The sequence below is a fragment of the Pagrus pagrus genome, assembly GCF_965226575.1.
Source record: "Pagrus pagrus genome assembly, chromosome: 3".
NCBI classification, from domain to species: Eukaryota; Metazoa; Chordata; class Actinopteri; order Spariformes; family Sparidae; genus Pagrus; species Pagrus pagrus.
The window spans coordinates 31,985,262-32,129,440 of NC_140187.1; the positions used below are offsets into that span (position 1 = coordinate 31,985,262).

Consider the following 144,179-nt stretch of genomic DNA (forward strand, 5'->3'; position numbering starts at 1 on the left):
AGAATCTGGAGGCTTTTCAGACACAGATGATTCAGTGCTGATGATTCAGCAGAATGATGATGAAATGTTGCTCTTAAAGGTCAGACTTTGTAGGGAGACCATTTACTGTGAAAGATTCCAAGTTACGAGTTTTGAACCTCAGTGTTGTTCATTTAATCCCCAGCTACTGTTATTAATAATTAAACTATGTAATTTTAAAATTACATTTTTTCATCTTTCATTCTCAAGCCAACCTGTCTGACAGAATATAATGAATCCTATCATTGTGTGTGGCAAGTTGGGTAATGGTGCCACAACTGTAACCCTACACTTCATGGTCTCAGCCTGTACACCATACAGTAATGTGTAACAATGCATGTGACAGACTCTGTATGTCAGTGCCAAGACTGTTAGGTAGAACTATGTGTGCACTATTTCTATTGGGTATGTGGTGTTCTTTGTCAGTCAGCTCATAATTATATAGACATCACATACACTATATTCTTCATGGTATTTGTACAAGATCTAATCTATGGTTTATTTATATGTCATTATACAAGACAGGGTTGAGAAACACATGGTCTAGGCCTCTGCACGCAGGAAATAATTCTGCAGTGTTTCCCATTAATTAACAAGACTGCAGCGGCCCGCCCTAGTCTAATTTGCTGTGGCATAGTGTCATATTGATCCAAAAATGTTTTTTGCTTCTCATAATAGCATTGAAGATGCTGCATGCGCACACGCTCTCTCTCTCTCTTTCTCACACACACAGACACACATACTCCAGTCCAAAGCCTAACCAATAACGTAGCCTCCCCCTAGTATCAAAGCGGTGCCAATGTTTAAAGGTCCCATATTATGAAAAACACGTTTTCTCTGGTGTTCCCTGAGCCTACCAACTCCCAGAATAAGGAAAGCAAACGAGTCCTGCATGGTCTCTGCAGCCCACCCACTGGTAAAACGGGGCTCCTACAGGCTGTTCAGATTCAGCTCCTGTCGTTACGTAACGAAAGGAGTGATTTGCATAGGCCGGGCTCCTCTGCGCGAAAACACTCCCCCCTCTCCCCGGAGATATCCGAGAGGGGGGCGTTCATCCCTGAGGTGAAGTCCGGTGTGTCCAGCGGTAAGATAGCAGTGTTTTGCAATGTTGTCACTTAGAGCTAGACACGCAAATTGCTCTGTTGTTGGTTGTAAAAATCAACTTAAGTGCCTGTATTCTATATTTTTAACGACAGCGTGCCGGCTGCAGTTCCTGTAAGTCTGTTTGTGTGTGCTAACCACTTCACATCGGACTGCTTCAGTAACGAGGGTCAGTACAAATCTGGCTTTGCCTCGACACTGACCCTCGTTAAAGGATCAGTCCCAAATATACGGGACCCAGCAACTGCACCCGAGCCACAGGTAAGTGTTGCCACGTTTTGATAGTATTTACAGTTGCCTACGAGTATAGTGAAGTCAGCTTGAAATTGGCTAACTAGTTAGCTCCGCTTCGGTCCGCTATGCAACAGCGTTTGAAGCGAGTTTAATGTTAATAATATTACGAGGGAGCTTGGTTGTCACAGTAAAAAGTCTGGAAACATGTGCAGACTGGAGACAGAGACTATGCGAACAGTGTCCAAGAGTTTGGAGACTGTGTTGGAGACAAACACAGCTTTCGCTAGCTGTTTTAAGATGTTACCTGTTGCAGGTCAGTGGGGGATGGGAGCCGGGTGGTTGTGTCGGGGAGTCCTGCTGCAGCCGCAGAGTCTGTATTTTTCTGAGCCTCTCCTTCTGGGTCCGATTCTGGGTCAAACTGGTGTGGTTGAACGACAGCATCTCGGCGAGCCATAGCGATACATCCACCGTAAACATTAGCACATGCTACCGCTAGCGTAAGCGGCATCCTCTCCCTGAGAGGGGCGTGTAGCAGGCAAGGCAGGTGTTGACAGACGGAGCTCATTAGCATTAAAGGTGCAGGCACAGAAACAGCCTGCTCTCAGTAGAGCTCACTTGAGTGACTTTTAGACAGCTGAATTTCAGGACCACGGATGGGTTTGGGGCAATACATTTCGAATACAGTGTTGTTGGACCTCTGACAGCTGTGTTAAATTGATGAAAAACAGTATAATATGGGAGCTTTAAAACTCCAGTGAGGCGGAACTAGCTACATCTTCTGGTTATGAAAAGAAAAAAAACATAATGAGACAGACTTACAGGAACGGCTGTCAGGTAAACTTGTGGTCTCTAACAGGCTGGACACACTGGATGCCAGTGTGCTGCATGGCAGCTGTGTTGCTGAGCTGCTGCTGCTCATTTGCGTGTTTGTGTTCACATAGGATGCGTGAAAGCTACGTTGCTGCTGTGGCACAGCTCCTGCCTGCCTTATTTGTGTACATGGAGTTTTCCTTTGATAATCATCAATAAATATGATGACATGATATTCTTTTATCCCTTTTGAATGAGCAAGAAAGCATGAGGGGGAAAGAGAAGGATGGAGGGAGAGAAAATGAAAGAAAGAAACTGCCTTCACCTGTGGTGTGTATTCTCTTCATGTCTACAGATACAGACATTAAATGTGTAGTAAAATGCTGGTATTATATTGATATGCCTTTCAGGTATATTTTTTTTGCGGAAAACCATGTTGTGGTAGAACGGCGAATCTCTGGATCACGCAACACAGCAGCCACACTTTACACGTGCGTGAGAAGCAATATGTCACCTCCAGGTTGGTGTAGCGCTGTGTTTTGAATTTTCTGTGTCTCCCATCCTTGACTATTGACTATACTTTTGGACAACTGTTTTTGGATATCTGACATCGGACAACATATATTGAGGCATCTGGCATTGACCACTGCTTGGACAACAACATTGAGCAAGAAAAACGGATTGGGAAGACAAATGCCGAAGCTGAAGGGATCCAATTTCTATGTTAACGAACACCTCATAAAGAAAAACGCGGACATTGCCAGAGGAAACACAATAAAAGGAAACAAAATAAAATTCAACATGGACTGCAAAATCTAAGGTGTTAAACTGAATGGGTCACCACAGGAGGCTAAAGTACTGGTCATCAGAGACACTGAAGATCTGGAAAGATACCAGTGACACCACCATATCACACAAAGGTAATCATAACTAACTGAATGTGGATAATGGACTGTTGCGCAATCTATCAACATTCACTGAACACTGACTGAAAATAATATGCATGAACTGCAACAAGTGTTGATCCTGACAATAATTTCTTTGACAATGTAAATAATACATGCTGCTATTACACCGATGAACAGTATAACAGCAATGTTAAGTCAGTGCATGGTATGTCAATTATTGACTTCAATAGTAGAAGTTTATATGCCAATTACCAAAACAAAACAACAAAGAATATTTAAATTAATTAAAAAAAACATTCAAGGTCATAGCTATATCCAAACCTGGCTCAACTCTGAGAAGGGAGCAGATTTTGAGTTGAAGGGATATGAATTTATTTACATGAACAGGAAAAACAAAAAAGGAGGAGGTATTACCTTATACATAAGTAATAATCTACAAGTAGTGGTACCAACTACAAGGTAGTGGAGAACATGACAACCACAATTGTTGATGTATTGGAATTAGGGTTGTCAAAGTTAACATGATAATAACGCTAATGATAATAACGATAATAACGGTTGAGTCTCAAATACCACTTGCCGGCCGAACATACAGCTGATGCAGAGAGCCCTCCTCCCCCTTGCCAAAGGCAAACCACGGTGAATGGGAGACGCCTGGACAACTCTACATGAGACAAACTTTTAACATCAATAGCTAAATGGGTAGCTACAGCTTGCAGGTCAATTAACATTGTTAGTTAACCTTTACAGGTGTAAAGTTGGACACTACAATGTGCCAGTATTTCTAAAGAATGTTACATTCAGCTCAGTATGCCCACCTGTTATTGCTTGTTAGGCTTGAGTTTGCCTTGTGATGCTTTCAGTATATTTTTGAGCATGCAGTACCTTTGAGGTTATTCTGGAGAATATTCTGGACAGTATTTGTCATTGTTTTAGATTGTTGCAATATATGATGAGGATAGGGAAGGGGGTCTAGGTAGGTGGATGAAGGAAAAGTAGAGTTGAGTGTGGTGGACGGAGGAAAAGGGGATCGAGGTAGGTGGATGAAGGAAAAGGAGGGGTTGAGGCAGCAATGTCGAACGCTGAGCTGCTTAGTGATCCTGTGGGAGAGGAGAGAGAAGTAGAGGGTCCAGGGGGAGGGTTGTGAGAACTTGAGACGAACAGGAGAAAAATGGTTAGGCTGGTCTATATAGGTCTGCACAGGTGATTGGATTGGAAAGGCACAGGTGTTGCGTTTAAGAGACCCAGGTGGTTTGATAAGATTGGCTCGGGTGGCAAATTAGCAAGGGAGAGAGGCGTGGTCTAGTTCCTGAACTTTAGTTATAATAACTTTATATCACTTACAAAGACCATGACATCATTTAGCATAAAGGTACTTTCATTCGAATTGATAGAAGGCTTGATTAGGATAGGGAAGGGGGTCAAGGTAGGTGGATGTCCAAAAAAAGGGGTAAAGTGTGTTGGACGATGGAAGGGGGCATTGAGTGCAGTGGACGGAGGCAAAGGGGGTCGAGGGTACGTCTCAATGAGCGCGTGACTCGATGGAACCTACGAGGAATTAGAGGGATGTGCTGGATCCTACAGTTAATTTGGCAGAAAGGGGAACACCTGAGACGAATGAGGTGTTGGGGATAACGATGACGCCTGGGTGGAAACCGAAAGCTGAAACGTGGATGAGAAAGTGAAGGAACTGACTGGTCGCGAGTGGACCTGGCTTTGGCTCTGCAGCAGAACAAGCAAGTGTGGAGAAAGCAGCAGCTAGATGCGTTGCAACCCAGGTCGAAGTTACTGCACACCATCCCGCCAGGACTGGCCTCCCCTTTTGTAGATGCCGCAGGAAGCAGGCCATGGGCGGATGGTGGCATGTTGGCAGGTGGTGGGGGAGCAGGAATGTTGGTGATGGGGGTAGGAGGTGTAGCGGGTGCAAGACTATTAAATGCGAGAGGAGTATGCGGGTGGGGCAAGAGGATGGGGCAGGGGGTCAGAGACGACACATTCAGTGGCTGGGTGCTCCGCAAAGTTTGCAAGTCAAGGAGGGTATCCTGCGACGGCAATAGATTTCTGAGTCCAGGGCCCCTCAGTAGGAGCCTTGGTTGAATTGTTGGAGGCTGCTTGCAGCCTCAGAGGAAAAAAGGACATGGTAGGTGTATAAACCTGTGCCACCAAACCGCAGAGCCAGGAAATTAGTAGTGGTTGGTAGAGGTTGCTGGAAAGGAGTAACTGGGGATAGCCACAGAAGCTACGTTAGTGGGGGGAAAGGAAGAAGGAAGAGAAGAGGAAAGCTGAGATGCTGGGATGGAGGGATGCATGTGTTAGGGGTGATTGTGCAGCCTGCAGACACAGGGAAGAGAGGACACACCGTGTCTGGGAGACCAGCTATCACCTGGAGTACGGCGTGGAAGACTGCGACCTCTGCGTGGGTGAAGTGGGGTTGGTGGTGTCGAGTGATGGAGAGTATTAGACTCTGCCGGGGGACATGGATGGCGGAGTGCAGGCGTGGTGGCTGCCAAGCTGGCCGTATCAGAGTGGAGATGATCACGGATGGAAGAGATTCGGACATGACGGATCGATCATCAAAAAAGATCGACGTCTGAACGGTTGAGAATTAGCTGCTCCTTGTTTTGACAGAGCATTCATGCTCCAAGTAGATGCCAGCCAGGTGGGAGTCTGCTCCAGGTGCTGTCTTGCTTTAATTTAAAAAATAAGGCGCTCTAAACAGATTTCCCTGCTAATTTGACTCCCCAGCGTCGCTACTTAATGGCTCCTCGCAATGGTGCAGTTAATTGGCCAGAGAAGAGGAAGTTTACAGTGGGATAATGGAGGACAGCAATGTGAAGAAAGTTACATTAAGAGATGCCCCAGCCACGTTAAAAAGGACAAACAAAGTCGATAAAGACTACGCGATATGCAAGAACTGTAAAAGTAAAGTACATGGGCAACACCAGGAACATGCAAAGCCACTTGCAATGCCACCATCCTGATCTCCTCATTGAGAACGCGGCTAATGCTAACATTATAAGACAAAGTGCAGCGATGAATGTATTGTTCAAAGCATAGCTTCCTTTCTTGTCCCCATAGGCTGCCAGTATTACAAAGTCCATTGCTGGGTTTAGTTGCAAGGACCTGCTTCCCGTACAGCATGGCCGAAATGAAGGTTTTTTTGCCAAATGCTACAAACACTGGTACCAAGGTATTAAAATACCAAGCAGAAAATATTTCACCGAAAAAGCTATTCCAGCTCTTTATGATGAGACGGGAGAAAAGGTGGAGGATGCACTCCAGTCTGCAGAGAGAATGTGCTCACCTGCAATGGATGAACTTTACGGGCCACAGAGTCCTATATGACAATCACTGCCCATTTTATTGATAATGAGTGGAGTACAGCTTTTGCACATCTTAAGATCGACAGGTGTGTGAGAGAAGACCGAAGGCCGACAAAATCAGGCAAAAGACTCCTGCACACTGTCCACTTCACTCGCAATTAAGTTTAATGACAACAACGTTTCAGTACTGTTTTCTAACAGTTTGGCCTTTGCCAGTTTATGTGATGGCACATGTGGACAATGACAAGTTATAGTCAGTGTTTGTTAAAAGAGGCACTTCACAAGACTTTATGCACTTTTTGTTCTCAATTTATGTCAAATTCTTGGAAACTGACACCAAATTGCAGTAAATAAAGAATAAATAAAGTAAAGAAATCCTGCACTTTACCTTTTTATGGGCATTTTGTAGTCTTTAGTTAGATATCGTGATGTATCGTTATAGGATTGTTTTGCAATATATCGATTATCGCAGAATCGCTGTATCGTGATATTATCGGTATCATGGGCTATGGATCGTGTATCGTGATTTAATGGGTATCATGTCCCATGTATCGTGTATTGTGAGGTACGCTGTATTCCCTACCCTAGTGAAGGCCCCTGCCTAACTGTGTGATATTTGGGTGTTGTTACTCTGTGGTACTGTTTCTCTGTGAAGGTGCTGGAGGAGAGAGTAGCAGTAGCCAGCTGGATTTGGAGCACCTGGGCTGAGAGCTCTCACATGATAAAAGCCCAGCCCTGCTCTAAGTACGTTCTCTCTCACTTGGACCAGGTACTGCCAGCGTCCCCACGCCTTTACTTTATTTGGTTTTGGTTTTGCACAGAACCGCACACCTCATAATGCTCAACATTCACATTTACACTACTGATGATACTGACTTACACAATACACACATTTGTAGTTATCTATTCTCAGTTATTTGCTTCATTATAATAAATAATTTAATTCTCAGTCATCTATTGTGTCCATCCTGTATTTGTCACGGCCTATGAGCCAGGTTATGACATAGCTTGCAGTCAATCTCTCTCCACTCTGTTTTTCTGTCTTGGGGCAGTACATAGCCTAGATCTCTCTGTCTGTGTTTTATTTACCAGCCACTTCCAGCACTGTTCTGTGACTCTGTGCCTGAAAAATGTGAGACTGAAATACATTTCACGTTGTCAGGTTTGATAAATGCCAACAGGCAGCAGTGTTAATGAACCATGGCTCTTGAAGATAATCTTGTACACCTCGTTTATCTTGACAATTGCGTGTTCCAGCAGCAACCTCAACCATAAAGACCAGACAATAGTCTATTTTTTCCCCTTTTTCATTGGGGAAATGTTGGGTCTCTGTAAATAAACTTAATTAAAGAGTATTGTCTAGATCTGCTCAAATTGTAAAGTGCCATGAGGTAACTTTTGTTGTGAATTGCCGCTTTACAAATAAAGACTGACTGATTGATGGCATAAGATGGCACTCATGGGCGGTCAGAATTTTGAAAAAAGACAATGATCATCTGGTCTCTCAGTGAAGGTTTTGTTGTAGTTAGACTAAAGATTAAAAAGCAATACATTTCTGATAATCGACTATAGCTTAAAAGCTTGTTTTAACTACAGTAGTATAACCAGAGCTGTGTAGTGCACTGAATTATGAGGACCGGACTTATCACCAGGCAGCAGAGCCAAAGTTATTTTAGATAATTTTTCATTTTTTCTCTCAAAATGCACCATTTAATGTACTGAGACCTGACTTTAGCCAGGAGCAGCCTTAAATCCACACTGGACTAACATGACTCTTATCACGACCCTTTATCTTCATGGGGCAGTTTGGCCGGTCAGGTTGGATGGTTGAAAGATCGATATGACATCATCATGGGTTATTTTCAGACTTAACAAAGCTCCTCCAGAGCCACAGAAGACATTTTAGAACTGTTTCCACAGTGTGAGTATTTGCCACTATGATGAATAAACTGATCTTGATGTGTAAAATCACCAGAATAGTGGCGGACTGGCACAAATAGCTGCCACATATCTTCACACTATAAAAAGGCTAAAGGAGTTCAGAAGAAGAAGGAAAGAATTTTATAGACTTGGCACAGCTGCCAAAGTATGTCCAATCCTCAGACACCTCATTCTCGCCTCCTCTGCTGTACAGCTGCTCTGACGGAATCCACCACCAACACTCCTGCACCATCATAGCACAGCCTGCAACTGCTAGTACTTTGAATATTTGCCTTACACACGGTAAAGACATAGTTTAAACGCAATAATTATCCCCAGATAAAATGTCCAGGCATGTACAGACCTTATTTTAAACCCTGTAAACAGATGTGTTTAGAGGTTTGTTATAAGATGAGAGGACATTCCATTCCTGAATCCCAATCAAAGAAAGTTCAGGTAGCTTGGGGTTCATGACTCGAACTTGGCAGAAGCTGGCATAATCCTGTCTTGTTTTTATACTGCTGCCTGAAACTTGAGGTATTGTTCCTTTGGCTATACATATCTGATAATCATGCCAAGTAGAAAATCTTAATGTGCAAAAAGAAAAAAAAAACAAACAAAAAAAACACCTTTATATGGTGTACACTTTGGGTGTCTAATATATTTTGGGAAATATTCCAAAGTTGGAAAATGAATGGATGAGCAACTCATAAATTATGAATATGATAATAACACACTGCTCTGAGTGTGTTTACTTATAATTACTCTTGTTTAGCATCTCTGTTTACGTCTCTCTTTATTTAAGATTCATATTCCACCTACTATTTATTTTTTATTTCTCTATTTATTGTTCAAAGGTTTACATACAGTACACTAGTGAAGAACATGTATTGTTTATCATGGCAGTTTTCAGTTCCAGTTATTGGTCTTCTGAAAATATGGCCAAATCTGCTAGGTCAAAAATGTTTCTAATTCTAATATTTGGTTAAATATCCCTTGGCCATTTTCACCTCAGTTAGGTGCTTTTGATAGCCACCCACAAGCTTCTGGCAGGCCTCTGGCTGAAATTTTAACCACTCCTCTTGACCGAATTTGTGAAGTTCAACTAAATGTGTTGGCTTCCTGGCACAGACTTGTTTCTTTAGCACAGTCCACATGTTCTCGAAGGGGTTCAAGTCAGGACTTGGGAAGACCATTCCAAAACCTCAATTCTAGCCTGATTTAGCCATTGCTTGGCCACTTCTGATGTGTGTCTGATAATATTGTCCAGTTTCAACACCCAACTGCACCTGATGATTTTAGGTTTTCCTGAAGAACTTGGAGTTAATCCTCCTTCTTCATTATTCCGTTTACTCTCTTTTGAGCCCCATATCTGGTGGCAGCAAAACAGTCCCACAGGATAATAATACTACCACCACCATGCTTGACAGTAGGTATGGTGTTCTTAGGCCACACCTTCTCATCTCCAAACATGTTGCTGGTCATTGTGGACACAACACAATTTTTGTTTCATGTGATCAGCAGCAAAATTCAGTTGAGCTTTAAGGTGCAGTGTCTGGAGCAAGGGCTCTTGCGCGGCAGCCTCTCAGCCCATGTTGATGCAGAACACACTTGACTGTGGACACTGTCACCTGTCTTCTAGCAGCTTCTAATTCATTGCAGACTTGCTTTTTGGTGGTTTTTGGTTGACCATCCTGACCAATTTTCTCTCAGCAGCAGGTGATAGTTTGTGTTTTCTGATCATGGCAGTGACACAACTGTGCCATACGTTTTATACCAACAAACAGTTGTTTGCACAGTTGATCTTGGGAACTGTAACTGCTTGAAAAGGCTTCAAGTGACTTTCCTGACTTGTTTAAATCAATAATGTGCTCTTTCAGATCAATGCTGAGCTCCTTAGACTTTCCCATTGTAATATTTGTGGCTGAGTCTAGCCCTAAATAAAATGGGCCCAGAAAAGTCACCAGCTGTTATCAATCAGAATCACTCAGAAGAAGTTAAGAGGCCATGCTACGAAGCAAATTTGATTCGTATAACTTTCTATCATCACCAAAGTTGATCATTCAAGTTTACTGTATGTATGTTTTTGAGCTGGCATATTTTGTCACATTTTGAGAGGACCTATATAAATTCAGATTTGAAGCAAACTCCTTGAATGTTTTTTTTTTTGTGACAAAATAGTATGTGTTCCTTTCATTCCATCACAGAAAAATGAGAGCTGTAGAAATCATTGGAACTGAAGACTGCCATGATATACAGTACATTTTTACATACATATTTTAATATAAACTTTTGACCACAACTGTATATCTTTCTCCTTGTGCCGCTGCACCAACCAAATTTGAAGACATTTTGTAACTTCAGTTAACAGGTATAATCACAGTGAGTAGCATTTTATGGCAGTACATCACACACAGCACAAACTATCACTGATTTTGGTGAAACTAGATCATATTTTATTGGGAAAATATCTGGTTTTCCCTCTGATGTCCTCTTGCTGCTCAGCCTCAACTCTGTGATTTATGGATTGTTCTGAAAGCACCCTGTAACTGCTGCATACTGTAGCTACAAGTTAGCTCTGCTAGCCCAGCAAACTCCACTCAAAGCAGCGGCAAGGTGTGTTCGTGTTTACACTGCTATCACAGCAGGTTTGGACTGCCGGAAGAGGGAGGTTTTCTTGTCCAGGGCCAGAATGGGCACCAGAACCAGAGCCAGGCAAGTCGGCAATGGAACTGGGCTCAACAGCTATGGTCCTGTACAGACATCATACAGAGGAAGACAGAGGAAGTTAAGATCAAAAGAGACAGCTAACGAGTGAGAGGCAAGGGACAAGTGTAAATCTTAGACTGGCTTTTAGTTGTTGGTGACAGCTTCACTAAATAAAAGGCTGCAGACAAATGACTTGTTACTGTTGAATAGTAAGTAATATTAGCTGGCTTGCTAAGTTACATTGCACTTGCTAGATGTTTGGCTGTGTTAGCAAAGTTGTCAACTCGTTAGTTTTTGATCATATGCCAAGTCAGCCCCTTTCAACAGGGGTTAAGTTTGTAGCATTTTATAGCCAGGTGTTATTGTCTCTAGTTCAGTTTACGTTAGCTTTGAGTGTTGTTACTGTTCTGAGTTGTGTGAAATGCACGTGCAAACTGCCACATGGCAAAAATGCCTGAGCATGCATGTTAAAGCAACACTAGGTAGTTTGGACTCATTACTACCCCCAGCTGGTTGAGAAGCGCAATTATCTGTTACTAGAGTCATAAATACTGTTGCTGTATGAGCATCCCTGGGGAAAATGAATACACGTGAATTTGTTGACGGAGCCGGTGAAGAACGAAATCGTCTGAAAAAACCTCAACCGAGTGCCAACAACAAGCTAGGTTCAGAGATAGCAGTTGGTAGTTTGTTAGCATATAGGCTGCACAGCACATTAGCATGCTAGAATTATTCTCATACCGAGTTGGTTATAGTGATTGCATCGACTAAGTTACTTCCAAAACACGACGCTTGGGCGTGAATGTGTTTAGTAACGTCTGAAAATATAACTATGTTTTCGGGAGTTACTGAATACAATCTATATACAAACAACTATTACGTTGATTATCTGCATGAACTAAGGAATCTGCAACTTTTCAAGACAAGACGTTCATAGTGTTTTAGTAAGTTAGTCATCGTCTACAGTCACTACATGAAAACGTGCAAGCTGACGTTGTGTTTGGTGCAATAACTACAACCAACTCGGGAAGACAACAGTAGCTAAGTAGCATGCTAACGTTACCGATAACAACAATAGCCTAACGTTGCCTCCTGACCACACTGTTCAACAATTATGTTGATAATCTGCATGAACTAAGGAATCTGCAACTTTACAAGACAAGACGTTCATAGTGTTTTAGTAAATTGGTCATCGTTTACAGTCACTACATGAAAACAAGCAAGCTATCAAAACGGACAGCATTAGCTTATCTCCCGGCTTTATTACGGTTATAAACTGTGGACAAATAGAGCCCCAATGAACACCACATAACGACAAATAAACTCAAAGTAAAAGTCGGTTCGCACTAGACTTATTTACGTAAGGTATGTGCCGACCCACTCAGAGAAGTTACGCAGTGCGGTTTCTGCCGGCGCAACCCCTCTCAGGCTGCAGAGGCATCACCGTTCATCCTATTAACCGTTATTCTACCACTTAACTGAGTTTAGAAATATTATTTTAAGGTCGAAAAACTACCTAGTGTTGCTTTAACTTCAAGATGCAAGTATTTGTGACATAACATTGTTAGGTTGTTTCAAGTTTTGTTTGTAGTTAGCATGTAACATTACATGACATTGAACAGATTGTCACAGAAACCTGGGATTTGTAATCTAGGACAACTGTCCAGATTACAAATGTCCAATATGTGTAATACCATATTTAGACAGGGATTGTGTCCTAACATTCTATTTGAAAAACTGCTATGATGAAAGATCTGCAATTGTAAAACAGTAGAAGACAAATGCAAAAATTGAGCAAATAATTCAGCAATATATCCTTCAAAGTAAAAAGATGTAAATGTCATTTGGAGCAGGGAAATGATGACAACCAGCTACATGATCCTTTCCTAGATATGAGCTGCAGCAGAGGAACAAATCTTCCCTTTTATTCTATTAGCAGCTCCATGTAAAAACATATTAGGGCTATGTGTCGTGGAAGTATCACTGCCTCGGGGCATGAACCTGGAATTCACTATTTGTTTAGTGGATAAGTGAGCGCTGCCGGTGCTGCCGGCTAAAACGGGCTGGTGCAGAGTTCAGCTGCAGGTAAAACTTACCTGACAGACTGACCTGGAGCTATCTGACTGCTGGGAAACCCAAATGGGAGGAAGGGTGAAGGGGGGAGCTGACAAATGATCACAGAAGGGGACACATAAAGGGAATATTGTTAAAAATAGGCCACCTCTGACTCTGTTGCTCATATTGTATATCTGTGTTTACAAATTAATTGCTGACTGAAATCCAGTTAATCTGATAAACAAATGAAAAAAACAAGATTGTCTGAAAAGCAGTGGTATTAGTTCACTTTGAATCATGCAGAAAATGTAAAATCCCAAATTTGAATGATCTATCAGATATTGTTCAAACACATGCCAAAGGCTTCAAATTCCTCAACTAATGACCCCTCAAAACCCTCAAGGACGCACAGAAACCTGGTACTTGTGATGTATTTGTTGCACTTCCACTGCGGCACCGCAGTACTCAGGCTTGCTACCATGTGTACATTTCCAAACTGAAGCAATAGTGAGTTTAACAAATGAACAAACCTTTCTCTTTATGACCCCTGAGGCTGTTGACATGAATGTATCAGCTTGATCCGCAGGACTGCTGCTTATCCATCTTCCAGAAGATTGGGATCTCACTTCAAAGAGAGGCTCAGTGCTTCCTATCATTACTGGTGAGTTATAAACCTGTAATTAAGTCCAAATTATGTCTATTAATAACCTGCAAGGGAGAGGTTGAGAACTTAATGACTTAATATGGAGGTAGGATCAGTGAGGGGGGATGTCTATGAAGACATGATAATTTAAGGAGACAGCCTGCATGTGCTCACTGTGACAATGAACAGCATATACCAGATGTTGAACTTCCTGAATACAGATATTCAGCATGCTTGTGAAAGGGCTGTCACTCTCTCATTACCAACAAATACCTGCTCCAGGATTCCCTGTCCAGCCAAAAACTGGATCTATGACTGCAACTGTGAACGCCTACTTTGAAGCTGCAGTTAACATTCTAATGTAAACATTAGACAAAGTCCTAAAAGCACCATATTAATGTCTGCTGCTGCCTCTAAATCAAAGCAAAACAAAAGATGCAAGCAATGTAGGATCATGGCCATTGTTTGCATTGTTAAGCAAACTATCTACATGACTAAAGCAAAAATGTTAATGGATGAGGTGATCAATAAAAATTTAATTCATGGTCACGTTAATCTCGTTGGTCAACCTTCTTCCTCTCTCTCTGACTCTCCTGGAAGTTATAGCAACAGGCAAAAAAAATAGTTTTGGCTTTGTTGTAAGATAAGTTAATGCAACAATTTTAAATATTATGTCTTTAAATTGACAAAAAATTATTTGCTAGTGCCTTCCAAAAGCCCCATTTATACTTTTAGTGTCCCATATCTAGATGAAACCTAGATGAAACTTGAAACACTTTCATTTTTGCCTTGGCACATGGCCAAAATAAATAAACAAATAAATAAATGTCTCTCACACTTCTGTGACTACCACTAACGTCAGCAATGCTTTATAGGCTTACATTAGCAACCCGTGCTCCTACCCCACCAGTCTTAACTGATATTGGAGGAGCACTACAAAGTGCAGCAACAGTGCACTAAAATTTTTGGCATCATATGCAATGCCAGGACAGTCATGTACACATAAGCACTTCGTTGTAACGTTAGCTAGGCAGTTGGTTAGCTACTGAGACATCAGCAAACTGACTGTGATTGTTTTGTGCTTGTTATAAAGGAAAAGACCAAAATACATTGGAATGCAGATCACTCTCATAACCCTTGGTTTGAAGTGTGCATCTGAAAAACCTCAGTTTGGAGGGCCGTGTAGCCTTCACACTTCACCTGACCCTCTATCCCAACAAAAATAGGGATACCCTACCAAGGGGAGGAATTGGGACTGGGCATAAAGGTCTGATGTTTGAGATCAGCCCTCGGCCTTCATCACCTCTGCTGCCTGTGTGAAGAGAAGAAGAGATATTATGTAGAACTGGGTACAATCTGGTTCTCTTGTGCTGTCTTTGTTATCACTTATCTCTCAGCCACTGTGCTACCAAAGGCTTTGGGACAGTGTCAGTTCTTTCGTCAGCCCCCTGGGAGGAAACAGGAGGAGGTCTTCTGTCTCACATGTATCACAGTTTGCCATGATGTAGCATTCCTTCTCAGACAGGCCCTTTGACTGATGGGGACAGCTCAGTAATTTACCTGCTGTCTGAGTCATCAGAGAACGTGAAGACATAATTAGCTTTCAGTCCAAGGACAAGCTCTGGTTACTGTGACTGTTACACTCACCACAAACATTTCACTATTTTAACTTGAGGGTTCCCTTTGAAAACAGGTGTGGAGACATGTTATCGTTTTAGATTAGATGATTGGAAGTACCTCATTTAATGAAACACTCCGTTGTAAGTGTGTTCACCTGCAACGTTCCTTCTCTCAGCATGTTCAATATAAAGACAGTCATTTAGCTCCAAAGTGCAGCTATATGCAGGTGATGGCAGATGAGATAAAATATTTGCTCTGTAATTTTGATCATTTATGTCATTAAAGCCACCAGGTGGAGATGTGAACTGTGACCTTGATCTTTCATAACAGTCTTCTATCTACTTCACTAGCATCTCCATCACCAAACAACTGTAACATCTGCAGCAAGATACGCACTTGCAGTAGATTAATATTTGCTTATGGATTTCTGTCATAAAAAGCACAATTCTGTGTCCCAAACAACAGCTCCACTCTATTTTCAAAATAGTTTGTTGTAAACAGCTTGTAATTGTGATGACTGTCAATATGCAAATTCCAAACGATTTGACGTAAAACAGGCAAAAACATATGGAATTCCAATCCAATTAGTTGATATTCTGTTATACAATTTCTACAGTACAGAAGAGAAGGTACTCGTTCAAGGAACATAGAAGTCTTCAAAATTTGAAGTTCAAAGTCCAGAGGGCCAGAGGCTGACTATTGCTGGTAAAGGCACACATCTTGCTCTTTTCCCCCGTTCTCTCCACTTTTGTGGGTAGTCCAAGCTATTTTGAATGATTTACATAAGAAATGTACATTTGATTTTATAGCACACCAATAAGCAATTACAAGTGCACAACTTTGGATTGGTTGGTGTTGTTTTAAAGCTTTTCTCCTCTCTTTATTCCCTTGCTCCTCTAACCATACAAATGTTAAAAAATATGCTCTCCACATTTATCTAATTTGTGAAGCTATATTGTATGTGGCCCAAATATATATTTTTTCATGTTTTTCAATTTATTGAAGCTTATCATCTGTGTTAATGAATCAATTAAGTAGGTCCTACTTTCTTTTTTTCTGACAGATGATGCCGAGACACATTTTCTGCCCCCACTGCCTGTATACAGTAAGATATTTGGGCTCAATCCCATTTCCAATTTGTACCCCTCCCTCTTGTTTTGAAGTGCACCTTTTCCCCTCAGAACAAGGGGTACAGTTGTTGAAAATCTCCCCCTGTGAAACGGGACAACCCTTCAAGACCCTCATACAGTAGGTCATAAGTAGTTGTCATTGGTGTTTATGTAAACAGACACGACATTTCCACTATGCCTTCTTCAGCTATGGTAATTCCTCATCTGTTACTGTAGCAATCCTGGTATTATCACAATGTTGTTTGCGATGTATCTGATGGAGATGTAAAGCAATTCATTCACAACTTCAAACTATCAATCAAGTCATAAATAAAAAAGAACACTGCTTCATTACCTGGCTACTAGCAGTGCCTTATACAGTAGGCTAACATTAGCAAACCCATGCTCCTACTCTGCCTTAGAGGGGTGGTACCAAGTGCAGCAACTTCACTGCTGGGCTTTAGTTAGGAATGCAAAATGAATATAAATCACAATGTGGGACTGTCTTGCACAAATCAGCATCAGCAATGTACACATTGGCTAGCTACCAAGATATTAGCAAACTAAATGCAATTGTTTAAGGCTTGTTATAGAGAAAAGTGCCATAATACATTAAAAGGACCTTGACACTTCACCTTACCCCTCTATCCGAACAAGAATCAGGACATTACCCCTAGATTTGGAAGTGCAAAATGGAGGGGTAGGGCTATGTGGTAGGGGCGAGGTCTACCGGAATTGGGTCTTGATCTTACCTGCATCCAATGGCAAGGGAAACTGTAGTATCAGTAGTGTGTGGATGAGTAATTATATATTATATATTTATCACATGTTTTCTATGTGTATTAACAGAGAATAATCTGTTTGATTACCGCTGGTTTCACCAGGGTCTCTGTCTCCACACAGACACGGAGTGGAGCAGAGACAAGGAGCTAATCAAGTTGACCACAACACAGTTAGATATGTTGCACTGGTTTTCTTTCAAGAAAGTAAGTAGTAGTTGAGGGTGAAGGAAGCAAATTCATCAAGATGGAGGCTCTGTCTTCAGCATTTTTTTTTTCCCTGTTAAAAGGGCTTTTTTTTGGGGGCAAGTTTTTCCTTACTCGAATCGAGGGTCGAAGGACAGAGGGTGTCGTCTCTGTAGAGATTGTAAAGCCCTCTGAGGCAAACTGTGATTTGTGAATTTGGGCTATAGAAATAAAATTTGATTTGATTTGATTTGATTTGTTGTCAGAAGGGTGGCTCCCTCCGTTTTACCCTTTGACAATAAGAGTCCCAGATGCCAGTATACACTACACAAATGCTAAAATAACTTACAACATGTGTTACAAAGTGGGATATACTGCAATTCATTTTCAGTTGGATGCTATTTCTTTTTTGCTCAAGTTCCCGCTCAGCTCATAGACTTTACATTGTAATGGTGTCACAGATTTTTAAATTGCTTTTCTCAGCTTATAGGAATTTTTACAAATATAAAACCTCCATGGATCAAAAGGGGCCAGGGCTTGCTGGTTACCATGCTAAAATGCAACAAAATAGACAGTCATCTTTGACATAACGTCAAAATGGTTGTTCTTAAAATTCTGTTAATAATATAAGTTAATTTTTTCTTTATGTTTCTATTACAATTCTGGACACATCATACACATTTCTCTCTGCTAGCTTGAAACATCTCCTCTTGTTTTTTTTTTAGTTTAGTCTCACCCAAACTGTTTTTGCTTCAAAGAAACGTCTTTTAGACTTGTGCCAGGACAGGTCCTGCAATTCGACAACTTTTAATTTGATCAGTCGTGGATTTCCACGCAGAAAGGTGTGATACATTTAAATATCAGAAGTCTGTGTAATCAGTCTAAATTAGAAATTCTCATATCACAGACTGATCCCAATATCTTGGTTCTGACAGAAACCTGGCTCAAGCAGAGCATTCATGATTCAGTAGTTTCTCTGCATAACTATAACCTGTACAGAACAGACAGAGTTGGGGGAGGGGGCAGTGTGGCTGTTTATGTGTAATCAGGTTTATCTGTCACTGTTTTAAATGCTGTCACTATACCTCATTCCTTTGAATGTATTGCTCTACAAAATTAACTTATCTTGTAATATCGCGATCATTGTTGTGGGTGTATATAGACGACCCTCAGCTATCTCCAGTGCAACTAATAATTAAGCAGACTCACTTGCTCAGTACTGTAACTCAGAAATACTGGTTCTAGGTGATTTTAACCTAAACTGGTTAACAAATGATTCAAACTATCTAAAAGAGATATGTGACAATCTCAATCTGGCACAGCTGATTGATGAGCTGACCAGACCTAACTTGTAGGATCCCTCAAAGTCAACATTGATAGATCTGATTCTGTGTAATAGGATGGAGAAAATGACTCTGGAGTTCTTGATCTTGGTCTAAGTGACCACTGCGCTGTAGCCTGCATTAGAAGTGCTGGATTGGCAAAATCGCTAATAGTAATATACAGTATACTACTGAAATACTGGATGTAGAACAGGCTCTTGAACATTAGTATAACTTTAGTTACCATTATTGATAAACATGCACCCTTCAAAAATTTCAGGGTTAAAGATAGATCAAACCCCTGGATCAGCACAGAACTATCAATGATGCTCAATGCAAGGGACAAAGCCTAGGCTTTAGCAAGGCGTACAGGTGAGGAAGCCCACTGGTTAACTTTTAGACAACTTAGAAATAAATGTATGTCTTCAATGAGAAAAGCAAAGGCCATCTATCACATAGAATTCAAATCCAGCTCCTACAAACCCATCTAAATTTTGGAAAGTAGTGAATGTAAATAATAACAAATCCTCTCTGCATATACCTTCTAGTATCACATTTAGTAACCCTAACCCTAACCCATTTTAACCCTAACCCTAACTGCCAAATACGCCGATCAGGCATAACATTATGACCACCTGCCTAACATTGTGAAGGTTCCCCTTGTGCAGCCAAAACAGCTCTGACCTGTCAAGACATGGACTTAAGACCTCTGAGGGTGCCTGTGGTGTCTGGCACCAGGGCGTTTTATAGTGGATTCTCTGGGTCCTGTATGTTGGGGGGTGGGGCCTCCATGGATCAGACCTGCTCCAGCACGTCTTACAGATGCTCAATCAGAATGGGATCTGGGGAATTTGGAGGCCTGGTCAATGCCTTGGGCCCTTTATTGTGTTCTTGAGCTGTTCCTGAGCAGTGTGTCAGGGCACATTGTCCTGCTGGGGGGCCACTGCCATCGGGTAGTGTTGTTGTGAAGAGGGGCTGTACTTGGTCCACAACAGTGTTTGGATGAGTGGTGCATGTCAAGTGGCAGTCACATGAATGCCAGCACCCAAGGTTTCCCAGCAGAACATTGCATTGTGATGAGATGATCAATGTTATTCATGTCACCTGTCAGTGGTTTGAATGTTGTGGCTGATCGGTGTAAATAAACCATGAGATATTTGTGATGCTTTTAACAAATATTTTGCTGCTGCTGGAAATCAATTTGACATTGTGTACTCAGGTTCTGCTTTTAACAGTCAGCTGCTGCCTCATGAGCCCTCCTCAAACCATACCTCTGTGTTTACACTGCTGAACTTCACTTCCTCTGTTGTTAAGGAGGCACTTCAAGGCATAGATATCAGGAAAGTAACTGGGGTGGATAAACTAGACCCATATTTTTTAAAGCTCCGTGCTCCATTTATTTCTGATGAAATTACTTATCTTTTTAATCTATCTATTTCTTCTTCTTCTTCCCTAAAATCTGGAAAACTGCACATGTTGCATAAAGGTGGTGATAAAGTTGATCTTAACAACTATCAACCAATTTCTAAACTGCCTTGTCTTGCTAAAAAGCTGGAATCATTAGTCAATAATCAGTTCAAATCATTCCTCATACAGAGGTTAAGTGATGTTGGTTTTGATTGTAATTCCTGTAATTGGTTCAAGGACTACCTGTCTCATAGACAAAAATGTGTGACTGTAGTAAATTATCGTTTCATGTTTTTACCATTGTCTAAAGGGGTTCCACAAAGTTCAATACTGGGTCCTGTCTTATTCACAATTTACATCATTTACAACAATATAACATCCTCTATACCAAATTGTAATGCCTATCTTTATGCTGATGATACAGAATAGAAGAATAGAATAGAATATACTTTATTGTCCCCTAGGGGAAATTTGTCATGGACTCAAAGTGCATAGTGCTTAGTAGTGGCTGCCCTTACAGACAATAAATACACATAAAAATGAAGAAACACATGATGGCTAAAGACGTACACGTAGGCTACATACACACTCATGACATCCAATGAAAGATTCTGTCTTCAGTCCTGTACTGCTATGCTAAAACTGCAAATAAAGCCATTACAATTCTCCAGCAAGCTTTTGACAACCTGCAAGACTCTTTTTAAACTGAAATTAGTCCTCAATGAAGTCCTCAAACCAAATTCATGATATTCTCAAGAGCCAGAGATATTGCAGTCATTGGTCTGCATGTTACCATTCTAACAGGACACAGTATTGAAAGGGTTTCTGAATACAAATTTTTGGGTATCTGGTTGGATCAGAAACTCACATTTAAATTTCATATTAACAGATTTGTTAGCAAGCTGAGACAAAAAAATTGGTTATTTATACAGAAACAGAACTACTTTCCCCATGTTCTGTAGAAAACGGTTCACTGACGCTGTCTTTTTATCTGTCCTGGATTATGGGGATGTTATCTGTAGACATACTTCTGTCTACATTCTTACTCCACTAGACTCGGTTAACACTCCGCCCTCAGATTCATTACTGGTGACTGTAATTCCACTCATCATTGTATTCTATATGAAAAAGTTGGAAGGGCACCTTTAACAGTAAGACATGACAGCCATTGGCAGCCACCTTTTCCCCCCCCGTTTTATTTGTATTCTGTCATATTGCTTCTTATCTGTTATCATTTTTATGTGCCCATTCTGTTCACTTGCTCTGTGATTGTGTTTCTGTTTGTTATCACATTTTTGCACCTATTCCGTTTTTTTATTAGTGCTCTCGACATCATTGAAAATGAGGGCTTGCCCTCACTGATTTTTCTGTTTAGATTTAAATAAAGGTTGAAGGAATGAATTTCCACCTTGCTACGGCTTCAAATCCATTATGCATTTTAGAAGATAGGTGCCTGTTGTCCATTGGGACTGATTTTCGGCAATATAACGAGTTAAACAATACGTTACCAGCAAACAAAGCTGATAGTCTCAACATGCCATTGTTTCCCTTTCTCTGCTTTAAGCACCTCTTTAATACATTGATTTTGAGCAATGACTTGACTTGTCTCGCCTCACTTGCAGAGACTTATCTTGACTTGCTCGATTCTTACCACAGTTACTTGGGACTTGCTTATCACTTGAAGGTCGAGACTTTAGACTTGCTTACAACCTGCACATTTGATAGAGCAGTTGATAAAGCACAATATGGAATTCCTCCGCTAGGGGTCTCTACAGTATGTCAAAACAAAAACACATTTGCGTAGTGTTGTGTGGGGAGAACCAGGCAGGCTCACTGACCTTCTGGAGGAATAATCAGATTGTATGTGGGTTGTATGTGCAATACAGTATGTATGATTAACATTAAGTTCAATAGTTTTGTTTTAGAACAAAGTTTTTGTTTTCAGCTAGGTAGCTCGCTTTTACTCTAATTGTTAAGCTACTAGTGTTTTTAGATTTGTATTTTTTATATATGACACTGCTAGGTTTAAAGCCTAACTGATGCTGTTTTTGGGGTATTCTGATACCAATATTAGGGATTAAAAAAAATCCAATATTGATATATTGGCCGATATTCTCATATACACATAATATATAATACATTGTGTGTATACATACACATACACCCATTGTTTTGGAATGATTGTTTAAAATGACATCATTGCACTGAAAGTCTGAACATATAGGATGACATATAGGCTGATATTGATATCTGTGATAGGCCAATATCAGCCAATAAAATCGGCCAACCGACCTGCTTAAGCTGACCTTTCAGAAGACATCCTGAATGTCTGAAGGCTATTCTTTATATTAGGTAGCATTTGAAGTTTATTTTATTTTGTGAGAGTGACTGAGTTGTTTGCTTTGTATTCCAGCTGATTAGAGACATATACTGTAGATATGCATTTCACTATATAATTTTTAACTGTAACTGTATTACTAAAAGTAACAACTAAGCTTAATTTCACCTTTGTCTTTTAAATGATCTATGAGAAAAAGAGTTGAATAGATTAATTTTGTCATGTGTATGCCTGTGTCTGTGTATGCACACTTGTGTATGTGTGTGTGTGTGTTTGCATGTGCATGTCTAAAGTGTAGACAGGTAATGTGTGGGTGATGACACATGATACACACAGCTGCCTAGGTGGTGGTTTGACACTTCAGCTTTGAGGTGATATCCATTCTTAGATGTGTTGTGTGAAGCTCTTCAAAGAGTGCCAATAATAAACACACTTCCAACCACCTCAATGTGATCATACCTTCAGGTTTGATACCACCTGCTCTTCCAGTACTGATCATTCATAGCATGTCTGAACAGTTGATCACCTTTGCACAACCCTAATATGTTACATGAAAGGGCACAACAAACTGTAAATCAAATTTAATTAACCATTTGAACCAACCTTTTAAAAAAAGTTCCACAATAATAAATTCCCATATTTGGTTGAACATGAATGAGGGAATTTACAATACTCACTAACACTGACAACATGTGAAGTTGAAAGAATTGCAATTTTGTCTTATCATATTTCAAAATAGCAATCCTTTAAAAGTCCCAAACTATAGACTACGTAATGTAATGGAAATGTCCAATTAATTTGTTCATCTATTATATTTCAAAATAGCAATCCTTTAAAAGTGCCAAACTATAGACTACGTAATGTAATGGAAATGTCCAATTAATTTGTTCATCTAGGTTAAGTAAAACAACATTCAAACTGTATAAAAAATCAAATTATGCTTGTAGTTTCTACTCATCAGTCACTGATAAAAGAACTTGTGTTATAGAAAAATAGTTTAGTACATCACTGCATTTGACTAAGTGAATGAATATAATCCCTTTAATAATGGAATTCAGTCCTCTGAAAGGGTGAACCTGCAGATGGCGCCCCAGCTCCTGAGCCTTCTGATAATCAACTCAAGTACTGAGAAGACTGTGTGCTCAAACAGTATAGAGCCATGATTAATCCATATTTAATCAATAATCAAATGAGAGACAAGTTGATTATATTTTGGCCCACCATTAAATGCACCCTGAAATTATTCTTATTCTTATTAAAATCACATCACATCTTATTAGAATCAGTGTCTTTCAGCACTCAGAATAAAACATTTTAAAATCATTAAAAAATCATTACTGGCCTTTAGTAAAAATATTTTACCGCATGGTACATAGTAATGCAAGAAAAAAAAGACAAATCATGAACATGTGTTGATGTGAACTTCTGTCCCAAAGCATGTTAATGGAACTGTGTTTGCTTGTTTTCAAATAGAAGCATCCTGTGTCTTGCAGTGGATTAAGCCAATGTCAACAGAGAGCTGAGCTTTAAACAAACTGTGCTTTGGGGACAGTCAACTGGTTGTAATCTGGGGCCAACAACCAAAGAGTAGGGGCCTATTAGAAAAGAAACACATCACTGCAGCATGGCATACAGTTAGAAGAGAAACATGTCTCACTCATAAACAACCATAACCTAAGAATAGGTTTTCTAAAAATAAAAAAACACCAAACAAGAGTAGGTTGTACAAACCTTTAGTTTTTTTGATAATAGCTTTTTAATCTGGATCTGCATTAAAGTATGTTTTATTTTAAAACAATCATTCAGATTTTTAGTACTGATGATTTGTATGAAATTTGAGTAATTGATATATCATCTAAGATTAGTTGCAGCTGTACAATGTGTTCAAGAACTACAGTATAACGACTGCACATATAAAGTGCTTTTGTATCTGAATGGACAAATGACTTTTATAATGTACTTTTTATTCACACAAAGAGCTGCCACGCAAGCCTGTCCATTAGAACATCTTGATTTATTTACCTTTTTTGGGGAGAAAAATGTAAATATGTTAAGTGAATTTCACAGAGGAACTGTTTCTTCTGCAAACCAGTGATACATTCACAATTGTACAAACTATACATACCAGATTTACATGTGTAAAATGCAATATTACGGTCAGATTACATATTTATGTATTTATTTACTTTCACATCTGAAGGTGGAAGGGGGTGGTGGTCAAGAAACAGCTAGGTGAAAAGGCTGCATCACTGAGTTTTGGTTATGGTACGTGATAGGTTGACCCAAAAGTGGACACTAAGACTGGAGAAGTTTAAGGTAATTTCTTCTCTTAACACAGGCAGGTGGTAATGGAAGGAAACTCAGGCTCAGGTGGTACTGCAGGAGGGGTATTGGAGACTCCCTGTGGCGTAGGCCAAGGCTCTGGTGGTGGAGATCAAGAGATCCACAGAGGAATGAAGGTTGGTGGCAGAGGTGCTCAAGGCTGGGTGGCAGGGTGGCAAGCAGAGCTGGACTCAAAGGTGGTGATCACTGGAGAAGCTGAAGAGAAACAAAGTTACTAGAATTGCACACAAGAAAACAAACCAAGAAAATTGGTGTTTAAAACAGCGTTTAGCTCTGAGGCCATGTACCACAACACAAGGATGAGTATTTGAGCTGGCCCCAATTGACAAATACGCTGCAGGTGTGTGAGGGTGAGCAGCTCTGGCCATCAGAGGAGACCACAGCCAGCCTCCGCAACGCACCTCTGAAAGTACATAAGCACAACACACAACACCAAAATGACTAAAACCCCACACCAAAAGTCCAGATCATGACAGACACCACAGAATATTTTTAAGGAGACCTCAAGACAATTTGTGTCAACAAAAACCAGATATATACCAAAAGTAGGTATTGTAAGCCAAAAAACAATCTTTTCTTAACACTAATCAGTGTTTTTTGTGCCCAAACCTAACCAGAAGTACAGCATTGTCACGACATATCATTAAAACCTAAACAACCTAAAGAAAAGTTCATTTGTAACATAAAGAACAGTAGAAATATATGTCTTCAACGAAGGGGTCCAGGTTAAATAATTTAGGTTTCACACCTCACAGTTCAGGAATAAAGACCTTAAACATGAAGCAGTTTATTCATTACATCCATGTGGCAGCACTGCAAGAAATACTAATCAGTTTTTCTTTAATTCATGGCTTGACTTTCCGTGAAATTTAACTGAAATTTTGACAAACATAACATCCTTGGTGATGGTCTTTTTTAATGCTCTTTAAACAACTGACCAGAGCTGTACAGTTCTACTTAAGTGATATTTTTACTATCACCTTATAATGTCAGTGAAGACTAAACCCATGGTATGCAGTTAGTAAAATATAATATATAATATTATATATAATATAATAAAATATTGCACCTGAATTACAAGTGGCTTCATTCTAACAATTCTTCATGCACATTGTTGTCTCACTTTAAAATTTGTTTTACATTTAACATGGTAATTAGTTTTACTTTGGGAAACTTAAAAACACAATTCCATTTACTGTAATAAAAAAAGCAGGTTGATTTTCTATTTCATATTTTTAATGAACAATTGGAACCTATGTCTTCTTACAGATCAGCTAATCTATTTTGACTGTGGCAAATACATCTGTAGCTTTAGACTTTTGATAGATATATGCCAAAAAACCCTACTATTAGACTAGTGATATTTGAGCCTAAAATCAAGTCCTTGCACTTTTGCAGTCCAACCTCAGACTTGGCATGGGGAGGAGATAATGCTGAATGACTAACCTTGTCTGTGAGTGGGTCACCATGGCTGGCTAACTGCCATTGGGAACACTGAAAGTGTGAAAGGGATAGCAAAGCCCTTCAATTGGCTTCCAAAACTGAGCTTAGTAGGGCCTCTTTTCTTGCTCAGTGTGACTAGCCACTGAGGCAGGATCCCCAAGAAGCCTGTCACGTTGACCTAATCCGTTTTCTGCCCAGCTGTGGGGGAAAGTCATCTCTTAGTTTTATCACATTTGAATGCAAACAAGGCCGGGGGGATGCTTGTTTGTCACATCGGAGGGCCTAAGAGCTTCTCTGAAAGGGAGCCCCTGTAGTCAGGGAGAAAAATGTGACAGGCAACTCGATCATTGCTCACCAGCCAGACAATTTGAAAAATATTGCCTCTTTTAAAGCGCACTCTTCTCTTTGGGGGCCTAACCCAACACACCAGGCTGTTTAGCATCTCCACAGCCACAAGATTGCTCCTGATAGCCACATTATGGGGCCTCATTGTCAGTCTTTAACATTGCATTGGAACTAAGAGGATTGAATTTAACAATCCAGCAGTCAACAGGTGCATGCATTAATTCATCAGAACCTTTTAACCATAAATCAACAGACCATCTGGTCCAAGAAAAAGAAAAATCAGACTAATAAACTCTTCAATATAAACTTATTTTACTTTGTGACTGTTATATAAAAATATATCTGCTGCACATTTTGACATGTCTTTTTCTACATCTTTGCCTCATTGGGTGCAGCTTTTAACACAATGTATGTGGTTGTTCCAACAACATTAATGTATAAGCCTCACAACAGCTTAATTATAAAGGAAAGCACAAGTTTGTTATTGGGACAACGAGCATGTGCCCATAGATCTGCCAAAGACATTATTGTACTGACACAATGATGAGGTCATTAGTTAACAGGGAGTTACTTAATGTCCAGATGTGGGGGCTCAGCAGTAAATTGTGATGCGATGGACAAATATAACTATGTATATATAAACCATTGATGTTCCCTGTGATTTCTGTGATTTCCTTAAGAGGCTTGATCCTGAAAGATCTTAAGATCTTGAAAGTGCTTTATTTTTATTGTACATATTTCAACACATTTAAATAAACATTCAAGCATGGGTAAAGCCCTACGTGCCTCTAACAGGGAGAACACTGCCATTTTGGATGGCTATGCTGTTTAGCAATTTATGGAGAGTTAGCATAATGACTAAAAAGTTAACTGAAATCAAGACAAAATAAAGGGAAATATCAACACATCTGATTGTTCCAAACCACATTCTGTGTTAGTTCTATCCACCAGCCACTATACTCCTGTGACAGTCTGCTCTGGGTGAAATGATGAATGGGTTTAATAAGTCTGTAGCTCGTGGTTACACCACAGACAGATGAGACAAATCAAACCTGTGTGTTTTAAAGAACATGTAGAAAACACACATGTACATACAAACTTTATGGCTCTCTGACACCCTGTCACGTGGATTTCTGATGGAAGTGAAGACTGTGCGCTCAGATAAGTTTTCACACAAGCAGATGAGGTTAAAAGATTGTTTTCACAACAATGTGACGCATGTTGTCAAAATAGGAAAACACAACAGTAAATAATAAAATATAACAACAAATGATGAAACATAATGGCAAATAGGAAAACACAACAATAAATTGGAAATCACAACGGCAAAACAGAAACCACAACTACAAAGCAGAATACCGGACAACATTAGCTTCTACTACAAAAGGTTTTGTACCTTTCAAAAACAAGGATTGTTGCTGATTGGTCGGACTCACTGTCCTACTTTTTGACTGGGAGGGAAGGCACAATTCATGTTGTGATTTCCAATGTGTTGTCGTGTTTTGTGATTTGCTGTCGTGTTTTGTCATTATGCTTTTCTATTTTCTGTTGTGCCATTTTGATTTGCACTTAAAGGCTCCTGTAGAAATCCTTTGGCACACCTCTCAGCAACAGCAGCAACTTTTCTCTTTAGCATATACAGCCTGACAGGCTGCATGAGCAGCGGGTGTGTGTAGCATAACGTCTTAGCAACGCAGCCGCCACACACTGCACAAGCAGCCAATGGGGCCAACCCATTAGACACCATGGCTGAGTAGACAAAAAAAGAGCAGTAAGACAGCACAAAATCTCAAACAATATCGTAGAAACAACCAAAATAGGTTTGAGCCCACAATGTTTGATTTTGACATTGATTTCTTCGAAGCACTTATCATCAAACATTTGAAATATAATTAAAAGTCTTACTGATAGCAATTGAATGCAGACACACACCGACCTCTTTGGCCTCTCTCCCAGTCTTCTGCTGTTCCTGTCGGGGTCACTCATACTCCAGAGACGCTCTTCACTGTGAGAGTGTCTCCAGGCTCATTCGGTGGAAGAAACAGACTGTCCACCTGGCTCCCCTGCTGCCCTGCTGCTGCTCCACCAAGCCTGTCTGATACATCTAACGAGCCCAGAGACACTGCAGCTATGACAGCCAAAGTAATGGTGTGTTTACCTGCAGGGAAACTACCGCTCACAATCCATTGTATCAGCTCCGCCACTGGCTGTTTGTTTTTATAAACCAACCACGAGAAAAACGCGACGTCAACCCATTGACACCAGACAACAACTGAACAAACAGTAAATAATAATGTGTAAGTTACGCTGACAGAGATCTGTCTGACAACAAAAGGGAGGGAGAGATTTAACAAAGAACTTATAGGCTCTGCTATATTAAACACACGCATAGCCTATATTAATATGGTCATGGGCGATGTGGATGGATTCTTAAAAAAACAACAAGAAATGCCTCACTTCGGTCACTTCAGTAACACAGATTGTAACACGTTATATTACTCTGTTACCACTAAAACAAATATATAAATGTACCATTACTCCCAACACTGGTTGTGACTGGAATTGAACCTTAAATTTCTCTTTTACACTTAATTTGGTCAAACTCCATATAGAATGGCAATCTATATGGTTTTTGAGCCAATAGTTTAACAATGTTTGTATCACATGGTATCTATGTTTCATTGACTTAGGTGTACATTTTACATTCTTATGGACTTCATAAATTGATTGGTGGTAGAAATACAAGAGAAGTTCATGGTTGTAGTCACCCATATTTTTCTGTATAATATTTCCTGTGAGACACATAAAGGATTTTGACTGGGAACAAGCCTTTGCTGTACCTGCCGTTGTAACCAGAGAATCATTGGAGCTCAGGAACTGCAATTTATGGTGGTTGTGATCGCACAAGTATCGTCTGACACTGCCTTTGCCACATTTTATTTCAAAGAAGTACTGTAGCTGTGTCAGTGGCTCCTGGTAATAATAGTATAGCTTTCCCCTCTGGCAGAAAAGTGAATGCAATCTTACCACACCATCTCTCTGCTTTTAAGCCTCGCGCACACTGCTGACATATCACACAAATGCTTCTTTTATTACCTGGCAGTGATTGTTTGCTGAATAGGGGATGGCCTCCAGGAACCTGCTAAGCATTCCAGAGGAGCGCTACATTATTCCATGGGGAGCAACAGCCATTGTGTCTCTGCTGCAACCGCCTATCATGTGGACGTGAAATTAAGGACGAGTTTGTGAATAGCTGGATTTGATCTTATTTTTTCTTTTAAGAGGTGCACAATGGAAGGTGTTCAATTTTGTTTTGTATACTGGATCTGCACACTGCACTTTCATTCTTCAATGGCCTTCTTTGTTTGGATGTGTATTTTTAGGGCAACTTTGATTATTTGGCATGCTGCAGCAGTATTATTATGTCAAATGCCATTTAATTTTCATTTTCAAATTATCACATTTATGTGAACACTGTACACGGAGGTACAACTTTGACATTTGACATTTTAATATTTTTTATTTAAGAATGTGAAAATGAAAATGCAAATTGGATTTATGTATTTTATTTTTATCATTTCAGTTTTTACTCAAATAACTCAAATGAAGATTATAACGTTATTGTGGAATCAACACTTCCATCACACATCAGATCTTGATGAATGAATTATTTAAGTTGAAAAATCTTTATTGATGTAAATCTAAGTGCTGTCTCGTAGGCAACTGGACGTGTTTCAGTTTCTTGAAGACGTTTCACCTCTCATCCAAGAGGCTTCTTCAGTTCTAACCAACTGGAGGGGAGTTGCAGGCTTTTAAACTCTGTGTGGGAGTGTCCTTACAGAGTCGTTAAGGACACGTGTGAGCTCTGAGTTTCAGAGTCGTTAGGTCCACTTGTGGGTCATCTGTCTTCTCTGACCAACATTTTTACATTGTTGTCCTCAAAGTAATGATTTCTCCTTGACATCTCCTTCAGATGTAAGTGGACAGCAGAGTCTTGACCTGAGGAGTTGGCCCTCCTGCGTTGTGCCATTCGTTTATGGAGAGGTTGTGTTGTCTCCCCTATGTACAAATCTGTGCAGTCCTGGCTGCATTGAACAACATAAACTACATTACTCTGTTTATGTCTGGGTGTTTTGTCCTCAGGATGGACAAGTTTCTGCCTCAGTGTGTTGGTAGGTTTGAAGTGAACTGGGATATGATGTTTATTGAAGATCCTCCTGAGTTACTCAGATGTTCCAGCGACATAGGGAATGACGATGTTGTTGCATTTTTCCGTCTCCTCCTCTCTGTCTGCTCTGGATCTTTTAGAGATTTTGACAAAGGTCCAGTTTGGGTAGCCACAGGTTTTAAGTGCTCCCCTGATGTGCCTCTTTTTCTTTTCCTTCCCCTCTGTCTTTGTGGGCATGGTCTCAGCCCAATGGTTTAGGGTTCTGATAACCCCAACTTGTGGTCCAGGGTGATGAGAGCGAACAGCAAGTATTGATCTGTGTGTGTAGGATTTCTGCACACCTCAATGTTGAGGCTTCTGTCTTATCCAATGTGTACTGCACAGTCCAAGAAGGGCAGACTGTCTCCTCTGACATCTTCCTGCATGTCTTTTCAGCTCCTCCTATACTTTTTGACATTGTCATCTAATCTCCCTGTTATTGATGCATGTCTGTAGATTTTTAACGCAACAGGGGGCAAGCAAAGCCATTGGTCAAACAAATTTCCCAGCATGCCTTCCTTCGTAACTTTTGGGAAGAAAACAACCAAATTAAATAAATGGTGGATAGCCTCAGCCTATACATCATTATTTGAAATAGATTTGTCCCACTGTGCCAGATTGCCAGTCCACCTCTGCTGGTGCCTAACAGCAGTCAGGGTACTATTGGCTATGACATGGAGGTCTGTGTGGGTCCAGGGCGGCATTCCGAAGGGCCGCCATCCCGAACATTCACTTTCATGTTTCGGAATGCCAGCCCTTAATTATTTTTGAAAAAAGGTCGCCATTCCGAACCTGAAACCCTAACCTTAACCATAACCCGGTCGGATTGGCGGACCGTCGGAATGGCGGTCCTTCGGAACGGGTGTCGCCCCCCGGTCTGTGTAACCCTCCGGTGATATGCGTCACCAGACCATCACTGACCAACTGCCAAACCGGTCATGCTAGGTGATGTTACAGGCAGCATAACGTCCACCATGGCGTCTTCAGACTCTTACATGCCTGTCACATGACTCAGTGTGAACCTGCTCTCATCTGTGAAGAGAACAGGGAGCCAATCGCGAACCTGCCAATTCTAGTGTTCTCTTGCGAATGCCAATCGAGCTGCACAGTGGTGGGCTGTGAGCACAGGTCCAACTAGAGGGCCCTCATGCCACCCTCATGGAGTCTGTTTCTGACAGTTTGGTCAGAAACATGCACACCAGTAGCCCGCTGGACATTTTGTAGGGCTCTGGCCTGTTCCTCTTCGTAGAAAAGGAGCATATACCGGTCTTGCTGCTGGGTTGATGCCCTTCTATGGCCCTGTCCAGATCTCCTCGCATAACGGCCAATCCCAACAAGGATACTAGCAGAACACAAAACTAGAGGAGAATCAGTCAGGAAAGATAAGGAGAGAGCAATTGTGTGTGGCCACCACATGCAAACCATCCCCCTTTTGGCGGTTGTCTTGCTTTTGCCTCTCCATTAGACCTGTTGTCACTTTCATTTGCACCAAAGCAGGTGAAATTGATTCACAATCACTAGTGCTTCCTAAATAGACTGATTGATAACCCTGAAGTTTAAGTGACTTGGTGTTATATTGTTACGATTAAGTGTTCCCTTCATATTTTTGAGCAGTGTAGTTCCCAATAGGCTTCCGTATGATCAAAGGTCAACAGTAACAGTATCAACATTGCCGGTGCTCTCATTTTTGATTTTACCTTTCATAGTGGTTTATATAATTTTGCAAATTGTTGGCTCATTCACAACCTGTCAGATGTGTTCCCAGATTTAAGCAATAACGTTGATGAGTACAATTTAATGACAGATAGAAATGATTATGAAAAAAAGTTGCAATCAAACATGACTTGTCTTTTAAGAGACTGAAGCTAGAGAGACTAAATTACAATGACTTAACTGATAATCTACTAGGTTCATTTGTGATTGCAACCAATGCACTGTGTTACTGTACATTTCATTATGCTCATCCTCAGTGTCCTTGCACCATATTAGCTCTATGTCAATCAGCCTGGCCGGCATCAGTTATTTAATTATCAACCTCCGTCTGACATCACTGGTCTGGCCAGCTGTGTTTTTCTGTGCGGAGGATGACACTGACAGACACCTCTGACCTCATGCTGAACTACACTCTCTGCCAATCAGGCAGCAGCAGGGATCCGCTCCTGCAGTTAGCTATCGGTGTAACACACACAAGGGCTAAATGGAGATGGAACATCTTTCAGATCAATCGGAAAAAGAGGAGCATAGGAGGAGTTCTGTGGAAAGTGTGTGTTAGTGGAGCATTTAGTGATGCAGCCTGCCTGCGCTTGTGAAATACAAAAGAAAAGGCCTCACCCGTTAAATCTAAGAGCCACTGTCTTAACCTGTCCATTTTCTTTCCCAAAGTGCTATGCATAAAAGTTTGTATCAGTGGCAGGCTGCCTGGGTCCGGGAAAATGCTCCTCCTGCTTATGGTCAGTCCAAAAGGCTCAACATAAATATCAACTTTCCCTTCTTGAGGAGGCCTCAAGCTGTCTAAACAATGACAGAGGGGGGACAGCAACAAGCAACATGAGGCAGCCATGGGAAAGCAGAATGCACATCTCAGGGAGCAGAAGGAAGAAATAGCCTTTATTTTTCTTATTCTGAAAAATATGTGCTTAGATCCCACATGTGCTTGTTTTACTTTTTATATTCACCAGGTGCAGAGCTGCACTGATTCATTACATTGACACTATCATATCCAATTGAATATCAACATCATGTGATATTGACTGAGACCAGATGGAGGCAACTTGTGTATCTGAAGGTTTAAAAAGCACCTAAATTGTCCTCAGTCAACACTTGAGTTAATCTGCTAATAGCAGGGTTCTTATTAACCATTAGTCATCAACTAAATATAGTGCTGACTATTGGTTGCGAGACAAACTGCCAGCCTCAACTATTATTTGCTGCCCATCTTCATTAGAAAAACCAGATAGGTCAGTTTTGGAAGCAGCTTCTTATGTCCCATATTTAATTTTTTTGTTGGGCAGTGACTTCTAGTGGTTGTTGTTATTATTATGGCAGTAAAGAAGGAAGTCAGGAGAAGGAGTATAAAGAGTTACAAAGTCAGCATAAGTAGTAGAACAGGGTGGACCATTAGGTTAAACAAACACAGGAATGTCACCCAAGAGATCACTGTTCGTGTCTAGTGTGAGAAGTCAAAAGTAACCCTAAGTAAACCTGCCTAAACCGAAACAAGTCGTTCTTCTGCCTTAACCGGACAGAACTATGACTGTACGACAATATGAGAATGTGTTGATTATTTGAATATATGTATAAAAAATTCCCCACTCACTCCTGCGGGTGGTCTTGTGTTCTTCCTCCCTCATCCAAGCTCGGGTCCTCTACCAGAGTCCTAGGAACTTGAGGGTTCTGAGCAGTATCTTAGCTGTTCTTAGGACTGCGCTCTTCTCGACAGAGATATCAGATGTTGTTCCTGCTCGCATTGGTCTGATGCAGTCAGTAAAGTTACAGTCATGTTCTCTGGGTTGTTCGCCATTGTGCTGCGATTGCGCTTCTTGTAAACTAAAGGACGCTTTGTTATGACGTAAAATCTTACATGACATGCGTGTCATATTTTGACATGATGAAGTATGAGTATGAAGTAAGAGGTAACCGTGCTCAGGCCTGGTTGGGGCTGGAGCAGTGTGAGTGCAGGCCAGCAGGGGGACTGGAAAAGAGCGACAAATGTGCTTCGGCATGGTACGGAGCAACTGGGGTAAGTGTGAGTGCGCCCTAAGGCGACAGCCAGCAGCCAGTTATCTTCGCATAAAGACTGGAAACGGGGGAAACATATAGCCTGGCTCTGCTGATTCAGACATATGAATTGTAAATACAACAATTAATTTATTCATAGGTCATTTGCTTTTTTGTTAAGCTAAACTAACGGACTGCTGCTTGTAGTCTTAAATTAATAGTAGAGACAGAAGAGTGGTATTGATCTTGTCATTTGTTTCCTAAAATGTCAAATTTTAGCTTGCTTAAAAATCAGACACACTATACATTCATCTACCACCCGACCTCCACACCCCAACTTTTCCACATTGCTGCATGATTGACACACTACTTTTCAGAAAGAAAAACTGGATGTAAATCGTGACCAAACTGATTCTTTATGGGTTTCATTCCTAAAGATACTGGGCTGAAAAATCCAGTTAGGGGGTTAAATACTGAGAGTACCATAGCTTCCTGCTCTCCTTAAAAGATTTATATAATTGCTCTTTAAACAATAACAAGCAGTGGAGCCATCCCACCAGTACTAGCTGCAGGTTTCAAGGACAGAGGCCTATACAAACTACAAGGGAATCTCTTTCAGCCTGAAAAAAAGAGTAAAATTGTATTATAGATCTTCAGAGGGTTTTGATCTCTGTCTCCCTTTTTACCTCTGCCAGACTTTGTCTGAACATCAGAGGCTGCAGTGAGATGAAAGGTCACCACACCCAGAGGTACAGTAATGTTGTTGTCACTATTGTTTTCCCTGCAGTATCATTACCCTGAGAGCTGACATGCAATCTGGCTTTAATATGTCACACAGACCTACAAAGGATCTGCATAATGTTCACAGACAACCGGTAGTCAGGGCTGCCTCGGCTTCCAAAGCATGACATTTGGCACAGACGAGAGAAGTCTTTTTTCCCTTTAGAAATTATGTCTTGTCACTTGTTAAAACTTGTTGTTTTAAAGCAACACAGCAGATAACTAACCAGTCCAATCATAGGCTAATGTTGCCAGCGTGAATGACTAAGCCCTAGAGTCATCATTGTCATACTAAGTTTCCATACTAGTTTCCACAGTTTATAAGGCTCTGCCATTCTAGTGACCTTACTGTGAACTTCTAAATTGACTATTTTTTCATGCTGGTAATACAAAAAAGCATGCAGTTTTGGTTCAAACTCCAGAGTCATGCATGTCATACAATATGAGCGTGTCTTATCTCAGTAATTCCTCATGAAACCTCATAAAGATATGTGCTTGATGAATGTGAGCAGAATAGTTTCCTAACTGAAGCAAAGCATACATAAAAACAAAGGTGATTGCACGTTTAAGATAACGTGCAGTGAGGTCCTGTACAGGTAAGCACACCCAGACCTCAGAGGAAAACAAAGCTCAGGTTTCCTGTCTGGGCCTGATTCTCAGGAGGAGACGTTAGAGAGGTGACAAGTCCACTGAGGCCTTGCAGGTTTTAAGACCAGTTACACATGATCTGTCATATTTAACTGGACTGGTGTCTGGTCAGGGGGATGAAACACTTGATTCTAATGGTGAACAAGTAGTTCTTCCACAATAACTGGAATTGATCATCACCAAGCAGCAGCTAGCAGCTAAAGAGCCAGATTTCCATCAGGAGTTGGGAGAGACCAAAAACAGAGCTAAAATAGAGTATGTATAGACTTAAATTGGCTAGGTGGACCCAAACACCACTCCAAATGAATAATAGTCTTGTCCCATATCAGCTCGATGTGTAAATCAGCAACTGGTTACTAACAAGTTAATTAAAATGTCCAAAAATAAAAAAAAACAAAACAAAAAAACTAGACATTTATGATATATTTTGTTGAGATGAGAAATTAGCAACATGAATACAACCTTAAAGCTGCTCTATGTAACAATTTGTAGCAACTAACATAAATTAACGACCACATTCCACAGAGCCCCTTAAAAACATTACCTTGTCGGTTAACAATTCTCCCCGAGTCACGTGGATACATTTTCAGTAGTAACGATTAGCAATGATCCCATGGTCTTACACTGCTTACGTCAAAATCTAAATTTTGTCTCAAAAGGGTTTTACAATCTGTACAACATATGAAATCTTTGACCCTAAATTTAGGAACAAAAATAAAATCAGATTAACAAAAAAGGCACAACTTATATTTATTATATATTTATTAAATCAAGCTGAGATGTTGAACATGTTAGCAAACAGTTGCCTGTCTACGTGTCCAACAGACACAGCACACAGCGAGTTTTAAAGGATACTTATTATGCTAATTTTCAGGTTGATACTTTTATTTTGGGTCACTAGGTTTACATGCTTTATTGCTCAAAAAACACATACATTTTCTCATACTGTCCAGTGCTGCAGCTCTGTGTTCATCTTCTGTCTGAAACACATTGTTTTCGTTACTGTCTCTTAAAGGCCCCCATACCAAATACCCAGTCTGCTCTGATTGTTCAACTCATGCCTGCCTAAGCCAGCCCCACTAACCGGCTGGAGATGTGCTAAATAATGTAATTATTCTGCATAAGGCATACAAATATATGCCATGGTCATATATTGAAGTCACAGAATTAAATGCAGGACTACTGACTGTTTCAGGCATTTTAGGAGCAGTGTTTTCTGTGTGAGAGAGGAGCTCCTGTTGGTGCAGATTTTGGACTTTTTAACTTTCAAGACCTTTCACATTCACAAGAACCTATATAACACACTGAAAGAAAGGAAAAGCATTATATGTTTCCTTTAATGAACTGAAAGGTAAAATAAGTAGTCTGTTCTACCTATAAGCAATTGAAAACAGCAACATGGGTATGGATTGACAGAAAACATCACTTGTTATTGCTTTAATGCAAGCTCTGTGATTGTGCAATACTAGTTCCTATAAAGGCTTCTCATTCATTTGACAGGAAGAGAGAAGACAATTGTTTTGGGATATATTGATCGTCAGGCTGTTCATTACTCAAACTTATTTTAGCATGACTGTCACAACTGTGTTCAGGTACATCAGGTTCAGCTGCCCTCGCTGCTAACAGATTATCCATCACATTCCTCAGCCTAAATCAACAGCGAATGGTGTGAGGTGATGAAACCATCAAGAATGAGCAAATTCTACACAGGAATGTATGCGTCACTTAAAGTGTACCTGCTCTCTCTATAAAGAATGATCTTTGCTATGATTCACCAGAGCAGCAAACTAAAAACAGGATACAGGATTAGTTGTTGATTCAACCTCTCCACCCACACCCCTGTGCTTCAGGCCTCAGACACAGTTTTTGGATCATTTAATTGCCCTATATGCTTCAAGCTTTTAACATCCTTTTATTTAGAGAAAAATTATAGCTTGCTGGGCGTAAAGTAGGAAGTCGTTTGTGTAGCTGATGCTTGCTTGTTTGGTTTTCATGTCAACATGGCCACAGGGACATACCGCTCATGTGCTGTCAGTACAGCGGTTCATACGGTGCATACCATGTGTCATTATTGCATTCTTCACACATTTTTACAGCCAAAGGAGCAGAGGGTGTAGTGTCTGATGTAAACCTTTGTAGGGCCAACTCATTATTTAGTTCTCCTGTGCTGTAAGCTTTAAAAACATTGTGATAATTTTCTATATACTCCACAAATTTGTATGAACTGCAAGCTAACACAAGCATAAGAATAATTTCTAATCCTTTTCATACGTGGAGTGTAATTTCAGATACACGCTACACATGTGGTAGAAAGGCCTGCAGGAGAAACAAAGTGTAATTATGTATGTGCATCTTCATGTTATTTCCTTTGGCTTCTCTGTCATTAAGCTGCCTTGTCAATCACTGCAGGAAACAAAGGGGGCTTGGGACGTCCTGCTGCACGGCTTAATGTCTCAGTGCATAACCACAGCACAACTTGCTCCACAAACTGATCTCTGTTTGGACTGAGGTGGAAAAAGCAGGTTGTTGACATGACTGCAACATTGAAAAACTGGGATAATCCTTTAAATATACAGTTCCTTGTAATACTGGATAAATGTGTTTTTGTGACAAACATCATGAGAGCATTGTGCCTACACTGAGATACCTCACTCAGGTAAGTAGATGTGGAAAGTAGATGTTCTGGACATTTCTCAAGTCTATCTTAAAGCTGGGAAAGGTAAGATTGTAGGAAGAGTAAGCTAATTTTTAGTATCCAACTGAAAAAAATCTCACATCCCTCCCTTCAGGCCTCACATCTAAAGTCACTCCTCCAAAACACATGAAGGGGCATGCGTTGCTAAACTAAGCTTTTGTTGGCCTGCAGGAATATGTATTAGCAGCTAGTTTGGTACTTTTAACAAGCGCCTTTAGCTTTTTTATTGTAATAAATAGATAAATAAATAGCTCTGTTAAATGCCACAATCATATATACACAAGCAAACTGGCTATCACAAACCTCAGTCCAAAAAGGCTACCCGACACAACTGTTACTGCAGTATGTGTGTTTGTGCTTAGTGGATTAGCCACTGAAGGAGGCTACTGAAGGAGGCTGCTGCTGTCGCCACTACTCTCTTCTTTGGCTCAGAGGCCACTGGGTTAGCTGCTGAACAACAGGCTCAGTGGCTGTGTACTATGAACACAGAGCATTGTTGTTATCGCTAACCCTGTCCAACTATCTCATGTTGATGAGGTAAAATGTCCATGTAAAGTAAATGTCATTATATTATAATATAATCCAGCATGCAAAATATTTTTATTCAATCATGTTTTTTATTTTCACACCAATTTACTGTAAACTAAGCCTTCATATTATGCAATTGAGGTAACAACTCCTTTTCCCTCATTAACGTTATCATGTTCTCTATTATCACTTAGTTTAAATCAAGCTAATTTGAGCTTGAGACCCCTGAGGTAGCCTGTATTTCATACATGCTTAATGAGATGATTGGGTGGGTGTTATGATTTGGACTTTGTGGTGGTCTGTTTGTGGGTTTTTTTCCGAGGTGCTTGGTGAGGCTGGGTGTGGCTTTGTTGCTGGTCGGAGCTGTGCTGGTCCACACACCTGCAGCGCAAGAGTATAATCAGCACCTGCACTTATACCCAGACCTTCCCTCTGCATGGTGCCAGATTATTGTCGCCAGCTCCAGTGGTACTTGATCGCTCTTAGTATCTCTGAGTTTATGTATTTAGAAAGCCTTCTTGTGTCCCTGCCTCCCTCCTCTTCCAGTGTGACCGGATCATACCTGAGAACCAGCTCATCAACCTCTCACCTTCCAGCCTCCCACACCTCTGCCACCCCTCACAACCCCTACTGCCTGAGCCAGCCTCCTGTGTAAACCGTGAGTCTCCACCTGCACTACCCAGGGAGCCCTCGGCCTGTGCTCAAGCTCACCATCTCATCCTACCAGCACAATCATTCTTGTGATCAATAAATTCACCTTTCAAGTCACTACCTGTTTGGCGTCACTTTTGGGTCCACCCGTTCCTTACTACAACCGTTACAGAATAATCTGGGCAACATGGATCCAACCAACCCAAACTCCATCCATCCCGCTCTCAACACGCTCAAGACATCATGACCTCCTTACTAGGACTCTGCTCCAGTGTTTCTCAACTCAGTGTCCAACTTGGCCAACTCACTACTCAGATGGCGTCCTCCACCCCCTCCCTTCCTGCACAAGTGAGTAACCCACCTGCCTCTAATTCTGCCCAATTTCCCCTCTCCTCTGCTAAAGAGCCTTTTGTCCCCTCTCTGGAGCTCAGTGGGGAGCTGCATTATGGGAGGGAAACTCACCTGTTATCTCAACCTATTCTACCTTCATAAATGAGATGCATAAGGTTTTCAATCACCCGTTTCAAGGCTCAGAAGCAGCTAACAGATTATTGGGGTTATGACAGGGCACACAGTCCACAGCAGGCTTCTCTATTGATTTCCACATTCTCTTGGTAGAAAGTCGGTGGAACGAGCAAGCGCTCGTCGACTTATTTCGGGAGGGGTTACCCAACAGTTAGCCACACAAGAGCCAATTACAATTACAATTACCCTGGCTATTCACATTGATGACCGCCTCAGAGAGAGACAGAGAGAGTGAAAAATTGCTAGCCATAGGTCAGCCCATGCAACTTGGACGAGCTCCCCTGATGCCAGTTCCTAAAGAAACTCTGCATTTACTGTGCTCTGCCTGGACATTTCCTAGCCAACTGCCCGTCCATGCCAAAAGACCGGGCTCGCCAATGAAAGGGAGCACTTCCCTCTCTAGCTCCCTCAATCAAGTCGACCTCTCTGCCTCCCTCCAGTGGTCACGTGAGTCCCTGCCCATCAACATGTTGGTAGATTCTGGTGCCGATGACAGCTTCATTGATTCTACCCTGGTCCAGTAAGCATCTATTCCTGTTGTGCCTCTCGACGATACTAAGACTGTCAATGCCCTAGACGGTAACCTACTGGCTAAATTCACCCATCGCACTGTCCCAGTTACTCTCCTAGCCAACGAGAGCAAGTCCAACTGTTTGTCATCTCCTCGCCTACTTCCCCTGTGGTTCTTGGTCTTCCCTGGCTCCAACTTCACAACCCCCACATAGACTGGCCATCTGCCTCTATTGCCAGCTAGAGCATATTATGCCACTTACACTGTCTCCGCTCCGCCATACCCACCTCCAGAACTCCAGCTTCACCTCCTCTTGACCCTTCTGACCTGTCTCTAGTGCCCACTAAATATCACGACCTCTCCTGGGTGTTTTGCAAGGGGCTAGCCCTCTCCCTTCCCCCACACAGACCCTAAGATTGTTCCATCTAGCTCCTTCCAGGTGCCCCGCTGCCTTCTAGCCATCTCTACCATCTGTCATGCCTGGAGAGGGAGTCCATGGAAAAGTACATCACCGACTCTCTAGCTGCAGGACTCATCAGACCATCCTCCTCTCCTCTGGTTGCCAGATTTTTCTTCGCAGAGAAGAAGGATAAATCTTTATGCCCCTGTATTGATTACCATAGCCTCAACAACATAAAGGTAAAGAACAAGTACCCCCTTCCCCTCATCGACCCGACACGCCCAAATCTTCACCAAGCTTGGTCCGGATTCGGGAGGGAGACAAGTGGAAGATGGGATTTGACACTCCTTTGGGCCACTTCGAATATCAGGTGATGCTCTTCGGCTTGACAAATGCCCCAGCTGTCTTTCAGGCCCTTATCAACGACATCCTCAGAGATATGTTAAATCTCTTTGCATTTGTCTATCTAGATGACATTTTGATTTTCTCATGCTCCACTGAAGAACATGTACAGCAGGTGTGTTTGGTCCTCCAGAGACAAGGATAATAAACTCTTTGTCAAACCAGAGAAATGTGAGTTTCACTCCCCAGCCGTAAACTTCCTGGGTGACATGGTGGTGCAGGGACAGCTCCAACCAGATTCCACCAAGATAAGAGCTGTGGAGGAGTGGCCCACACCAACTCCCCAACGACAGATGCAACGTTTCTTGGGCTTTGCCAATTTCTACTGGAGATTCATCCAGAACTACAACTGAGTGGCCGCCCCCCTCACCCATCTCACCTCTACCTGCACCCCCTTCACCTGGTCCCCCGAGATTGAGTCAGCCTTTTTGAGGCTCAAGAGACAGTTCACTAACGCTCCTGTTCTCAAGCACCTGGATCGCAAGTTGCAGTTCATGGTCAAGGTAGACGCCTCTGACTCCGGGGTAGGAGCGGTTCTGTGACAACACGACATCACCCCCCAAAGACTCCATCCCTGTGCTTTCTTCTCATGACGCCTCTTGCCGGCAAAGAGAAATTATGATGTGGGTAACAGAGAGCTGTTGGCAGGTGTTGGCCCTTCAAGAATGGCATCATTGGCTGGAGGGTTCCCAACAGCCCTTTATTATATGGACAGACCACAAGAACCTCTCCTATCTATGCACCGCCAGACAACTCAACTCCAGGCAGGCCCGCTGGTCCCTTTACTTAAGTTGCTTCAACTATACCCTCTCTTACTGCCCTGGCTCTCGTAATGGCAAGCCTGATGCTCTGTCTCAGCTCTACTCCCCGGATTCGTCACCCTCGAACCCTGAACCCATCTTGCCCTCATCCTGGATTGTTGGTGCAGCCACCTGGGAGATTGAGACGCTGGTGAAGGAGGCCCAGCATGCCTCTCCAGATCTGTTCGTTCCTGAGATGGCATGTTCACAAGTGTTGCATAGGGGGCATTCCTCCAAATTAACCTGCTATCCGGGAGTTCAATGCACTCAGCTATTCCTTGATAGCTGAGTGCAGTCCTTGATTCCCTGATCGTGGTCCCCAGTTCACCTCTTAGGTGTGGCAGGCCTTTTGTAGGGTGCTGGGGGCCTCCTCAAGTCTCTTGTCCGGTTACCATCCCCAGTCTAATGGTCAGACCAAACGTGCCAACCAGGACATGGAGTCCTCCCTCTGCTGTATGATCGCTCACACATGTTCCACCTGTTCCTTACTACGACCGTTACAGTGGGCTTATTAGAGACCTGCAACATGCACAGTTATTCGATTTTTTTTCTCTTTAATTGGTCAAAGCATATGATTTGTCATCTGAATTATTATCTGATGTATTATCTGTCTGATGTTCAGAGAGTTTCTACAAATGTAACAAAAATTGTTTGTGTATTGGTTACAGTTATTGGCTACTGTGATCACTCCTTCTCCTCACTCTAGCTATAAAGTAATTGTTCCATAACTCAACTTCACTGAAATAGATTGACAAAATCCACCATGCAAAATGCATTCCAAAGTTGAGCCAAAGCTAATACGAGGATTCAGCAGTCTCAGTTAACAAAATCAAGAGTATCTTCCAAAGTTCTTGGCTTTTCGGTACCTCTGTGTTACTCCACAGAGTGTTTTATTGTTGGGCTGCATGAGAGGAATCCTCCCAAGTTGTCAGTTGGTTGCAGGAAAGACTTTGTACTCCAGGTGAGCTCACACTGAAACAGGAGGTGAATTTGCAGCTTGGTTTACTTGTGTTATTTTAGTCTATTGGACCCAAATGGCCATTGAAGGTAACAATACAGACATTTTTTATAAAACTTAATAACATGCTCTCCCTCTGTGTGTGTGAAGAGTGCGTTTGGGTTTCATAACTCAGACTTAGACTTAGTTAAAAACTTGCCAGAAACTCCAGATGTGTATCTTACTTTTCTCCAGATACTCTCGTCACCAAGTTTTCATCCCCTGGAGTTTATTCAGGGTCCTTCCCAGGGCCTTTACATACTTGAAAGTTTATGATTTTTAGGGAGAAAATCAAGACGTTGTAAGTTTTTGAAAATAGAGATAATTAGACATGGCATTCAAAGTGCTTGAATTTATATTTTATTCATGTATTTTGCTCAAGCATAGAAATTTTAGCTCTTTTAATATTTATCTACTTCACATTAGTTACACAAGCTGAAATTTAACATGTCTAGTTGTATTAACTTAGAACCATATTTGCATGTAGTAGACATAAGAAGTTGACATTACTAGGCGTTACCTAAAATCCTCAGTTCAGATAAATTATTTATTTTCTGGTGTCTAAGTTGTATGACAGCAAGTTTCCATCATATATGTTTTCTTCAAACTATAAAAAGGGTCTCAGGAGAGATTTAACTTTCAAACAATGCATGCTGGGAAATCTTCTAATATGCTACGAATCATGCCTCTCCCTTACAGAAACTTAACATACAAAGGAATATGTGCTTGACATTGATCATTGTACTGGATATCTTATCTGATTGGTGTAAACAACTAATTTGATTTCGTACTGGAAGAAGTTTTTTTTTTACAAAACATAAAAGAATAATGACTGACCACTCAAAAGTAATTTTGAGCACTAAATCTGGGTTTACAGTGTAGGTGGACCTCAGTAACTCACTAGGCTCATTCTACCCAAGCTCCACCTTTTGCCCATTTTTGGATTGGTGATGGCCTGTACTACCAACATTGAGCTTCATTTTGGCTCTTCAGAAAATTTGGGGTGGCCAGTGGCTCTATCCACTAATTTCTCTGTCAATGATGTACACTGCCTGATTTGCCTGCCCTGTAGCTCTCAATTGTCAGCTGTGAGATATGTGAATGACTAGTCTTCAGTGTTCCAGAAGCTCTCTTTGATTTTGTTGTCAAATATGTATAAATAAACAACTCTGTTACATGCCAGAATCATATAAACAACAGCAAAATAGCCACCATGGACGAAAAGGCTACCCGGCCTGGCAGTTACTGTTCACTGCTGTGAGTGTGTGCTCTGTCCAGGGTTAGCTGCTGAACAACAGTCTGTTGCTGCTGCAGCCACCTGTTTTTCAGCTCAGGGTCTGTGAACTGTGAGCACTTTGCATCATTGTCACTGCTCACTTTATCCAACCACCTCATGTCTCATTCACATTTAAAAAACGTTAAACCTAATGTTATCATAATGAACATAAACAAAGAACATGGTTGTAAGTTATGGTGCGTTCCATCACAGGAAAGTTGGAATTTCCAAGTCAGTATTCCTGACCTCCAATCTAAAAGCATCCCAGTGCATTTGCTTGGAAAAACATTGCTGCAAACCGGTTTTTGAATGGCAAGTTTGTGAACTTCGCAAGCAACTACAGCAGCTGATTTAACAGTTAACAGAACTTTAAAAAATACAGGATAACACATACTATCAAAGACTTCTTATTGATCACAGATCAGTGAAAATGACAACTACAAAGTTGTATTTACTGCACGTTTCACAAACTACTATATGAGGTAAAAAGTATTTGTTCACTATGTGTGCCACCATACTGCTGTGATGTCATCTGCATCAGGGAATTCAGGCTACGTGAATCTTGTCCAAGTTTCATACTGGGAATTCTGACTTGGATGACCATTCCATGCACTTTTCCGTGTTGGAGGTTGTTTTTTCCGAGTTCAACGTATAATGGAATGCGTCACTAGTATTCAGCCCTGTCAAGAAAGCAATTACGTATTGGGGAATTTGCCTTTCTCTGTCATTCTTGTGCAAAGAGCTTCCTAATAGCTTTAGCAGTATATCTACCACTAGGTAGGTGAAAAAGTGTTTTGTGTTTATTGAACCTACCCTTTCAATTAAAATAATCAAGAGGCCATAACTTCTCAAATATTCATGCAAAGGATCTTTACAAACAATTTTATCCATTTGCTTAAAATGTAAGGCACTGAAAACATTTAACAACCAGACAGCAGAAGTTTAGCTTTGGGCTATAGCTTTATCATTGTCTGGCATGCCCCAACCATGGCCTATTTTAACCAACAAATAGCAAATCATTCATTATTCAGTCACTTCTGAGCCAAATTATGATTTATTATAGATGCAGTCTTTAAAGTAGGTGATATGAAATGTTTGATTTATGCATACTTCAATTAAAATGTTCATAACAACCTTTGGTTTGCCAAAGTATGTGCACCATGTTTCTTGCTCATTCCTCAGCAACGACTTTGTTGGCAGAGGAGATTTCTGTTTGGACTGTGATTGGCCCTCGCACTCAAGGTACTGCTATAATGATAGTTATTAAGCAGCCCCTGTCTTAAATAATCAACGTCCTGACAAAGAATCTCTCCTGAACAAGCCAAGCATGACAGCTTCCAGCAACATTTGCAGTGGAGCACCAACCTGTCAGCTTTTCATGCTAAAAGAACTTGATCTGAAAACATCAAAGTTCTGTGTTAAAAGAATTAAGCTCTACACAAATGAGTATCTACTCTTGTTCTCACACGAGCAACCTCAGGAATAGACAGTGATGAGGCAGTCGCAGCAATAGCGGTCAGCTCATGATGAAGACTGGCAGTCATAAATTTTGACTACCACCTTAATGCAGGTGTTCACAGGTTCACTGCAAGAAAGAAGGACAGAGCAAGGCTAGCACCAGCAGTTCCAGACCCCTTGAACAAGCAGAGGCATTAAACACCCGGGACCTTGGCAGTGACACAGTGGCGTTTAAGGGAAAAAGACCATGAAGCAGTTCATTGGTGCTTCCATGATCCTCTTTTGGTGTGTGGTTTTTGACAGAGTAAGGCCTGTGGAGGATGAGTCAGTGCTGTGGTCTGGCTTATAACTGCACTGTATGTTTGTAGTTAGTTTCTACCTATCTTAAGATGTACATGGTTTAATTTGATGTACAATTAAAGAGCATGTATGGCAAAATGTATTGAAAACAAAAATTTCAGACATGTAGCACATTATGACAGAAAATTTGATTGCATTGACTCCTGTAATTATACACTGATTTACAGATGTAGCTAACTAATGGCATCTAGTGTTGACTGTGTTCCTCATTAGAACAAAGAAATGAAAGGTATGTAAATGAGCAATGGCAGTTATTCATATCATCACACTTGCAAAAAAGTAACAACTTGATTTTCAGAGAAAAGAGAAAAAATGCTTGTTCTAGCTTGTCAGATGTGATTTCTTGCTTTTTTTGTTTAATAAAGCTGAAAAGTTCATATGTATAGGCTTTGTGCTGTTGGTTAGACAAAATAAACAATTCCAACATGTTTCCTTAGGCTTAGGGAAATTCTAATTGGCACTATACTGTGACATGTTATTGACATTTTACAATCAATTCATAAAGTCAAATACTCATGGGTTTCTCACTTTCTAATAAGCCACCAGTAAAACTCATCAGCAATTATAAATAATGTTAAGTTATTGATACAAATTTCTAACAATCCATCGAGTCTGCAACTGTAAAAAATGTTATTTGATTAGATTACATTTTGGTACTCTTTTCCAGAAGGCAAGTGCTCTGTTGTCCAGTGGACTCGATTCAATCCAATGTTACATTGAAGAGTACTTCCTGAGGATCTCCAGCTAACAAGACAGAGCAAGTGCAGCTGCAGAGCAGTTAACACCATCCAGGCATTGTTGACCAAACAGTCACCACAAGGTCCATTTCAATTACCATTGAGCTTTCAAATTATATCACATGATCTTCCTCAGACATGTTTGCCCAGTGATCCTTGAAATTTAGATGTTTAAATTTCCATCAAAAACTTAAAGTTGAGATTGTAAGTACATTTTTGACCTAGGAAATAGTAGTTGACTGTTGAAATATTACCATGGTTGCAATGGCACACTGTAAACTGTGCTGCATATTATACTTTGGTAGTACCATGGTACTTCTGACATTGCCATTTACCTCGGCACCTCAGACAGTATAGTGCAAGATCCCCATACCACTTCAATAGTATGACATGACAAAGGTAATATTACCCAGAGTACTTCTGAACCTTGAAGTCAACCAGGAGAGCCAAATTCAGTTTATTTTCATTATAGTATTTATTGGTAAACAATTTTGTAATTGGTGTTTTATTATATATAATAATAATAATAATAAAATACATGAATTTCCAAAGCACTATTGAATAGATGTTGAGGTGAGACTGTTTTCTCAAGTATTATTTCCAAGGGCAAGAATGACCTTTCAATTTCAACCAGCCAGATGTTTTTATACAACAACAAACACTCTTCTACAATATTGCCTTTAACTTAACTGCAAAGCATTAGTCAATGAAATTAACATAAATAAGGCTTTAATGAAGGATGCATTGTTAAGGTGTGGAACCAATATTACAGTTACAGTTTAATGGGGGCAGGTTTGTTAGTGAATGGGAGAGATGGTCATAAGATAACTATATTATAGCTAGAAGATCATGTTTAGGTATCAGTTCTCCATCTGTGGTTGTGTCTGTTAAGTGTCAGATTATTTCATGTTGACAGAATTAGTTGGAAGCCAAATCATTCGAAATGTGAATAGAAAAGTAAAGCATGTTACAAGCCAGACACTTAGATAATGTTGAGTTTTCAGTGACAGAGGCTTGGTGTTACTCAAACCAAGGCTGTTTGGCCAGCTGCCTTTTGAAAGCGTCACTCCATTGAGGCAAAGTTTAGCTGAGGAATGTTTTGTGCCGACTATTCCAGGAGTTAAGACCTTTTCTGTTGCTCAGATTGAAATTCTTCTCAACATCATCCCCTTGCAATTGTAAAGACCCCTCCCTGCTTTCTTCCCATTTGCCATTTCTACAAAATAAATAGCATCCAAATTTTATCTGGGTTTTGCATGGTTACCATTTTGTTAATGGGCAGTCTGGCCTCTCGATGAGACGAAGAGCATTTTTGGGGGGCACAGTGAGGTTGTTGTAGCAACGTTGTTGAGGAGTGAATGAAGCAGATGTCAGAGTAATCCATCAGCCGGCAGCTCCACACTCCCACTGCTCACTGAGGCACAAACTGCTGTGACACCCTCTGCATCGCAACCCTCAATCAGACCTACTTCACCCTGATCGGTCCTTAAACTTGAAAAATGTGTATTAAATACTGCTTTACCATCGATCTCTGATTTAAGAGCACTACAGCAGTTGGGTGATATCATTTCATCAGTTTATCACACAAAGAGAAAAACCTCGATGAAAACTTTGTCAGTATTGACTGACTCTTCATTAGAAACTTTCTTTATAATAACCAAACAAGAGATCTGCAACCAAAACCATGGAGCACGCTTTGATACTTTGATAAAGGCATGTTACAGTTTTGATACTGTACTGTCCCAACTGGTTACTATTGTCCCTGTTGAGACACATCTGATTGTTTTATATTTCAGTATTAGGGTTGGGTATCAAACCTTTATAGTAATTATGTACCATCTGAAATGTATCAGTACAACCACATATCAAAAACTGTAGTATCAGAAGCTGGGATTGAATGCTTGGAATGCTTTGTTGTGTTTTTTATTTATTGTATAATCAAATATTTCATTAAACCCAAATCAAAACTTTAATCTCATATTATAATTTTTTTCTTCTGTCTTTGTATTCATACCAGAACTCAGATATATTTTCAGTAATATCAAAAAATGTCAAATGATACACAGCTGATGCATTCAGGTGGCTTAAGGGTAAAGCCACCAACCATGAACCTGAACCCATGAACCATCCGGTTTTGTTGCTTGCCATTTCCCATCACCACAAGGCAAAAAAAAAAAAAAAAAAATGGTTGACATGAAACGATACCAAGCCCTAGTTGCTGTCAGTTAGAGACTTCCCAAAAAGCATAAACTTCATATTTGTGAATCAATGGTTAACCTTATTGAGAGCTGAAGTAAAACCGAATCTCATAGCTTCTGTCCCTGAAGTAAAATAATCACATAACATTTGCATTAACACAAATGACTAAAAATTATTTTTTTAATTATTGTATTTTAATGAGTGAGTAAGGGTCTGAATAAATCAATACATTTAATGTGTCAACAATACATAATCATTATTTCTTGAAAAGATCTCAGATTTCATTAACTGACCCTGTTTGACAAATAACTAAATAACTAAATTTCAGCCTTGGAACATAACCTTGGTCAACAGTATGTCACGCCAATCCATATATCTAGATTGATGTGAACTAGATGGACATTCTTTAATATAATAATTATTCATGTGTATTTATGATTTGTGCTTTTAGCAACCTTTAAAGGTGTAACATGCAAGATATGGCCACCTGCCAAAAATAACCCCAAAAAATATACGGGGTAGCATAACTGCTTACTGCTGTTCACTATACTCTTTGCTGAAGCTATCTTTGGCTGAAGTGATTATCTGCTGTTAGCAAGTTAGCTCAGTTAACTGTGTAGCTAAGTGGCCCTATTAGCTGATCATAGGTCACAGGTCAGGACCCTGGCCTGGGATCATTGGGGAGTCATTAGGGCAACGAAACTCAGCCTCATAGGGCTCAGCAGCCTCCTAGTAAACATTGCTGGTCACTAGACTGGGGCTTGACAAAGCCAGAAGATTTATTTTAACCAAACCAAACATGTTTTGGAAAGACAAACCAAGATTGTTTTGGTTAGTTTAGTTTGTGTTGAGTTTGAATGAAATGTGTTTTATGATGAGTTTGTAATTTTCAGTTTGGTAAGGAAAATAATTGTTATAATGTAAATTGTATTTCCTTTCTTGATATTTTGTTAGTTCATTTTGTTAACTTATTACACTTAGGAGAAAACTCACCACTACTCAAAAAATTAGCTAGGGATATTGGGATATGGGTGCATATGTGCATGTGCATGGATATGCAATAAAAGTCAAATGAAATGTGTCGCAGTATTTTTGGGGACCAAAAATATTGCAAAACACAAAATAAAAATTCAGATATGTCACAGAATAAACAATCAAATGAAACACTAAAATATACCAATATCCCTAACTAATTTTGTGTAGTTCACATCTCCCAACTGAAACTACAGGGGCAGACTATTGCATCTTGACTACTGCATCATCTACGTAGTACTATGAAACAGAATGGGCTGGATTTGCTGGTTAGCATGCTCACTTAGGCAGACCTCTCCGCAACACAATACACATATGTCTTGTTTCTTCACATTCTGCAGAAAATGTCAGTTCATTTTCTGAACATTCTAAACTAAAATTTTGGCCATATCTTACAAATTCCCCCTTAACGACCACCTCTGAAGACTTTTAGCTTTAATGCTAAATATTGCCTAATCAACAGGAGAGGACAGTTGAATGGCTGCAGCTAGGCACGGCTGAAACAATGGCTGAAACAAAGGCTGACATGAAAAGTACAATGGCGCAGATGTTTTCAGACAGCACGGAGTACAGCCAAATAGATGGAAATATGACAAAAATACCTTGCATGAATATCATAAATAAGGAAGAAACAGTTACGTTTTTTACTGTTAATATGAACCACTGGCATACTCGCCTCGACGTGACACCAGGACTTTCACCCTCAATGGGCAATGAGGCAAGGTGAGATAATGTTTTCTGAAATGGGTTAAAAATCACAATACTGCACATTTCAGTATAATGTTGTTATATTCTACTGCTGAGGAACAAGGTACATTTTCAAAACAGTGTGTCAGTGGGTCATTTCCTTTCAGCAAACTCAGTAACTGAACAGATAGAAATGCTAAGGCAAAATATTTTACATAGAAATAGAAAATAAATTAAAAAAAATAGCATATAAAAATAATCTCTTACAAAATATACTCTATCAACCAACATTAGGGGGAATTTATGTCTGGAAGCTCGTGTTTGTTTCTGGTGGTGTCAACTTAGCTTAAAGAGTCAATATGGCTGCTCAGTCACAAACTCCATATCCTTCCAGACAACTAGCAGCAAACTGAAGGGGAGAGGGGACAGAAACAAGTAGAAACCAATACTATCATACAGAGCCCAGGTTCAGTAGTTTAATGTTCTTCTGCTAGGCTTAATGCACTTAAGCTGCAGGGTCCCAAATATCTCATTCAGTCAAGTTCAGTTTTGACTGTTTCAGTTTCAGCTCCAGTGTGTAAGTTGTCTTGCTAAAAAATCTAAAGAAAATTCTTATTGCTGTTAAGTGCACTCAAATCATTTGTCACCAACACCACCTTAAAACCTTACCAGATTTAGTCAACAGTGAATTTAAAAAATTATCAGTAGTTTTCTCATTGAATAAATTATTAGTCTAGGAAAAAAAGCTGTCACTGTTTGAGGTGAGTCATGCCAATAGACCAGTATGGCCTGGAGAGAAGTGAAGCCTGTGGCATGAAATGTTCATATTATAAAATAAAAATACAATTTATGAGCCCATGGGTTGAGTCCAGTGTCATGGTAGATGTCCATTGGCATCGGAATAATCAACATGCGTTAGAGAAACTGGTTGTCGTGGTGCCCAGACAGCAAGGCAGTCACTCCGCATGTGTCTATCAGCCACAGAGAACTCTTATTCTGAAATACATACACATACGCACATACACACATACACACACACACACACACACACACACACACACACACACACTGTCTAGCTGTGTGTCTAAATACACGTCCAATAAATATTTCTATTTACAGGTATACACTTCTGTCCTCTCACTGCAGGTGTTGCATTTAACATAACAGCACCACAGGAATTTGCAGTTGCACTGCCAAACGCGGGAGTATTGGTGCGTGTTATATCCTCGACCACAACACATCAGGTCACAGCTGTTGGGCTGCAGAGCCGTTTTGTTGCAAAGGCGCCCCTGTGTTCCCATGCTGCCGGTCAACGAGTCGGCCTCGCAGTAGTTGGGTGACCTCTCGATGTAGACCAATTCTGTGTCCATGGGCTTTCGGTATGAGTGGGGTTTTTTGATCTTCAGGAAGGTGGGGCGCTTGTTGCGGCTGGCTCGTACAGGCTCCACATGCACGGCCTGGTTGTACTTGTCCTTGAGGATATATCCCAGCTGACGGAACTTGGGGAGCGTCGTCCAGCATGTCTTGGTGGTGCAGGATCCTGACACACCGTGACACTTGCACTCCAGTCGCATGCCCTTCTCCAGGACCTACAACATCGAGGAAAAGTTCAGTTGAAACAAGGTATCAACTTTTAATCTGTGAAGTATACAGAGTTACAATTGCCCAGTTGAAATTTGGTCAAATGTACTTAGTTTATTTATTTTTAGATTAAACTTGTGTGCTTTACCCAATACATTGTGTAGCTCTAGGATGTCTTCTTATGAAGTTCTATCATTTAATTCTTACAATTTGTTGTTGTTTTTCAATAATGAGCAGGTAAGAAACGTGATTTCATAGATATACTGAGTCTAACATATTGCATGAATAGTTCAACAGGTTGAGACAAAAGTTTTCTAGCATTCCAAATGAATGTAAGCATTCCAGAGATCTCAGAGCGGCTACAGTATGTTACCCTGTGGCTAGTAGCTATGTATGTGCCATTCTTTTACAAGACGGGTTGAGCTTAAAAACACTCACAGATGCATGGAAACTTAATACATATTATTTTATTTAGTGATATGAATAATAGACATCTTTAAAACCTCTGACACTTGAAGGAAAATTATGGGAGGTTTTATATTTATATTTCAGCAATTTAGTGGCATAACAAGTTAAGTATTTAGTACAAATATCAGATGCAACCAAGTATGACAGATACAGTATCCAACAGAAATGTAACAAGCATGAATGTGATAGTAAGGAAACAAGCACCCATCGGTACATACATATATGTGTATATTAACAAAGACACACGCTACACATTTCTATATTAATTTCTATATTGCTTTGTTCACTAGTCATGAGGAGAACAACTCAGTCTGTCTGAAATATTTTGTCTGTCACTCCAGAGATTTGTTTAGTCATAGAAAATAACCCTGACAATGTTGGTGTGATGTTATCAGGCCAATGTTATTAACTGGGTTGTGGAGTTTGAAAGATGTGAGCAATGCTTTAGAATGACCTTGTATACAAAGCGAAGAAAATCCCAAGAGTGGACACACGGAAGACCTTCACCCAGGACACTGGGGTTTTTGTCCTGTGTGAAACTAAACATTAAAAAATATTTTCCTTAACACCACCAAACAATCTTTTTCTATAGTTAAAGCTGCTGTAAGTGTTGTCATTGTTTTAGCTAATTTCCTGCTGCAAATTGTGTTTTTAATATTCAATGTCTGCCATGTCTGTCTACAGAGCAATCTGCTATTTGTTTCCATGGATCTGCAGTATCTTGACCAACTGCTTTACTATGGACAACAATAATGGAAAAACAGGCAGAATGACCACAAAACTCCTCTTAGTATGTGGTTACACTAAAATGAATGTGTAAAGGTGATGAATTGAGACGGAAGTTTGGTTAATTTACAAGTTCTTGTGGCGACTGAAGAGACAGTTTGGTCTGTCACCACATTGAGGCATTTACAACAAGCAAACTGGCAGTGGTGACGGGCCCTTTCAGGGATAGAGAGGAACCTTTCGGCATGTTTAGTAAAGCAGCCTGGATATTCTCTATGTGCCTCAGGCTGAATGACATCAGCTTACCCTCCTTCCACCTCACAGAGTGGGAACCCTCGCTGGCATTAGAGAAGCCTCACCCTGCTTTTAAATGACTCCACTGTGATGTGGCCTCAGACTTTCTGGAGTCTCATGGGGTAATTGTCGAAAGCCTTGGGTGCATAAAGCTTAGTATGGCCATGCCCCCGAGACCTGACAAACATTTAATTCATGGAGTTCAGTAGAGTGAAATGCCAATGAAGCTGCCATTGTTTGTCTAACAGAACTCCTGTAAGCCGAAGGTTGGCGCTCAGAACACACACTGACATCATCTCCAATTTAACATGAAAACCATACTACAATAATTACAGAGGTATCAGTTTAGTAAGTGTATATTAAGAGATTCACACACACTATCGCATTCCACCTGATGCCAGACCTCAAATATGAGGACTAGACTGAGATGAAAGTACTCCTCTTTCCTCCTGAATGGAACCAAAACCTGTCAATGTAACACTGGCATGAAATCTATCTAAACATATTCACTTCTCAGCTTCTCAATGTTCACATACATAGCCCTCTAAATGTACATTCTTCTTTAAAATAATATTTTCAGCAGAAGATATTATCAAACAGAAACCTCTGAAACATCTATGTGCATTGCAGATACTGATAGTTTCAGCATCAGCTTATACAAATCTATGGAGTACACAACATCTGTGTATATGACCGATATACTGTAAACACTGGAGTATGCAGTGCATATGTTAAATATTTAGTTTTTTTATGCATTTTTAAAAAAATGTAAATATGGTTTAAAATATGGTCTAAAACCAAGCAATACATCGACTGGTAGAAATCAGAAGCATAATTGCTATGTTAAAATGATATCTAGTGACCGGTGGGGTATCAATCTAACCACAATGGAGTCAACTGACGTGTTCATATCCATGCATGAAATAGGAATTAACAGATAATGAGACAAGATGGAGAGTAACTGGGATTTGCTTGTTGAATACATTTTGACTGCATGATCAAGCTAGCATTTCATAAAATTGCAAATCTTTCAACCAGTGTAGCACTACAACCAACAATTCTTAAAGAGTACTGTTACATTCAACCTATGAATTGTTAAAATGTACACAAACAGTTAAAGGCTCTCTGTGGAACTTCTGTGTTGTGCTGGAAGCCGATTGTTAGTTCATGTTAGCAGGCTTCATTTCAAAATTAATGTTAGCTACTTTTGCTCTCTGAGAGAGGTACTGAGACGAGGCAGTGGGGATGTTCATTGCTAAAAGACTTGCAGCCCTTTTCGGTGGTGACTGATGTGGGTTTTTGTCACCTAATGAAAACAACTGATCCATGTTGTGCCCTTTCATACATTGCTCAGCAGCCAAGTTATTCCTGACTTCTAGCTGATTGGCTAAAACACAGAGCCTTGCGCTCAGCATGGATATTTTTTATTTTTATATACATTTATTTGACATTATACAATACACAAAATAAATACTGTACAATAAAAAATAAAGACAGAATTTTGAATAGTAATATACTATTATAGATATGAGACATTTTCAGAAAGATAAGAGACTGATTTGGTCACATCTTTAATTGTATTGACCTAATGTGATTGGACAGAGCCTGATGTGGGGGCGTTACACTGGGACTTGGGAAATCTACTGTATACTGGATTTATCAATGTTTAAGGACACGGAAACATGTTGACTACCTTTATATTTACTTTTTGGCATAACGGTCATGGTCTATTATGCACATACACACAATTTGCAAATTTATTTTCGAGATCATTATATAATATAGGAGACCAGAAGCAAACAATATAATTTTAATTTAACAGAGTATAATTATCATGTAATATTTTGTGTACACTTAAGAGATACAAACTAGGAATATTGTCCTGGTGTATATGTGGCATTTTATCTTATCAGGAGATGATGATTTGTCTTTTCATCACAAATACAGACGTCTGTTCACCTCTTTACCTTTTCCCGAAGAAAACCATCTGTAGTTGAAATAATCTTTCAGCGGGATCCACATCAAATAAAAGACAGTAGTGAGCTTGGTGATTTTTCTTTTTATTTGTGAAGTAACTAATGATTCATGTTATTTTTAATACTTTCATACGCTACTTTAAGTAGTTATTTTGATCACTACCTTTACTGCTACTTGAGTAGGCCTACTTGTTTTTGCAAAGTAACAGTACATACTTGAGTTCTGTTTTTGGCTACTCCACCCACCTATTCCCCCACTGTCTCTGCATATTAATCTGACAGCTCTCAATAAAACAGCTAACCATGTGGGAGAGACTAAATGAAGAACAGACATGAGGAGAAACCTGACTGTGGATTTTTCTCACTACAGACTATAACAGAATCTTAACAAAAAAAATCTGAAGAAAATTACCTTTCATGTGTGAAACCAGGTGGCAAAAAACCTGCATGTGTAAAACTGAGTTCTTTTGGCAAGTAATGTGTTATTATTGGCGCTAATCTTCCATCAGTGTCAATGGTGGAATATTATAATATCAGCAAGTCAAATCAAGCAGAAACACTTAATGGCCTCATTTTGATATATGATCCTTTTCATGTTATACATCATAGTTTATGGTTAAGGTTAGTGTCAGTTGCAGCAGTTAGCATGCAGCACTTTTCTTATGTTTTATGTTCAAAGTCATTATAACACCAACAGTAGTAATTACAAGGGGGCTCCAGTAGGGGTTGTTGAGCTGCGTTGCAGGAAACCTGGTTTCATCCCTATAGTCATTATACACATGATCTGAGGAAAGTTTGTGTCTGTGAATCTTTCATTCAAACACTCCCCTTTACATGTGACTATGTTACATAAACTATGATGTAAAATGAAATGGCTCATATATCAGAATGAGGCTGCATGACATTTTTTCCTTGTCATTATCTGAGAGCATGGTCTTTCAATTTGACAGCATGATTAAATCATTTCCTAATATTTTTTTCCCTCAAAACCCTGCCCTCACACTTAAATATCCTCTGTTTGTGTTTAGAATTGCTCTACTTGTGCTTAAATTGCTTGCACCCAGGTCTCACACAGATTTGTGCACTCCAGTTTTAGCCCTTCTCATCTGACTCAGGCTGCTTCACTGGGGTTGTGAAACTTCTGCTCTCGGATCTCTCCTGTCACTGCAGAATTGCTTGACTCGCGCGTAAGCAGTGCTAATGCCGGCAGCTTGGCTACTCAAACCTGTTTACATGGACGCTGAAGTAAAAAGCGCGTTCTGGCACACACATGCACTGCTCAAGCAGCCAGTGTGTTCAGCCCATTAAAGCGTCCGGTACGGGTGGTCACTCTTCAACCTATATTTTTTTCCAGTCCTAAAAGTTAACCATGGGCAGCACAGCTTTCTCTGTGAAAGGATGCCATAACAACTGGAGTTAGAGATGTATGTAACTACATTTACTTGATGGATATGCCCTGTGAAGTAATGATATAGTAGATGGTAGAACTGCAGTTATTTATAGGCTTGGCAATGTTGTATAACTTTGATTAGCACACAGCAGTTAGCTTGCTAATACAGCTATTGTGATCCACTGAGCATTACTGTTGTACTAGCAACAATAATGATGCAGCAAGTGCTAAACCAGTGTAACATCTCTAGGTCATATACTGTAGTCTTTCACTGTTTCTTGCATACAGGCCAGCACATCACTACATTTACCTGCTACAAGAAGAAGTATACAACTGGTTGTCATGGTTTAGGTTTGTGGTTCAGTTAATTACTGTTTTATTTTGAAGTTCCCTTACTCATGTGTCATGTTTTCATCTTCTCTCTTTGTCTTTTCGAGTCTTTTTTCCTTTTCAAAATGTGTTTCATTTGTTAATTAGTCCTGTTTATTTAAGCCTGTGTTTCTCTTTTACTCGTTGTCAGTTTTTCTGTTTTGTCATGCTTTTCAGTCCTGTGTCCTGTTCCTGCCTGTGTTCCAAGTGCTTCTTTGGTTTGAACTATATTTAGTTTGGGTATTTTTGTATTTCTTTAGCTCTCTGATTTTTCAGAGAACTAAAGAAATACAAAAATATGCCGCTTGTGTTTTGTTGCCTTTTGTTGCAGTTTTTGTATACTTGGATTTTATTTTTGGAGTTTGGATTTATTGGATTTTGGACATCAGCTTTTTGTTAATAAAGCTTGCTTTTTGTTCAGTGACCTGCCTGCCTTCGAGTCTTGCATTTGGGCCCTGTTTTGTTTAAACCATAACACTGGTAGTCTGCATTTAACCCATCCCGAGGGAGCAGAGGGCAATGTACACCTGCAGGGACCATCTCCAGATCTTAGCGAGTGGTGGGGAAAACCCACTCACACATTTCATTTGTCATGTTTAAATGTAATAATAGCCATGTTGTATTTAAAAAAATTTAAAAAGCAAATTGCATTCAGAAGTGTTAAAAACCTGGTTCATTTAACATTCTGACTATGAAAAGTTTTGCTAGTAATCCTTTCCTACAGATAATAATAATGTAATGTTAGCTCCTCATAACAAATACTTTATAATGTGACTTCACTGGGTTCTGTAGGTCACTTCTTATGAATATACCTGTAAAGACACATGTAAAAAAAAAGAGCGTTTGTGAGAGTGATGGCATCAGTAAGCTACTAACCTAACATTATGTGACAGAGAGATATAAATAATGGTAGCATTATTTACCTGAGGAATTCGTCACAGAAAACTTTAATCTTGATTGCCAGCTGTAATGTGGATTCATGAAGAAAAGAATGCCAAGGTCTTGAACAAGTGCTGTCTGGTAAACAGGCCAACAGTACAGCAAAACATGTTTCAGCAGCACTCAGCACAAGGACGTTACGTTAAAACCTGGATACAGTGTTGGAGGCGGAGCCCCATTCATTCCTATGAAAGCCACTCAGTGGCACATGAAGCAAAAATAGCTCGACTTCCCAGCTAGAAAATTATCTGCTGTGAGCGTGTGCACTAGAGACTGCTGCCGACTGAGCCGGCTAAAAAAGAAATAACATAATTAAATCACGCAGCTCTTCTATACTTTCAGATTTTTATTGGACCGAATGGCTCAAACAAATCATTTTCTTGGTGTTGTAACATATGCATCCCCGGTTTTAAAACTGTTTCTTTCACAATGTAAGCTTCTGGAAAAAGTGTTTTTGGGCCCCAGTACATCACGTGACATTGTAATTACATGGCCACTACGCAAGTTGGCTTCAAAGCCTGGCGCTCTTCCTTGGGGCTTGAGTCAGCAGCATTCACTCTCTCACTCTCTTTCTACAGCTTCTCAAGTCGCGTCTGCATTACAACAGTGCCCCCTAGTGGTATATAGTAGCAGACATATACAGTAAATGACGGAGCACTACACCGGTATTGTTAATTTCTCTCGGATTTAAAGTAGATTCCTACTCAAACATGTGTGGTGGTAAAGGGTGGTTATCTCACTTCACTATAGGGGGGGACAACAAACAGGACATTTTTTCAAGAGCAATTCCTGAGGGGGCTACCAAAGCTGCCATCTAAAGTACTGTTTAGTAGCAAGAAATGTGCAACAAACTGGTATTAAATGTATATAGAGGAAACACTTTTAAACTATACTGAATAATTGAAAGGTAAATAACTTAAGGGTTGTACCAGCATGTAAAAACTTTAATATAACTATATCAATAGTCATAATAGTTATAAATGTGCTCCTCCGAGGAGTTTGTATGTTCAACCAGAAATACCACAAATGGCCAGAGGGTGGTAATTACGGAAGAGTATTAGGGCCAGGGGTGAGAAGGGAAAAAATGTCAGGAGGAAGTTTTTTTATTTAATTATGCACTTCAAGAAAAAAAGTAGAAATGTCGAGAATAAAGTTGAAATACAATTTTGTGAATAAAGTCAAAATGTCAAGAATAATGTTTGTTGACATTTGACATTTCAAGATTAAAGTCGACATTTTGAGACTACATCAAATATGACTGCCTCATGAACACAGTGTAGTTGTCAGTATTAGGACTTTGAAGAGATTGTGCCGAAGACTTTGTCTGTTCAGAAGGAAAAATCACACAAGCATGGAAGAGGTGGCCGCATTCGTGCAAGCTGAAATTGAAAGGATGTAGTAATGAGTAGAGACCCGATACTCGGGCAGCTCGCATAGCTGTCAGTCGCTCCCAGGTCGCTCCCCTAAATGGATTTGAGGGACTAGAAGTGCATAACGAAAAAAATTATACTTTTTTTCCCTCATCCCTGGTCCTAATACTCTTCCGAAGGTAAAGGTACACCATATATGGATATAGTTTTCCTGATCACATGAGAATGGTGTGATCTCATCCAACAGAATCTCTTTGAGAAATATCATGAAGATAGTTTCAGTATGAATTTGCTTTATAGTCATATTTTTGGATCCATTTATATAGGCATTAAATATGTGTAACTGGTCTAATCTGTGTCGACTTCAATAGCTTTGGACATATCATTCAAAATAAGTTATAAAAGCAGAGGAAATTAATAATCCAACTAAATCCAAACAAAATATTCTTCAAAAGTATTTATTATCTGAAGTGCCTCTGAAAAACAACTTTTACACATTTATGCTATAAGGTGAGTGAAATATGCACTTTAAAATGATTAATTTAAATGATTAATTGTAACTGTATGAGTAAAATAAAATTAAGTCACGTAGGTTATATTCACCTAATTATATTACAGAAATATTGCTGTTATCATCTACAAAAGACAGTATTTTGGTGTTACAATTCGCCCTCTTAATTTAACCAAGTGTCTAAAAATTCAGATCTGGCATTTCTAACAAAAAGAAAACCTGGCATTCTATTTGCTGGGGAATTTTGACAGGATTATTGCACAAAAAAGAGAGAGTGCAAGATAGACCTGAAAGCAAAAGTTTCACAAGCGCAAAGAAGCAGCCTGGTTGAGAGGAGAAGGGCGGAAGCTCAAAGCGCACAAAATCTGTGCGAGAAAACGATATGCAAGCATTCAGTTTGAGCACAAGCAGAGCAGATGATGTTTGAATGTGAGGGCAAGGTTTTGAGGCAAAACTTTTTTGACCCGTCATTTGGCTCCCTTTGTTTGTCCACTGGTAAATGACATCAGAGTCTGGCTAATGTACTCTCATAGGGTCATGGTCCTGGGTCCGTCTGACTGCATCTTGTCAGACACCCTTACCCTTGACTGTAATTGACTTTTGTTTTGTAAATGACTGTAGGATCTGACCACAGCTTGTAGCTCCTGATTTTATTATACGTCTAACCATTCATGAACTCTCTCATTGTTTTACTGACTATAGTTTACATGCCTTTATTCCCAAAAAGACAATATTCCTACCAAGTTATTTACATGACATGAATATTCCACTAATATAGCATTCAGATTTGCCTGACTCAGCGGCTTAGTGATCACCCCTGAACTAAAGACTCTGTTGGCTGTACGTGTGAATGTGTTTGCCAAACAACATGCTCTGATCTGATATGTTGGATCTGTTGTGGAAATGATGTGACCAATCCACATTAACACAGTTTCTTTGTCAGTGTCATTATAAAAAATCACTATTACTATTTTTAATGACACAATAATCCCTCTCTTAATGTTGCCTTACATAGAACTGATCCCAGAAGTCGTATACACTGAGGTATACAGATTTGAGAATTGGAAAAAGAACATTGAGGTATCAGATCGGTACTCAGTACTCAGAGTTGAAGTATGTGAGAGACAGGGTTGGGAGGGGTTACTTGACAAACATATTCCGATACAGATACAGATACGTCAGTAACGTAATCAAAGTATTACAAAATTAGAATAATGTAACTTGATTACTTTCCATTGCTTTTGAATTACTTCAATACCAAACATATGCAAGTCAAGACAAGATAAAAATACCAATCACATGACTTTTATTTAATCTAAATAACGAATGTACTGTCTGTAAGAATACACACTTGTGTATTCTGTTTCAGTTGAGACCAGAGTGATGGTGTGTGAGACTCATAAAGTATTGTCACGCATGCACATGTGCATGGTTACAGACTAGTATATCATTCTCAATTTTAAAATTGTAATCCAGTTAGTAATCCCCTTTTATACTGAATGCATCTGTAATCGAATTACATCTTTTTTCTGTAACTGTAATGGAATACAGTTACCTTTTTCTGTATCCTAGTTAAGTTATCCTGTTACATGTGTTCCATTACTGGTCCCAAGTCTGGTGACAGATTGCCACCCTTACGGAACATGCACACAGGTATACTGAAAAATATAATGTAACATTTTAAAATACTTTTTAATATATGGAAGGGTTTCACATACAGCAGGGTCCAGACTTCTATTTCGCATTTGTTTTCAATGTCATACTATCCATCGGAAATGATAATATCAGCTTCACAATTTAAGTCAGAAGTTGAATTTTTCAAACTGTACATGAGTTTCAGAATATCTTAGTGGTGATTTATCTTAGTAGTTAGTACTCAGAGTCTTGCGTTTTACATTTAGCAAATTCTGTGTAAGTAAATTTGATGTGTTGATCTTCTGATGGTGTGGTCACGCTTTGGGTACAACTGATCCAGTTTCTGTAAAAACGTTTTAGAGTTCCACACACTACCTCCTTAGAAACCTTTAGTCTAAACATGATTTGTCGCTGAGAAAGACCCTCTTTCACAATTTGGCTCCTGATTTAACTCTGATTTGTCAAACTTTCTGAGTATGTCTAGGCGCACATGAGATTTTCAATGTGGTTTCACAAAACATGCTAATATTTGTCAATTTGTTTCAAGAATATATTATAAAAAAGAATAAATATATATTTTGTAATCCATTGGTAATATATACTGATATGTATTTGAAAATGTATTACTCATTCTTTTGAATATATTACTCAATAATATACTTTTGGAAAATATATGGTAATAATTTTACAATATATTCAAAACGGCAATAATTAGTTTATTTGTCAACATATATAGAAGGTCTCATTTGATATAATTAAGAATACATCACAAGTACATTATTTAATACGTATTAAGATAACACTAATTGAAATTTAAGTGTAATATCAGTGTAATATATTATTATGAGCTGAAAATATTGTCATCAAACACAATTGACACAAAGTATATGTCAGTTGGATGTACATCATGTCCAGGATGTACACTGCCTCTCTGCCAGGGCATGCTGAGATAGCTCTTAAAACCATGGACAGCAGGTAAAGAAGGGCGTATAGAGCACAGATGCCTCAGATATTCCCTGACTTGTCTAGGTTTTCTTTTTATCTTCTTCTTTCAGATAATTGTTGGATGTGTTAAAATAAATTTTAAAAAAATAGACTTCAGAATAACAGGCCTACCTTGCGTCCCACTTCATTATTATGTAAATTCATGAGCGTCCTGGCATTCTGCTTGATCTCCCGCGCATCCACAAACACCTTAGAGAACCCCAGGCCATAATGGACATCGGCAGAGCAGCCGCCCCACTTCCAGCCCTCCTCCTGGTTGTAGAAACCCTGTTTCTCCTTGTCACAGCCACAGCCGCTCAAGCTCCCCTGGGTGCAAGCTGCAGTAACTGCATGGGCGACACCGGCAGCAATGATAGCGTAGGTGAACGCAGCCTCCTTACTGCCTGCAATAAAAAGAAAAGACATTTTTAATCACAATTACAGACAACAGGATTCACTATTTCAGGCACTGTCAAGCCTCCTTACATACCTGGCATAGTTGCCTCAAAGCAAATCATAAAATACATGAGCCACGCCAAATCTGATTCATTAATCAAGCTCTGTTAAAACAGATAAACTTCAGGATGAAGTGAATCATGCAGAAATATAAAGGAGAAGTTTGGAATGGAAGGTAGCTGATCTGAGGGAAGCAGGTCAGTGTCATTGTCCTTATGATGAGCTATGATAAAAGAACCTGCAGGACCCTGACTGCTCAAGAGTATAATTTCACACATTTACCAACAGTCAATCTGCTGAGTACATTTTTTTTTTTTTTTTTTTTTGGTAAAGATATTTTTCGAGATCATTCAGCGGGAGATAAATCATTACATGTTTAGGCATCATTTTTGGCCCTTGTCCCAGACGCCGTCACACTCGGATTCATCCTGTGGAGGTGAATCTGAGAGGCATGCGGAGCCTCCCTATATGGATGGATTTCCACTCCATAAATCTGAGTGCTTCAGGTCAACTGCGTTTTTTAATTAAAAAGGAGATAATTCCTGTTAGAGCGCACATGGAAAGCATCCAGAAATTACCATAAGTTGCAAAAACGCTCCATTTAAGTCCTCATCTTTAACAATTAAACTGCCATACAAACATACTTCACACACTGAAATGTGTGATTGTTGAGCTTTGCAGGAACAAGTGGATATGATGCTCACATTCACCTGTCATTAAAAGGACAATCTCAAAGTGCAAAGTAGATAGAAGATCAAACACAGAATCAAATCTGTAAACCTGAGCTATTAAACCACTTCTCTGATGTGCCTTTATACCCAGTGGAAGCAGCCAGTACCCACAGACAGTTACTTCAAATAACTGTCTTAGTGGGTGGGGAGGATACTTGATCCTAATGCCAAAATACTGTACATCGCTGCATCAGTGCCAACAACAATCTTAAATTGATGTATTCTGTCAGTTATCAGTGTTCCAGTCTGCTGAAACAAAACAATGGATTCAGACAGACTGTGTGCAGGGCAGCTGGACCCGAGCAGCGCTCAAGCTGACCTGCTATCTCCTGGAACTCCGCCTGAATCTCATCTACATTTAGGGAAAATTTGGATTCCGCAATACTGAAATGCTTTTATAAAAATCTGATGATATGCATCAGGGGCTCAGTTCTTGCCTGAAGCAGCGGCCTGAAATCATTCTACATAAAACGTCCCCTGCCAAGGATGCACAACCTGGAGGTAAATTTGTAAACCTAGGAGAAAGTACTTGTCTGAACATGAAGCTTTTAGGGGAAAAGTATTTTATGAACATACATGAAGGTGGTTTAGCTGAGAGTAGCGAAAGAGCATGTTGGTCTGCATGTGGAAGAAATCCATTGACTTACAGTGTATAGGCTATTCATGATAAAACACTGATATGTTACAGTCACAGATCACTTCAGGAATTGTACCAACAGGAAGCCTTATCACTGTTTATACTGTCCTGTATCATTCACACTCAAATTACACATTTTGCAGCCTCTAACTGTGGATTGGAAGACTCATTCAGACTGTTCTCATATTTGTTTCAGCTAATACTATAACCACCCCAGCCAATATAATATCAGGCCGTCGCGCACAATGCAGCAATCAGCAAAAATTAAAGGCTCAAACAAATGTGAGCAGTAATCCTTGATGACACTTGGCGTAAAAAATGACACCCAAGATCTGCATCTGCCTGTGAGATGACAGGGTGAACTTAAAGGACAAGACAGTGGAATACCAGTGTGCTAAATATGATTCTCCACTTATTTCCGCAGTCCTGTGTTTGGATCAAGTATTGCCTCGAGCCTTATTCCACATGCAGGACCAAATCTGCGGCTTATTTTCCCACCGAGAGCAGATGCAGGGAGTCTGAGCTTCAGACTTACAGACATTCGTCAAAGTGTCAGAGGTCGAGTACCTCAGGGGAATGCCTATTTTGGACAAATTATAGCAATTTCCAAAACTATTTCATGACTTCCTAAACAGTAAAGACAACATACAACTCAATACATGACGAAAACATGGTGTGTTGACTGATCTGTGTGCGAGAAACAGACAATTACCAAGCTGCTGCTGTACTATTATGCAGCGACTTAGAAAGGAAACAGCTTATTTCTTAGTGATAACTATTCTTTCAGTTAAAAACAATCTTGTGAGTGCTGTAACTATGAAGATCAAGGCATGCTGACATGTTTCAACAATGTCTTTTGTGGCACTTTGGAAGAAGAACTCAATTATGAGGTGGTGCTCTCAGATTAATAAGCATTTTTTTTTTTTTTTAGCTTACTTATCTTTTAAAACAACAATATTAATTATGTAGTAACATTTAGATTGATACTCAACTGAGCTGTTGTATATGTACACACTGCAGGTCATATGAGAAAAAAGTGCAATAAGATTATTTTAGAACTAATATAATGTGGGAAAATAAGGAAAAGTTATAGCCTATAAAAACCCAGGGTTTGCACAGAGAAACACGTAATTCAATGAGTGAATATATGTTCAGGTTTTCCTTGTTGCACGGTTTGTTAAATTGAATTCAAGTCCAACATACCCACTCTGAGCTCTTTCCCGAACACGGTCCTCTCTCCAAGGGCCGAGCAGTTCCAACGGCCGTGTCTGAACTGAAACTGACATTCATTGATCCCCATCTGAACTCCTTCTCCGATCACTATGATCGCGTCGGGTCGGCTCTGACAGATAGTCCTCTGACGGGGGGCCAGGCCAGGGATTTTATTACAGATGATGCTTGCTCCCAGCGCAGCCACCGATGACAGACCCCTGCGGTGAAGGTGGAAGGTTAAAATATGGCATTTTCCTTGGAAGCTGTGCAGGTGTTTGAATTTTTGCTTTCTGGGATCCCTCAAGTGAGAAAGTAGACACTGTTCCGACTTATCACACATGTATAATAACTGAGTTATGGTCTAATGACATCCCACAATGGATGTAATGCAAGTTCACTTGCAGGGGGAAAGCCAGAAAGAACCCCGGACATTACTTTGTGGGCCCCTCGTTTTGCTTTGGTTTTTACAGCCTTTTAAAGTCTATCATGGGTGAAACACATTATTTACATCTCCAGTTGGCTCAATTTTGTTCTGCTAAAATGTGTGAAAATGCACTGTCCACCTGTGTGACATCCCGAAAACTCACCCGATTTTCAAATACACTATTCCAAGGCACAGGAAAAAATGGAAAATCCAGCGTCGCGTCTTCCTACTCATGGTGCTCAGCCAGCTGCTGTGTTAGTGCTCTGCCGCTGCAAAAACCAGCCTTATTGCTCTACCGAGTCCCACAGGGTCTCCAGGTGTTCCGGGCTGCAGGCAGGGATAAAGCTCCTCGGAACAAACCAGTTTGTGGAAACACACTCGTTCTAATCTCATTTGGTCGCTGTCCGGTGCTGTGAGCCAGTGCTGGAGCATTGGGTCTGTTGTTTCCAGGTGCGCAGCTATGCTCCTCAGTGATCAGGCTCAGTGTGTGTGTGTGCTGTTTGTCTACCTTTTCTATCAGGGCGTGTTCTGCAGAGGATCTGCCTCTGAGCCGCTCAGCCTGCAGGTACACGCTCAGCTCATCAGTCCTTCTGTCTGACACACGCTCACAGCTGCAGACCTGTGTACAGCTGAGACACTCACATGTCTTCTCCTCTCCCGGACACTGGGTGATCCGTGTCTGACAGACCACCAGCCACTGGCACGTTTTTCTTTAGGTTCCAACAATGAGCTCCTTCCACAGATTCACTGTTATCTCTGCGAGTTGTGACCGCCCTCCATCTGGATCTGATTATATTTCATGTGATGCGAGGTGAGCTTCAGTTGTAAAGAATGAGTTGTTACATCAGTTGTGAGTAGATAAGTACATTTTAACATTCTCAAGAAAAACATTGAGGCGCATGTACTTGAGCATGACACTTGTATAGCCTACTTCTAATACTTGTTCATCTGCACATGTTCATCTTATTAAAATAGCTATTATGGCATCAGTATTGATAAAAATGCCCATTACACAAGGTCTGTAAAATGAGCTACAAACAAATGCCACTTAACATGGTAATACAGCAACACAGTTAAAGTTTAAGTTCAACCATAAATGAAAATGTAGCAATCAGCCTATCTTTCTTTATCTTTCTACTCACCATGCCCACTGACTCAACTGAAAACTTGAAGCTTCCAGAGACTTGGATTACTCCAGACGAGCTGTATGAAGCCATCCTATGTTTTTGTTGTTTTTCTCTGTTTTAAAACAGGAGAATACTGCAATACTGTTTTGCCGTGAAGCTTCAGAGATGTTTTGTGAACTATGAAACTTCACCTGTGTTGTTTCAGTGTGGAGGCGAGTGGATAATGACTAAATCTCCTTTTGGGTGAACTTCTTTCTTTTAAAAAGAAGGAACGATCTGCAAGAGTAGAACTGCTTTTACTTGTAATACTATAAGTACTTTTTCATTGTATTTTATTGTCATATAGCCTAATATTGTGTACAATTTAAAATTGCGTTTTCATTTAATTTCTGGTATTGCTACTTTTACTTAATGATCCAAGAACACTGATCCAAATCTGGATTATTATCCATGTGTGCTTTCAACAAGCTTACTAATGTTGTCTGCCAAACATCATCATCTTAAAGACTGTGAAAGGTAAAATGCATATTAGGATGGAAAGATTAGACATAGGCTATCACATTGAAAATGGGGGAAATAAATTCAAGCCATGAAACGCTTCAGCTTAACACTAACAGGAGTAACATGTAATTAAACATTAGATATCATATATGACGATCATTTGTCAGTGATTCACACAATTCATGGTGGTTTTCAGTGTAAGGAAGATGGTTTGACTTGAAGGACTACAACACCATCTACTGACAGAACTGTGGAACTACTATCAGTGTGTTCAAAAGTGAATGGCTGAATGAAGCTGCTCAGGCAGTGTGGAATCAAGAACAGTGAACACACCATAGACCCAGAAGAACCAATGTTACTCACACACCTGTCTGGTCTGATCTGACCTTGACTCTGGACAGAGTGGGCATGTACACACTGAGCTTGATTGACACCCTTTTCACTTATCAGTCAGTTCTGTTGCACCTAATGGTGCAAGACATCTCATCATACTTGACAGTACAGCAGAGAGAACAGATTGGATCAACCAGTGTAATTGTTCAGGGCCTTTAGTTACAATCTTAAGGTATGTGTACTTTAATTTTGGAATTAATTAGAAGTGTTTAACACAGTTTTTCATTAGGTCGGCCTTTCCGCAACAAGCATTTAAAGTAGCTAGTTAAAACTAATGCCCTACAATACAATAGCCCAGTCATGAATCCTGCAATGGTTCAATTTTACAATATAAATACCTTATATATATATATATATATATATATATATATATATATATATATATATATAATATTTATTTCAATCTGTATAGATTGAGAACACTTTACTTTCACATTTGCAAGACTAAGCTACTGTAAACCTTTTTAAGAAATGAGTCTGTACATAAAAAGGACATTTTAGTACAATGCAGATCAACAAGGTCCAGTGAAGTTTTTATGAAAGATTTTATTTTAAAAGCTCAATGAAATGTGACATGAGTAAGGACAAAACACAAGCAAATATAATTAATCAAATTTATATCATAGACACAGAGGATTCCATTTGACCAACAAAACATTGAGGTAACTGAAAAGTAGCATACAAAAACATCATCAGAATAACTCTGAGCAAACAAAAAAACATGCACTGCACATTTTGGCGAGGGTTGTTTAAAGAGCTGTCTTTAAGAAATAATAGATAAACACCACTTTATACAAAAAAGAAAGTGAAGAAATGCCACTCCTCAGGGAAGGCAATAGATTGTATAGTTATCTCCCAAACAGGGCAAAATCTCTACCCTACAACTATACAATCTACTACCTCACACTGTGTGAGCGACTGGAACATGAAAACATTTTTGATCCATGCAAATGTCAGAGTACTAATCTGAGATGCGTGTCTGCCACTTTGAGAAAGACAGTAAGTTGAATAGTTATCTCCAAGTGCGGGTGTGACCCTAAAACTATACAACCTACTACCTCATCCCACAGCACAAACAGAGCCAGGCAAGTTTTAATGATGAGGAGACGCCTCAAACCAAGGACATAGGATGACAGCTGACATCTTACACTGTGGAGACAAAGTCACATGGAGAGGTTAGCTTCTATGTCAATAATATTACACCTTAGGCAGGTTCTCAACAGGTGTGAACCAACAGGGTATTTCAACTGTGTTCGGTGTTAATAAGCTTACTTTCAGCCCAATTAACAAAGTGGGAATAATACAACTGACTGAGTCCCTGGATGTTGAAGTTACTGACTCCCAACTAATACGTACTTGTGTGACCAGATTATCCATTTTACAGTAGATACTCAAGACTACTGACGATGGAGATCAATCTGACAAACCGTAGTGTTCATTTGAATTTCAGGACCAAGGACAGCAGCTGCCAGTGGGGTAATTTTGTGCTGCGAAACACACCAGACATCTGGAGGACATATTCTGTTAACCTCAGCTGCCCACAAACCATTATTGGACAAGGCTGATTTTCACCATTAATCATTTAGTGTAGTGTTTCCCACACACACACACTTTACTTTGGTGGGCATTCCAGGTATATTAACAGCTGCAAAAATATTTGGTGACCATCTACTAATCACACATATTCTGCAGATTGTGATGGGACTGCTCCCATTTCTTGTAGACCAGGGCTCACCAGCATGATGCCCACAGTGAGCATCTGAGTCGACTGCAGGGCACCTGGACCGTTTCATAATACATGTAACCTATTAAATGTATAGCAGTGTTTCACACATATAGACTTTATTTGGCTGGGCCCAAGTATATTTGGTACATATATATATATATATATGGGGGTGTCACACCATCTGCAATCAATTAACTAGTTGACAATCTGCCCTTGCTCTTCCACTCTCGTCTACTGACATTCGCACATGCTCTGCAGACAGAGAGATGCTCTGTGGTATTAAATGCAAATCTTCACATCTGAAGCTAGAAACTGCAAATGCTGGACATTTTTACTTAGAAAATGAATGAAAAGATTAACTGACTACCAAAATATTTTGCAATACATTTTCTCTGCATTTACCAATTAAATTTGATTGCAGCTTTACGTTTGAACAGAATTAAAAATGTGCACTGAGTGTTTGATGGCATATAGTTAGAGACAACTTTAAACATTTGATGATTTTAGGTGTACATTTTGTCTGGACTAAAGTAGACCAGGGTTTCTTGCAGCAGTACAAGAGATGCCCAGTCTCTCCTTAACTAAAGAGCCTCCACGAATGTCAGAAGATGATAATACATTTTTATGAAATATCATATTATGCTTGTAAAGCTTCAGGGAAAACTAGTATTATCTGTGTTACATTACACACCAAAGGTCAAGTTTAATTAGTAAGACAATGTTCAAATTACATTGACAATGCAATGATATGTGTCATATGATCATATGATATGTGACAGCTTAAGGACTGAAATTGTGGATCTGGAGATGTTATTTTTTCCAGACATGATTTTGTCTTCTTCAAATTGCTGACAAAACCAGCAATGTCCTGTACCTGAAGATATTTCATTTACAATGAAATACAACAAGGAAAAGTAGCACATCTTCTAATGTGACAACCTGAAACACAAGAACATTCGGCCTTTAATGAATCATTTAACCCATTCTCTGACATCATATCTGAGGTGTTAAATGAGTGGATTTGTTATTTTAGTGGACTGATTGGCACTTTAGCAAATTCTTACTGTTTGAGAATGAGTAACTTCATAATCAAGAAATTAGATTATTATATTTAAAGAGTGATCCAATCAACCATGACCATAAACCACAGTCATACGGTTGTTGCTACTTGATTCACATGTATCAAAACCAAGTCACCTAAGACAGGGTCATTCCCAGCTGCCTACCGTCTCCATGGTTAGGTGCGTTGCATCTCTTGAAGCCTGTCCAATCTACTTCAACCTCCACGCATACACAAATGTTACTCGGTGCCCATTTGAAAGGAAGAAACCCTTCAAATCATGAACCTACTGCCTGCCCAGTGCCATCCCAGAAAAATATTTAAGACTCGTTTTCCTGCAGGGCTGTTCTGTTATGTTGTTTATTGGACTTCCTGTTAATTAGGGGATTTTGACAGATTTGCTGTAAGTCACTCTTAACGTTAGATAGAAATCAGCCTTTATGCCTAATACTGGCAGCAGGACCGACACTCCTTCAACAGGCAATGGAGGCTGGCAAGCTAGTTCTTATAATTAGCCAACGTGACTGGGCATTTAAGAACAACAGCTTAAGTGGATAATATCACCGATGGGAAAGTCCTACTACATGTAGTAATCAAAAGCACATCTAATGTGCTTTAGTCGTTGCACCGCACTCTGCCGGGTATGCCAGTAAACCACTCCTTACAACTTGCTAGCTAGCCCTGTCGAGCTAACAGCGAGCTAGCAGCACGTTCCAGCATGGTTGTCCAGAAAAGCAAACGTAGGTAAAAAGTACAACAGCTGGCTTTTTTGCTATACGATAATACCAGGTGGCATTATAAAGTGTTTTAAATAGAGAATGTCCGGGCATTGAGGTATGTGTATTTAAAAAATGTACGATTAATACAGTCTACCCACCTGTCTGCCATGTCGGAATGCTCCTCCACCCTCCGACTGCTTCTTCTTCGTGGATTATTGGCGCAGTTTACAACGACTTTAACGGGCGCATTACTCCCCCCTGCTGTTTAGAGTGAGGACTACATCAATAACTCAAATCAGAATGCGAATGAATGAATTGTCTCCAGGTAAAAAAAACAAACAAACAGAAACATTACAAACAGCACAAGTCTACTGCAGTGTGGCCTGACCATTTAAAGCCCTTGCGGGCACAAAACTCCTCCCTAAACATCTTCTTTTTTCTTTTCTTTTCTTTTTTAACAGATTGGTTGTCTGTATCTGCAACCAGAGGGGAGGAGGGTGGGGTGAAGTGAAGTGTGTCAATGAGGACTGGCAGGGTTGGGAGTGGGGATACCAATTATTTTAGAAGATATGCTAATCATTTTTTTTTTTTAAGGCACTTGTTTCTATTGCTGAGGGAGAGCATTGTAAAATACCAGGTGCTATAATACAGGAGGATGGGTTCAAATATACTTTGGAAGTAGAAGTAGGCTAGTAGGTGGCATTTGACTGAAAGAGCCTAAGTCTACCAATGTCAGACAGTCTTTGTTGGTAGCATTTGTGGGTGTCTGTGGTGTGGTTATTAAAGTTCAATTGATTGTCCAGGATGATGCCAAAGTGTACTTAAGGTTCTCCACCATCTCCACTGGCTGGCTGTTGGTGGAAGTGGGGCAATAAGGGGTGGAGTGTATTACAGGTGTCCAAGATGAGCTCTTTCTTTTTTTTTAATACGATTTTATTTAGATTTTTCAATACATACAAGACAAGAAGGGACAAATAACCACAGGCTTGACGACAGAACAAAACAAAACAATAAAGGCCAAGCCAAAAATAAAATAAAACAAAAACACACTACAATTGCTCCACGCATCCAACAAACAGGTTCAATATCAGTGTCGTCATCTAAACCTTCAATACAGGTAGGAGTACATTTGCGCCAAATATTATTCCTCTTTATAATAATAATAATAACACAACATTTCTCTTTTCCAGTGTAGTAATGTGGGAGGGTGTGTGGATTTCCAATGTTTAAGGATCAGTTTTTTTAAAACGATTGATGAAAAAGGAATAATCCAACTCAGTGGGTACCTCACTGTGTCCTGCGACATGTCCTGGAGTATACAAACTGATGGATTGAACTTAAATCTGACCTTAAATATGTCTGATAGCCAATTGTCTATATTAACCCAGATCTTCTAAGTTTTGCTGCAGTCCCAAAATGCGTGGATTAACGAATCTGAAGTTCCACATTTAAACAGTTTCCTGATATATGTGGATTGTATTTATGCACTTTATCCCTTGTGCAGTAGGTTCTATATATGATCTTATATTGAATTAAACGTAAATTTTCATTGACAGTAATATCTCTTGTTAAATTCCAACAATCTCTCCATGTTACATCAGTATCCTCTCGTTTTAAATCTTGGTTCCACAAATGTATTCTTGACTGTAGCAAATTATCTACAGAATACGATTTCTGCAAGAGTCTGTAGACTTAACCTGTTAAATGATCGCCTGTTTCTGAATCAAATATAACACCTTCTAAATTACTCTGCTGTCCAAATGACTGTAAATCCAAAGTTAGAAATAAGCTTCTGAGTTGCATATACCGAAAAAATTCTCCATTAGACAAACCAAATTTCTTTAGTAGATCAGCCCATGAACTGAGTTTGTTTCCATACATTTAATCATTCATAGTTTCTATACCGCTATCTCTCCATGTAGACCAGCTTAAAGGATAACTACCGTTTTTTACAACCTGGACCTTATTTCCAGCAAACTATATGGTCATTTACTCACCCAGATAACTTTGGTGTCATTTGAAGTCGTTCGGACGAAATTAGATCCAGTGTAGCGCCGATATATCCATATAATGCGAGTAACGGGGCACCGACACACAGCCTCTATAACGCATTACCTGCCATGAAACTAGTTCATTTCACCAATATTTTGTTACGATATGCTAATGCTATTCCCCTCTGAGTCCGGGCTCGTCCGTTATCAACATCCGGGGTCAAACTAGCAGTAGCAGCTACAGGTAAACAAGCCGCGCTGTCGCGGGTGCGCGCGCAGCTCAGAGACGACATCTTCCAGGTCAGAGGTAGTAGATCAGCCTACAGACCCCGGATGTTGACAACAGACGAGCCCGGACTCAGAGGGGAGTAGCACTAGCGTATCGTAACAAAATATTGGTGAAATGAACTAGTTTTGTGGTAGATAATGCGTTATATAGAGGCTGTGTCGATGCCCCGTTACTCGCATTATATAGATATATCGGCGCTACACTGGATCTAATTTCGTCCGAACGACGCCGAATGACACCAAAGTTATCTGGATGAGTAAATGACCATATATTTTGCTGGAAATAAGGTCCAGGTTCTAAAAAAACGGTAGTTATCCTTTAATGGTGAATTTTGAAGAGCTATCCAAGGATTGTTCCATAAAGAAGTATTTTTGGGGGCTGATATTGACTCATTCAAAATACCTTTCATTTTTCTCCATGTTGTTGCTAAAGTTCTTACTACAAAGCTAAAGAGCTAATCTGTAGTTATTTACCCTCTGTAAAAGTAAAAATGTGTGATCTTGTTTAAGTTTGGACAGTTTACCTTCCAGCTCTTGTAAAGATTTTTTACGAGACCTTTCTAAAACTGCTATTTCTCCTTCGTTTTCTTTAATTTGTAAATCTAATTCATTCTTTTTCTTTGCTGAGAATGAAATTATCATTCCTCTTATATAAGCCTTAAAAGCATCCCATATTATTTCAGGAGTTGGTGTATCCTCTTGTTCAACATTTGTAATAATAAAGTTATCTATTTTGTCATTAATGTATCTTATAAACTCTACGTCTACTAAGTGAGCTCTATTCATTCTCCATATTCGATCACTCTGTTTATTTTCGAATGGCACAATAGGACAAGACACTGGTGAATGATCTGATATCACGATTTCATGAATTTTAAAGCCCAATACATTGTAAAGCGCAGATCTGGAAATAAAAAGTAGATTCTAGAATAGCTCTTCTTGCTCTGTGAGTAAAAAGTATAATCTTTTGTCATTGGAAATAGCAATCTCCATGTATCTTCTAAGTTATTTGTTGAAATGAAATTTTTCAACTTCTTTGGAGGGTCTTTGTGTCTTCCTTTTTTTTAGACTATGCTGGTCACGTTTGTCGAAAGTATGGTTGAAGTCCCCCCTAATTCCTGTCTGATTGTTATTTAGTATATTCTGAATGTTATCTAAAAATGCTAGGTTGGCTCCTGGAGCTATATACAAAGATACTAGTGTATACCTTTCTCCATATATAGTACAAGTTATGATGAGATAACTGCCGTCTTGATCTTTGTGTAATGCTATCAAAGAGAACGGTATATTTTTACTGATCAGAATTCCTACTCCCCTACTATTGCTGCAATAAGTGGCGGCATAAGCCTCTCCCACCCAGTCTCTCTTCAAATATTCAATTTCCCCTTTTTTGAAATGTAATTCTTGTTAAAAAAAAAAAAAAATCAGAAGAAATACTTTTTAAATGTGCCAGAATCTTGTTTTTTGTACCGTTGCGTAAACCATGAACATTCCATGTGATACACTGGATTTATTAGTTAATACAAATAAGGAATCAAATTTTACCTTTCCTAAATTTACTACTATATGAATAACTTATCAAGTAAGGACCCTTTATACGCCAGAAGTCTCCTTGTATTGAGGTCTTGGTGAAGATCATACTGGCATCCAAAGGGTTTTTTTATAAAGGTGTGGAGCAAACATTTAACAATAAACATACATAGAACATAAAAGTACAATTACTGTAAGGCGCACTACCTTTGTGGGGTCTTTGAACTCCACTTCTCCACCTGCTGTGCCTAGTCCTGCAGGTTTTAATATTTCTGCTTGACGCCAATCCTGTGGCACCGTTCCAAATCCACAGAGGTTATTTCCACCCCTAATTCCACCGATATCAGATTGACGATATAGCCCGATAAATTGTCGCACTCTTCTTCCTCTGGTAAATTGAGAATTCGGATGTTGTTTCGTCTCATTCTGTTCTCTTGGGAGTCTAAGTCATCCTCCAAGTGTTCAAGCTGTTTTTCCAAATAATTGATTCTCTTTTCTTGTGAATCAATACGCACACCTTGGCCGTGAACATCATAGGCAATAGATTCCATTTTCTTATCAAGTGATTCTATTTTATTTTCAATTGATTTTACTTTAAGTTCAACTGATACCAGCATCAAAAGTATTTTCTCTGTTTTGCTGAATATCATTTAACTGTTCATTCCTGTCTTGTGCATCTCCGTGTTGTTCTTTGTTCTCTTTGTCTCTGGCCTTCGGGGGCATGGTTGATTTGTTTGTTCGCGCTTCTTATGAACAACAAACGCGTCAGATTCCTAAAGTCCTTTGTATATATAGACTTGGACGTTTTCAGGTTTATCTTCTCATTTCTGTATGGATTAGTCTTATGTACCTTGATTACAGCGCAGTTTTAGGCACAGCGTTCCTGGAGCTACTCGTACCCCATGTGTTTCATCCCACGCATGCGCTTTCCCCACAAGATGAGCTCTTTCCTCTTGGAGATGTTGAGGAGGAGGTGATTTCCTGTGCACCAAGGGGTGAAGTAGGCAACAGTTTGTTGGTAGGTTGTGACTGAATCCCTGTCAGTGAGGAGGGCGAATATTTGAATATTTGAAATATTTTGTCATTTGACCGTCATTGGTGTACAGTGTGTATTGAAAGGGACTCAGAACACAGCCTAGGGGTGCTCCAGTGTTAATGGTGATTATGGGGGATGTGGTAGCCACCCTGACTGCCAGGTGTCTGTCACTGAGGAAACAATGGATTCAGTGGATGAGGAGAGGGGGAATGTGGAGATGGTGGAGTTCAGATCAGATGCCATTGAATGGTATTGGAGGGGAAGCTATAATCTATAAAGAGGACCCTGGCATAGTTGCTTTGGGGGTCCAGGTGTTAGAGGACAGTATGAAGGAGGCATGCCACAGCATCCTCTGTCCCTCTTTTTGCCTTGTAGGAGAACTGGTAGGGGCCTATCTGTGGGCTAACAACCTGGAGGGTGGCATTCAGTACCAGTTTCTTGAAGCATTTTGCAGTTATGGAAGTGGTCTACAAAGACTTAGTTCAGAGGGGTGGGTTTTTTTAGTGACAGGAATAATGGTTTTCCAGAGGGTGGGGATGGTTGCAGTCTGAAATTACTCACTAAGGATAGAATAGAGAACAGAGGAGAGCTCCAAAGAGCAGCTCTTGAGCAGCACCCCCTTTGATCCAATCTGGGTCAGGAGCCTTGCTAGCTTTGCACCTCATAAGCTGATGGTAGGCATTTTGCATACCAAGTCACACTGAAAATGCATGAATTCAATAATTTAATTAGGTCATAGTAGTAGGGAACATGATGAAAAAAGAAACGCTTATAATGCAAAAAGCTTGTAGAAAAATGATTAAATGCAGTAGAGTGAGGCCCATGAAATGGTATGAAGCTCAGAGCAAGTTCAATCAGGAAGACTATCATTTCACTCACGTCTGCCCCTGCTCCCTCCATTCACCTGACGTGGGTGTTTCTTCATGTACTCTTTCGCCATTTAATCAACCAGATTCTGCCACGAACACTATCAGCCAATCGTGTCTCCGCTGTCAAACTTAAAACCGCTCTCCTCTCTGCTGTCAGCTGTCATTTCAGGCATTTGTTCGACCCTCCTCCACCCCATCCTCCTCCAGCTCTTCATCCAGGGGCTAGGTTCTACTCACCAGAATCAACTCCCCCGTCATCAGATCTCCAGGATCCTTCTTCCTCCATCACCACCACCAGTGTGGTGTGCCAAACTTTCTCATTCTCTTTTGTACATATGGCAATGAATCTTCATGTTCACTAAAATAAATTACGAGTCTCTCCTGATTGAAATATTATTCAGTGATATTAACTTATCAAAGATATATAGTATGTCGGCTGAAGCCACTATCCGTTGGGGGTCAGTTTCAGTAATACACTGATACATATTAGAGTGTGCATTCATGAAAATTTGTAAATATTCAGTAGAGTCACAAAGTCCTGGACCAGTAGTGAAATTATTTTATTTTGCACCTGTTTGAAATGTAACACTTTTTTCATTACAAATGATAATATTTGAAAAACTTACATACATTTTAGAATATCTTAATATTTGGTATGTTCTCCCTTTGAGTGAATGACAGCATGTGCACAAACTGACATGGACTCCACAAGTTTGTGTAGAACCTGATGACTCATGTTATCCCTGTTGTTTTATCCCTCATGTTTTATCAAAGATTTAACCTTTCACTCAAACTGTAAGACTGATATTATCATTTGTAATGAAAAAAACTATTACATTCAAAACAAATGTCAAGTACAATAATTTTGTTCTAGGACTCACACATTTCTAAGATCCAAATCATGCTGAATTCACATATACAAGTATTAACCAACTTAATTTATCACATCCCCTTTATACTAATGACTGAATGTATCAGCTATAGTAATGTGCAAACACAGTTTGGGGAATAACGGTCTGAAGACTACATTCTTAGATCCCAAAATGCATTTCTATAATAACACACATTTGAGACTTAATAGTGAATTCCTCTCTTTGGAATGAAATGAGTTTGTATGTCACCACTGTGACAACACCAGGAGGCACTCTTTCCTTTCTTTCTGATTTAGATGCTGAGCTGCTGATGAGATTAAAGCAGCTAAGTCCATAAAAGAAATTTGAGCAATACAAAACATTTTGACACAATTGGAAATATCACAAACTGGCATGGTTCACTCTTTGCCCAGGACAGGTTGGCTCTCCAGAAGCTCACTAAAACTGCTCAGAACATAATTGGTAACCATCTAGAGCATCAGTGACATCACTAAAGTGAGATGTCTGCCCAGAGCCCAAGGATACTAAAAGAGAACACCCACCCCAGCTGCAATCTGTTCACCCTGCTGCCACGTGGCAAACATACAGAAGTATCCACTGCCATACCACCAGACTACAGAGCAGCTTCTTTCCTCAAGCTGTGAGACTCCTAAAGTCATCTTTGACACAAAAGCATTAAGATTTTATGTTTGCGATAAGACTAGTATTTATTCATTAGTTAGTAGTGTGTGATTAGCTTAGGGAACTACAACTACAGTTTAGTTATACATTCTTGTATTGTATGACAAATTAATCTCGAATCTTGAGGAATGACAGTTCACACACAGCTTGCATTAAGTTGTGTTTAATTCTGTAAGAAGTAGCCCAATGTAACAATGAAAAAACAGTCCTTCGTATTATTATTATCATCAGTGTTCCACATTCAGCATGTGTCAGAACAGTGCCATTACATTGTGTCCATACAGGAGACACACACACACACAAACACAAACACACACACACACAAGTGAGGCGAGGCGATGTTACACACAGAGTCCTGACAGAGGCCATCCATCTGAGTTGAGACACACAACATTTTTCAAAATGCAACAGCGGAGGCAGATTGATGTTTTACAAATGATTGTACAACAGAACAATACACTGAGGTTTTTGGTGCACACAGTATTAAGGACATAAAATTGATTGAACAAGCAAATGCACTGTGGCCTGTCCAATTTTGCTTTGCCATAACAAGAGCCACAGTTTGCATTTGACTCTAAGAAAACACATACTCTCTACATGAACAATGTAGTTTGTCATCAGGTTAGAGTTATTAAACCAACTGCATTTCAAATAAGATCTGAATAAATAAGACACATTGTAGCATCAGCACAGTGTAAAAACTTCTTTTGGTGTAAATAAGATCCCCCTCCCAACAGCTTTGACAGCTGTTATCAGCTGACAACATTTAAAAAACATTACATTATCATCATGAGAATGTTTCTCAGTCATTTTCCTATAAACTAAGAGTTAGATATTGAAAGCAACATCTAGTGCTAATATTACAGTAGAACAGATGACAAAACAAATGCTTTCAAACTGAGCACAGTGGCACATTAACATTGAGAATGGCAGTGCTTAGAGTCTATTAAGAGCTTCTGAGAAAAAGGAAAGGCTAAACCTTCAAATGACATGTCATCAAATATCTTTAAAGACTAAATATTGGCAGCAGTATTTGATACAAAGAACTGGCTTAGAATACATTAATGCCCAGAAATGAGAGCGGAACCCCTCTTGTGAGTCTTCCTCATGTCAGTCAGACTGGCCCTGTTAAGGCTGATGTCTTCATTCTCCTCCACAGTGTTGTCACACAGCTCATGAAGAATGGGAGTCAGGATTGTTTTCAGGGTCGTGTATAAAGACTCGTTCTTCTCTGAGGCAGGGTCGATCTGGACAGAACAGAAGAAACTAAGTCATGCAAACAAAACACACATCTTCAAATCAAATTACACAACATATTTAATATGCAACTTATGTTAATGCTCACCTTAGTGAACACTTTTATTGTTTGGTTAAGAAAACTAGTCTCCACCCCTTCAGGCATTGGCAGGAGATGAGCAGCACAGTCGATGATACACAGCAAGGTGAGTCTGTGGCCCTGTCAGTGAGAAGGATGGACAATACTATCATATTACATGACAATATGTCCTCACTTACAGTACATCTATGACTGGGCAATATATTAATAAAAAACTTTTGTGACATGAGACTATATTATGGTCTTAGGTTTTGGTTATCATTATATATGTGTTGTCTTTTCCTGGTTTTAAAGGCTGCATTACAGCAGAATGATGTCATTTTCTGAACTTACCAGACTGTTCTACTTGTTCTAATACTTGCCTTAACCCACATAGTCATTATATCCACATTACTGATGATTATCTATCAAAAATCTGTTTGCATAAATATTTTGTGATGTCAATATTGTCACAATATCAATGTCAAGGTATTCGGTCAAAAATATTGTGATGTTTTATTTTGTTGTACAGTCCTAGCATTTATGAAGTCTTTTTGAGGAGATTTCAAAATATTGATGCATGCATGATCTTATATTGCTGCTTTACTGTCGTTACTGGGATATCATAATTAATGCTGCTCCAAGACCACCAATCATGTCCTTGTAATGTCACAGCTCTACGACTCACGAAAAAGACAAGAAAAATCTGCACATGGGAGAAATTATCCCTTCAAACGCGTGTTAAAAGTTGTGAAAGGGAATATTTTAACCTAAACCATATTTTCCTAAACCTAACCAAGTAGTTTTGTTGCCTAAACCTAACCAAGTATTTGTGTTGCCTAAACCAACCCAAGAAGTTTTGTTACCTAAACCTAACCAAGTAGTTTTGTTGCCTAAACCTAACCAAGTAGTTTTGTTGCCTAAACCTAACCAAGTATTTTTGTTGCTTAAACCTAACCGAGTGTTTTAGTTGCTTGAATCTAACCAAACAGCAGGAGAAACCTGAAAAGAAACAGATTATAATTGAACAGTACAATAATATGTTCCAAACGGGATACAAACCCTCGTCTCCAGAGTCAGGGTCCTGTACTCAACCCATAAAGCCACAACAGCTCCCTTAAAATGCGGACTTTAATGCTTTCTCATAATTAGACATGATAGTCTAATTGTGTGTAGAACAACACCAACACAGCGATATCAAATAGATCATTGCCATATAGCCTAGAAATATTGCTGATTATTTTATGATCGTTAATTATTTTAAGGCCCTATTGGAAAGCCCTACTCACAAGATTTCTAGATTTATTCCTTGCAAATACATTAACTAGTGACCAACAGCCCATATTAAATACTGTGGACCAGTGGTGTTAACAAATTTGAAAAGCTAAATATAGCCATGTGTAATTTCTGTATCTACCTGACTTCTATTCTCAAAGTGGCTGTTCATTGCAAGACAGTGATATTGATGACAAGCTTGAGATGATAACAGATTACTAGTGCACAAGAAAGAACAGATTTTTTTATTTTCTATTTTTTCATTTTTCTGCACTGGCCCACTGCAGGTCAAAAACAAATATTCTAAGGCCTTACTGTCCCTTTGTCCAAACTGTAAAAGGCAAAGCAATTCTGACTGTCTTGCAGATCCATACAAGACAATTATGTTATATTAAAATGGCAGCATACAGACTAAAATTGCTAATTTTTTCAGTGTAGTGTTGATGGACAGGGTTGTCCCACAATGCAAAAACCATGAACAGAGGTACACCTCTGTCAACAACTTTGAAACAAAAACATAGAACAATTGGTACAAGCTTTTCCAAAACTTGATTTTAAAGTAGTGTTCTGAACAGGCAGTCTCATTGATTCTAACTCATAATTTGAATCATTTTCTGTTTCTGCAAAGTGGTAAGAATGTGTAGACTTTTGTGACATATAAAAGACACGATAAAAGAAACTACTTGCAACAACCAGGATTGTAATCTGTGCCATAATCAAGCTTTACAGTGTCACTGGACACTCTTATGTTTTGGAGGATAGTTGATCCAGTTACCTTTTCCAGTGAGTCGAGGGCGTTTTGTGGGTTAACGTTCTTCTCACTGAGGGCTTTTATATCCTCACTGCTGATGATTGGATCCTTGAGCTGCTCCAGCCACGACCACATCAGACTGGATAGCACCAGAGGATCTCTCTCCATACAAAGCCTCTCCCACGCTCCCTCTCTGGAGTTCAGCTCTGTCTGCACATTACAATAAAATAATCACAAAGTAAGACTAAAAATGTGATGCATGATGCAGTCTCTAAGGGTTTATATTGTTGGGAAAAATCCAAAATCCAAATCCTTCTACAACACTGGAAGATTAAACAGGATCTCTGAATTTAGGTTGTATAGTGTTAATTTATGTTTGTCATACATATAGAGCAGGCGTCCCATGTACAGAGGCCTTGTCCTCACTGCAGCGGCCCAGGGTTCGAGGGAGGAAGTGCCAAGCTGCTAGTCACATGGAGGGAATAAGAGTCTCCTGTGTTCATGGGTTCAATCCTGCACAACAGGATGCTGATTTACCAGAATTACAGCTTGGTACCTGAAAGGGGGTGCTGGCTGTTACATTTTCACCATTATTATCTAGATCAGATCCTTCACTCATCAGATAAAAGAGAAATGTCCCACACTTCAGCCCGCAGATCAACGCACTTTAATTCACATGTCTTTGTCACCTTCCACTGTTGTGTTGTTGTAGTTACTGTCTCTGGCTGAGACTTCAGTGAACTTTCCCCCAGAAAACAGCATCCTTCCCCGCGAGTGAGAGAGTCAGACAGTGTCCTGCTTACTGATGGTGATTATGTATTTTTGTAATTTAGAGCGAAAAACGTATCTTTATCACTTTCCAGGATGCACGGTGGGTCAGGATCTCAATCACAACATATTATAACTGCATCCATATGATTATAAACAGTCGGTGAAAGAAAAACAGACAGATCTCAACATCATGATGTGTACCATCACGCCTCTTTTGGATCCTCAGCGCCTGCTGCTTGGTTCAGTGTGAACGAACAAAATCAAAAGTGAAATGGGGGGGGGGGAGAAATGGCGAGGGGGAGAAATGGCGAGGAGGAGAAATGGCGAGCCTTCGCTGTGGCTCTGTCTCTGTGAGTCTATGTGAAAAGGGCTGGCTCAAGAGAGGGAGATTCATGGTGAGAGAAATTACAACTTTAGTTTCTACAATTATAAGATGGAGTCTTCTGTGTTTCCATGTTTTACTGACAATGTGTGACAGCACAAACTAATATAACGCTTGTTGAAGTTATGAGGAGTCCTCCCTTTTCTGCTTATATGCTTTAACAGGTTTGTTAATTGACTGTTAATTGACTTCATATGAAGCGTCCATAGTGCTCTCCACTCCTCCTCACCTCTCATTAAAAAAATAAATAAATAAATAAAATTCTGCTGCTAGATGCATATAGGGAAAAAGCTGGATGCATGTCAACTCACCGACTATCTGCGGGACCAGTGTTCTGTAGCAGATAATCCATTAAATCTGACGTACAAATACATATACTAATACATACACATATTTGAAAGTATTTTATGGGCACCCTACCTGCCAAAGTGAAACTTTGAAGGCGAGGTCCTTGTCTGTCAGCTCCATGGCCAAAGCTTTGGCCACTAACAGGCTTCTACTCTCTGGGGAAAGCTCAGAGTGGAGAGCAATGAGGGGAACATTCCTTCTGTCAGCTCTACCCACTGACATATCCACATCTGACTGCTCCTCACTGGTCACGAGTTGGCTCTTGGTTGATAAGGCTGGTTGTGTGGTGTAATAGTGGAACTGTCCTCCTTGCTCAGACAGATCTAAAGACAAACTCTGAAAGCCTTTCTGTAGCCGCTTCTTTAGAAAGTAGGATGCTGTGTTTGGCTTTGTTTCTGTAGTGGGTTTCTGAATGCTGCTGATATTGTCCTGAGGAGAGAGATCACAACATGTGGGAGAGTTACAGTCTGTAAGGCTGCTGTGAGACAAGGAATGTTTGATCTGGCAGCTGATTGGTTTGTTGCTCCTCAGATTTCCTAAATGGTGCTGCCATGGTCCAAGTTTGTGAAGGTCAGAATCACTGTAACTGAGGCGCCTGTTCTTAAACAGAGAGGATCTCAGAGGGTCTTGTACATTTTGCTGCCTCCACAGAGGGTCGAGCTCATTATCACTGGCCAGAGGTTGATCATGAGCAGGTCCAGACTGCAGAGCGGTTGGGCTGAGAGGGTGAGATGAACATGCTGCAACAGGAATCCCCTTCCCTCGCATCTCTTTCCCGAGCTGCTGAAGAGCCTGCTGTGATATGGTCTTCTCCAACTCAGCGGTGAGGTCGGGGATCTCAAGCCACTCCTCCTCGATCACAACCTGTCTGTTGGCAGCGATGGCAACGAGGAGCCTGCAGACCAGCTGAACGATCTTTGGCACATTCTTCATCTGTCGAGCCTCGTAGCCGTGCAGCAGGTGACGCTGCCGGGTGAGGTACTGGGACAAGGTGACAGCACCTGCTTTAGGTTCTGCACAAGAGAAGATGCTTCGGAGAGGAACTAGGAACTGGGCAAACTCCCTGACGCACAGGAGTTGGCCTCTGGTCTGGATGGAGCTCGGTCTCTTAGCTCGCACAAACAGGATGGCTTGGTCAGCGCTCATCCGGGACGTGAAAACCAAGTAACAAGCCAACAACACACCTACATGATGGAAAATAAAAAGAAATACAAACTCATTTGCGGAATAAATGAGGATTTAAGCACTTCCAAATTGCTGTCATTACAAACCTGTTCTTCCAAGACCAGCATGGCAGTGGACAGCCAGTTTCCCCTCTTGGACAGCAAAGGACATGACCTTCACCATGTCAAGGATTGTAGTCAGAGATGCCACACCGTAATCCTTCCACCCAAAATTGTAGTAATAAACTGAAATACACAAAGCCAGGAGAATTTAGAGCTATTTAACATCTATCACGCAGGCCTGTGCCTGCGTACAAGCTAGTTGGCTGTCAGCTGTTCCTCACAGCTTCACACATGATTACAGAAAGATTTACAGGTTCACATTACAGCTACTAGCTTAACACAGCCAAATCTCCAATTGAGGCAGTGAGTGAGTAAGTAAAAGTACTGTTTCCGTTCTCTCACACACTGCATTATTGACTGAAGAAAAATAACCAACATTGAGAGATAGTTGGTCGGATAATTACTGCGGTTGTATGAGGGTATTGTTTTAATCTCTTATTCCTCAACTGCAGCACAAGGGGAAAATTTGTTTTAATAAATCAATATGAGAAGACCCTAAAAAATATGCTCTTTCCCAGTATTTCATGCTTTATTATATACATTATTTTTTTTGTGCAAAGAATAAAGAAAATAAATGTATTAAAGTGATGTTTTATGAGGACTAAAACTGTAAAAATATAATTCATTATAAAATTGCTGAATAAATAAAATATGAGGCCATAAAATGCAACAAAAATAATATTTAAACTAAATGCGGTATTCATTAATTTATAAAATGTAACATAAATTGATATTACGGTTTTAATTTGGTTCTGTATTTATTCATTAATTCCTCTAATTATTTACTTTCCTATTTAAGTCTGTTGCACTTTGTCCCACCCTACTGTGCTGTAATTGGCTTTGAATGAAGGCGCAAATTGAAAATAATACAGAAATGAATAGATAAACATAAAAAGTAATACAGTAACACACAAAATGGAAAATTAAATGAAAAAGCATGTGATGCAAATGTTAATAAATACAGAGGCAAATTAAGAAACATAAATTTTGTGACATTTTATAAATCATTAATGCCAAAATATTTTTTTATATTAACTTTATTGTATCTAATAGTACATTAACGCATTTTTTGAGCCAATGATTTATTACTTTATGAAATTTTAATTTTGACCGTTTGAGTCCTCAATATACTTTAAAACCTTTAATGCCTTCATGACTTTTACATAAGAGTGACTCAGGTTCCTTTTCAGATATAAGGCAGACGTGTTAAATTGCCTTCACATTTATATAAAGAGGTGCATGTCTGAATGGGGTTTCAAACAGTTGTTTGTTCATTAAATGTCTGAACTGCAGTGTGAAGGACTGTGCATGATAAAGACCTATAGTAAAATGAGAAGCCAGTGTGTTTACTCACTGTCAAATGAGAGAGAACCTTTTCACAAAGCAGCTGATGTTTTGATGAAGTGATGTGGGGAAAGATCCCAGGTGAGCTTGTTAGGAAGAGAAATCAAGACTGCCAGCCACCAAAGACATAACATATGTGGAATCCCATGGTAATTACTTGGTTACTGGGGACCCTATTATGTTCCGGATGTAGGAATAACACAAACACTGAGTTTACCTCAGCCTAATACCTTTTTTGCATTCTCATGCAGAATGCTAAAATACAAATTGAAAGTGTTCCTCAGAGATCACTTTTCTACCACTGCTATCTAGTCATGCAGTCATCTGGTACAAATGTGGAAGGGCTCTATTCTTTATCAAGGGATCGGTTGCACCACTTATTATGACTTGAAAATACATCCATGATTTGGGTACATATTAAGTCATTCCTCCATTTTGAATGGCCATTACCAGTACAGCCATTACCACGGAAAAACATCACCAGTAGCATCCAATCTGAAAGTAATCATCAATGTAAACTGAAGAACTCAAGTTTTTGTCATATTTCTCTGGGACTGATTAATCAGCGTAAGCAAAAAACAGATGATGTTGCTTCATTATGGCAGTTTACACAATTATTACACAATTATAATTACAATTATATTATGACCCAATGTATGCTTGCTGAGTCTTGGGCCCACCAGATAACAATTCAATATCAAATTAAAGCTGCAAGCATCATTGAGCGGGTCCTCACACGTCACACTTTGTGCACGTAACAGTGTGCACAGGTGTGCAAAAACTGTGCAAAAATGAATCTGCCCACTCAACCCTCAGTAGCGAAGACAGAACAGAAGAATTTAAATGTTTCCCAAAAAAATCATACATCATTCTACTAGTTTCTGGTAGTGTACTTTCAAGCATCTTCGTGAAATTTGTTTAAAAATTAAATGAAATAAACAAATGTGCAATACTTAATACTTAATTTCACTGTGGACACACTGTTGACCAATCTGAACATAAATTTAAAAACTTAAAAAACTTAACTTAAAAATCTTGGTCCCCATTTTGGTAACATTCGAAGTCAGACTATACTGTATGTATGTTCCTAATACATACGGATACTTTTTTAGCCTTTTTCTAAAGCCCGACTTACTCTATAATTTCTTTCTACAATCAAAAAAATGTGCATGAGCTTCTTGTGTTTTTAGAACACATACCCATCAGTTCATGTTTATGTCATGGGTTACATTCAGGATTTGTTTTTTTCTCCCATCACATACCTATTCTCTAAGTCAGACTACTACTAAATGTTTTATCGGGTTGCGTCCTGTGTCAGGGAATTTACAGTGTGTTTTGGTGAAGGCAGAAAAAAGAAAGAAACTCACTGCCTGCCTCCATGAAAGTTTCCGGTCGATAAGTGAAACCGCTCTCCTGCTCCAGTGGGTTTCCACAGCTAGCATGTTCTCCTGGCCTCTGAAGGTTGATGACCGTCTTCAAACCACATCTGAGCACAGCAACAGGTCCGTGTCAGTGTACAAAACAATACACGCAGTAGTCCAAAACAAATCAACACAATGCATAAAGTAGGGTTAAAAAGTCTGAGACCACTAAATAAAATACTTCTATTTTGCATTTGTTTTGAATGTAATACTATTATTCATCACAAATAATAATATCAGCCTTAAAGTTTAAGTGAAAAGTTGAATCTTTAAAAATGTCATGAGAATTTCAGAATATTTCAGTATTTGGTATGTCCATCTTTTGCTTTAGAAGACCTAAGACCTTATTTCCAGCCACCTGCTTCAAACAAAGATGGGGGCAGTATTTCCCACCTTGTCAATGTTTAGTTCAAACCCTTTTTGTCATTTATCTTATATATTTAATTTGTTTCTATACAAATTCATAATTGCAAGTTGTAAAAAAGACCAACATAATTACTATGTACAGTATGTATTTATTTACCCATATATTCACCATTGCTCAGTTGCATTCTTTTGTTACACAGTAAGTGCTAATAAAGCTTTTGCAGGTATACATTAATACTAAATTCTGAGAACAGCTCATTCTATTAGTGTAACAAACACAGGTCTGCGGAAGTAGGCATACTAAACAACCATTATAACCCACCTTTGAGTAAAATTGGCACAAAAGCCCTTCTAGTGGGTTGGAATGTTTCATTTCAGTTATTGTCAACACAAAAAGCCTCTGATGGTTTGCCATTTATTACAAAGTTTACAAAATTTACAAAAATATCAGTGCAACAGACATTAAAATGCAACCTCTTCATAGAGGAAGGAATTTGCCTTGATGTTTGGTGCATATAAAATTAAGGCTAATTACTGCAACAGCCAAGAACATAAATATAGAATACAAAAATTACAATAAAAATAAAAGGAAATACTATAACAAATACTATAGTAAGTAAGTATGTTTTATACTCGCAAAGCTGTACAGTTTGCAAAAGTTCACAGTGTAGAGAGTATGTGTCATGTGATGAGGGTCAAAGATTCAATTCAATTCAATTCAATTCAATTCAATTCAATTCAGCTTTATTTATAAAGCGCATTTCATGCACAAGGCAGACTCAATGTGCTTCACAACAGGTATACATAGTTCTATAAAAATCAATTAGAAATCGAATAGAAAACAAGAAGAGTGCTAGTGCAAGTAAACAATCATATATGTCAGACTCACACATGCGCACCCACTCACACAATCACATATGGACACATGCACACACACACATACACACACAGTTCAACAGAATGCTGTTGAGAAAAGATATGTTTTTAATCTGTTTTTAAAGATGGCTACTGATGTGGCATGTCTAACTGTGTCAGGCAAGGTGTTCCATTTCGTGGGGAATATACACTAAAAGCTGCCTCCCCTTCTTTGGATCTGGTGCATCAGAAGTCAGCTGATGTAATGTATAGAGACAGACGTCCACTGTGGCGGCTTGTTGATTAGACCAGTTGCAGATTAGAATAAAGGGCAGGGTGGTTATTCATCACTGGTGGTGGCTGGACTGGAATTCTGTGGACTAGTAAGATATTTGATTTTAATATTACAGACAGTTAGACACGCGTAATAAACCTTGTAATGTCTTCAAAAATGTATAGCGGTGTTACATAGCAGTCTCATAACATTAATGCAAAGTTGTTACAATATGAAAAATTGAACAATAATAGTCTACTATTGGGTACATACAATCACAATTTTCAGTCGTCTGTTATAAATAAAAGGAACTAATAACTTATAGCAGAGCAAGAACACAGCCAGTCAAAATAAGACTGCCATCTTATGATCTTCATGTGTGGCATTTGCATATACATTTAAATTTTAACTTACTTAGCTCAGCTTTAGCAATGCCACAGTAAGAAGAAAACAGTCACATAACGCTAACTGTTACAGTTTGTGTTGTCATTAGTTACACTAAAGATATGTTTCAGTAAACAGTCAACGTTAGATGTTACTCACCGGTCTAATGAAACGTTGCAGTTCATCTTTTTACTCGCCCACAGCTCTCTCCAGCTTTGGAAAGTCCTGGCAAAATGTACTCTTGTTTAGCTTCTTTATACGTTGCGTCTTTTCTTTGCCGTGAGCTGTTGTTTGAGATGATGATAAGGGTTGTTTTTCTGGAGCTTCTGCATCTTTAAGTTTACTAAATAACTAACTGCGGCTGTAAACTTCTAGTTCCCTGCCGCCTCAACTTCTTCATCCTCCCCTGCTGCACGCTACAGGCTGCAGTGACTCACTATCGCCTCTCAGGCAAGGAGGTCTTGTTACACAATGTATTACAGAAGGGACGGCCCGTATTGGCTGCTTCTGGCTGCTTAGCAGTGGATATCTCTGCAATGCAATATACAGGCATTTTGAGCATGTCAGAACTGTTACTTCTTCACACTCTGTTGAGAGGATTATGGCCAGATCTTTTAATAGTGTATCTTTTGTGGCAGCATGCACTCGAGCTGGCATTGACTCCACAACAACTCATGATTTGACAGTGTTGCACAAGGCTTCTTGTGCTGATCCCAAACACACCTCAGAGCTTTGACAGAACTAACTACTTTGCCAAAGACGATCAAAGAGTCCTGACTGTCATGGACTTCACAGTCACCTGACATCAAACCCATTAAACATTTATGGGGGCACTTAAAGACTGAGAAAAGCCAAGCATTCTGTGACATCACAAAAGGCTTTGTGGTACACTGTCAAATCATGCTGGGATAACATGAGTCAGCAGGTTTACACAAACATGTGGAGTGCATGATGTCACTAAAGCAAAATGGGGACATATCAAATAATAAGACATTCTGACATTCATTCAATTTTCAAAGATTCAACTTTTCTCTTAAATAATATGCTGATATTACATTTTGTAATTTAAAAACTAGCATTGCATTCAAAACAAATGCAAAATAGAGATATTTTGACTAGTGGCTTCAGACTTTTTGACCATATTGTACATTACACCACTGCACGTGGAGCAAATCGTTCAAAACAACCAACTTCCAATCATTGTTAATCTAATGTTAAGAAAAAATCAAATAAATCAAGGAAAACATTTAAATGGAGGTGTGAAGACAGAGACTACTGTACCTTTGGAATTGTTCAATTATATTATATTTCCCTATGATTTCAGTAGAAGGCCTTGCCATAGCTAGCAACTTGTCAGTAATCCTGTAAGTGGAGAATATGACAAGTTAGGGGGGAGTTGTAGTACATATAACAAAATCAAAAAGAAATGTTTAATTAGGAATGTTTAGCAAGTTAAACACAACTTTAAAGAGCTCAAGATACCAAAGACCCTCGAAAGAAAGAGATAACTGAGGACACTGAAACACACTGAAACTAAACATCTCACTTGTTCAGTGATCACCTTTTAAAAACAGACCATAGTGCAAAGGCAAAATCCAGGACAAATGTATTGACTTTTCATGTAACTACTAATGTGGAGGTCAGTGACCCGTGCTGACCGAGCACAGCGCAAAGAGGAAAAGTACATGACAACTGAGGGCTGAATGAGATGTGGTGGAAAGACAGACTGACGTACCAGGACGAATAGAGTCCCTTGACGGCTTGCTCGTCATCACTCCAGCGAGAGGGGTTCTCATATTTACAGGCTCTCCCTCCACAGGCCATGGAGCACTGCATGTGACCCGGGATGACATGCCTCAGGGTCTCCCCCATCTTGGTGTACTTTGCTGTAGGAACCCTAGTATTGGCTGCAGAGTAAAAACAAAAAAAGAAACAATTTGACAATACTCATCAGTGCTTAGTGCACGCTCTCCTTACAGCTGAAGTAATCATCAAGCCCCTAAATACAAAACACTAGCTCTGTCTTCAGTGGTTACATCTTCTGGTCTTGCATTCAGTTGGAGGCTCCGGCTGGTTCATGCTGATGGCCACCATGACTCTGTGGGAGGAGGAGGACAGGATCTCCAGGGCAGAGCTTCGTCTGCGCTGCAAGACCTTCAGCAGGATATCCGAGGCTGAGTGCCTGCGGTTGTGCTGCCTCAAGGTGCCAGTCATCTCCCCAGTTATGGAGTGGCGTCCTCGGTGCAGTGGCATCTTAAAGTTCCGGTTGTGCTGCTGCCTGCACTGAGAGTATCAGTGTACCACCACAGACTTGTGGCTTAGTAGCTCTGTGCCCACAGTAAATTATCGCACAATCACCCGTTGGCAAAGAGAGGCAAATACAACCTATCAGTTCATCAGCAGCATTTGAAGTGTCACCATGGCAACCAAAGTCGTCAGTGGGAGGTAGATGGGGGCGAATGTTGCGCACACAGACGCACAGGACAGATCTGAGGCAGACAGCTTATAAATGAAAGAGGAAAATGCTGTACTCGCCTGCTTACAAGGCCGTACATCTGGCGGTGTGGCTGAACATAGCATGTACAAGTGTTGACAATCAAACCTTTTTATGATTTGATTAAATCAGCAATAGTCAAGCAGTTTCCATACACAAGGATGTGACATGATCAAGTAACACCAGGAGTTATGTTAATATGAAATGTATAAGTTTTAAGTGCTACTTTTGTCCATTATTTTCATAATAAGTAAACCTTTTCTGTTTTCACTATTGATAAATGTATATTTTAGTGTAGAAAATGCCAAAAATCATTGTAACAACAGATGATTACTGAAAGTAATCACAGGCCAAGATGATGTAAAATTGATTAGTTCGGCGGAAGACATTCAGTTAACAATAGGGCAGGGTGATGGGGACAAAATCACATCTCACGATCTGCCCTCACTCTTCCCCTCCCACCTACTGTCAATCACACTCTGCAGAGAGACATGCTCTCTGATATCGCATGCCCTGACTGTGATACAACCTCTCCTATCAAATTTAGGCCTACTTATGCCGTTATTTTGTACAAACTTGTAAGTTAACCTGGTTGTTACGGTGCATGTTGTGTTTGATCAGCTACATAATGAACAACAAGCTTCCTCCAGATGCGGCTCACCTGCCGTTATGACAACCGACTCGCGGGTGACACAATCCTAAACGTGTTTTTTTGGGGGGGCAATTTTATAAAACCTGCTAATGAAGAAAGCAGATAATAGATTGCTTCTAGAGAGAAAACAGAAAGGAGAGGCACGCCAGTGTGCATGCATTAAGGTGGAGAATTAAAGCAACACTATGTAGAACTAGTGCAGGCAAACATTCTCAGGCCATCAAATACTGAATACTGAATTATTGACTATTGGTACTTAGTAGGGCTGCCACGATTAGTCGACTAGTCACGATTATGTCGACTATTAAAATCGTCGACAACTAATTTAATAGTCGACGCGTCATTTTTTATTTTTTTTTAAACTTTGTTTTCTCTCTCAAAACTGCTGCGGCACCTTCCACTGCCGCGTCTGCCTTTCTGTCCTTGACACATATGCGCAGTAGTGGTAATCTGGGTCAGCCGTGGTGTCACCTGAAGTTATACCAGACGGGCTCTCTGGTATCATGGCTACCCGGCGGCAACGGAGCTCAAAAGTGTGGGAGCATTTTAAGAAAACAAAAGAGAAAAGTGTGCAATGCAATATCTGCAAGACAGAACTTGCCTTTCACGGCAGCACAAGTGCGATGCACGAGCTCCTGAAAAGGAAGCACGTTGTGGCTGACAACGACGATGAAGAGGGACCGGCGTCTCGTTAAGCTAACTGGCTAGTTAGCTGCTAACATTAGCGTAAACAGAGAGCTAACTTACTACTTACTCATATTGATAGCTGTAAACGTTAACATTAGCCATGACGATTTGATTCATTAGCCTTAGAAACAAGAGCGCTGTGCAGTTTGGGATTATATAGAGTCAGAGTGTAGTAAAGTTGAATACAGTTGTGAGCACTGAGCACAAAATGCACTTTTGTTATATTCAGGGATGCAAACAGCGCGCCGAAAAGCGCAACTCGCTTTTTTCGTGGCCAATTAGGTGACTTGTGTGAATAGTTCAGATCCGAAGAGTTTTTGTTTTGGGGGGTGCGTCTCAGCTCGGGTCAGTAAAATTAACAGGCTGACAGTGAAAACCACGTGAAACTGAGGCGAACTCATTCATGGTTGCCACAACCCAAAGCGGCGTGTAGCCGCGTGCATTCGGTGCGACGCCGACGTGCATGTCCGTGGAGCTGTGCCCCGCGGACGTGCATGGTTCCCTACGTTGCTGTGTCAGGCAGGTGTTTCCCACGGAGCTCTGCCCCGTTTCAAAGGTGAAGGAAGCCCTAAGTGGAGAGACGTTGCCTCCGCGATGTAGAATGTGTTTTATAGAAGAGAAACACACATTTCAGGACTTGTATCATCAAAACAGACACATGTAAACACAGAAAGCTGAAAATCACTGGACATGTCTGTTGGGATTATACAAATCAACAGTGTAAAGTAGAGCTGTCAAGATGTATGCAACTTCAATAATTCCTTAGGTCAGCTAGTGCCTTATCCGTTTACTCAGCTGTTTGCACTTTATGCTACAATTGTTTGTTGCTACAAGCATATTTCATTAAAGTTTTAATGAACTGTCATCTTAATTGTCTTCATTTTTAGTTAGCATATACCTTAAACACTTCAAGCTGAAAGCTAATGATTGTTATATAAGAGCAGCTGCATGCTGGTGCGATAAATTGTATGTTATACATTCAATTTACGTATGATCCGATTAGTCGACTAATCGAAAAAATAGTCGGTGATTAGTCGACTATCAAAATAATCGTTTGTGGCAGCCCTAGTACTTAGATTTCTGATCAATAATCATCTGTCATATGGATATAACTACTAAGTGGGTATTAAAACAAGTAGATCAGTCTGGTAAGTTTAGAAAATGACTTCACTTTATTGTAGTGTAACCTTTAAAACAAGGAAAAGACAACATTTATGACTCATCACAATTTAACGATATCCAAAAGGTAAGATGATGTAAAGTCTCATACCTCGATAACAATATAATGTTGACATATTGCCCGGACCTAGTTAATAATGAAATAAAACTAAGAAAAGTGAGAAAATCCTCATATTTGAAGCTGGAATCGGCTGAATCATTTTATAGACTTGGAGCACATATATTTCAAACTAACACTACTACTGCCTGCTTCTGCAAACAATAACAATTAAGCTTTTTATGATAAATGCATTTTTGTATACCTGATTATGAATAACAGAAGAGCTGTAACAATGGGACAACTTCTATCCACTAATTTAAGACAAGACTATTATGTAGGTGTAATATAGACATTGTGCTTGCAGCCCTGCTCAACAATTCAGCAGCCAGTCCAGCATCAGACTGAGGCCAAAAGGTGAACTGATCCTGCTGGCTCACTGAGGCTCTCAGTGTGTGGGAGCTGCAAGCAGATTGACACACAGCAAAGATAAGAGCTGGCTACAGCAGCAGAAAGAATGAGATCTAATGTATAAAGTACAGTTAAAATCAGTCACATTCACCAGTCCCCTTTTCTACTTGTTAGCACTGAACTGTATTATTATCATCATCATTATTATTATTATTATTATTATTATTATTATTATTATTATTATTATTATTATTATTATTATCCAGTCTTACAATCAGGACAAAAGGAACACCACTTTTCTTCAGAAATTAAGAACAGAACATTTTAAATAGACAGGATGAGAATTCATAAATCAATATATTTTGGGAAGGTGTACACATGTGCCACAAATGGCCAACAACATGTAACCTACAGTATGTGTTTTATTATTTTATCTTTATTTTATTTATTTAACTGCCTCTAGTGTCTCCTCAGTGAAATACATCGATGATAGCGTTTCCTCAGTTCCTCAGTTCTGCAATACCTGTTGTTAATGCCCTGCTTCATTTATCACTATTTAGTTTTTTTATTACTACTCACTGTGTGTGTGTGTGTGTGTGTGTGTGTGTGTGTGTGTGTGTGTGTGTGTGTGTGTGTGTGTGTGTGTGTGTGTGTGTGTGCGTGAATGTCCGTGGTGGGCTGGGATGGAGGGGGGGCTGTTGTTTTAATTGTTGCTGCTGCTGCTTTTAATTTCTGTAAAGCACTTTGAGTTACATTAACATGTATGAAAAGCGCTCTACAAATAAAGTTTGATTGATTGATTGATTGATATAAAAACAAACTTTTATTTATTTTTACAAATTTTATTTTAACAAAATTTTATGAAGTGTTCATCATGTAATTGGATCTTTCTGATATCACCATCTCCAATTGCAAGAAAAGGACTGAGTCCACTTTTCAAGCAAGCTGGAATGTCATGGGTTGAGATCAGGACTCCCACGCAGAAGACAGGGCTTTGAATCCCAATTGGAAAATATTATTATACTGTTTTAATTATTATTTTCACATAAATTCACATATTCATTTTTTCTTCACAAATATTTTCTTTCATCATTTCAATTTTCAGTGGTGAGCTTTAGGAAAAGATGGTTTGGGTTTAAATAGATTCTTCATGACATAATTAGTAAATTCTCCCACATGTGTGTTATTCTTTTTCTCGAAAAAACACAACACCTAGAGCCACATTAATCATGATGTGCCAGGAACAACACCAACATGGCATTATCAGATCAGGTATGCATAATGGGGTCTAAGACATTCTTAATTTATTTTACGTTATAAACAATTGTATTAATCATTTGTACATCTTGTACTACTGTTATTTTTCTGGGGGTTTATGGGTGGTTGGTAGTAGTAGTATAGTAAAGAGGCAATTATGATCACATCTACTTTCTTTATATTTAGTCAATAATTAAAAATAAAACAGTTGTCAACAGAAGTTATTGTGTGTTTCATTTTTTTCATTTTCCACACCAAACCTATCTTTATCTATTTTCCTGATGGCTCAGAGTGCAGCATAAACACATTAAATCACTGAAAAATTAATGATTGCATAAAATACAAATACGATATCTATCAGAGTAGCAAATACTCACATGTCTATGTCTTTTAAGAGACATGACTATGTTCCCTGGCCATATTATAAGCCACATCCATTATAACATATGTCTCAGCCACAAAACACTAATAACCACCACCATCAATAATATTGTTTTTAAAATGTATTTATGTTTTATTGACGGAAATGGAGTGGATGGGTGTTTCTATAAACCATCAGCAACAATCCTTGTCAGATAATAGATCACTGACCCCTGAACTACACTTTATCCATAGAGTAGACCTTACACTCCTTATAATTTATACTAATCCTGATGTCCAGCTACAAAAATAACATTATCTCATAACAAATTAATCACCTTTGTTTGTCTGACCTGAAAGTTTGGTCTCAATACTAAAGCTGGCCTGCAAATTGCCAGCCTGTGAGCCCACATAATAATATATTGTCTGATTTCTAATTCATCTCTAATTTCAACATAATACATAAAAGAAAATAATCTTAATTAATCTTTTGCTCTTCAAAACATACATAAATAAATCAGGCAGCTTTTCTTGTGTTGCTTTTGTGTTGTAGAGCTCTCCTACCTGTCTCCATCTCTCTGCTGATCTCTCCACTGCGGGCTCCACTCATGGAGTAAGACAAGTCACTCAGGATGCTGACACCAGCTGCCATGGCACAGGCTGAAAGGTGTGTATAAACATTGTGTGTCAAAGGCAGATGAAAAAAAAACAGCTTGCATCAGACGCTTTGGTTTGCTGACAAACAGTCACAAGGTGCACAAACACAAATGAGATATGAGGAGCACGGGTGGCGTTGCTGGGCAAGATATCCCAGGGGAGAGGGAAATGTGCAAACGAAGCCACCATGTCAGCAGCTCATGTGTCAGTCTGGCCACTGCATCCCTGAGGGCAGGTGGGCGTGGCCTGGGGACAACAGTGAGAGCTGGGAGCACAAACCTGTGATCCAAGGTGCTGAGTTACACAGTGCACTGACTTCAGCAGCACCCACACAGGTGACATGTCATCATCATACACAGCTACATTTCAGTAAGTTTTCAGCTGCAACCAGTTAGAATAGTACAGAAGCATACAGCTGCCACACAAGGGAAAAAAAACAGTATCACGTTATAACGTGAAAATGTTATTGTACGAACTTGATAAGTTTCACATTAAAATGTGATAAGTTTTACATTTTAACATGATAATTTATATTGTAAGAACGTGATAAGTTTCACGTTATAACGTGATCATTTATATTGTAGGAAAGTATGAATTATCACATTCGTACAAACATTTTTTCACATTATAAAGGTGATTTTTTTTTTCTTGTGTGGCAGCAATACACTTCTGTAGAATAGAGATTAGTCAAATTCCTCCTATTTTATTAGAAGATCCCACACTTTAATTATTCAAGTGAACATATAGAGCAATACTTGTTGACCTGCACATCTGATTTATGTAGCATGATGAGAGTTGTATCACATAGTGTCAATGTAACTCTGTGGACCAAATGTTTCTCACATTATACCCAAACCTCTAAAAGACTTCAGTACTTGTTCTACCTGGTGTTGCAGGAGTGAAACTCTGCACCTTTACAGCGCTCTGCCTCACTGTGGTCCATTAACAATTAAGCAGGGTCGCTGTACTGCACCGCTAAGTTTTTGATGGGTAAATGATTCCTTGACCTTTACTTTTTCCTTCCTCTCTGATAAAGTCAATTAGGATGGCTTGATCAAAGTCAAGCAGTATATGAGGTGTTTACTAATTTTCCCTCTCCTTAATATTCTTTAGAGCAATGGTTTCTCAACTTCTTTCTGTCACACACTCTTTGAAAGGCACAAAGTCATGTATCAAAACCCCAGGGGCCGGCTACTGGTTTAGAGCAATTTCCTACCACAATTTACAGTTTCACCTTTACATAGAAGAAAAAAAAATAAAAATCAATGGGAAAGTAAAGCCCTGCAAATATAAAATATACAATCACCCAAAAGTTACTGAAATAAGTCATGGAATAAGTAAAGATTATGGTAAGTAAACTAAGGTATACAATATTTAAAAGTGTAATTTTACGCAATTTCGTGTTATTTGGCCAACCCAACCCTCACTGCTGAGTGACAACAAGTGGTTACAGGTTCAGTGAGTATAAGGTAGAATAAGCCATAAAAAGGAGGATTCAATCATCAAAACACAATAAAATTAATTCAAGCATTTTATTGCCAGCGAACAAAAGGTTAACAAATGAGACAGCAGGTAAATGGCAAAAGAAAAATACATCCTGGAGCGTGAGCCCATGCTGGTCAACTGGAATATATAAAAGAAAAAGGGCCCAGACAGGGCAACAAACGAAAAACACAATCATCCCCTGCGACCCCATGAACAGCTGAGGGGACAGCGGATGAAGCGACCAGGGCGCAGCCATTCCCCTTCTAGAATGCCCCCCCCTGGCTCTGAGGATCCCAGTCCGGTGCAGAGGCTCTTGGTGGAGAAGGCGGCGGAGGAAGCCCAGCAGCCACTGAGAGAGCAGGGCCTCAACTAAAAAAACACCAGACTCAGGGCAGACCCTCTGATGGGTAACACCAGAGAGTCAGCGTCAATCTCATCTTCATCATTATAAACATCCACCTGCCCATAGGAGCCACATCCAGAGCTGTTGGTGTTATCCAGATTGCCTGAGGTAGCAAGGGATACAGCATCAGGATGAGGAGACATATATGGAAGAGCCTGGCATGGCATATCCAACAGGCAGTGCTGAGTTGCAGCCATGCATTCAATGGTCTTACGCACATCCTCCAACTGCCTTTGCATGAGGTCCACTCTCGGATCACACATCTGGTCCTGCTCAGTCAGCTTACGCTTCTGACTGGCCTTCATCCCTCCAGCCAGAGCACCCGAACTTGGGGGAACTAGCAGCTGGCCAGGCATAACATCGCATTGCTAAGAATCATGTCCGCCAATGCCAGCAAAATATACAATGCACCATCAAACCTAAGCTCAAATGTTTGGAGGATATTTGGATTTTATAAGAAGGATGGATAGTTGGGCAAAAAGCAGGCCATTTGTTAGCTATGTAGTACAGTGTTTAAGTACAGTGGTAGCATGAAAAATCTTTCACCTGGTGAGATGCCGTCGTGAAACCTGTGCAGACAACGTGGATGCTAGTAAAGCTAGCACAACAACATGCAAGACAAAGTTAGCCACAACTCTGTGAGGTCTAAGGTAATCACGGCATCTATAGTCCGCTTGTTGCTAAGGACTTACGACCCATCTGCTTTTGAACATTTTACTATCATTAGCTGTATACTGTGACTGCTGGTAGTACTGCACACTCGTTGCCTACTGAAATTACGTACTGAATTGAACTATACTGCACAGTGTTAACTGTCTACTGACAGTTGCTGCACTGTTAAATTAATCAGTAGCAAAAATTTGTCTGATTGCTTATCATAGGTGTGATTTTATACACTGCTTATCACTCAGAGGATACAGACAGTCAGGCACATCCAAATCAGAGAGGTCCAATAAAGACAGATCCAGCTCAGAGAGACCCTACTCATGGAGATCCAGACAACAGGATAGTTGTTCCTCAAATCCAGGATGAGACAACAGGTGTGTTTTTTATACACTGACGTAGATCAGGGTGGTAAATTAGAACCCGCCACTAGCCAAATGTGGGTAAATTTATGAAGCGGTGAATATGATCAACTCACAAGCCACAGTGGCGGGTTTGCAATTTGGACAGGAGATTCTAAGACAAAGAGCATTCAATTGAGTTATACATCGATCGGCCACAACATTAGAACAACTGACAGGTGACGTGAATAACAAAAATTCCCCAGATCCCAATCTGATCGAGCATCTGTAAGACGTGCTGGAGCAGGTCTGATCCATGGAGGCCCCTACCCCCAACATACAGGACCCAGAGGATCCACTATAAAACACCCTGGTGCCAGACACCACAGGCACCCTCAGAGGTCTTAAGTCCATGTCTTGACAGGTCAGAGCTGTTTTGGCTGCACAAGGGGAACCTTCACAATATTAGGCAGGTGGTCTTAATGTTATGCCTGATCGGTGTACAACTGGCCTGTCGGGGCAGCAATACACCTGTGCTGCTGCTAGTCTGCAGTAAATGCCATTATCAGTAGTAGGAGAAGAAAGTTGGAGAGGCAATGGAAGTCAGTGTGAACTGAGCAGCAATGTGGTGTTACATTGCCGGTGTAAAGCAGGTGGCAGATGTCTGCAAGATGAACATGCAGCGTTTCATCAAATGGTGAGTGAGAATAATGTTTGTGTGAATGTATATGTGTACAGGAAACAGCAGAACAACCAAGTGTGCCCCCCCTGATTGCACAACTGAAACACTTGAGATGAATAAACGCAATGTGTTTCAATTACTTAGTGAATGGATCGGAGAAATGTGTAGTGTGTGTGTAGGTGTGTGCACTGCCTGCAGCCAGCGACTCAGCAGAGAAATATGCGGTGTGTGTGCATGTGTGTATAGTTAATGCGTGGAGTGTCTTTGATTATTTAAAGAACCCCAGCGGTTTGGTTAAAGTGCCTCTACCCTTGAAATTCGGAAAAGGCCTTAACATGGGCAGGGATGGCAGGGGCTTGTAAGACACCCCCATTTACTCCTGCAGCTGCAGTTGTTCCGTCCAGCCACTCACTACCACCACACACACAGAAAAATATGTAAACACATACTACACAAAAACACACCAACCTACATACTATTAGCCAACATATTAGCAAGGGTTTGTCACCACACGCTTGGAAATGCTGCAACTTCCCGGTCAAAAAAGCCCAGCTTTGTCATCACAAAACCAGCTGGAGATGCCACTACTTCCCAGTTAAAAACAGTCAATAGCAGTACTAAAAACCCATATACAGGTTTTAGGGTTCTGTTCTCTTAGGGTTCTCTTTAAGGAAAACTGTCTAAAAGACACTACATTCTATCACTGAGTTAGTGCTTTATCTTTTAACCATTATTTCCCTATAAAGAAGTGAGACATTGTTATTGATAAACTTCTTCAGAGACAGGTCACAAATAGGTCACAGTGGCACTCTGTTAAGAGTAAGGCTCCTGCAGTTCATCAATAATTGATGGTGTAAAGTTAGAGCCTGTCTTTTTCCATCCACACCTGTTTTGGGACTTTTTACACTGTAATCCACACTTTTTGGCATAAACTAACATAGCACCAAACCTTAGTATGACACTGGTTGAAGTGTTTCCAACATCACAGGCAGAAAGAAGCCTATCTAATCAGTTCAGCAGGGAGCCTGACACCACTTGGCATTGTTTATAAGAAGCTCTTGATAACAAGATGGTGAGTGAGAAGGTGTTCTTCATGACAAGTGTGACGTCAAAATTGTGTGCATCAAATATTAACAGTTATATTAGACTGAGCTAATATTGTGATCACACATAAATCTTTTCACTCAAACACTAATCAAGAATAAATTAAGCAAAACGCTGATCCATAAGCTCATGTCCACAGGGAGGCCAGTGTGTTGGTGGATATGAGAGAGGTGGTGTGAAGGCTCTTTCAGAGATGCTGCTAATTAGTGTGGGATGTGAGAGTAATTTCCGTTGAGTGTGCTCACGAATAAATATGGCCAACAAGACGGTGCTCCTCACACCATGTTTAATATATGACAATGTGTCTGAACTTAAGATGCTAATCAGAAAACAGGCAAACCAGAATACACATCCCTCACAATACTGCAGTACAGCTACCTGTCACAGTAACATCAACAAAATCCCACTCCACACCTGGAGATACAGGTGTTGTCCAAATGTATATGGATATTTTTCAAAAGGGATACTGTTCCCCTCCAATTAAAAATAGAAAGTCTGCTCATGCAACCTTTGTTTTACAAATTATATCTGCACAGATGAGGACATCCAAATGCTCAAACAAGCCTACAAGGCCAGTAGGTGGTCAAAAACTCTTTATCGACAATACGTCAAATACCAACGAAAGAACATTCTGAGCATATAGCCAGAGACAGTTCAGATATTCTCGGTATATCTGTGTCATACGAGTTTCACAACTGCCCTGCCCCTTTAGGAGACTAGCAGCAGGTCTTGAGTCTATTTAATCCAATGGAAGAAGTGAACCTGAGCACAGATGTGTTTGAGAACTGTCTCTCTATCAAAATAAGGCATAAACATTATATTTTTATTTAATACCGTATCTAGTGCTGTATCTAGTATTGTTTTGACATGGATGACCAATAGGCCATCATTGACATGTTGCATATGCTCACACGCTGATGAAGGCTTAGTGCTGAAACGCATTTGTTTTTTGCCCACAATAAAACTTTTTTTTTCTCTGAGAGTGCTAGAGTTTTGTTCTTTGTTGATTCCAGCCACTTCTGTGCACCCACCTTATATGTTTAAATATTGACTGCTATTTTTTCTTACTGTTAAAGGATAACTACCGTTTTTTACAACCTGGACCTTCTTTCTAGCATAAAATATAATCATTTACTCACCCAGATAACTTTGGTGTCATTTGGAGTCGTTCGGACGAAATTAGATCCAGTGTAGCGCCGGTATATCCATATAATGCGAGAGACGGGGCAGCGACACACAGCCTCTATATAACGCATTATCTGCCACGAAACTAGTTCATTTCACCAATATTTTGTCATGATATGCTAGTGCTATTCCCCTCTGAGTCCGGGCTCGTCTGTTATCAACATCCGGGGTCAAACTAGCAGTAGCAGCTACAAGTAAACAAGCCGGCTGTCGTGGGTGCGCGCGCAGCTCAGAGATGACATCTTCCAGGTCAGAGGTAGTAGGTTAACCTACAGACCCCGGATGTTGATAACAGACAAGCCCGGGCTCAGAGGGGAATAGCACTAGTGTATCGTAACAAAATATTGGTGAAATGAACTAGTTTCGTGACAGATAATGCTCATAGAGGCTGCGCTTCGGTGCCCGGATCACTCGCATTATATGGATATACGCGGCGCTCCACTGGATCTAATTTCGTCCGAAAGACACCAAATGACACCAAAGTTATCTGGGTGAGTAAATCATCGTATTTTATGCTAGAAATAAGGTCCAGGTTGTAAAAAACGGTAGTTATCCTTTAAAAATGCCCAAGCTTTGTGCAGCAATCGACTGTAATGACAGGAACAAGTTATCTTGTTTTGTTACGGAGCATCTTTGGCATAGTGTGTTATTCTCTGGCTGTAGTAACTTAAAAACACAAACAATAGTATAACAACTTATTATTTATTTATTTGTATTTACAGGCCTATACACCTGTCTGGCACACAGCCTAGCACAGGGGTCTGCGACCTGCGGCTCTAGTGGCTCCCTGTGGCTTTGACATTTTACATGGAAGTTATTATTTCTTTTTTTATCATCATCACTGTTTTAGGCCTACAGTGTTTCTTATATTCTCTAACAGTAAAAATGCACAGCATACACACAGAATTGTATCTGTTCTATCAAGCTGTGATTAATTGAACCTGAGTTAATATCATTGTGTTTTATGCTAAAGCCTGAGGGTTGATCGCTGTATGTGGCTGAGGATAAAAAAAGAAGGATTAACTCACACTGAAATGGACTAAAATAAAATTTAAACTGTACTGTGTTTTTTTATTTATTTATTTTATTTTTACTGTTCTTAAAATCTAGCCTGCTGCTATATGTTTTATTTATTATCAAATGAGGCCACTTTTAATTTTGTACATTTTCACAAACACAGGGAGGACTTAAGTAGGTCTGCAGTATTTCCATTTATTGTAGGCTAGTTCTTTTGTTTCATAAATGCACCAAAACATGGCATCATTCAAATGGCAATGCAAAGTTCAAGTACCTTACACTGTAAGCATAAGTAGGCCACTTCAGAGTTGCCACATGATGTGAAAATATAAACAATGCTCATTTAGGCCTATTAGACCCCCAAATGTCAAAAAAGTAGTGATCCACTGATGTTGTCTAAGGCGCATGTTCAATACACAAAACAACAATCAACAACAATTTATTGAGGTGATAAAGTCATTATTTTCTCTTGCATAGGCTATAGAACTAATTATTTTGGTATTTCAGCTAGATGATTCCCCAAGGGCCCAACATTTTTGTTATTTGTCTTTAAAAACGGTCTTGTTTTTCAATAATAAAAAGTATTGGTATCGATTTCCGTGACATTGGTATAGCTGGTATAGCACCACCAGCTGGTAGCATCACACGCCCTACAAGTAGCCACCAGAGCAAGGGAAAAGGGTCTGATGAGACCAAAAAGTTTAAAATGAAATACAACCCTTGAAGACCCAGCAGAAAAAAGAGCTCTGTTTTTTAAAAACAATGTCAAGGGTGTTCTTTTAAAAATGTTTCTTTTAAAAACACGTGTGAAGGTCTGTTAAATAGTCAGAATGAGAAATGTGGGGCTGGGAACTCTAGTGAGGAATATCTAGAACTAATATTTGGGTGGATTTGTTTCAGTTGTGGATTTTCCTCAGTGCAAAGGAAATGAATGCTGCACAGATGATTCTGGTCACACAAAAATTAGAATCAATAGCCAGGCAAACTATAGATTCTGACAATCTAGGCTGTTTAAATCACTCCTGACAACCAGAATTATACAATGAAATGATATTTGCAATCCCTCTGTGCGACTTGTGAAAACAAAATTATTTAAATAGATGATTAAACAATGAATCACTAAAATAAAAACTATGATGACCTGAATCATGACTGATTTTAAGGGCACTTATAGTATAGAATCAGGCAGAAAAAAGGCACATCGCTTGTATGGTTCACTGCAAATAAGGTGTGATTTCAGACAACCTCTGACTTGTGACGAATTAATGACGAGTGCCAGTGCCTGACAGTCTCCCGTTCATGGTGGCTTCCTGACCATGGCTCATGTGGACATCACATTGAAAAAAGTTTCAATTGTATCTATCAAGGGTGTGCCACAACAAAGGTCTATTGTAGGAGCACAAGTAGGCTAAAATTACACAAGAGCAATATCTAGTTAAACATTAATATCAGAGCTATTTAAAGACACGAACTAGCGTACATAATAGTGACACTCGCACATCACCTCCTCTCCACGACAGGTGAAAACCTGAGTGTCACTGATAGTCCCCTCCAAGAGTCTGGCAGTGACTACATTAGATTAGTCGCCTCAACAGTAGAGCAGCTGTTGATAAGCATGCGGTTACTTTTCTGACTTCCTATCACCGGGTGTGTTGATACAAATCAACGTTTGGACACTTGAGTCAGCTACCGACCAGCTTTCTTATAAACTTCACTTAACTCTAGGTCATTTGTTAATTAGCTTAAAGCTCACTGACATAACGTTAGTCATGCTTTTTTAGTTTTTACGTCACAACGTTTTGACAAAGAAAGAATAGTCTTAAATCGGTCAGTTTGTAGCGTAAGCTCTGAAGCAGGGTGTGTGGTGCTGATGCTGCAAGCTGAACGCTAGCTAATTAGCGAACTGCACTGTATTAGCTGAAGCTAGCATAGTGGCTACATAAGGCCTAACTTACCGTTTTCCTGTCGTCTGCGTCTGGGGCTGTCTTCAGAATATCTGACATAGTCGATTCATTGCTCTAAAGCCATGGTTGTTTTATCGCTGGCACGTAGCAAACCAGGGTTTTCCTTTAGCCACATCGTTTGGACAGCTAAGTACAGCTAGCTTACTAGCTAACTTAGCAGCCTGACATGTTGTCAAGAGGAATGGTCCAGTTAAGTCACGTGACCACAGATAGAGCTCAGTTAGCATATTTCAGTCATTGTATGGCGCTTTCTCTTGGGGGGATACATTCATTTGAACAATTTCTTTAACAAATAACAGTTAACTATTTTTTTCCAACAGACCTATAACAGCTCAATTAATATTTTTGTGAGCTTTTTTTTTCTTATTCTTTGTTTTTCACCCTTTTTATTTGTTTTTCTTACATAATTTTATAAATAAAATCTGGTAATGATCCTATTAATTTCGATGAATGCCTTAATTAATAATAGTAAATTATTAATGAACATCATATTCACAGAAATATTGACTCTACAAAAACACTATTGAGTGTAAATACACTCTGATAGTGCCAATCAGAGGTGGGAATTGTGGAGTCATCAAGTCATCTTCATGCCATGTATTTGTTCTGTTCATGCACTAAACCAGCTGAGTCCAATCAGCACAGCTCTTCAGCCAGGAAGGTGAGCTAATTAGTGAATGCACCTGGTTCAGTGACTGAGCAGAACAAATACATGGCATGGAGATGACTTGATGACTCCACAATTCCCACCTCTGGCGCCAATAGAATAGTCATCCCAAAAGTGTTTTTGACATCGGGCTTTGTACTTATCAAGTATGTTTTGTTTAACCAAAAATACATTTAAATCTAATCAAAGTATGAAAGAAAGCCCCTGACTAGGGAAAATACATTTCCATACAAATGCAAACTTATTTTATTTATTTATTTCTATTTATTTAGCTTGACGAGTGTTTCTGTTGTCAACAGGATGTTGCCTTAACCTTTGTAAAATTTGATTCAGTTTATATTTTGTCACATACTTGCATATATTGTTGCTGTCCTCTGTTGTACAACCCATCATAGGGAAGCACTCATGTCATATTGTTGCATTGCAGAGACTACCTGTTGTGATTGTCATTCCAACCTTTCCCAAAGATGTCCAGATGAGGCTTGATGGAAAAGAACCATGTCACAAAGTGTCAAAACAACGCAACAAAATAATCAGAGTGCTGTATGAAATGAATGGACCCTAAGTAAAACTATTACTACCTCTGCTTCTATAAATGGAGCGACGCCTGCAAGCTAGTTCAGGCAGGCAACTTGAGCTGCACTGCTATTCACATGACATGCTCTACTCTCCACACTCACCAACCAAGCACACCCTGTCAATTTGGCAGTCTAACTGCAGAAATCTCCCATCCCTCCCTCTGCCTGCCAATGCCACCACTGCCCTGTGTAAGTTTTGCTGCATATTCTTTGAGAATGTGTAATGAAACGAGAATGTGTAAATGTATTGACTACACCTGAAATAGTTCACTGCTGTCAATGTACAGACGTAGGTTCCTATTGGGGTATACTCCTCTAGTACAGAGCGAGGTGTAGTGTTGGGGAATGCAGCCTTGAATCAACTCATCCCCCAACAAATTCCCTAATCAGGGCCAAGCTATATGGCACCTGTGTGCATTGTTCTGCATTGTTCTGCCTGTTTCCTGCTCTCTGTGGCTGGCAGTGTTTGGTGTCCCAGGTATGCTGGAAAAAAAACCTTTTTTTTAAAATGCACATTCCCACCTGAAATGTGTATTATAGTGGACTGTCTTTGTTTGAAGTGACTGTCTATGTGAGGAATCCCTGTTTGCCCTTTACTAGAGTGCTATCTGTGTTTATGTCTGGTGCATGAGTGGTGAGTAGGCTTAGTTTTTAAAATGTATTTTAACATGCAGTGAGCCTAGCTAATTTTAGTTTCCCCTTTTTTTCAGGTTCACCTGCACAATAACTACTGCTGTCTTGCCCACATTTTTCCCTTTAGCTTTGTTTTTCATTAGTGTTGTAATTTTTATTTGAACTATTGTTTGTTTTCCTTTGTTTAGTTATATTTAAGGTTGAATTTTTAAGACTAACTGGGTTACCTTACTTTGCTTTATTTTGTTACCATGCTTATTTGAATACATTTTTCTGATAATTGCTTAGTTATTTTCCTAGCAGAGTGCCATATTGTTGGGAGGCTAGGCACCCGTGGTGAGGTCCCTTCATTTTTTGTATGCGAGTAAACACAGGTTTACACTATTGACTGCACCATTTTGCTGTGAGGTTTGCTGTGCTGCACTGAAGGCGAGTAGTGGTAGCACCCCTGCCCCTGTGTAGTCTGCCCTCCACATATGGCCTCAGCTTAGTTTTCCTTTTTCAGTCATGGTTGGACTGACTTTTAATACAATTACACTGAACTTCTCAATATTTCATATTGAGGCCTTTTTTAAAAGATAATTGTAATTATTTATATTCACCAGACTGAGTTTTAAGTGTTTCATTTGCTCATTAACCCTTTCTTTTCTCCCTCAGCAGTTCCAACCCCTGCCTGTTTACGTTGATTATTTTGATTTATTGTTTAAAATAAAAACATTTAATACTTTATAACTCATGTCTCGGCCTATTCAGTAACAGGTCTGTGTCCTTTTCTACCCATTTCCCAACCAATATCCAAGGTTCAAATATTTCTTGGGGTTGCAAGTCCACAGGTGGCATTGTTCGGCTTCCCCCTGAATTATCTCCCCTTAGTGCCCCTTGCCACAATGGCATTAAGACACTAAACACAGAGCTGTCAATTTTTCAGTATGAATTATTGTGTCAAGCAACTGTTGGAAAATTTGTGTATTGGGGTATGTATTTTTTTTTCTCAGATAGTCTGACATGACAATCCATATGTATTGATTACACAGTTTTACTGTAAATTCCAACATTTGTTGGGAGAGATGTGTTTCTATGCATTTTAGGCTAATTGATACTTGACGGGGCTGAAATATATGACATGAACAAGACAAAATATAGATATGTACATTGTAAAACAGAAAATATATAAATATGTACAATGCAAAAGAGTGTGGATCTAGGAGGACATGAGCAGTTTCAGACATCCAGATGGGTAGAACCCACTTTCTCCCATCAACCATGGAGACCTGGAAGGATGGGGTACACAAACACTAAAAATGGCTTCACACAAATGGGAGCAAAATATAGACTGAGGCACAGAGATGTGATAAACTAGGGAGTGAGGAGGAAAGGCTAAATCTCTGGGGGATGATGATCCAAATGGACTAGGAGAGGGATGTTCCCGGATGGCAGCAAAGGGGAGAGAAATGAGAGGTAGTGAGGGGCAGAAAAAAGTGAAGAGCGCAGCTTGAGGAAAATTTACAGAAAAGTCTACAGTTTATTACTTTCTTCTTGGCAGGACAAACATGAACCATAAGTACTACACTAAGGTTAAGAGATTCATTAAGCCTGACAATGACCCACTGAAAGGATAATGATAACAGGTTTGAGGCATATAACAGCCTTCAAACTACAAAAATATAGTCTATAAATGCTTATCTTGGTGTTAAAGGGTTATTGACACTGTTCATCAGACACTGACTGGGAAGTTTCAGGCCAATGAAAACCCTGACGTGGACAAAAAAAACAACCACAAATTCTGCTGCAGGCACAGGTTTGGAGAGGTGACCATGATCACTGAGCTGTACAGCGCAGGAGTAAATTAGACTGAAGATTTGGAGAAACAGAAACCCTGCTATTGATAATACATTAAACATCAACAGCTAAAAAGTAACTAATACTCTGAGTAGCGTTTGAGAAGAATGCTTAATACTTCTACTTAAGTATGATTTTAATACTAGTGATGGCGAGATGAAGCTTCATGAAGCATTGAAGCTTTCCATCCAATCAGTTCACTCATGGGCCGAAGCTTCATGGTGCTTCATTTGCTCTACTGTGCCATCAAGTGGACAATAAATGTAAAACAGGCAGTGATTATAATGACACCATGGCTTTGGTGTGTGAAGCTTTGAATTGAATTGTGCTTAAATGATAATGCCAATACTCAAATAATATGCTCATTAATATAGTGTCTGTTTTTCTGACAGAATGATGGCAGGGACAGAGGGGAAAGTTGAAACAATTGGGGAGAGGGTTGTGATGTGAATGTGCTTGTGTTACTAGGGACAACATTTTATTTATTTTTATTTTATATTCTTTTTGAGAGGATTTCGCCTGCTTTAGAAAATACCCTGTCACAGGGTACAGAGAAAAGCAACAGCAAGTTTATACAAGTTGGGATATACATTTTTCTGTCTTTCCCAATACTCCAGGGGGTTCTCCAATCTTTCAATGTTTGGTTCATCCAGGTACTGTTGCAACTTCAGTGCCGGCTGGCCCATTTGCTCCTGCACCTGTGTCAGTCTCTCCTATAAAATTGGCCAACAAAAAGTGATTAATTCAAGTGTCACTGCAGCAGCAACTTATACAAATTTTCAGCAGTATGTGCCTCAGGGAAATGCAGCACCCCTAAAACAACAGAATGCAAAGAGGTGCTTGTATCTATAAAATGCCATGTCACAGCTAGATACGCATCAGTGTTGATGGACGTCCACATATCTGATGTTAAACTATCTGCAGATGCCTTCGACACAATGACTTTGGCTTTCTCCTTGGATTCCTTATATCTGTCCTCCACCATAGCTTTCAAAGCCTAAAAGAAAGAAGAGAACACTCTTGGAATGGCAAATATGGGGAAAAATGCTTCATGTGCTCACTTACGCACCTGCCTTGTGGGGAGAACATAGGTAGGGTTCAAAGCTCTCACAAGCTTTCTGAACCCTTTGTCCTCCACAATAGTGAAGATCTGGGAATCCTCAATCACCATATTGACCAAGGCCTCATCCACATCCTTCTTCTCTCCTGATGACAAAAAAAAGCAGTATTCAATTACAGATGTCATTAATTAGTCACATTTAAAATATAAATTAATGTTGTCTAATACAAACGTACCATGTAATTTTATGTTTGTATGCTGTCTTATCATTGCATCCTAAAATGGCTTGCCTTAGCTTGGTCCACCTTGGTTAGTCTCGTGGTTTTCATGCAGGGCTCTATAACACCTCAGCATAGCTGAGGTGTTATTGTTGTATCCCAGTTCTTTTGAACACAACAGACATTTCACCTTTTTAAAATACCAGAAATTAGAAGAAAGAAATTAGAACAAGGGATACGCTGTGTTGTCACATTTATTCATATTACGCTAGTTATTGCTATGTGCATACTTTATTAGAAGAGATCAGCTCAAAATGTTCCCAGACATGGGAATATCTCCTCTTTCTTGCTGGTTCCATTGGAAAAACAAAAGAAGCTTCAAAAGATTGCAAACAAACGTGCAATAAAGTCCCAAGTCCACAAAATGTGAGGTGACAGTGGAGGTCCATCGGTTTCGTTTCCCCTTATATTTTGAATCGCACGCCAAACCCGCAAACAATTTCCTGAATAAGTCACGTGGTATGGCCGGTTCGCGAGGCTTTGAACGTCACCACATACGTCATTGACACAAGCCTCGATACGAGCTTCACAAAAATCTTCCTGGATTACTCAACACGCTCCGAAGCCTCAACACGCAAGGACACATCACTACTTAATACCAGTAGTTTTACTTGTAATTGAATAATATTTTAGTAATGTAACTGTACTCATACTTTAATACAGATTTCAGTACTCTTTCCACCACTTGGTTTCTAGTACAGATGTCATAGCACTTACAGAGGGGAGGAGCTTGAACAGTTTGTGTCCAGTTGTTCACAAATGCTTCCTATATGTTTCCGCTATTGGAGCGCAGGTTTGGCTGCAGAAATGATGGAAAGTGGTGGCAGCATCATGCAGTGGGGATGCTTCTCAGCAGCAGGCCCTGGAAGGCTTGTAAAGGTAGAGGGTAAAATGAATGCAGCAAAATATAGGGAAATCCTGGAGGACAACCTGATTCAGTCTGCAAGAGAACTATGACTTGGGAGAAGATTTATTTTCCAGTAAGACAATGACCCGAAGCATACAGCGAACGCTTCACAGAAATGGTTTAAAGACAATGAGGTGTATGTTCTGGAGTGGCCGAGTCGAAGCCGTGACCTCAATCCAATAGAGAATTTGTGGCTGGACTTGAAAGGGGCTGTTCACACCCGATCCCTGTGCAACCTGACAGAGCTTGACCAGTTTTGTAAAACAGAAAGGAGTAAAATTGCAGTTTCCAGATGTGCAACCCTGATTGAGACCTATTCACACAGACTCAGTGCTGTGATTGAGGCCAAAGGTGCATCTACTAAATAATGATTTGAAGGGGGTGAATACTTACACAATACACTTATTTTACATTATATATTTTATAGGTTTTTTTGTAATTATTTTGTTTAGAAAGCCAAATTATATTGACCGTGACTCCATTTATAAAAGCAGTAAAAAGGGAAAACATCCAAGAGGCCTGGACTTTTAATAGGCACTGTATGCATTTGCTTACATTGCGGTTACTTACTGTTTAGCCATCGATAATGTGCCTTCTTCCGGAACCTTGCAGTTGACACAATGTCCTTAAACTTCTTGAATACAAGTGCAATCTTTCCAAATGCCTTTTCTCCTTCCATGAGGATGGTTTCAACAAATACTTCATCATCACAGAGCTGTGCAGACAGATTCAAAAACAAAAACATGACTACACCAAAACATTACTTGAGAATTTCTCAGAATTTTTAGCAATGAAAATGTTCTGATTTACTTCGTACCTTTTAGCATGTATCTGGATGTGTTGGGTTGTACACAATGTCAGTGAATGATGAGCTCTTATGACTGGCAATTACTATGCATGTAAAAATTGTAGTTATCAGTGAATAATAAATGACCTTAACCTTAATCTGTGTTGTTGGAGGCACTTCGGTTGTCTGCATACACCTTTGGTCTGGGGTAGTTTCACTTTTCAACGTGCCAAGTCATGGAAAAGGCATGAAGTTTATTTGTGGAAGCTTGAATATGTAACTGCAAAACCTGAAATTTTCGTGATTTGTGGAAAAACAAGACATACTATGGGTGTGACATGGTGCATTATCCTGCTGGAAGTAGCCATCAGAAGATGGGTACACTGTGGTCATAAAGGGATGGACATGGTCAGCAACAATACTCAGGTAGACTGTGGCATTTAAACGAAAAACAGCGTCTGTCCCCGGCATAAAACTTTTACTCACCAAGTGTTTGTCGCGGTTAAAAAAACCACTGCGACGGTCAGCCCTCCTGACTGAGACTTCAGTGAACTTTCCCCCAGAAAACAGCCTCCCTCCCCACGAGGGAAAGAGTCAGACAGCGTCCTGTTTACTGATGGTATTTATGTAATTATGTAATTTAGAGCGAAAAACGTAACTTTGTCACTTTCCAGGATGCATTGTGGGTCAGGATCTTAATCACAACACATTATAACAGCATCCACATGATTATAAACAGTCAGCAGGTACATGTTTAGATTAACAGGAGGACACTGGGGGAAACACGTTGAAAAAAACACACAGACGTCATCATCATGATCTGTACCATCACGCCTCTTTTGGATCAGCAGCGCCGGCTTGCTATATGAATTACACACTGGTTCATCTTTATGCCGGAGCTGCTTGGTTCTGTGTGAACAAACAACGGCAGAGAATTGGCGAACATCCGCTGTGGCGATAATGCGGCGTCTGTGTGAAAAGGGCTACTGACAGCTGCTTGTAAAACCTCAGCTATGTTTGCCCCTGTGTGGGACTCCGTCTGCAGTACAATATTTACCATTTCCCAGGCATTTGTCAGTGTTACATGTGCCTCTGTTGTGGGGGTGTGTGTGTTCTGTTCTCTCTCTCTCCCTGATTCTCATTCCACCCTCCTCCCTCTCTACCTGAGCACAGCTGAGTGTGATCAGTGCTTGGCTGGAGTGGGGGAGGTGATAAGAGGGCAGAGAGTGCAGGGACTGGTGAGCATGGAGATCACACACATGAGCAGCAGCACACTTGTGAGGAGTGGTGTCTCCTCACCTTTTTCTCCTCTCCTCAAACAGGTTGGTTTCTCACCCTCCATGCACGTTTAGGTGCTGGGGTTTTGTTATTGTAGTTTATTGTGTTAGTTTGGGCTGGAGGTTACCGGTGGTTCAGTTATTTGTCTTTTTTGTTTTAGGATTAGTTTTCCATTTAGGTAGTTTAGGGGGAGATGTGGGGAACGACGGCCCACTGCGTGGTTGGTCCACCATCTTCCCATCTTCTGTTCCTTTTGGCCGGGATCTTCAGCCTCTTTTTGTTTGTTCCTGGATTTCTTTTGGGAATAATTTTAATGATTTAATAAAACCTGTGAGATAACTATTAACCTTGTGTCTGGTGTCCTTAATATGTTGCATCCTCCAACCCATTTTGAGCCTTAGTTTTGACTTTTATGAATGGAGGCCTTAACAGTAAGCATTGTCTGGCCTTTCAGTGTTTTCTTTACGGTAGAGAGCTATGGTGGTTCTGTAGGTGTCTTTGCATAGTGGTCGTATTAGCCACGGTGTACGGCACTATTTTTTTTTTTCCTACCAGGTACCCTAAATGCTGCCATACAAACAATTTAAAAGTGGTGGGGGCATCTTCTATGCAAATTTCCAGTTCAACATCAGACTCTGTCATGCTGGCTGCTGCTCTGCGTCTGTTCTCTACTGATAACACAGCTTTTAACCTCGACGGAAAATATCGTCTCGATTTAATACCGCAAGATCTGGTGGCACGAGATGATTGTTGATAAACTTGTACTGATTTGTGACATTTGTGATGCTGAAATAATGTCATTGGGGGTGGGTGGATGGGCGCAATTATTTGACTTGCTGTTTTTCTTTGTTTGGGCTGGTTTTCCCTCATGACTAATCACAGGGGATTCAGAGCACCTGTGCAAAGGTGGGGAGACTGATGACTGATATGAGGAGTGGAAGCAGCTTGGGGTATTTCCCTCCCAGCCAATCGGGTCTATTTCGGCCCTATTTTGTTTCTGGGCTGCTCCATAATGCGATACGGGCCAATCCTCCGTGGTGTAAGTTTGGCCGTGGAGAACCCTTTAAAACCCAGGCCCCTTTACACCTTCGGTTTACTATTTTATTTCCCTGGGGCCTGTAGAAGAGGCATTTACTCATTGTACCCAAAAGAGGCATTTATTTATAATACCCAAAGGAGGCATTTTTCTACCCAAAGGAGGCATTTGTTCATTATACCCAAAAGAGGCATTTGTTCATTTATGGGTTTATTGTCCTAGTAGTGGACATTCCCCTAGTTATGTTTTTTGTTTATATTTTTATGTAGGTTGGGCTGGCCTGTAGGCAATTTACAGCCAGTACCACCACATCCTTAGAGTTCGACACTGGTTGAGAGAGAGATCGTCATTGCTGACGTCTGTTTTGGACCTCGTTCTCAGCTGCCCTTTTTGGAATTAAAACAGTCACAAAAAGCATACAAGGAAGCTATTTCTTAGACAAAGATCCTGCAGTTATATTGGTCTCTCTGCCTCCACTGCTTTGGAAACATGACTCCCTTGAGTCTTCGTAGTTTCTGAAAACATTACTTTAATAACATAATTCATGATCTGACTGTCAGTTGACCACAGTAGAATGTGGGAAACACACAATGCACCTAACAATCCCTATAAATAATCACATACAAGCTTCCCATCACCCACCTAACCCCAGACCTCATTTTTTAAACAGTCCTGTGTTGTCTTTGAGAGAATAACATTTTATGCCCTATAAACACATTCAAATGTAACTTTATGTCCTGTAAACACATTTAGTTCTCCATACTCAATTTTTGCAGAGATGATGGAACTCCTTTCTCTTAGGCCAGGTATTCCAATGTGTACAACAAAAAGTCCAGCAAGTAGAGCTTGTCCTGTCAAAATGCATAGAAAAAATAATGGGAACGTGAAACTATGTAAATTACTCTGAAAGTTTAATTTAACCCTAACCCCCCAAAAAGTAGAACTGGTAAATATGAAATGACTGTAAATGGCACAATTCTGATGTAACAGACTATTTCTGGTTGTTTTCAGGAATATTTGTGGAAGTCGTGACGTTGTTATAATAAATTGAAAGTCATTTCAAGGTCCTTGAAAAGCTGTATTTACTGTCAGATAAGTAATTGTGCTTTTCTTTCTACAGGACAATCGCTGCCAAAACAGTAGAAGATTGAGACAGCACCGACATCAACAGCCTAACCTGTTGGCCAACACTGATCCGTGTTTATAATCCATCAAGAAACCTCCTTCCTGTACATAGTTGTTTATGGTAATTATACTGTATATTGTCTAAATGATAAAAGGAATACTATTTGAAGTGTTATTTATTTACGTATTCCCAAAAGATTCAATAACCAAGAGTCTTGCCTAATTTTGTTGTTATTAGTGCATCATGTAAAGTGTAAGAACTGTATTAGGTTGGTTGTTTAAAGTGTAAAGAAAAGACATTTATCATTTAAGACTTTATTCAAACAAGTTAGAGATAATGCAAAACAAGGAGTAAACACAGAATGAGAAATAAATAGGTGTCAGGCAGAATTCAGCACTTGATGTGATTACTCCAAACGTAGTCCTTGAATTCTCGGTGTCGGGGAGGCGTCTTGCCTTTGTGCCGCAGGTTGTGTGGGCAGACCGTCTGCTTGAGATTTTTTGTATCATGAGTGCCCAAGGTTGTGAGGGGAAATCTGACTGGGAATCTGCTGTATAGTTCTTAGTGAGCCACTGTCTTGGTGCTTTTTATTTTTTTGTTTGCTGTTTTGATTTAAGTATTATTCATTTTTGTATCAGTCCCACTTGTACTGGGTCAGCGGTTTTGTGAACCTAACGAATGAAGCCAATGGGAAACAACCTGTCTCTTTTTGCTTTGAGCTGCCCTTGCTGAATAAAAGATTTACATTTGCAATCCTATGCTGCTGTCTGTCTATATCTGCCTTAAAGGGCGTTGGAACCTGTGGTCTGTGGCAACGGGGTGCTACAATTTGGCCTCACGAACAGGATCCTTTTTAAAGGAAATAGCAGTTGTATTCTATGCAGGCGTAGAGCAACAGGTTGGTTCGGCCCAGTGCTGGTGGTAGAACTGTGGTGTTTCTTTTGTTGACCAAGGCAGCGGGTACCACGAAGACCCGGGGGTCCAACGAGCCAAGATTTCAGCTGTGCTGGATGGTCTAGACTGCTGCCGGTGAAGCCTTGACCATCTGGGGGTTACTGATACCTGATTCAGTGGGTCTGCCGAGAATGGAAGATCTGTGTTTCTGTATAGAAAGAGCTGTCTGTCTATATCTGCCTTAAAGGGCGTTAGAACCTGTGGTCTGTGGCAACAGGGTGCTACAGTAGTCTTACAGTGAGCCAACAAAAAAATCCTGTATTCATTACTACAAAAGACGAAATTGGGCTGATTTTAAATGACCATTTATAGCAAAAGGTGTACTGGAAGCATTCATGATCGGAATTGTTGGGCTTCATGGCTGTGAACTGATGACTGGGATCTGGATGCACTTTTTATATCAAATTAATTATGTAAATAACAGTTTAGTCTGGACAGAACTGTTCACTTAAGGGTATACTCCCTCTTGTGGCATAAGCGAGCAACAACTTGGCGCCTTCAACTTTTATAACAGGTATGTATAGTCCTGTCTAGCTTTGATTATAATTTTGGCCACAGGATAGGCGAGTGTTGACAGATCAGTGTGGATGTAACCAACATAGGATGTGTGATTCTTTGCAGCTAACACATGTTTAAGTTGGAAAACTATCAAGATATTACATGGGGTCACGTAGGGTCATCAAGTGGATATCTGCTTTTTTCAAATTGGCTGACAAACCATATTTTAAAGTACACCCTTTTTCCCAATTTTCATTTCAGAATAAGCAATTGATAGAAACTTGGAGCTTATAAAAACATTAAAATTCAAGATATGCCAGTGCTTTAAAATATCTTGACAAGAACAACATAAATCAAACGTTAACAGTTTCAGTGTGACAAATCCATCCCCTTTCCTTGGGACATTTTTGTCTTGTCATTCTTTGTCAATAAAACTTTAAAGCATGGACATGCAAGGTTTTTTTTTTTCAACAAAAGTAGGGTCAATCTGGTCCTAAACATTAAATTAGATCTAAATCTCCTATCACAGTGGATAATGTGATGAATTTCCTTTTTATCAGCAGTGTTTGCAAGGTCACAAATCCCATTTACATTTTTAAATAGTATCGACATAAGTCCTACAAAAAGTAAATGCTAATTTCAAAAGTATGTGCGGAGTAGTAGTTTGTAGAAACTTTTTACTCTAATTGTAAAGCCAAGCTCATGGAAATGTGGTTATGGGGCCTAGGATAGGAACTTTAATTTCTAATGGAATAAACTAACCTGATATAAACCCCTCAGTGATCATTTCCTTGTCCAGCTGCGCCCATGTGCTGCTGATTAAGAAAAGAGATCATATTACTCCTGTATTGGCCTCTCTGCACTGGCTCCCTGTAAAATCAAGAATAGAGTTTAAAATCCTTTTCCTCACTTACAAAGCTGTTAATGGTCAGGCACCATCATATCTCCAGGAGCTCATACTACCCTATCACCCAACTAGAGCATTACGCCCCCAGAACGCAGGATTACTTGTAGTTCCTAAAGTCTCCAAAAGCAGAATGGGAGCCAGAGCCTTCAGCTATCAAGCTCCTCTTCTGTGGAACCATCTTCCTGTTTTGGTCCGGGAGGCGGACACCCTCTCTACCTTTAAGAGTAGACTTAAGACCTTCCTTTTCGATATAGCTTATAGTTAGGGCTGGCCCAGGCCAGTCTTGGACCAGCTCTTAGTTATGCTGCTATAGGCCCAGTCCGGGGGACAAATGACACACTGAGCTTCTCTCTCCTCCTCTCCTCTCCATCTGTATACATTATGCCTGTATACATGCCCCATCTCTGCATGTCACTGACTTACTTCTTCCCCGGAGTCCTTGTGCTTTCTAGTCCTACAGGCTCCCATGGATCCTGGCCGCGCCCGGGTCGTGGATCGTGGATGCGCCCACTGCTATGGCCCTGCCTGATCGTGGATGCGCCAACTGCTATGGCCCTGCCTGATCGTGGATGCGCCTACTGCCATGGCCCTGCCTGACACCCACCACTACTGTTGCTAATATTAGTCATATCTCTGTTACATACGTTCCACTACTATTATTGTAATGCATTACTACATACTATCCTTACCGTTAACCACTGCTACTGCATTTCATTATTATTGCTGTAATACCTCTTTATGTACTTTCCTGTCAACCATCCATTATAATTGTATACATTGTGATCTCATTGATCTGCTCTGTACATGCGACATCTATTGCACGTCTGTCCGTCCTGGGAGAGGGATCCCTCCTCTTTGGCTCTCCCTGAGGTTTCTTCCGCATTTTTTTTCCCTGTTAAAAGGGCTTTTTTTTTTTGGGGCAAGTTTTTCCTCACTCGAATCGAGGGTCGAAGGACAGAGGGTGTCGTCTCTGTACAGATTGTAAAGCCCTCTGAGGCAAACTGTGATTTGTGAATTTGGGCTATACAAATAAAATTTGATTTGATTTGATTTGATTTGATGTTGACGTTGAGGTCTTCTTCTGTTACTACCTGTAAGAGCCACAAGATGAGAATTTAAGTTAATTTAAAAGTTAATATCATTTATGCTCCCTCGCTGATAAAACTTGCATATTAGACCTTTTAATTTGGTGAGTCATGTATGCAGTTGACTGATGCTTGGAGCTGCGGCAGGCACCGGAGCATATAGTTTTTCTACTGTGTCACGGACTGTAATTTGATTTTCATTTTTTATTAAATGTTTTGAACTGGATTACATCTCCTGTCATTGGCGTCAGAGTGAAGTTACTGTGCCTACAGCTCGGGAAGTGTCTTTTTTGACATCCAGAAGGAATGCCACTACACTTTTTTAGTAGAAAAACTGCTCAGGGATGGAGCCAGCTGGATGTTAGCCAGCGCAACAGGTGTTTTCTGACGGATCGTCCAACGCATCAGTACGGAAAAGTCCACGACACTGCGTGATGGTATGTCCTTGACTGCAGGAAAATGTCTGGAACGGTAAAGAAAGACCTGGGCATATTCAATCCCTGAAGATGGATCGCCAGATGCTCTGAAATTAGCGAAGAGTGAGAAGATTGATGATGCTAATTTGACTTAAAGTGCTAACGTTTGCTACTCAGTGGATTGGTAAAAAGCCATTGAAGACCCTGCGTGTTTCAGAAGTTGTGATGCAAATGGATGATGAGAAAAGTGTAAATACCTTTTTAAACATTTGCATGCAATTTACGCATTGTTTTGCTGATATGATGGCTGACGAAAAAGGAAATAATTGATGCTGCAGGAATGGAATCTCAACGATCTGTGAGGCTAACGGAGAGAGCACTGGAGTATAAACTGCACAGGCTCATTGATGCTAGGAGAGGAGTATGAGCTCAGATAACTGGTAAAAGAAAAGGAGTTCAAGGCTTGAAGAGTGAGGCTAACAACTTGAAAATAGTGCAAGAGTGCATGCACAATGATTTCCACACCCTTGTCATTGAGTTTAAAGAACTCCATAAGCATGTGGGAGATTGTCTGCCTGAGGATGAAAAGTCTATTGATCTAAGTAACTGGTTTGAACCCAAGATGTTGGCTATCAGACAGTTTGAAGAAGAAACTGAAAAGTGGATGGATGCTACGAGTGAAAGCAATACAAAAGAAATTAAAGATGAAGATGACTATATTGGCCCTGACAATAGTGCATTACAGGTGTCAGTTGGTGATTGCAAATCTGCACGAGCAAAGGTTGGAGCAACTGTTGGATGCTCGTCTGTCATGTCTGCTAGATCATCAGTTTGTGCTAATGAAGAAGCAAAGTTAGCTGGATTGATTGAACGTGCTGCACCTTCACAGGCAAAACAGGAGCTAGAACTAGAAGAAGCACGTATTAAAGCCAAACTGGAAAGGCTGGCTTTGGAGTCAGCTATTTCAGTACTCTCACTTCAGCTCTTTTTTCTGCAAGAGTAAGAGAAATCTGAAGATGGCATGAACAGCTACCTCCACCAGGGCCGGATCAGTACCCCCAGGGGCCCCTGGGCACTGTCAGCCCAGAGGGCCCCCCCCTCACCAACATCCACACCCTTAAGGAGGCCACATTTACACCCAGGCAACTCGAGCCACCACCAGACACGCTGACTACACACACACACACACACACACACACACACACACACACACACTCACACACACACGCACAGACACAGACACACACACAGTGTGCTACAGCCGACTTCAATTATGTGAGCATGTCAAATTACACACCTATTGGTCCAGAGCTGAATGACTGGTCCAGCTGAGGACGGAGCAAATCTCTGTCCAGTTCAGTAAACCAAATATTACCGTCTCACTCAAAAATACAAGCGACAATGATAAAATGAATGAATGAATCCAAAATCACAAACCATACCACACCAAAGCTTCCAGAGCTCAATCACAGAGTTATCACACACCTTGCACAGACAATAACAAATGACCCGGATCACCCCCTCAACCCACACTTCACACTGCTGCCATCAGGATGCACATACTGTACAGGACTCTGCTCGATTCAGCAAGAGCTTCATCCCCTCTGCAATCAGTGCACTCAACAAACTCCCACTGTAACCTGTTATACAGACCCCTCTTACTATGTGTGTGATATTTAGGTTTAGTTTTTGGTGATGTACATGGTGTGTATATTGTGTATTGTGTGATCTAGCCAACCAAATACATCAATAACATAGTTCTTACCTTCAGAAGTTCTTCTTTCTTGACTTTTTCATTGCAAACTCCGAGATCAAGTCCTCAAAGTCCAGCTCCCTCACCAGGTCCGACTCAATGGCCATCAAGGACAGTGATGTCAGCCTCTTCTGACCCATGGTGGTCCTGAGTTCATTTTTTATTTGTTTCAGTTTTGAAAATGTCCTCTCACCTTCACAGTTGGATACAGGAAGTGTGAGAAAGAGCCTGAGTGCCACAAAAACATTGGGGAATGTTGTCTGGAGTCCATTCTTCAGCACAACCTGCAACAAGTTTGCAGGAGTCTTATCTTGCTCAGTGCTGACAAAAGACCTGAACTGGATCAGCTCATCAGCTAAGGCAGTATCCAAGTCACCTGGATATGAAGATGAGAGAGCACTGGCCCTTTTGCGAAGATCAGTGTCATCACAGACCATGTCAAACAGGACACCAAAGCGGCCATTTATGTCCCTGTATGCATCAAGGCGTCTGTTCAGTCCTGACAGCAAACTGTCAATGATCACATTGAATGTCTCAACTTGGAACTTTTTGCTCCCAGTGAGAACGACTTCATTGTTTCCTGTTTCATCATCAAAGACTCTTCTCTTACTTGTGCGGTGGGTCTCTGACTGGTAGGTCTGTGTCACACCTGTGACAGCCCGGGCAGATGTCTCAAAGTCAGCAAATTGCCCTCTTAGCGATGTAATGTAGGTGCGCAATGATTCCAAAAGGCACACAGCAGTCTTTAAGTCCATATCCCTCCGTTGCAAACCATTGCTTGTAAGCTTGAATCTGTGCAGCACAGTGTCCCAAAATACGGCCATCAGCGCAGTCTCCAGCTTCCCAAGCTTGTTACACAGCGCAGCAGCCTCGCGCCTTGTGTCCTGTCGCTCTTCATTGTCGGAGGCTAACATCTGTAAAGCCCCTCTTATTTCAGCATAATTTTCGCGAAGAGCTCTCGTGGAGTCTCCGCGGCAGCTCCATCTTGTGCTGGAGAGTGATTTCAATGTCAGTGTGATGTTACCTGTGAACACCTTATTCCATCTGTGGGTGGAAGCAGAGCAAAAGGCATACAGTGCTTGAAGCAAGTCAAAAAACTGGCTTGCTTCCCGGCAGCAATTTTCCACACAATTCACACCAACCAAGTTCAAAGAATGTGCCGCGCATGGAATGTAATGAATCAGTGGGTTGTTTTTCTTGAGTTGAGCTTGCAGCCCATTATATCTCCCTGACATGTTTGATGCATTGTCGTATGCTTGTCCACGACAGTTGGAGAGATCCAGTCCCAAATCGCTGATCATCTTGATCACGCAGTCAGCCAGACTTGATCCAGTGTGACTGTGAATGGGTTCAAATCCAATAAAGCGCTCAGCTACTTTTCCTGTCTCACTCACAAATCGGAACACAAAAGTTAGCTGGTCCACGTGTGACATGTCAGGTGTAGAGTCCACTATCACAGAGAAATATTTTGCTCTTTGGAGCTCTGTAGCAATGGCTTGCTTTGTTTTTTCACCCATCAGGCCGATAAATTCCTCACAGATAGTTGAAGATAAATACGAAGTGCTGCCACGACCTTTCTGTCCGTACTTCTGAAAATGATCCATTAAAAACGGATCAAATTGTGCAAGCAGCTCGAGAATTCCCAGGTAATTACCATTGTGTGGGGATCCCAAATGTTCATTATGTCCCCGGAAAGGGAGCCCCCTTTCACTGAGAAACTTAATGACAGCAACTACACGCTTTAATACATCCTTCCAGTACTGACCTTCTGCTGCGATCTGTCTCCCAAGAGAAGCATCCACAGTGCCCAGATGTTTACTCCGACAGGTAAGTGATAGCATGCATTTTCTGTGCTCACCACTCATTTCATGCTCCGTTATTCTCTCCGGGTGTTTCCAGTCGCTAAACCCGACAATAAATGCGCCCATTGCGCCGTGGTGTGTTGAGAAAACTTTACATGCAAAGCAGTAGATTTCCCCGGTGGACGGTGAATAAATGATCCATTCTCGTGGTACACATTCACCATTGTGGAGGTGTCGGGTCAGAGCATCGTTGGTCAGAGACCGTGTGTTTCCGCTCTTCACCTCCCTGCGGCGGGAAGCGGGATACTTTGCCGCCCGATGCTGAAAGGCTGCAAGTCCTTTGCACAAAATTTCCTCCCGAGCGCTCTCTGTTATGGATCCCCATAGCGCAGGGTCTTCGGGGATGATGGCACTTGCCGCTGCCGCGGAGCCAGAACTGGCACCTTGCTCTCCCTCTGTTTGCTGTGGTTGTGCTGCCGTGTCTCTGTCTATTTCGTCGGAGCTAGCTACCGTTAGCTGAGGCTCACTGTTGTCGGTCGATGCTTCAAAGCTAACGTCTTCTTCCTCTTCATTATTCCGAGCTTTTTTGAAAAAGCTGCTTATTAGCGGTACCTTTTTTTTGGCTGCCGCTTCTTTTTCCTCCTTTTCCTTTTTTTTCTTTTGCTTGGCGGCCCCACTCGGCTTATTGCTGCTCTCCATTTTCTGTTAACGCTGGTTTAAAATTATTTTCCCTGCTCTACTCGAACATGCAAAATATCTGATCACGGATCGGTTACAAACACACACTGTGTAATTCGTTAGTTGAAAAACTGATTTCGGATCGGTAATGTTGATCGGTCCCACCCCGATTTATTTTTAGCCAATCAGCAGTGCATTGTGATCGGCTGCCAATCACTACCTGTGAAACCATCAAAATGACATATAGAACAGACAATCATGAGACCTCATTTATTGTAAACAACTTTTATTTTATTCTGATTGGATAGTAGGTGAAGTTGGGCAGGAGCACCGAGTGCTATGTTCAGGGGCTGTAGGAGAAGTGCCAGCCGCCGTGGCTTGCGTTTAGATTGAGTCATGAGGAAAAAATATATATATACCCAATCGCAAAGGGCCCCTCTTGGCTCAAGGGCCCCTGGGCAACTGCCCAGGTTGCCCATATGGTAGATCCGGGCTTGACCTCCACTCACACAAGACAAGTAGGGTTAGAGTGAAGGAAGAAGTAAAGAGCCGTTCTCCACCTACTGACATTGCTGTATCTGGAAGTAAGTTTCCAGGCCGCTGCAATGTACTGAACCACAAGTTGTGAGACAAAGACACGCCGATAACACTGACAGGCAACAGCATGACAAAAACAATGATGGTATTATTCAAGTAATGCAGAAGCAAATATGATTATGATTACAGAGATGCTAGTTAATCAACAGAAACAAGCTACCAGTTAAAGATGTTAGTTAGATGTTAGTTAGTTCAAGGGTGATCCACTTACCTACAGATCCTTTATTAGAGCTTTCGAACAGGCTATAGAACAGAGAGCTGATAGTGATCAAGACAAGCTGTATTATTTGCAGCAGTACACCGCAGGAGAACCACATGAACTTGTGTGTAGCTGCGAACACATGCCACTGCAGAGAGGATTCAAAGAGGCAAAACAACTGCTTCAGAAGCATTATGGAGATGAGCTCATGATAGCTAGCGCTTACATTGACAAAGCATTGTCATGGCCGCAGATCAAGTCTGAAGACGGAAATGCACTGAGCACTTATGCTGTTATTCATTCATTTTATCATTGTCGCTTGTATTTTTGAGTGAGATGGTAATATTTGGTTTACTGAACTGGACAGAGATTTGCTCCGTCCTCAGCTGGACCAGAAATGGATAACCCTACAAACATGAGGGTAGTGGTATCCAAGTTGGCATACAAAATGAAGTGGCGCAATACAGCATTTGACATTAAGGAAAGGAGAGGACACAGAGCAAGATTTGCGGACCTCTTCATTGACCGTAGGGGTGTGCAGAGCAGCTGATATTTGTATCTGTATTTGTATTTGTTGAGGGGGGAAAAGTATTTGTATTCGAGTAAAATTCAAAATAGGCGTAAAAATATATATTTTTTTGAGTTACACTTCTAATTTTTGTTATAGTGTAAGTAATCTTTTATTATCCATTATAATAATTATGGATATGCAATATTGGTTGATGTTTTTCCATAAATCCAGCAATGAACATGTAACAAGGAATGTCACTGAAAAGAAAATAACATAACAGCCATTACCTCATCCATGGTTAAACCAACAACTAATAAAATATCATTGTGAACATTATGAACCCCACCACCACCCGTCCTTGTTGGAGGACGTTGAAAAGACAGAATAAAAACAAATAATACTTAAAAGAACTGTTCTTTCTCATGCACATAATTCCAAGAACTAAACTTGATCTGTAAATAATATGACATAGTAGCCTATAGCTAACGGTCATTATGCTTCTTCATTGCCTAAAACCCAACCAAAGCACCGAGCAAAGAATTGTTTTTCTCCCCCGGTCTGCTGTCAGCAGGGTCGGCGGCTGCGGCTGCGGCAGCCTCGCGCCCGTGAAGTGGGCTCAAGCCGCGTTCAGCCGCGCTCGAGTGGAGCGGGGGAGAGAAACAATGTGTATTTATTTTACTCTGTGGAAGATCTCCCAACGGAGTGAGGGACAAAGCAAGTGGGACAGATCTGCCCAGTCCCTGAGCAGCGCGCGTTTCACAGACAAGCCACAACGCAGAGTGTAAACAACATCACCTGGTTCAGCAGCACCATGGACAGCTGCGGGGGCGGGGGGGTCGGAACAGCGGTGTTTTGACACCCCCACCCCCGACTCCTGAACGCCACTCACTCACTCATCCGGGCATGTACTGCGGTCTCATGAGGAAACGTAGCTTTTTGATATGATGTTTTTCTTGTTCCCGAATACAAATATTTTTTAAAGTATTTGTTCGAAATAAGTATTTGTAAAAAACACGTTATTTGTGCCTTTCCGAATACCATATTCGGGTTCGGCTCCACCCCTAATTGACCGTCAAGCAAAGATAGCTAAGGATCCAATCTTTGGAAACCTCCAAGACAGTCGCACATCTGCAGTGGGGAAAACCAGTCAAAAGTGGAGTAAAAGGAAGCAGCTTTGCAACCAATGTATCAGAGGAGAGAAAAAGGCCAGATACAACAGAAAAGCAAGCTATCCCTGTTAAAGCAGCTAATGCCTTTGAAATACCTTGTGTTTTCCTGTCAGAAGAATCACACATTGGAGTCTTGTTTCAAGTTTAAGGCACTAGCACACCAAGAGCGTGTTGAGTTCCTCAAGACAAAAGGGCTGTGTTTTGGGGGTTTAACGCAAGGTCATCTAAGCAAGACCTGCAAGAAGAGGATGGTGTGCAGACAGTGCTCACAGAGACACCCAGACATCCTGCACAAGGAGAAAGAAGCAACCAAGACTACAACTGTGTTGACAAAAGATGACAGCGCTCTAACAGAAGAGGTTGCCGGTGCTCGAAAGTCTGTTGCACAAGAAGTAGTGGGCTGCAATGGGGCCAGAGAGTCATAGTGTATGTTAGCTATTGTGAAAAGTGAGAGCTGGTAAAGGTGGAAGGTACATCGAGGCGTATGCCTTTATGGACCTCGGCAGTACAGCCACATTCTGTACGGAGGCACTACGAAATAAACTGAATGTGAAAGGGAATCCTACTCAGATCTTGATAAGCACAATGGGCCAAAATAAACCTGGTGGACACTGTTAAGCAGTTACGTGCTCTCAGACCTGGCAGTGTGTGGATTGGAAGAAACAGTACATTTAATTGTCAAAGGTCTTCACACACAGCAACATCCCTGTCCAGAAAGAGAACATCCCCAGTCAACAACATCTCCAAAACTGGCCATATATGAGAGACATAAGCTTACCTTACATTGATGCTGAAGTGTGACTTTTCATTGGAGCCAACAACCCAAAGGCAATGGAGCCGTGGCATGTAATCAATAGTCAAATCGACGGGCCCTACTCTGTAAAGACTATCCTGGGCTGGATGGTGTGTGGACCTGTAAAGAATGACAGAATGACAAGTTTCACAGATGAGACAACTCACTACAGCGTCAACCGGATCTCAATGATTGAAATCGAACAACTACTGGTCCGGCAGTACAAATATAGACTTTCCAGAGTGTCATTATGATGTCAAGGAAGAGATGTCTCAGTGGGACAAACAGTTCATGCTGTCAGTTCAAAAGACGACAAGTTTTGTGGATGGACATTACTGTGTTGGACTGCCGCTGAGAAATGGAGCAGCTGAGATGCCAAACAACTACTGTGTGGCAGAGCAGCGATCTGCTAGTCTGTGGAGGAAGCTGAGCAAGAACGACTCATTCCTTGAAGATTACAAAGCCTTCATGAAGAGCATACTTGATAAAGGTTATGCTGTTGAAGTTCCCCAAGAACAACTTGACCACAATGACAACAGAGTCTGGTACGTCCCACACCATGGGGTGCACCACCCGAAGTAACAGAAAATCCATGTGGTCTTTGACTGCACAGCTACATTTCAGGATGTGTCGCTCAATGGTCAGTTACTTCAGGGACCTGACCTCACCAACACGCTCACTGGTGTTCTGTTGAGGTTCCACGAAGAATCAGTAGCAATGATGGCAGACATTGAATCAATGCTCTATCAGGTGAGAGTTCCAGACACAGATGCTGATCTTTTGCGATTTTTGTGGTGGCCAGATGGCAACCTAAGTGCACCCCTAAAAGAGTTCCGGATGGCAGTGCACCTTTTTTGGAGCAACGTCTTCTCCTAGTGTTGCTTCTTATGCCTTGCGAAGAACAGCAGAAGACAGAAAGGACACTGCAGCTCCAGAAGCAGTGGAAACAGTTCTGCATAACTTATATGTAGATGACTGTTTAAAGTGTGCACCTACAGAAGATGGAGCAGATGCCTTGGTTAAAACCTTAGGGACTTGTGCATGCAGGGAGGTTTTAACCTCACAAAATGGGTGAGCAACAACAGGAAGGTCCTATCATCCATTCCTGCAGAGCACAGAGCCAGCAAGCTAAAAGATTTTGATCTCATGCATGAAGACCTACCTACTGAACGAGCTCTTGGTGTGCAGTGGTGCACAGAGGATGACACTTTTGCATACATTATCAAGCTGCAGGACAAGCCAATGACCAGAGGAGGTATTCTATCTGTTGTGAACTCCATCTACGATCCTCTTGGTTTCCTGTCACCAGTTATACTTCCTGCCAAACTGCTTTTGAGGGACCTGTGTAAGGAAAGGCGAGGATGGGACGATGAAGTCAGTGGTATGCAAGCTGATCAATGGTGCAAATGGCTAGAAGAACTCGCTCACCTCTCAGACTTCAGCATAAGGAGATGCGTTAAGCCTGTGGGATTTGGACACACAGTGGAGGCACGTTTGCACCACTTCTCTGATGCAAGCGAGAACGCCTATGGCACAGCATCATATCTTGTGTTGGTTGATGAGCAAGGAAGAACCCATTGTTCCTTTGTGATGGGCAAGTCTAGAGTGGCCCCACTCAAACAGGTTACAATACCGAGACTTGAGTTAACTGCAGCAATTGTAGCAGTGAAGGTGGACAAGATGCTGCAGGAAGAAATGCAGCTCCCACTTCAGCAGTCTATATTCTGGACTGACAGTACGACTGTTCTCGGATACATCGACAGTGAAACTGCTCGCTTCAAAACTTTTGTGGCAAACAGGATTGCCCTCATATGAGAGGCCACCAAGTCAGAACAGTGGAGGTATGTCAGAACATCAGACAACCCTGTGGATCAGGCCACTAGAGGCATGAAAGTCGAGAGCTTGATGCAAGGGGAAACGTGGATAAATGAACCACAGTTTCTATTGCAGCCAGCAAGTGAATAGCCACAGAGACCAGATAATGCAACTCAGGATCTGCTAGATGATTCAGAAGTCAAGACCATCACAGCAAACAGAATCACAGCTGAAGAAAAGTCTGACCCCATGAGCCAATTGCTTCAGTACTACTCAAGTTGGGACAGACTGAAGAGAGCAGTAGCATGGATTTTGCAAGCCAAGGAAACATTGATCCACTTTTGAACACAGTCAAGATCAATGCTTTCCTTAAGAAGTGAAGGCTCTCCGCTGTAATCTGACTATCAAGAGAAGTAGTCAGTTGTACAAGCTTGACCCCAGTTTGCAAGATGGCATATTGATAGTTGGAGGAGGGCTGGAAAAATCTGCCAGCACTCCAGAGCTGCTACTCTCCTCTTGCATTATTTTCACGAAAAGGTTGGTCACTGCGGGCGCAACTACATGTTGTCGCAATTAAGACAAAGATTTTGGATTCCTCAAACAAACTCAGCCATCAGGAAGCTTGTATTGGACAGCGCAGTCTGCAGAAGACTATGAGGCCGAGCTGGTCAACAGAAAATGGCAAATCTGCCAGAAGATCGTCTCCTACCAGACAAACCACCTTTCACCAATGTAGGTGTTGATTTCTTTGGACCGTTTGATGTTAAACGGGGCCGGGGAACTGTCAAAAAGTATGGGGTACTGTTAACCTGCCTCACCATCAGAGCAGAACAGTCACCACGCTGTTAAAAACTGAACCTGAATCTGAAGTCTGTCAATGACAGAAGTGGTGAAAAAGCTCTTCAGCTGTTTGGTGGTGGAAATGGTTGTCATTGAACAATGACAGGGTTGAGAGCAGGCGACCAGGAGCGGTTCTGTTCTGAGAAATACATAAAAACTGAGTGAAAAAATATGTCCAATTGCTCTTGTCACACACAACAGTCCTGAGACATTACTTTTCTGTTACCAATAACCTCAACAACTCATAAAAAAGTGTTTAAAGGAACTTAAAGGGCAGGATTTGTGAACAAATAAACATGCATTTTAAGTTTTTTAATGCTAATGGGTGATGAAGCATTCAAAATCAAAAAGAATGAGCCCACCCACATATCTTTCCATTGCCTTGAACAGGCTGTGTGCTGCATAATGTACTGCAATTCGTGGTCTGAATTTCCTGTGCAGTCCTGCGGACATGACGTCAGATGACGCTGAAGGCGCGTCCCCGACGGCTTTCGACTTGGATACGGGAAGATGATAAGCGCGGTGGACCCAAACTAGTGTTTGTGTGGTGTTGGGTCGTTTCCTGGCCGTAGCAGAGTCCATTACTACCCAAAGTCCACTAAAAAGTCATACTAAGAAGAAAACAAAAGGTTTTATCAGCTGCATGTCATGAGTCAAAACGGAATTACGACCAAAGCCGGGCTGGCACCCGAATAAACATCAGATACGCGATCAACTCATGGAGGCAGCTTCAACTTGAATTGGGACTGAAAACAGATGCTAACTTGGCTCATTTCCTAGTAGCCAGGTAAGAAAACATTACAGGTCATGTTAAGAGCTTGATTTGAAAATCATATGTAGTGGGGAGGTCCGACTATGTCGGAACCAACGTAGCTCACGCACACTTTTTCCGGTCGGGAGGTTATTTAGGGATAACGGTGATATTGGGAGGTGGGGACAAAAGTAATGCAGCTGTGATATTCAGTATATTTTCTTATTCCTCTAGTAGAAGGTGTCATCACAGCATTAAGCAGGTTACCGGCCTGGTGAAACCTGGATGAGCCTAAGGTACAGCATATGGTGTACTTTTATTGAAATATAGTGTTTGCTAAAATGTTTTAATGTAACCTAATATGTATTGTGTTTATTTTTATAGGACGTCATGTGTATTATTTTGACTGCCACTGTTTTTTTCCCCACACTAAGTTATTAAGAGCCCTGGGCTGTTTTGTTTAATTTGTCTTGGTTATTTCATTTGTTTTGTTTGTTTTTTTGTTTGACATTAACTTAGGTTGGGCAGGTGTTATATATTGTGCAAGTAATGTGCAGATCTAAACTGTAGCCTGGTGGACTTGAGAACATAGGCTCACTGTTATCTTAGTGAGGCCCTCTTGTGCGCTCATAGCTTCGTGGCAGGGTGTGGTAATATATATATATATATATATATATATATATATATACATACATATATACAGTATATATAGTGTGCTGTGTTTTGTGCGGTGATATCTTTTGCCCTGTGGGGTTTTAGTCTTTTTCTTTTGCCACATGTGAGTTGGGTCCTAAACAGAATAACAGCCTTTGAACTCATGCTATACCTGAGCTATATAAACTAATTGCATTAATGGTTAACTAAATGTCCAGCTTATTGTCTTAACTAGTCGAGATTTATTGTGCAATTTAGGTCTGCCACAAACTCCACTCACTGTCCAGCTTATTATCTTAATTAACAAGTGCCTGGTGGTGTCCTTGGCTACTGTGTATCTCTAGACTATTTTAATTAGAGTATATCAAATTGTGTTTTTATTTGGTGATTCATTGGAAATAAAATGTATTATATGTTTTGAGCCATCAGCCTCTCATCCCGTTTATTCTGGACTACCTGTGTTTAAGTGGTGGGCTAGGGAGTGAATCCATAACGGGTTAGTCCTTATAGCACTTTACCATTACTACACATATGAGATCACAGAGGACTCGGAGTGACCTAACGTGCAAAGTAGCGTTAGCTGCAAACATGTAACTTAGCCCACCGCTGTGTAACACTGAATAGTTACAGACTGCACATTTTCCACGGTCTTTTAGTCCGGGAGATGATGTTAGCAGCTGGCTGTAGCCACAGGCTAACGGTTTGTTTGTGTCTGTGTAGTGTAGTGTAGTAGGCTTGACATGATGCTATTCGCAGTTGTAGGCTACCAACGTCATTCCGGAGGCATGCGCGGAGGCAGTGGCGTCGCCTGGCCTGGGCATCCGGGGCTTTAGCCCCGAACGTTTTTTCTTAAGCCCCGGATAATTCAACTTCAGAAGAAATAATGATAACTGTACATTAACGAGCCACTAAAGAAGTTGTAGTTTTCCATTTTCAGGGCCAGTTCCCTTATATGATTGCTTTTTGATAACGTCTGCTATGATAAAATGAATCTGATGTTATATTCTATTTACAGATGACAGTACAGAGAAGGACGATAAAAGGAAGATAGGAGACCAAGAAGACAACAGTGAGGAAGTCCATAACACTGAGGTCAGTGATTTGGGGACCGCAGACACAGGACCAAGGGAAAGAAGGAAACAAGCAAGTCAATGGAGAGCAGCAAGTGATGGAGGGAAAGAGAGAAGAGAGAATCAGATGGAGAGTTAAAACCTACAGCATGGTAAGTTAGCCTCATCAGAAAATGGTGTGGGCCTGAAATCAGTTTGTTTATCTGTTTTTGTTTGTTTTGTTTTTTCAGAAGATGTGTGACAGAGAGAAACATGAGTCATGGAGGGAAACAGCAGCAGTCTGGAAAAGTGAAAGGTACAGTAACACTCAATGACATTTATCTGAAAATTGTCCAAGTGAAAAAAAGAATGTTTTTAAAATATTTCATTTAATATGTTCTGTTGTCATTCAGTATACATTTCTTTGTTTTTCTGGCAGCAGATTCAAAGGATGGAAGGAATGAGCAGATGGAGAAAAAAGAGCAGCAGAGACAGAGGTGCAACACAACACAGTAGGGGTGGAAGGAAAAATAAAATACCAAAAATTAAACTGACTCGTGTAATGTGCATTTTTTGGGGAAAATATGGCTCCTGATATAGTCTGTAGGCATCATCACTCGACTTTTTCACATGGTCTGGTGTTAAAAGAAAAAGCAAAGTAAAAATCGCAAATAAAAATGAGGGGGAATATGACTTGGCTTCAGTCAAAATATTTACAAAATATTTATTTTTTTGGCTTTATTTCCTGTGTTATCTATAAGTGCATCATCCTGTTTCTATCAATATAATATAATTTTATTTTGACACATTTTGAAGTACATGTTGGCAGTATTTGGCTGTAGACAAGACGCAATAAGGCTCAAGAAAGCATAGAGCTTTTTTCCCCAGGTAGGATCCCCTAGACTTCCCTATAAGGTTCTGGGCTCAGCCCCCAATGTTCTCAGTCCCAAGAAACGCCCCTGGGAGGTCTCGCAGTAAACAGTCACGTGAACAGCGAGAAAAGAAATGACAGTGTCACAGCATCAACTGCACTGCTGTGAAGAGTTCATGCGCGCTCCCGCGCCGGCTTGGCTGATGGCTGCAGTTACCCTACCAGCCGCAACGGCCGTCGTGTCACTATTGAGTCTTATTTCTTGATCCTGCCCCAAGATCATTTAGGGTCGAATGATAACAAGACCAAAACATATGGAACAACGATGAAGACTTAATATGTACAGTGTGTGTGTGACACAATGACAAAGTGAGAGACAGACATAAACAGATGAGTCTTTTTTAAACTATGCAACAACACCTTTTTTAATGTATGTATAGCCATAAACAGTTGCCTGAGTAGTTATGATGTTGTATGGCAGTAGATGTGGTGGTGTGGGTCCTGGGCAATATGGCCAAGTGGTCTCTTCTGGAATGAAAACATTGGTGGGATCATCTCTTTGCTTCTCAGATCCACTGGTAGCTCCTGGGGTGGTGGGATTTTCTTTTTTGTATGCAAATAGTTTGACATACGTTTCTGTCGTTTTCTGCATAAGATGACATTTCAGCTTCCGACATACGTATTTCCGTTTCCAGATCGTCTATGTCATTTATTAGGACGTTTCAATTAGGCAGGAGATGATTTGGAGATTCCTGGAAGATCCACCACATCGCCAGCATGCGGTGGAGAAAACGATGGGATTTCCTCGTCCCTCTACACTTACAGTTCCACTTTTCCTGACACTGAGTCAAAGTTGACTCTAGTTTGCCCAAATTTGCACCAGTTATCAGTTTGGCCAGTATATATGGAAAAGAGCATCCAACTTTTTGAGCATCCCATATCACCATAAAAGATGTGGTATACTGTGTTCACTCCATTTTGTAAGGCAGCTTTATACATGCTCCCACACTGGTCAGACCACTCCTGTGAAATTAGACCCTTGTCTTTCATTGCCTCTGTAACAGGCCCGAAGTGTGTGGCCAGTAGGCAGATTAAATGTTGTCCTGTGAAGGATAGAGAAATGATGAGACAGGCAACAGGTGATGCGTTTCCTTCTCTCGCGTCTGTTGTACTTTATCTATAAAATGCATATGTTAAAAATTAGTCTCCATTTCACACATTTTCACTTAAACCTAATACCAGGTCACAATTTCCAGAATTCAACCTAACAAATTTTCTCTCTGCAATAAACATTTTTTTTCAGTTCATGTTTGTTATTTTTCATATATAAATGAAATTAAAACAAAAGTTTCTCCAAATGTCTTTTTGGCCTCAAGCTTTTAGCTTAGCTACCTACTGAGCGGCTGTAGCTCAGTGGGTAGAGCAGGTGACCAGCAATCAGAAGGTCGCTGGCTCGAATCCCTGCTCCCCTGGGCGGAACTGAGCTACATGTCGAAGTATCCTTGAGTAGTGGCTCAGGTGACACAGGGCAAGGCTGTTGGCTGCAGAGGTGCAGAGAGGTGGGTTGCCGGAAGTGGAGCCACTGGTAGCTGGGAATGCAGAACAAAGAAATATAAGTATGTATGTTGAATGTAACAGTTTTTACTACGCGCTGTCCCGTATGGTTGTCTGCCATTTATCTTTCATGCACCTCTGTTTATTTGTGTTTTGTCATGTTCATTTTCTGCAGTTTCTGATCATTGTCAAGCACTTTTTTCCATTTTATTGGTATTCTGTCATATTGCTTCTTATCAGTTATCATTTTTGTATACCCATTGTTTATTCGCTCTGTGATTATGTTTGTTTCTCTTTGTTATCACATTTTTGCACCTATTCTGTTTTTTCATTGTGCACTCATTGAAAATGAGGGCTTGCCCTCAATGATTTTTCGAGATTTAAATAAAGGTTAAATGAATGAGTTAGTCCTATATTTCAATTTACTGGTAGTTATTCCTTTTGTTACCTTAACAGAATGATAAAATATCTATCTATCTATCTATCTATCTATCTATCTATCTATCTATCTATCTATCTATCTATGAATGACAGAATAAAACTTAGTACTTACTACTGTAGTTTGTGGTAAGTGCCAATAGATGGCAGTAGCCATATTTGAAGTGGGTCTCTTATTCAGCGCAAGTGACTGAACTTTCCATAACACAGTGGAGAGGAACATGATCAGTATGGCACCTAGACACACTGTTTGAGCACACAGGGATGAGGGGTTGAGGGTTGTGTCAAACAAACTTAACAGTAAGTTGAGCTCAATTACAAATTCAAGGTCTCCCTGTACTCCGCATGCAGGTTTACTGCAGTCTCTAATACCGTATGTTTCATCCCATTCCACACGTCCTTCACACTGTCCCATTTTGGGCTCAGTCTACTCCATGTAGTTATTCTCGGCATCTCCAGGCCCTGTTTACACCTGGCATTAAAATCTGTCAAGGGTGATCTGATCACAAATGACTGCTCGAAGTACGGGTGTGAAGCACCTAAGACATATTGAGGACACATTCATATAGTGAGAAAAGTGTTGCATTATCATCATTTTACCTCTCAGAGCTGCAAGTAAAGCAAAAGGCATGGGCGTCAGTGCATTAGTAGACTATATTAGTGAAACCAAGTATTATTTAATTCTATTATGGTTTATTATTGCATTCTCACATTTTATTGATGTATGAAGTTGAGCCACTAGGTGGCACCCATGAGTTATTTTGGGCCTTTGAGAATGCCGTGCTCACTTATACTGTGACTATTGCAGGTAAGCAGCACTATTTGTGACCTTTAAAGTTCAATTAATATCTTTGTTAAACCAAGCCATCCACCTTATCTGTTTAAATATTCTGTGTATTAAGATGTTTGTTAGGATAATGTTGTATTTTTTAGCTAGCTGCTTTTTTTGTGTTTTAGCTAGCAGCTATTTCTTGTGTATTAAGATGTTTGTTGGGATAATGGGGTATGTTTTTTCTAGCAGCTATTTTGTGTATTAAGATGTTTGTTAGAATAATGTTGTATGTTTTAGCTGCAATTGCAATTCACCTGTAACTTGCCTATATATTATCATCATCAATCACCTATGTTATTTATATTTTTCGTGTGTCAACACAAAATGTTATCAGCCATTTTTGTAGTATAAAGAGCCAGAAGTCTGGGATAGGGGTCATTGGTCGGGCCGATGGTGGGTACAGTATACACCAATATGATCAAGCAAGTTTTCTCTGCTCTACCTTTTCAGTCTGCCATCTGCCATCAACAAGCAACATGTAGAGGTACATTAAGACAATGACCCTTATGGTGACCCCAGTGATGTCCCACATGGTGACCCCCACACCGTCCATCACACTTACCCTGATATTGTTCCTTCCAGGGACGGTTTTTGCTATGGGCAATGTGGGCGACCGCCCAGGGCGCATGAGCGCCCTCACATAGATTGCCAGGCAAGGGGTAGGGGGGTGGGGGATCAACTTGCGACTGCAGAGGTTGGATCAAAGCAAGGGGGAGGGGGGCGAGGGATTGACTGATGATCCCAGGCCACACAACACAAACTGCTTCCAAATAAATTGTATTTCATTACTTAAATAATATAGACCCATATATCTACATGTAATTAATTGGGTTATGTGAAAAATGTAAAAAAAAAAATAAAAAAAAAATCTGAGCATGCATCTACGTGAATTTGTTTACATCACGTGACTCCGGTTGTTTGACGGGCGAACGGACGGTGTTGGCAAAAGGTAATGATGTCGAGTCTTCATCTTCATCATAGATCAAAGTAAAAGACCAAAGAAGCCATCAGGTGCCCAGTTCAGGAAAAGAAGAAAAGAAGGAGAAATGGGCAAAAGATAAAAGGTATGCAGATTGCTATGAGTGACGTGACAGTAGCCTATAGGCTATTTATTAGCCTCTTGCTAATATGTTGCTACTTAGCCACAGAAGACGACTGTATTTGGTTTTTAGTTTTGCTGAACTAGCAACTATTAGAATTGATGCATCATGTCATGCAACTAATTTCACCCATAGGCAACCTGGGCTACTTTGTGTTTGCAACACAACAAGTCCTGACTGTGGAATTTTTAATGCTATACGCTATATGCTAACTTAAATAACTTGACTGGTAAATACATTGACATGGCATTTTGTAAGCTACATGTGATATAGCTTTTTGAATAACTTGTAGTGTGTTATGCTTAGTTAATAGGATGTTAACAAATGTTAATAAAATGTGCATTATGGTCATTTTAATTGGGTATCTGATGCATGTGTGATCTAACTTACATATTGTATCTTAATTGTAAATTCAGGGGCACTTCTGAAATATTTTGGAGCTGGAGCACCCACTGGCCAAAATGAGGAGTCAGATACTTCCACAGCAGCCACAGACATGGTCCTGGAGTCTGATGAGGAGCCATCTACCTCTGCAGCCACACAGGCCTCTTCAGGGATGGTCCTGGAGCCATCTACCTCCTCAGCCACATGTTCCTTGCAGGACTGTGTGTGTGCGTGTGCATGCACGTGTGCGATGACTAATGACAATACCATTTTCTCTTTATTAGAAATGCCTCAACCACAAATCCCACCAGATGTGGGACAATATCTAATAGGTTGTGTAGTCAAGTGTTTTATGGATATTCATAACATTGCTTCTATGTAATGCATTGCTTTAAATTATGAGGACTGATGTTGTAGTCTATACCTGGTCATATTGCTGTTGGTTATGTTTAACGCGATGATTACGTGCTGTGCGAATAGAGTATAGGATTATTAAAAATATACGTACTGTAGGCTAATAATAATTGTGCCCTCCCATGCATTTCATATGCCCCCCTTAAGACTGAGGTCTGGCGAAGGGGTTTGTGTAACACTGAACTAATGTGTCCATTCATCACAAATTTGACTATTTGGTCTCTTCCAGGTTGCTCAGTGTCCCTAATGTGACCAAGAAGGCAAACAAAAAAGAAAAGAGGCAATACAACCTGTGGCGGTACTGGCTGTAAATTGCGTACAGGCCAGCCCAACCTACATAAAAATGTAAACAAAAAACATGTAAATCTAGGGGACTGCCCAATGTCCACTACTAGGACAATAAACAAATGCCTCTTTTGGATGTAATAAACAAATGCCCCTTTTGGATATAATAAACAAATGCCTCTTCTCGCTATAATAAATTAATGTGCTCCTACAAGCCCCAGGGAAATAAAATGGTAAACTGAAGGTGTAAAGGGGCTTGGGTTTTAAGGGGTTCCCAAATAAACAAAGTTCCCTCAAGACAGATGTGGGCAGCCAAGAAAACAAAATAGGGGCTTAAAAGAGTTTCTGGCTGACAATCTAAGGGGGAAATGAGGTTCTCAGTGGTTCAGGGAGAGATTCAGTATGAGGGTGAGAACCACCAGTGTGCCATTTCCCACCTCCCTTAAGCCTTTCAAACAGGGCGTCGTCACACGCTGATTGGCTGGGAGGGAAATGCCCCAAGCTGCTTCCACTCCTCAATCAGGAGTCAGTCTCCCCACCTTTGCACAGGTGATCTGAATCCCCTGCAATCAGTCATGAGGAAAATCAGCCCAAACAAAGAAAAATAGCAAGTCAAACAATTGGACTGCTACAAACCCAATAGAGGTAGAGACAGTGATGGCAGACAATCAGCTTTCAAACACATCTCTGATCACATTCTCATGTCCTATTGTCTTTTCCCTCAGGTGACTGAGCCTCTTGAGCTTGTCGGGATGGACTTGGTGGGTAAACTTTCACTTACAGGTGGTGGCAACCAGTACATATGTGTCATGGTTGATTATTTCACCAAATGGGCAGAGGCCTACCCACTGAAGAGCAAAACAGCAGTCCAGGTGACAAATTGTATACTTGATTTCTTTTACAAATTTGGTGCACCTAAAGGACTGCTAACAGACCAGGGCAAAGAGTTTTGTAACAAGATACAGTAATGATGCCTCATTTGTCCCCAGTATGCAACTACTGCTGTACTGACTTATGTCATGTTTATCCAACTAATCATTTGAAGGTCAACTATGAATTATGTGAGAGGCTGGGCATCCAAAGAAGCCTTTGTTCGCCGATCATCACATGCAGTCGACTATGTTCGCCCTGTGAACCAAGACGCAGTTGACAACAAAGTACAGCCATACTTTTTGATGTTTGGGAGGGAGGCGTGGTACCCCTCAGAGGAGCCACAACACTATGAAGTAAGATTGTTAAATGTTCTCACCATTTTGTGTGTGTGTGTGTGTGTGTGTGTGTGGTCACCAGCCTGCTGAATGTGGAGGAAGCTGGAGACCGATTTACTTGGCCCCCTTAAAATTGTGAAACTTGAGGGGAAAAGTGCAGACCAGGGGGGTATTCCAGAAAGGAGGTTCAACACAAGCTGAGGCTAACCCTGAACTCCGAGTTGACTTACCCTGTGAAGTGAAACTCTGAGTTTTCAGTTCCAGAACAGCTGATCTGAGTTAGGTAAGTCGACTTTGAGTATGTTAACTCTGTGTTAAGAGTTGAGCTCGCGCCTGACGACTAGTAAAAAGCCATCATCAATGGAGCTCCGATACTGTGATTCACCATGGCAACAGGGGAGAAAACAGGAAGCAGACATTTTCTGGGGGGAAAAAACGTAACATGGCCGTGGCCGTAAAAAAAAAAATCACTGACAGAGTTTTAGATGCGGTCGTCTTTTCATTTTGAATTTAACATCACTTTCTTTTCTATTAGACTTTGAGGAAGTGGTTGAATGTTGTTCAATGTTTTATTTTATTTTAGGCTATTTTATTTAATTTAAATCGGCTGAAAATGAAACATAAAAACAGTCTCACGATGGCTCCTCACTTTGGTTTTATTTCACATATTAAACAAAGTAAAAGTTTATTCGTGGATATTGTAACTTGTAGTAGCCTTTACCACCAACAGATGCTGTTTAACACACATCTGTGTCCTAACATCCTGCTGAGTAGATGAACATGAAGTGGTGCTCACCTCCACGTCCGCCAGAGGCAGAGGAGCTGGTCCTGAGTCAGCTCGCTGGGTGACCAGAGGCTGAGGGCGTCACTCTCCCCCAAGACCCAACATTAGAGGCAGACACACACTTACTGTCTACAGATTGAACTAGAAGTCATTTAGTCTTATACTCAATGCGGCGGCAAACTAGAAACACGGACTTTGAAATTACGTTGTTGGAAAAAATACAATAGGCTAGGCTATACTGATGGTTACTTTTGTAGCTATCTGTGGGAAATAAAGAAAGCCAAATGAAATGTGAGTTATTTCTCTTTTTCTGGCTGCTGGAAGGTGATTGATTAACCTGCGAAGTGATTAAAAAAAAACAAAAAAAACGCAGAGGATTGTTCAGATCTGAGAGCACGTCAGCGATGACGTGTAGCCTGATATTCGCTGTGCGGCCGGAGAATATAACTGACGGACACAGGGAGTGAGAGCTTATCTAAATGAATCTAAATTCTCCTCCTGGTGTAAAACTATGTGAATTATTTCTGCTTCAACATGATCAGACTGAGAAGGAAAGGACAGCCGCTGTCAGACTCAGGGTTTCTTCAGGTAAACCTGCCAGTGAGCAGGTTAGGTTCACAGAGTAAGTTGGGCTGAAAAACCCAGGTTACCCAGGTTGGGGTCCATCATCGACAAAGCCTCGTCTCCCCTCCCGGTCCGCTCGCCACACACACACACACACACACACACACACACACACACACACACCACAGCAGGTACCAGATGCACGTCACACACCCCTTCCTCCACACGCTGTCTGTGTGGTTGCTACGGACTGTTGGGGCGGGTGTTAATCGAAACAAACCAATCGTCTTGTCCTCACATGCTACTGGCCTGAGTGGCCTCTGATTGGCCTGGCCTGCCTCTCTGACTTAGAAAAAAAAAAGTCAGATAGCCGCGACGCCGGCTGACCGGCAGCCTGTTTAAAAAAAAATAAATTAATTAAAAAAAAAAAAAGGAGAGAGACGCAGGCCAGCAGGCCAATCATAGGCCGGCGCTTCGGGAATACTCCCGGTTCTCCCTATGGCCAGTCCGGGCCTGCCTGGTGTCCCAGAAGGGAAAGAAGAAAATTAAGATAAACATTGACCAGCTCACACATTATGTCCAGCCAGAGGATTGGGTCCCTGCCAAACTAAGAAAGGTGTTTCCTCTCCTCTGGCTGGTCCATCACAGACAACTACACCACGCACGCACGCACGCACGCACGCACGCACGCACGCACGCACGCACACACACACACATCCACTGGCACACCAGGACCTGCAAAGGATGCAGAACATTGTGAGTAAAGATTCATTAAAGTACACCATGAATCATGCATTTCACAAATAACGGTCATTGATCTTCATCCTTGCAGTAATCAGGGACATATGGGCAGGTGGCTGAGGAGAGACCCTATGGTCCAAGGTTGTTTCATGAAACACTGTGGCACCTGGCCCCAGGAAAGAAGTTGGAGACGGAGGTAATATCTTGTTTTAAGTGCTCATTGTTGTTCAATCATTTTTCTCTCAGTTAGCCAAGTGTAATGTCGGTCACTCTTGTACTCACAGATTGTCAATGCATATTTGATGCTAATTGGGACAAAGACTGGCACGGAAATTGTGGACTTGTTCGCCATGTCTGCAGTCTGGCGGGGATCACAAAGACAATATAGAAGAGTGAGTACCATGTCTACCAATTCGTATGTAGTGACATTTTATACATTAAGATGTTTGTGGGTAAAACGTGTGTTTTGTTTTTAGCTTGATCTTGTAAACCACGATGTGGCAGCTGGAGCTGTATGCCACCAGGGACACTGGACTCTTATTGTGAGTCATTGTTAACTGAGTGGATACAATCATGTGACTATCTGGTGTACAAGAGGTTGGCTGTAATCATCAATTGCATTTCCATAGATCATGTATCTGAAGGAGAACAGGGCCCTGTATGTGGACCCATTTGGGGCCACAAAAGAGCAAGTAGACCAATGCAGGGATGTCACAATGTGAGTGAATTGTCAACTCTAATGATGTATTCCTTGCCCTTGGATGATATTGTGGCAGCAACACAACACAATACATCATTCCCTGTGTGACCACTGTTTAACTTAGTTACCATGAGCTTGTCCTTGTGAAGTTGTTTTAACACCAGTTAACTGACATTCTAATTGGTGAAGATCTTAAATGGGCTGAGGTTGGAAATAATGAGCTGTGATCAATGTCTGGTCTGTGTAGAGCATTGGTCCGTAGACGTTGTCTGGCCATTGGACGATGGGCCTGCTCCTCATTAAACCACCACAGCAGGTAGACTCCACATCATGTGGTGTGTTTGTATGCAAGGTAACAATTTGACTATGTCTGCCAATCCATCATCAGGATGAGTCAATTTTCTGATACTGAGCAATCACTTTTCAGCTTGCAGAGCAGATCCTGCAGGGGGAAAAAATAGACTACCCCGTGGACCAGCAGGGTGTGAACCGCATCAGGCTCGAAATGGCAACGGCCTTGATAACTAACACTGGTATGTACTACTCCACCAGATATACTGAAACATTTGTGTCTG

At 40.5% G+C, this 144,179-nt stretch overlaps 2 protein-coding genes and 1 long non-coding RNA gene across 4 annotated transcripts; 1 reads left to right on the top strand and 2 right to left on the bottom strand.

Moving 5' to 3' along the window:
• Positions 1–49,730: 49,730 nt before the first annotated feature.
• wnt7aa (wingless-type MMTV integration site family, member 7Aa) lies at positions 49,731–67,602 on the bottom strand. The gene is made up of 4 exons (XM_084349518.1): positions 67,090–67,602; positions 66,494–66,720; positions 63,599–63,870; positions 49,731–52,812 (listed from the first exon to the last, which is right to left on the bottom strand). Exons 1-4 carry the CDS (start codon positions 67,158–67,160, stop codon positions 52,333–52,335), a joined length of 1,050 nt encoding a protein of 349 aa, XP_084205644.1. The 5' UTR covers positions 67,161–67,602; the 3' UTR covers positions 49,731–52,332.
• Positions 67,603–79,866: 12,264 nt separating this feature from the next.
• On the bottom strand, positions 79,867–107,258 carry ptpdc1a (protein tyrosine phosphatase domain containing 1a). Its single transcript, XM_084349600.1, has 10 exons — positions 107,061–107,258; positions 98,133–98,228; positions 92,227–92,398; positions 91,773–91,853; positions 88,559–88,677; positions 85,833–85,970; positions 84,634–85,745; positions 83,085–83,270; positions 81,065–81,175; positions 79,867–80,966 (listed from the first exon to the last, which is right to left on the bottom strand). Exons 2-10 carry the CDS (start codon positions 98,218–98,220, stop codon positions 80,781–80,783), a joined length of 2,193 nt encoding a protein of 730 aa, XP_084205726.1. The 5' UTR covers positions 98,221–98,228; positions 107,061–107,258; the 3' UTR covers positions 79,867–80,780.
• A 26,470-nt stretch (positions 107,259–133,728) lies between these two features.
• LOC311254016 lies at positions 133,729–134,318 on the top strand. Of its 2 annotated transcripts, none has more exons than XR_014622139.1 (3): positions 133,729–133,902; positions 133,981–134,045; positions 134,169–134,318. It is a non-coding gene; the product is annotated as an uncharacterized lncRNA (long non-coding RNA). The 2 variants fall into 2 exon arrangements; XR_014622140.1 differs by having other exon boundaries at positions 134,172–134,318.
• The last annotated feature ends 9,861 nt before the right edge of the window (positions 134,319–144,179 follow it).

Coding starts and splice junctions, on each gene's coding strand:
- wnt7aa (XM_084349518.1), bottom strand. CDS start 67,160: ATGAGTAGGAAGACGCGACGCTGGATTTTCCATTTTTTCCTGTGCCTT. Junction 66,721..67,089: donor ATAGTGTATTTGAAAATCGG/GTGAGTTTTCGG, acceptor CCTTCACCGCAG/GGGTCTGTCATCGGTGGCTG. Junction 52,813..63,598: donor ATAATGAAGTGGGACGCAAG/GTAGGCCTGTTA, acceptor TCGATGTTGTAG/GTCCTGGAGAAGGGCATGCG.
- ptpdc1a (XM_084349600.1), bottom strand. CDS start 98,220: ATGGCAGCTGGTGTCAGCATCCTGAGTGACTTGTCTTACTCCATGAGT. Junction 92,399..98,132: donor CAGCAGAGAGATGGAGACAG/GTAGGAGAGCTC, acceptor TTTACTCTGCAG/CCAATACTAGGGTTCCTACA. Junction 85,971..88,558: donor AACTTTCATGGAGGCAGGCA/GTGAGTTTCTTT, acceptor TGTGTATTTCAG/TTTATTACTACAATTTTGGG.